General features: G+C 29.3%; 1 protein-coding gene and 1 long non-coding RNA gene across 6 annotated transcripts; one reads left to right on the top strand and one right to left on the bottom strand.

The window, feature by feature from the left end:
- Positions 1-6,835: 6,835 nt before the first annotated feature.
- RpL35A (ribosomal protein L35A) lies at positions 6,836-16,921 on the bottom strand. 2 transcript variants are annotated; one of them, XM_087159674.1, is made up of 4 exons: positions 16,736-16,921; positions 15,813-15,943; positions 12,407-12,559; positions 6,836-7,040 (listed from the first exon to the last, which is right to left on the bottom strand). In XM_087159674.1, exons 1-4 carry the CDS (start codon positions 16,739-16,741, stop codon positions 6,866-6,868), a joined length of 465 nt encoding a protein of 154 aa, XP_087015800.1. In that variant the 5' UTR covers positions 16,742-16,921; the 3' UTR covers positions 6,836-6,865. The 2 variants fall into 2 exon arrangements, with proteins under 2 accessions (XP_087015800.1, XP_015913809.2); XM_016058323.4 differs by having other exon boundaries at positions 16,886-16,921.
- A 10,193-nt stretch (positions 16,922-27,114) lies between these two features.
- Positions 27,115-103,424, top strand: LOC107444229 (uncharacterized). 4 transcript variants are annotated; one of them, XR_001584104.4, is made up of 5 exons: positions 27,115-27,290; positions 87,556-87,633; positions 89,240-89,399; positions 99,683-99,790; positions 102,972-103,424. It is a non-coding gene; the product is annotated as an uncharacterized LOC107444229 (long non-coding RNA). The 4 variants fall into 4 exon arrangements; XR_001584105.4 differs by lacking the exon at positions 27,115-27,290 and adding an exon at positions 50,664-50,788; XR_001584108.4 differs by lacking the exon at positions 87,556-87,633 and having other exon boundaries at positions 27,166-27,290.
- Positions 103,425-122,813: the final 19,389 nt, after the last annotated feature.

Genomic DNA, 122,813 nt, shown 5'->3' with positions numbered 1-122,813 from the left:
TTGAGAAAATATGAATCCCGATATGAGGTTTTTAAATCACTTGAATATGAAACTCTATAACGAATTTAAAAAATGCGGAAGTACAAATCATGATGCGTAATTTTTAGATCATGTAAATACGAATCACGATGCATAGTTTTTAATTCGCGCGAATACGAATCCCAATGTCTAATTTTTAAAGCCCGTATAAATACGATCGATGTTTAATATTACAACCGCAAAAACGAATCACGACATTGGATTTTAAGCTCGCATGAACACGAATTGCTACATAGGGTTTTAAAAGCGCGATATTGAATTTTAAAATCTCGTAAATAAGAATCGCAATGTACGATGTTTAAAGAATCGCAATGCGCAACTTTTAAATCAGGTAAATACGAAAATCCATGTTTGATAATAAAATCGCGATTTTAAAAATGCATAAATACAAATCGCGATATTGGATTTTTAAATCTCGTAAATAAGAATCATAATGTACGATATTTAAATAGCGTAAATTTCAAATCAGGTAAATGCGAAAATCGATATTAAAATCGCGTGAATAAGAATCGAGATATCTGGACTTGGGATTTCTAAAAGGCTTGCTTGTATTCTTTAGACATAATAAACAAAAATTTACTAGATTAAAGGTCAGCAGCTAGGACGTTGTGTGAATTTTCTGTTTATCTTTGAAAATCGTAAATAATTATTTTATTTCAACGATTGAATTTTTTTTTTATAAAGAAAACGGGATATTTATTAAAATTCGAGCGAAAAACTCTCATCCCCGTATAAAGGTCATCCAGTTTTATCCCGAGGAAATGATTTTTAGAGAAACTTCAGAGGGAGGAATAAGGACAATACTTTCGTTCCGCGGAAAATTAAATTACTCATAAAATATTTTAATTTGTGCAACAAAAAAAAAAAAAATTCTGCGGAAATCCGTGAAAGAATCACATCCCTGTAGATTTTAAAGCAGAGTAAAGAAAGAAGTACTTCTGATTTTTCTATTCTCATTTCGGAGTAAAAAAAAAAATTCGCCAATGATTGGCATGCTTCAGCTTGAATTTTAAATTGATGAAATAAAAAAAAATTCTGAAATCACAGAAGTTTAAAAGATAATTCGCTCTAAAAATATTTCTTCTTTCATTTTCTGAAAGAACGCCATAATTTTTAAAGAACACGATAAAAAAATTTAATAAAATATTACTGTGAGTGGGGATTTTGTTACCAATTCAGACTTTCGGAACACCATGAAACTAGGGAAGGGAAATTAGAATTTTCGGCGACCTAAATCCATGCCTTTAAAAAAGATAGTTAAAATCATGACAAATTTTGTTCAATATCGAAACCCATGACTTTCCCTGTTTATACCAAGAAAGTGATAAGTAAAGCCCGGAATTTCAGGCAATAAAAAATGCAAAAATAGGCAGGCAAAAAGGCATTTAAAAAGCTTGAAATAGGCACTTAAAAAAGGCACTTAAAATTGGAGCAAAATGGTAGTTGGTAATGCCTAAAAGCCCATATAGGTATCCAAGGTATAAAAAAAGTTGCTAGAAGTATCCGGTATACCCACATATTCATTTCACTCGACTGTCGTAGCAATAGTACAAAAGAAGTGGACATAATTGCACAAAAAAAAATCCTTAACTGCGTAGGTGCGAAATAAAAATTGAAAACTCGTACTTACAATAATATTGTATGCAGATTTATTCTGATGATTGGTTGTTGTTGCACATCACAACTAGATGCTTTTTCAAATTTTCGAAAGAGAAATTTTGTCTCCTGTCAGTCAATATAGTTTTAAACAAAGAGAAGGATCTTTCTACTTCGACAGAAGTTATGGGCGCGTACCTAAAACAACTTGCCATGGTAGGAGATATGGTAAGTTCAACTGTAGTATCACCAGAAAGTACTTTTGCAATGTCCTTGATGCATTCAAAGTCTGTATTTGCAGAGATGACGTTTTCACATTTCTTCCTTATTATGTCACCAGATGGTCCAGGCACAGACATTAGTTCTTCAATAGTATTGTCGAAAATCTTTAGTGACTCGGACAAAGACATATTTCTTTTTTCCATGTGTTCAATAGCTCCAGGGAGCTTCCCAAAATAAGTTGAAATAAAAGTCAGTTCATTTTTTATTTTAGAACTGCTAAGCAGATTTTTACTTTTTCTTATGGATATTGCCTCTTCATCCGAAAAGCTGGTAAGGACTCGAGTAACTTCCTCAAAATTTGTGCAGTAGTATGAGACTGCTGAAATCCATGTTCTCGTAAGGATCGGTTTAGGAGGTAATTGAATGTCTGGTGCAATTTCTTTCAACACTTGAAGGGGCTTTCACAAATAACTTTTTTCACACTAGAAACAAGCGAGTCTACCTCAGGATAGAGGCCTCTTACTTCCTCTGCTATCCTGTGCAATGCATGAGCAAGGCACGTTAGATGGATCATATTAGGAAATAAAACTTTTAAGGCATTTCCAGCTTTTTTCATGTAGGAGGCTGCATCTGTAAGAAATAATAGCACTCTTTCATGCTCAGTACCATTTGGCCAAAGTAAAGCCAGTGCATTAGTGAACAACTGTGCAATTGTAGTACTGTTAGTCTTTTGCAACTGTTCAGATGTCAACAAAAAGATTTTATGTTTTTCAAATGGGTCCATAACACCAACAATAACATTCGCAACATATCGTCAAGTTACATCTGTCGTTTCATCTATAGATAGCCATATGTTTTTCGTTCCGATTTCATTTTGAATAGTTTTAAGAACTTCGGTATAACAGTCATCTAAATAAGTTTTCCTTAAAGTTGATTCACAAGGCACACTTTGATTCGTATATTTTTGCAAAAAAGCTCGTATACTTTTATTTTCAAGTTTCCACAGCGGAATGCCGGCATCCACAAATGATCTGCATAAATCCATTGCAAATTCCGATTTGCGAGAAGATAATTGAAAACAGGTGGAAATCAGAGTCGATGTTTTCCCATCTTTTTTATCTTTTGCTGTTTTATGCTTAGATGTCTCCAAGTGCTGAGATATAAAATACTTCTTCTCAAAATTTCGAAATTCGATGGTGTAGGCTATATGGGCCGTAAGTAAGAATAAATTCTATTGACTGTAAGTAAAAATAACTCCAATCTTTTCACTCCCTTTCTCTCTCTCCTTGCAAAGCGCATCGGGCGAAGGTGACGCCACGTTTTCTGACGCCACGACGAATGTGACGCCACGAAGAGACAGAGAAAAAATATTAATAAGACAAAAGGAATAAAGTCCTAATTTCTATAAATGCATTACAATACGTCAGATGACAGTCAACCATTTCTGTACTTCAAAATTTCTTCATTTTGCACTTATGCTCGGTCAAGAGCGCAAAAAGCTTTGCAGAAATTTTTTAAATTAGACAGAAATAGGCATTTATGAACAAAAGGAACGAAAAAGGCATTTTCAGAAGAAAACGTTTAAAAAAGGCAGAAATAGGCATTTATGGCATTTTGCCTGAACTTCCGGGCTCTAGTGATAAGGTATATTGTGGCGTCAAAAGTAAGAAACTAACTTTAGTAAAAATACGTAACTAAAGAGATCGACTGTGCTGGTTTTTAAGAATAGGTTCTAGGTATCCATGAATAACGTCCCCCTTCTATACCACTAAGTTACACACGACACCATAGTCTCCTTTTTGTGTTATATTACACGAACACATATAAACAGTTCGGAAATAAAACACATATAACATACTTTAAACGTCGTTTTTCCGCAAAGGGTTTTAATGACAATTGAGAGCATAATTACATATGTGCTTATTTTGACGAAAAGAACTAAAAATTACTTAACCTGAGTTTAAGCGTTTTTACTTTAAGGAAAATGAATCTTTCTTTTTTGACAGTAGCACAATAGAGTATTCTCCTTCCGTTATTTGTTTTATTTTATAGTAGACTATATTTTTCTGTTTCAGTTATGAAAACATTCGATAAAAACATTGTGAAACGAAGTTAAATCTTGAGATATAACATCTTTAAAATATAGACATAGATGAGAAAATAAATATCGCCTCTCTAAAATACATAATACGGAGGAATCGGAATGAAGACTGCAGCCGCGTAGCGGTCATAGAATTGAGATAGTATTTCAACTCAATGGTAGCGGTTAGTCACGGAATAGCTGGGCTCCGCAAGATGCTAGCATACGTTTTTGATCTGAACTAAGTTGAGCAGATTCTTCAGAAAACTGAAATGGGTAGTAAAAGTTATAAACTGATATTGAATGTGTAATGTGATCTTTTCCAATTTAACATTCCGGAAATAGAAATCATTTGCAGATTCTCTAATATTAATACTTGGAAAGGTCGAGTGGAGATTTTTAATGGCCTTAGGCGGCTTGTCAGCTAGTCTACAACCTTTTACACCACATCTTACAGAAATGGTTTAACGTAACATAACGTCAATGACTGTCAAAATCTTTCACTCAGTTAAGATAATAATTTGCTATTGTATTACTGTAGCTTATCAAATGCAGTTGCAACTTGATTAAATGGGAATCTGATGAGGCCATTTCTATACTGAGCAAATAAAAGTAATCAATACAGCACTGATCCGCTGAGTTTTCCATTCCAATAAAAAAAAACTTACTACCCATCCCTATCGTGAGATTAAAATATTGGCGATAACTTTTCTGTAGCTAAGCAAAATTCTATGTCACGGTTAAGTGCATTTTTTTTTTACAAGTTATGATACAGATATTACTTAACTCGCACTACAGCTGAGCTTGAAACACATCAACTGTTCTTTCTACTTGTATTCTCAAGTGAACATATTTTAATCAGAACTATTAATACTATCTAGTATGTAACTAATTTTTAATGAAACTAACTTCCTTTTCATAAAAAAAAAACGTGAAATGCGGAGCATTCTCATTCAGTTTTCCATTCCAAACTGATTTTTTTTCCACTGCGAAACAAGTAATCTCTGCCATACAGGATTTGACAACTTTCTAAGTGAAGTAGATTAAGCCCCAATTCACCTTGTCAATCTATCAACCTATCGTATTTTGCCCAATGGTCATAAACACAATTAGTTCTAGGAAGTAAATTTGGAACAATAGAAACCTCCCTCCAGATTAGACTATTATAAAATGAAGAATATATAAATTTCTTTAAATGACAAGCCACAGCCCAACAAAATGAGAAAAATAATTGCACATTAAAACACAGGCAAACACAACAGCCAAGGAGACCCCTTAAAATTAAGCCAACACAAAACAAGTTCACTATAAATGCTGTTAACAAAATATATACAATCCACTTTCACCATACCATAAAACCAGGGTTCGTGATTTTTTTTAAAAAAATCAAAAGAATCTGATTTTTTTGATTTAAATCAGATTTTTATTCAAATACGCTGTAAGAACTTTAATTTATGATTAAAAAAAATTATAAATGTTTAATCAAATTAACTTAATATTAAAACTATATTGTAACAATATTTTAGAAGCTCTAACTAAAATAATTTTTCATTATAATACATGGCTTTGAATGCATAGCAACCATTTTGAAACAAATGCATGATTAAAATTTAGACTAGATGAAATAGAGAATTTAAAGAATGCTTCAGGGGTCTGTCTGGGTTTTTCTGAGAGGTACCTTTTTTGTGAAAATTAAAAATTACATTAAAAAGTCCACACAAATATAGTAAAAATATGGATTTATTGTTTCTTACGAGACACAAAAATAAAATTTTAAGAAAAAGTATTTTGTGTGATTATTCTATCATTTTTCCTAAAGTTGAATTTGTAAAGGTACCGGCTTGGACAGACCCCTGTGCTTTAACTATTAAAACAAAGTTTCAGTTAGCAAACCATAACTTTAATTTAAAATTGTGATTTCTTTTTTTTTCTCTTGATTTTTAAAATGACAAAATAAATGTAGTCATTCATCAAAAAATAAATATTTAATCTATATATTTTTATATTAAAATATTCATTTTTAATTCTATATCAAAATAGATAAGTTAAGCTAAAAAAAAAAAAAAAAATTAGAAATTCTATGTATTCATTGGAATTTTTTTTTGCAAAATTTCTTTATATAAAATCAGATAATGTCAAAGATACTGTAAACATATTATGACAAAAAAATACCAGTTAATAACCCTACTGCATCAAATAGACTTCGAAAGAGTTTGAAAGGGAAGAATGAACCTATATTAGGAAAAAAAAAAACATCTGAATTCATCAGCCCCTTTTTTTTCTTTTTCTGTTTTTGGCATATTAGGGTAATTTCTTTTTAATATAACCTTAAGCTTCAGAAATATACATTTTCCACCAATAAAATATGATGTAGATTTTAATTCACGCTTTTTCATTCAAAAGGTAGAATTTTAATTAACATTATTGTATTATTTTTTGAAAAAAATTCATGTTTATTAATTACTTTCTACAGCTATGCAAGTCTATATTAAGACAGTATTAAATGTTTACTTTAATCTGCACTTTCAATCTCAAGAATCAAAATATTTTTAAAAATGTAATTACAAATGTGTTGGAATTTAACACACACCAAGAAAGTAATTTCGTTAACTAAAATTAATTAATGCAGCAATTTATTTAAATTAAATTTTAATGCTAAGAAAAGAAAATAATAAAAGTATCAAAAATTTAAAACATTGTTTTTAAACTTTTAAAATCAATATATATAGATAAAAAAAATTTGTTGATTTAAATCAATGATTTTTTTAAAAAAATCATTTGATTTAAATCAAGCTGATTTAAATCAACGAACCCTGCATAAAACTCCGAAGAATATGTTCGAACCATAAATTTAACTATATATTATTCCTGAAATATAAAATTCAAACAAAACTCTGATGATTTTATACAATTTTATTAAAATAACACTTAAATCCTGGAAGGGTACAGCATAACCCGAATCCTTCGCCCCATAGCTTTAGCAGGTAAGTTGCTTCGGAATTTAGCTCTTACTACACCACTGTTTCCATGCGGTCGTGTTACCTTACCCCAAATAGCTCTTAACTTAGAATATTTATCTTTCTTGCCTGGAACTCTTTTCTTACTGAAAAAAAAAACAAACATAATTAATAAAAAGCTAATTAAACTACTACTTCAGAGCAAGTACTTAAGTAACAAGGAATATAACTTATGTATCAGAACATTTTTATACACATTCAAGTGCCCAGTAGTATAACAGAAAAGTATTTTGATTTTGTATACACAAATGTAAAATTATAACTTAAAACCATCACCATTATTACTGGCATTAGATTAAAATTTCGTCAAGACACATGACGCCGCAAAATACTCAAATCAAGTGTAAATAAAAGTGAATAAGAGGACTAATGGAGCAGAACAGGACTATATAACACATTAAAGACAGAAGCTAATAAATAATTTGATGCAACTAAGATGCAATAATGTATCTGCAACCAGGATATTGTATATTAAGAAATAATAAACAATGTTTTATTTGCAGATGTTTCTATGTCCCCCAAATGATAGAACCACAGCTAAACAATATTTTTTAGGTGGCAGCGTTGAAAGGGAAAATACAAGACCAAAATGTAAAAGTTAGTTTACATTCAGCAAGATTAACACTTAGCTTCCTATATTCATAAATTAGCTTCTTCATAAAACAAAGCAGGAAAGTTATTGAACTCAGACCATCTAGTAGCAATTCAGTACTAAGTACAATTATACTAAAAAAAAAAAAAAAAATGCTTAGCTTTGTACACATTTGAAGGTGCTATAGAATTACATGATAGTTACAAAATATCTCCTAATCCAGTACCATCAGAGTAACGAAGTCTCATCAGGCATCAGGAGACCGTCGTGATGTCATCATTAAGTAAAAGAGTGGCTAAATAGACAATATTTTTCATCATACAATTCAGCAACGAACATTCTCAACACAAGCATTCAGTTCGCCCTAGTTCGTAGTATTCATCATATGTACTAGTAAACATCAATAAGATATGAAATAATAAAAGGAAAAATAGCTATTGTAAAAAGAAAAAAAAAAGCTTTAATTCATAAACTCAATGTGAGATTTACAAAAAGTAGAAACAGCATATAACACACTTCTCCGTGGAGCTCAATCACTTTTCTTTAGCACCAAACTCTAAAAGCAAAGCCCACATCACTAGCTTTCTTAAAAAAAGCGAGGTGCATCATTTTAATTCATTTACCACTGCTTTGGTCTGATCAAAAGTACCGGACAAATGCTGGCACATTTTCTTAATCATCTACCAACAAATTAACTGAAGAACAGAAACGGACAATAATTAATCTCAAAAGGTCATCTGTACAAGTGTAATATGAAATGTAATCAGACAAAGGATATAATCATAAGCATCATTGGATTGGCTCTATTTGATCATCATAAAAAAATCTAAGGCTTTTAATTGAAGATGTACAAATTTTACACCCCCACTCAAAAACATGTCCAGAACTGAAACATTTAAATTACATTCCCGTTTTCATCCCAAACAGGATGTCTAAAGTTATGCAACACAGACTGTTAAACTTCTCTATTATTTCACAGCAAATATATCATTGAAAACTACAAGCCACGTCTTATCAGGCATTACTGTCATTTATAAATAGAAAACCCTTTTCTCAATTTTTTTAATCAGGTTATTGCTTTAAGGTCAAACAACAATTTTTTTTAAAAACTTAATTTAGAAACTAGATATTGTATTAGTTGCACACACGAATCATTGATGTCAGAAACAAGGGGGCCGAAATTTTGCACTTTTATTAAGTAAATTGAGAAGAAAAACAGTATAAGTGAAATGAAAAAAGCTGCACATTAGGTCAGATAGGAGCGAAAGACAAAATAAAATTCATCAATTTGTCAGAATTTTAAGATTTATCATCACAACAGTGCACTGTGTACAATCACTGAATTTATTTCTTTAAAATTTATCAAAATTTCAGAAACTGGTTAGGAATCATTATCAATCATTAGAGGTGCCAGTAATGTCATCACATTGCTACATTTAAATACTTACACACACACACACACACATATATATATATAAAAAAAAATATTGAAATTTGACTACATCACTATAACTCACACATTACTTTATAATAATCCCCGTGGCAGAATTTTTTCGGGAGCTCTATGACAAATATCTTACCACAAGATACTTCCAATAATAACAAAGATGTATGTTACTAATTCAAGGTAACGAACACATAAAAAATAATTTGAATATGTAATATTTTTTTTAAAATTATAATATAACGGACAATTTTCCAGCATTTTGTAGGGTAGAAAAACTCACCATTTCCTTACCAAATTTTGTAAAACATCAACATAAAAAAAGTAATGCTGACAGATGAATGCTGAAGTCACACGCTTCAAAAAGGGGCTACTTAAACGAGTGTTTCACTTCAAGATTTGATTGTCGCAATAAACAATATCGGCCTTTAAAAACTACAAGGATATCAAAGGTATTAATCAAATCTTTCATATAGTTCGAAATATATCGGGATAATTAAAAACACACGTGAAAATCAATAACTGCCGAAAATACAAACGAAGCACCAGTACCACTGATACTATCGGCATAAATCGAACACAACAAAATGTGATAATTTAAATGCGCAATTCAAATTTTACGTGTAAAATTCCGCAGAAAAAGAAAATGGCTTCTTCCCAAAAGAAACATTTTTCTGTCAGAACTCTGTAATGTTCTGCGACAATATCGCCAAGAGTCTGCCACAGGGATAATTAAAGTTCATCATCACATATATGCATACAGCAGGCTTTTAAGATCTATCCTGGTGACAAGAAATGACACACTAAGAAATAATAATAAATAATAATTTAACTTTAATAAAAATCTGAACCATGCCAAGACCAACATTGGTGACAGATACTAAATCATGAACAATACTTGCATATATACAATAATTATGATTCATAGTAAACATCTTACAAAAATGTAGCCAAAATTACATACTGGTTTATTAACGGTACTCTTAATACTTTAAGACTAACATCATAGCTACTTAGATTCACATTATAGTTAATATCCACCGTAACCAATTATCAGATCTCAGCTTGTAATTTCTTTTTATTGACTGAGCAAACAAGGCTTTAGAGAAAATTCGGACAGCAATGTAAAATTTTTTGATTAGCTTATAGGTAATATTAGGCTCTAAGAATTTTCTGCACTTGTGCTTACATGTACACAGAAATTTTCAATAAATCCTAAGTCTATATTCCCCAATTAGTGAATTTACAAAAATATAAGTGATTAACTATCACTATTTAGTAGCCTTATTAGAATAAATTTCCTAGTTACATGCGATTGATTATATTAGTCTTAGAAAGTCTACTCTCTAGGCAGCTCAGCATCAATTTAAAGTAGTTTTGAATTCCGGTTTTTTCTCTCCATACAAAACTGAAATATGAACTTTGAGTAGAGAGGGCTTAAAAACTGCTTTGTTGTCATTGCAGGCTTCAGGGTAAGGAGTTAAAAATGGGAGTATATAAAAGTTGTTTCTTAAAATGAATGATTATTAAGTTATTTTAATTAAGATGCCTTTTTTTTATTAAGCTAATCGGTATTTCTTATAATTTTTAAAATTATCGAGTTAGATACATTGCAATTTTACTAATTTTATTTAGAGTTTTTGACATTAATCGTTAATATTTAATGCCAGAAGTATTCAAGAACATAATTGATTGATCACTAATTTCATACGTACATTAATTTAGAAATACTTTTAATAGATGGCTAGTCCTGAAAACATCTGTATGCAAACCTACTATCAAACTCTGTCCACCAGAAACAGGGTTAGCGAAATTTGCAATTTCTTTTACACAAACCTCATCACTTATTTCTAATAAATATATAAGTTCTAGGAATGTGTATAAATAAGAATGCTATAATCTTCAACACCAGATTATTCACAACAGTTAAAAATATATAGGTTGCAATCAATCATTTTTATTCGAGAACATACCAAGGTCATTGCTGTAAGACTGTCGCATCTTACACTTCTGAGTTGATAAAAAAGCTGTAACACTCAGTTCTTCCTATAAATTTTGAGATTAAGTTTTATAAAACTAAACTACACTCTATACAAAAACTGAAAATTGGGTGAAAAGATAAAATACCCTGACATACAATTTGTGGTCAAATTCTGACGATTTTTATTTCAAATTCTGACGAATATGAGCTACAAGCCTTTATTAGAGAGAAAAAAAAATGTCTAAATTCTAACTTGCATTCAGAATTACGTCCCATATTGCATAATCATGGATATCAGAAAATAAAGATCATCATTGCAAGCTACCAAATACCTAGTTTAAGCAGTAATTTATGCAGAATCGTAGACCAAACTGTACAAACAGTTTAGCAAAAGTACACCAGAGTTCAAGAAAAAAAGTATTTAAACTGGTTCTTACTTTCATAAATAATGAACACAAAACTAGAGCTTAAATATATATATAAATTAAAAAAATTAAGATTGAATCTTTGCTACTATCACTAGACAGTTTTAACTCAATCCAATACAGATTTGCATACAGCCAGATACAATCAGCAATTCAGTGAAATTTTAGAGAAAAGAGGCCCAATTGACTACATGATCAATGGTAACTACTTAAAATATCCTTTTTTTCTTAGAATTTATAAGTCAGTGGCAAACCTTTAACATTTCAACATTGAAGGGATAAAACTGACCAATTAAAAATGTAAGACTTTTGAATAACCTAATACTACAGGATAGGAAAAAAAATATATATACAGGATAGGATATTCTTTCACTTTTGAATGGTGACAATTAGAATGAATACCATATTAAAATTTCAATCTGAAAAGGTCACCAAAAAGTGTGTATATATATATATATAAAATTGAATTCAAAGACTATTTAAGGAAAATTATTTTTTGTCAGCATCAAATCAAAATTTTCACAATGCTTGATTTTAAAATGGGGAAGAAAAAAAAAAAACATAATAAGTACAGTTATGATGTTCCTCAATCACAGTTGAGGAAACGCTTCAAGTTCCCCCCCCCCCAGTAGATTTAATTTTTTGCTCCAGCCTTGATCAACTTGAACCCTTGCTAGATGAAATCATGATTGAATCCTTTCCCTACTTTAGAATTTCATACACCATGACATGAACAGATATTGAACTCCATTCAGAGATGTTTTACAGGTTAAATTTTTCGAGCAAATCAGAGAAACTCCTCTTTTCTTGAAAACTGTACTACCCTTCTTTGCTTTTAAAACAAGTTTGCTTACTTTTGTTCTTTTTGGAAGGTCAGCTTTAAGATTACTGCATCCCACTTAATAGCAAAATTTTAATGCCCGACTTCGAAAGGCTGCACTTTCAAACTAAAAATATTCCCTTTAAATAAATAATTTTGGTGATAGCTTTAAAGAAAATAGAAAACTTACGTTTTTGCTCTGTATACAAATACACATTTCTTTCCCAAATAAAATTCGGTTTCTCTCCTTGCTACAACACCATCAATTTTTAATAGGGAGGTATTCTCATGCTGATTACGAAGACCTCTTTTGTAGCCAACAAATACTCCTTTACAGTACAACCTATAAAACAAATAACACATAGTACACTGATTTTGATACCAAATCAGCATTACAAAAATTAAGTGACAAAGCATTTTATATTTTACCTAATCAATAATGATAAATTATAACTAAGGATGTGAAAAAGTTAATTAAAATTCCCCAAATAAAAAAGTAGTTACCCACTGGAACTAGGGAGATGAAATAAAACATCGGTTAATCAATAAAAATATCAACACTTGAATAAGCAATGACACAAGGTAGTCGAAAAGAGGACAATCAAAACCCTCACACATATCCTGTGGGTGCACTTAAGTACCACAATTGACTAAATTATACAAGATGAACTCCGACTTGACAATGGAATATCTTAATAAGAGTTAAACATAATCAATAACTAAAACTTTCTTATTACTAGGAGAAAAATGGAATACAATACCAAAGTTCTTATGAACAACAGGGTGGCCACTCAAATCAGGTTTTAAAAATTCCAGGTTAAGTGTTCCCCCCCCCTCATAAAGTGTAAAAAAAAAAAGTGCTAGTATAATAATGTATTTCATTTAAAGTGCTTTAGGGTACTACTTGATTTCAAGAACGCCAATTAATTACAATTAGTTCATGGCTTCCATGCATTCAATAATATAATAAAAGGCTTTCTGCCTCCCCAATAGAGCGTTAAACGTGTAAACTGTAGCGTTAAACGTGCAAAAGGAAAAATGATATGAATTCAATAGCCAATCTGATAATGATTACATTATCATCTATTCAAATAAACATAAATAAATGTTAATTTTGTTCTTAAATAAAATCTTGATTAAAATAATTTTGTTTAATAATTTCGATAACTTTGATTAATTATGCATAAGCACGATTTAATGTATCTTTAATGGTCAAAGGACCTTTATGGACTTTCTCATCAGTTCTTTGTTTTTTCCATGGTCTTTAATTAACATGACTGATCTGTAAACTGCGTTTTGCAGACTTTTGATCATCAGTGTTGATAGGACAAGAAAGTTCATTTCTCACAAAATTTTTAGAGCCCTTAGATTAAGAATCGCGATGTTGGATTTTAAAATCGCGTGACTAAGAATCGATGCCTGATTTTAAAATCGCGTGAATAAGGCAATATCGGATTTTAAAATCGCGATGCTGGATTTTAAGATTGCGTGAATAAGAATCACGATGTTCAATTTAAATTGCGTGAATGGGAATTGCGAGTAATGATTTTTAAATCGTGTAAAAACGAATCTAATCAAGGAACTTTTAAATCAGTTAAATACGAAACTCGATGATTTACATATCCTAATATCCCAGTTCCTAATATTTAAAATTCTCTAAATCAGCCAATTTCAAATATCAGCGGCCGAAACTGCTTAGGACTTTTTTTCCAATCTATAGCGGAAGTCGCGGTTGTCAAGGCAACGGCGTACATGCCGAAATTCTACCCATTTTTTCAGGAGGCCACTGCAGGGAGGGTCCCAAAAAGTTTTTGGAACATGGTCGGAAATTTTAAAAAGTCTTTCATCCCTGAAAAGATAAGAGAGTAGTGGAGTAGGAGACGGCATTGTTTTACCAAGGTCGACTACTTTTACCCCAGCCAGCAGATTGACATGTAAAGAAAGGTTTATTGGGGGCTTCAATACTTTCGCTCCGCGGAAGAAGAAATTTTTTTCAACAAAATATCATTTACTGCATAAAAATCTTTGTCCGCGCGACAAAGCCTTTTCCATACCTTGCGCAATTTATGAAAAAATAGCGCAAGGTATGGAAAAATCTCAAAAAAAAAAAAAAAAAAAAAGCGGAAATCAGCGGATCCGCGGAAGAATCACATCCCTGAAGATGACAAGCCACACTGCTGGGATTTAGTTTTTTCTATCAAGTATGCAAATTTTTATTATTATTTTTACAATTTTACATTTGGGACATCATTTTTTAATTCTGAATACTTTTAAAGATAATAGTATTAATCCCAAACAAAACAATATCTTATAAAGTATGTTAAAAGTATATTTTAGGGATAAATAAAATCAGACCTGCTGAAGTAATTATTATCTAAGCGTTTTTAGAAAGGCGGCCTACCCTGCCTGACCTCTTATAAATGCGCCTTTCTTTCTCTTTCTGTAAAAAAAAAACACTGCCTTTTTAATTATATTGTTTCCAGGAAAAGACTCTTTAATCACCTGTTTCAATGAAAAGTCCACTTCTGATCTTAGCTTCTGATAATTATTAAAATTTAATCTTCTTAATTTTAATAAGATTTTTCTTCATGAGATATAAAGTCAAAATTTGCATGATATTCGATCTTAGAGATGTTCACATTTTTAACTTAAAAATGTTAAAAAAAATGTCTTAAAAGATAGATTAAATTCATTTATTACATAATATTAAACACTCTGATTTTAACAGCGGTGAGTGCAAAAAACTCAGTGTCCTTAATTTTTTATGTGGACTCCCCCTGCCCTTTTATATTACAGTACAGAACCCGTTATCCGGAAAACCAAAAAAGCGGAACAAAATTCGATAAAATTCCCCCCCCTCATAAGATTTCTTTTATGAAAGATGTTACCTTACCATCATTTTTGAAATAATCATTAGTGTATTCCTTCATTGTTTTTTCTCCTTTTTAAGATTATTTCCAAATAATTTTTTTTTTGTTGGGTTTAACAATAAACAAAAGGCTTTTTGTAGAGATTCAGAAAACTGGAAAAATCAGTTATCCGGAATAGCGATGGTCCCGATCGTTCCTGATAATCGGTTCCCTACTGTATTAGGCAGAATTATGAAGAAATGTATTTTCAAAGAGAGCGTCTTTTAACACTATTTTAACTTCAAATATTGCATGTATTAATTAATTAGCATATATTTGACGCCACCTACCCAAACCTTTAAGAAGGATCCAGGCTCAGTATTTGTTACCTGGCCAAATGCGATTAAAACGCAAATTTGACAAAAATTTTTTAGTGGCAAAACAGATTATGTGGAAGCATATATTTAAATATATACTCAGAAATTATGTTCTCGTGACTATAACAATTCCACTCTATCCTAAGAAGCTATCAACAATTAATCCCATCATACATCTTTTTCTCTTAAAAATGATAAACATTACATTTCTCTTAAAAATGATAAACATTACATTTGAATTTAACACATTATCATGTGTTAAATTTAACACATTATCATGTGTTAAACTCAACTCTATAATTAACATAATAAGATTTAGATACACGAAAACATGCACAAAAACCACAGAATTAAATGAAAATCAACAAACCTTCCTGGTTTTACATATTCACGTGGCTTAGGTGCAGCTACTTTAGGTGTTGTTGCTGGTGCTGCTGAGGCCTTCTTTTCCTTATCTTTTGACTTTTCTGTTTTTGACGGCTTATCTGCCATTTTTGGTTTCTACAAACATAAAAGATGTTTAGCACTGATATAAGCGAGGCAACAGCTACAAAAGTTAAAAAGCTTGAACATCTAAAAAAAACTTTAAGTGCACACTAAGAAAGTTTAAGCCCACTAATTGATGCAGGGCATAAGTGAAAGAATAGACTTAAGTAATTTGGACACAATTCTAACAACATTTTAAAGTTTGATTTACAAAAAAAGAATTTAACATTCAGAGATACCAATTGCTCCAGACACACCAATAAATGATGGTAAATAACAGCAGACTAAAACTGGCAAATATTTGAGTAATTCTGTTTGCTCTTCAAAAGGTTTACCACTACATAACTACAATAGAGTAGTGAATAATATAACCCTACGATTTATTTAGAAATAGTGGTGGATAAAAATCTACTAATATGTAATTATTAAACCAAGATTCATAATTCCTAAACTGCCACTCGAAAATATTTATTCGCTGACCGGAGCAAGTTACTATAACAAGGCTCTACTTCAGCAATTCGTACTGAACACAATTAAAAGCAAAGTTAGTCAGATAAGAACTTAATCATGATACTTTCTCTGGCAATGGACGATGCACCAACGTACTAACTCTAATATTTAGGCTTGAGTGAAAAAAGTGTATTGGATAAAGATATTGTGAGAATATTATCTCTTTTACGTACAAATTTTATTTATAACACTAACCTCAACAACAATAACATTTAAGAAAATAAAACAGCATAAGAATTAAAACATTTAAAAATATCATCAATGGTAAAAAATGAGAAATTATTGTCATGCATGTACCGCCATTCCAAATGAAAAGGCAAGACGCAAAAATCAATAAGAATCTTGAAAAGAAGAATATTAGTATATATTCAAAGCAGAAATTTTTGTTACGAAAATTCACTGTTTTAACTAATGAATTGAATAATTACATTAAAATTTAAAATTTACCTGAAAAACGTGTAACAATCGTTGACGATCACCAGGAATTGAAGAGTATTGTTGAGTTGTAAGGAGAACTATTGCCAACTTTACTAATAGTTTATTTAAGACATTGCTCGCCTCAAAAACAAACATAGATGGCGCGAGTAACAGTATTAACAACAAAAATAAACAATGGGGAACTTTTTTAAAGCTTGAGCTGTCTTCTCTTTTTATTCTTCAGATTATAGTATTTACAAATTTTTTTTTCACTAATAACCCTTTTAATTTAATTTAACATAAATGTCAATTCACTACTTTTAAGCAACAAAATTTATACGTAATCGGTCGAATACTTTTTGTGATTTCAAAATAATAAATATAATAGTTTTTTCACATAGCCATTAAACTTATTAATCAGAATACTTTCTGCATTAAAAGATAAATAAGTTCTAATCAAGAATACTTTTTTAATTACAAGTAATCATATTTTTGTACAAAATTTAAATGCATATTTTGCATTGTATTTAATTTAAATATTTACTATTGTATAAATTTAAACATATATTTAATTTTTTCATCATTTATTATTGAGATGAATACTGTAGTTTTTAAAAAGAATGCTTTTCTTATAGCATCCAACTCAAGTAACGTAAAGTACTAGTGAATAATGGTGGAAAATTTTCCAAAATAATATTCTCCTAACTTTTTTTTTACGATATTACATCACGTCAAAGGTCACATTTTTTCTAATAATTTGCGAATGTCATAAAGATAAGATTAAAATTCGATGGATATTTTTCAGTAAAATTTGATTAATTTAGATAATGTTCCAACATAATACCCTCCAAATTCTCTTTTGCAATATTATTGAGATGTCCCGACCGGACGCTCAGCTGTATTACTTGACTATTATCATTTAATCACTTGCCTTAGTATTGTGGTTGTTAATGTAAATCTTTTGTTTATTATTTACACTAATTTGCTTTGAAATAAACCGTATTCCTATTGGTTGCCACTAATAATTGATTGATCATGATCATTGATAAACTTAGAGTAGGCAGGTAAATGGCGCGACATCAGCTTAGAAATTTTATCCGTTGTTTTTCGATATTCTGCAATGTTAAATGTATCTTCTAATAATATTCTATCAATCTCTAACATTTAATCAATATTTTAAAGATATTTAGATGACGTATGTCAAATATTTTACAGACTTGTCTAATATTGTACAGGTAATATCTGCTTTATATACTTATTATTCAGATCCGAAAGTTGCCACCGAAAATTAGGATGTCTGATGACAAGAGCATTACAATGATTACAACAAAATTGCTTCCATGCTGCCGGGGACTAGGCAAAGCTTACCACCATAGCTGGCTTTTCCACACAATTAATGAACCTCCACCTTGCTTAGATGAAACCATCGTTTTCACGCTATTTCAATAATGCTCAAAACCCCCTGGACTCTTCAAGTTCTTTTTTTCACTTTCCTATGCTTTTAGATAGCTTTTAACTTGGGAAACTTCTACATCGCGAAATGCTTGTATGATATGAAAAACGATATAAGTAGATGAGAAAAAAGAAGAATTCTTATTCATTGAGCAGCAAGGTGGAGGAAATGGTTTGAGAAGGCTATATGTGTAAACTTAAAATTAGTCCTGAAAATTTAAATTTTCAGTTAGTAGCCAGTGGAAGGTAGACTCTAATAAAATAGTAGGCACATTTCCATCAAAACTAATGATTCGGCGTCTGATACCAAGACATTATTTTTTTTAAAGGCTATTTTTCGCATTTTTTTGCTTGTATTAAATTATATTTTTACGAAAAAAAATCATATTAAAAATAATCTACGGCTATAAAAAATTAATTCAATAATAAAAATGAAATAAATATGTGATTAAATTTAGCTAAACATGCTGACTTAAAGGAATATTTTTTCAAATATTTCTGAAAGACAAAATACATTTAATATAAAAATTACAACCTTGAAATATGTGAATTAAATTGTTTCCTTCCACATGAATCTTTCCATCACAAATTGATGGATTCTAAAAAGACAAATTTTTGAATGGAGACATTGGACATTTTAATGAAAGTTCTGCTTTACAGAGTTTTTCTGCATTGATGTGCTTTTATCATTAAAAAATTTTCGAAAAAAATAATAATAATAACAATAATAAATAACGCATGGTATCGATCGTATTTCAGGTTTCATTTTTCAATTTCGGCTGTATGTTTTAATAAAATGTAAGTATGATAATAACAATAGTTAGCTGTGTATTTATTTTGATTAAAAAATATGAAAAATAAATGTGAAAAAAATAAAAAAAAGTAATTATATAAAGATGTTTCATCAGCTGATCTAAATTTTTTAAATTTTAACCAAAATGTGTGACGTCATATTTCTTGGTACTCCTCCTTTCCCCTTGTCGTAAACTGTCACAATTTTAAAGAACTCCTTTCTTCCCTCCGAGCTTGAGATTATTTATGGATGGCCCTCAAAGACACTGTACACAGTTGTTCAAACCTCTTAAAAAATTCAGGTTAGTATGAATCAATAATTCCTTTGAATTCGAAAAAATTAATGAAAACGAAGCAATAGTTACGAATGAACTCTAAATTTCTCCATTCAGGAACGATATATATTTGTCGTTTGTTGCTAATTTGTAAGTAATAAAGTTACATTCTAAATTTCATAGTTATTCGAATATTCAGTAAACACTGTAAGAGCTGATCATCGTATAAAGTTGAATTCAATCTAAAACGGAAAATTTTAAAAGGCCAGGAAAAAACCTGCAGTATATAGCATTAATCTAGTTTTATTTATGTATTTTTTTTTAACCCGAAATCTGCGAAATGTGTGAAAAAAAATTAAAGATGCCATCAGAATATATGAAAATTTCTCTAAAGAAAGAACGTTTTCTAGATTTTTGTTCCGATCCTTTTTCTTTTTCTTTAAGCAAATATTCATTTATTTGGAAGATTGATGGAGCTGCTGAATTGAATATTGAGATGATTTCCGTAATTCAATAATATGAACAAAATAAAGAAAATGACAGAAACAGCGATATTTAAAATTTCGAAGAAGTTGCCAACATTGACGGTATAAGATGAACACGAAACGATTTTAAAGATATTAAGTGATTTAAGCTTTTTTTAAATTCGCGATCGCAACGAACTATAGGGGGCGTTGTTGTATGAGACGCTTACCTGCGATTTCCATATGAACCGTCATTCAGTTACTCTGGAGACGTCGTTAATGTAGCGTGTAGCATTGCAACGTTCCTTCTTTAATGTGGCTTATTAAATTTAAAAAAGAAAAATGCTTGATCTTCTTTCTTGTACAACCGAAAACAAAATGGTATCTCTTTTTATTAGAGAAGGAATATCCAAAACACATCGGAAAAATATTTGTACATTAACAGAAAAAAATATGTATATTCTTATAAGAGTTAAAACCTAATGCCCGAGAAATAGTATTACTAAATTTAATGATATAACATGAAAGGCCCATTTAAACTTTACATTCTATAGTTTTAAGAATCATATTAGTTCAAAAATTAAAATGAACAAAAAGTATACATAAGCCTCATAATTTTATGAAATTTAATTTTGTAAACAAAGTTTTTTGACAACAATTTTTATCAAAAAATTTCAAGTTTCAATAAAAATCATTATTTAGAAACTAAGAAACGTAAAATAAAGAATGCTGACGAAACAAAAACAAAAAAAAACAAAAAACAATTCTTTTTTGTCGCCATTTTTAGTGCTACGAAAATTCGTCTTTGGGATTTGCCAAAAACAAAACAAGATGCAATTTTATTTTTTCAGGAGGGAAATATTTTACCGAAAAAACGAAAATGTACCAATTCCCACAACATAAAACTTTATCTTGGCAAACGTACGTTTTGGAAATGTTATTTCATTTGGAATCTTATTCATCAGAGTTCATATGGCGATATGATTGTTTTGAATCTATGCTAAACTCTATATCGGCTCATTTTCCACCGAAATCCAATTAACTATTTTGATTTTAAATAAAGTGTTTTATTTTATGAACTGTCGCAAAAATTTTAAGTGTAGATTGGCGGCACTTAAAAACCGCCAAATCTGTAGCGGCGGTGGCGTTAATACGTCGTAAGTACCGAATTTTTATTCCATACTTTTCTGAATCATATTATTTCAAACATTGGAATAAACAAGAAGTATACATAAACACATAATGTTATACCATTTAATTTTTCAAAAGTATTTTGAGAACAATTTTTATCAAAAAATTATAAACTAAAAAACGGAAAATAAAGAATTCTTAGGATAAAAAAAACGATTTTAAGAATTATTAACATTGAAATAAAAACTTTCATATTGTTTCGTTTTTTTATTATTCTTATAGTTCTTAATCAGACGTAAAAAACCATTCTGTAGAGAACCATCATCAAATGAAAAAAAAATATTTACAAGCAAATTTTTTATTGTAAAAATCATTGCACTTACCTGATTTATGATTCCCGGAGAATTCCAAAATGATAAGTTCCTTGTTTGAAAACTTTATTCTCAAATAATAGATACATAGTTTATACCTTCATTACTTTTAGATATCATACTACACAGCAAAATTTTATAATTGATATGAATTTGAATATGTAGCTAAAAACAGAATAGCTGAATTCTAGTTGAACTTATTCTTTCAAAATTAAAAAAAACTTACCAAGAAAACGATTTAAATTAATTAAGAATCAGCACAAATGGCACTATTTCAAGTAACTTGGATAATTTTTTATTGTTGTTTTCCGAATTATATGGATACAGAAATATATACTATTCTATAACGAAGAAGAATATGCTATAACTATTACAATTCTGTATGTTCTGAATTCATATTTATTCACTGGAATGACGAAAGCAATGTTGACTTCACTTTAATTCGTAATGAATTGAAGACAGAAGAAATGCATTTTACCTTAATACACACATCTGTAACAGTATCCGAAATCGGAAGTCATCAGTTGCAAGTTTGTTGATAATAGAAATTAAAAATTATTGAGGAATTTTTCTTCAAATGTTTGGCGTGTTCTGTTCCTGAAAGATTTACTAATATTCTGGAGATTTTTTTCAAGTTCTTCGGCCTTTTCCTTAGGGAAATTTTGTTTCTTATTTGCTGCTAAAAAATGGCGTCTGATTCAGTCAATGACTTTGATGGAACTAAATGAAAACGTGATAAATTAATGTCCGATATTTACAGGCTCCCGCTAGACGACGTACTCGAGCGTTGCGATCGCGAATTACCCATTAACAAAATGGGTCTTGGTTTGGATTTCATGGCGTCCTCACTTTTTAACTGCAATAATCAAGAGTAATAGTAAACAGTGCGCATGCGTTGCTACGGCGACCGCTGTTGTTTGATAATTTTTTTAGAATCCTCTTTTTCACCCTTTTAATTTTGTTATGCATTAAGGTGGTGAGTTTATTTTTGAGATATGGGACTAGAGAGATCCCATTAATACTTCTTGAGTTGTGAATAAAAGATAATTTCATTATTTGAACGATATTTTTGTTTTTATTGTTTTAATTAAGAATCAGAAATTCTAACCTAGAGTTCAAACTGGATCGTTTTCAATACTAATTCAGGTGAATATCACAAATAAAGAGGGGCCAAACTGATTGACACGGTCCCAGAAGTTGAAGTTGAAAAAAAAAAAAAAAAAAAGCGATGCCAAGGCCTAAACTTACTGAGGCTGAAAAAGCCAAAGAACGTAGACCGGAATACCTTAAGCGTTACACACAAACGGAAAAAAGAATTGATTCCGTTCGCAAAGGTAAGCAGGAAGCCCGTCCCTCACAAAAGTACCAAATTGGTTGAGAGAATTGAACCCTACCGAAGAGTAAATGATGACTCTCCGAACATCTTTTGTGCAAATACAAGAACTGGGTGTTGATCACCAGTTAGGGTTAAAAGGATCCGTTGTCAACGTACCCAATAACTTGCACAAGACCGCGTAGACAGTCTTCCACGCAATATAAATGATTCATTCACTATTCATGTAAAATTGAAAAAAAGCTTAGCTTTCAAATCATATTTCATGTATGAACTTGTGAATCCGAAACGGGTGTATGATGCAGCTTGCAATCTCCATCAGACACCATTGTACCAATCCGAAAATGTTAATATTGATCACAATTGTCTGTTCAATGTCTATTCAGTCATCAAGAGAATTCACACAGAATGTGTCTGAGCTGTATTTAAATATGTCTGCGAACTTGTGTACTGAGCAGTTCAGGATTAACAGTTAAAGATGTCCAAGATGAAAACACAATAAAGTTCCTTTTCCAAAAAAAATTAGACAACAACCATTTTGCCAATGGGTAACCTGTGATCGCCGCAAGGCGATCACAATTTTCTTCATTTTGTAGTGAATCGTATTTTTTATTTATTTATTATTTTAATCCAAAAGAATACGTAGAAGCGTAAATACTATCGTGGATTTGCAATACACTACTTTAACCAAGGGCTTCGAAATTACAATCAATGAAAACCAAAGATAAGAAAAAATATTAAGCCTTTTATTAAAAAAAAAAAAAAAATCGGGCAATTTTTCAATTGCGTTAATCAATTTGAAGCAAAATGTAATGCATGGATATCAAACGATAATGCTTTTAACTATTTGGACATAATGATGTAAATAATATTGTTACAAATGATAATGATAAAAAAGAGATCAGATGATTATTTCCTAATTTACCCTAAATTTATATTTCCTAAAAGTAAAGATTATAATTCTGTATACCTAAGGGAAAAAACACTGCAATTTGTGAGCGAAAAAAAAAATTATGCACTCCTGAAAGTTAATATTAAAAAAATATTTATTCAAATACTATATATGGGTGATTCTCACGAAGCATGACAATTCGGATCAAAAAATTTCTTCAAAATTAAAGTCTTCAAAATAATCAAAATTTTTTTTGTTTAGGTACTTCTTTAGCTACACTTATTAATATCTTATAGACAGCAGTGTAGTTTATTGAGATTTGCTCGAGGAAAAAAATAAAATAGAAATTCTTCAAATCTTGAATGCCAGGAAAATGACATATTAGCTTAGAAGTTTAAAAAACAGTTATTTTAAGTTAATAGTAAGTAACTCAACTTAAGCCTTTATGTTAGATGAACCATAAATTGCTTAAATTAATTATTTTTATCTACTGTAGAAAGAAACAAAAAATTTTTTGTTGCTGATATGTACAGAATAAAATTGTGTATAATAATCAATCATTAAATAAATAAATACATTTGATTACATCCACTCATATTACAATCATGCATAAACTTGGTATTAGGTTAATATTTGCTTTTCTTCCTTACAGTATTAGCAGTTAAAAAGAATTTCTGCTAACACTTCAATGTCCTGGCATTCATAAGCCAGGATAATGACAAATTCGCCATTTTATAGTACACTGGTTATCATAAATTAAGGAAAAATCACAAAAATAGCGATAACTCTTTCAAAAGTAAGCCAAACCGTGCAAAATTTGCATATGTTGTCCACTAAGAGTAGCTGAGTAAAATTGCAATATGCAAATTAGTGGCGCTGCACTCGGCTTACGTCATCTGCCTGGAGCATAAAAGTCCAAGTTTGAGAGAAAGCACACAAATTTTACTGTGATTGCGACATTGAAAATCTGAGATAGCCAATTCGTAATAATGACCTCTAGGCATCATTTGCCTGAAGAACTACGATGGAGAGCCATCGGGAGACTAGAGGCAGGGCAGAGTCAATCAGAAGTGGCCAGATGGCTAAATGTGAGTCCATCTGTGGTTCATAGACTTTGGAGGCAATTTCAAACCACAGATTCGGCATCTAGGAGGTTCAGTCAAGGACGGCCAACTGTTACGACCAGTGCCGATGACCGATATTTGACATTAAGTGCACGCAGGAATAGAACCGCTACTCCGACACATCTTAGATCCTCTCTTGCTGCAGCCACCGGAAGGTTGGTGTCAACGTCAACTGTGCGCAGAAGGCTCCACGAAGGTGGTCTGTATGCGAGACGACCAGCCATTTGCGTGCCGCTCACATCACGCCATAGGAGAGACCGTTTGCAGTGGGCCCGACAACATGTCCACTGGACGTCAGATCAATGGAGGCCTGTTCTCTTTACGGATGAGTCCAGGTTTAGTCTAGAAAGTGACAGTAGACGTTATTTGATATGGAGAGAACCTGGGACCCGTTATCATCCATCAAACATCCGTGAAAGAGATGCATACGGAAGAGGCAGTGTCTGTGTTTGGGGAGGCATATCCTTAGGAGGGCGCACATACCTCCATGTCTTTCCAAGGGGAACCGTGAATGCTCAGGTTTATCGAGACAACATCCTTGATGCTTATGTGCGCCCATATGCCGGGGCAATTGGTGATTGCTTCCTGTTACAGGACGATAATGCAAGACCACACAGAGCTCGCATTGTTGATGATTATCTTCAACAGGAAACAATTACTCGCATGGAGTGGCCAGCTCGATCCCCGGACTTGAATCCTATCGAGCACGTTTGGGATGCTCTAGGGAGGCGTGTATCTGCCATCAATCCGCCCCCTCAGACCCTTGCCACGCTTGCAACTGCTTTACAAGAGCAATGGTTCTCACTTCCTATTGAACTGATAGACCGCATAATTGAAAGCATCACACATCGCTGTTTGTGCTGTATTGCTTCTAGAGGCAATCATATTCCATATTAAAGGTACTTTTTCTATTGCAAACCGATACTTCCAATTTGTTTATTTTATACATGTGCTAATTTCTATACTACTATTAATGTCTGATAATTTCTTTTTATGTTGTTTAATACCTTACTATGTGTTGTATATTGTGGGTAAGTTTCATAAAATTCCATGTGTAATTTCTTGAGTTATCGCGATTTTTGTGAATTTTCCTTAATTTATGATAACCAGTGTATATAACTTTACTTTAATTTAATATTTTAGCCGAAGACGTTTATATTCTGCTGAAAACAACAGTATTTCTTAAAATAACTCAGATAAATCTACGTCGTTTTTGTTATTAATGATTTCAAGAAGCCAGGAAAATGGTAGCATAAAAACCTACTCACCTTGAAAAATTTTTTGAAATAGATTTCGAGCCAGAAAATTTGTTCGTTATTCATGCAACAAGACATGTTCAGATAGGAGGGTATCTAATAATTAGCATAAGATATTGATTCCTGGCGCTATCTATTTCGGTTATAAATCACTAAATAAAAGTAGCCAGGAAAATGACAGATTTTCATGGGACAAAATGAAAAAATAATTTTAAGCGAAGTTTTAGTAAACAATACCCTCTGCGCATATTCTAGAAATGTTTACATAGGATAAGATAAAAAAAAATTAGATTTTGAAAAATGTATGGGAAGTTTTGAAGCTAGTTATTATTGGAAATATTGTTTGGGACATGCCAGGAAAATGACATTTTGATATTCAATTAAATTTTTTAAGCATACAAAACAGTCGATGCTAGTGCGAAGACATTTTAAAATGCTAACAGCAATGCTATTTATTAATTTTTTTTTAAAAAAAGTTCTTTTAGTATTATAGTATTAGATCTTGGAGCAAGGGACAGTGAATTGTCATGTTTCGTGAGAATCATCCATATATATATATGTATGTATGTATATATATATATATATATATATATATATATATATATATATATATATATATATATATATATATATATATATATATATATATATATATATATATATATATATATATATATATATATATATATATATATATATATATATATATTGTCCTCAGATTAATTATGTTAAGAAATGCTTCAGAGGAAATTTGCTGCTCTGCATATTTGTTTAATTGAGAAAATAATGCTATACAATACTTAATAACCTCTTAAAATTAAAATTTACAAATAAAATTAAATAATAGAATTTAATAATATAAATTTAATAAAGTATGAATCATAAAATTATTATGTTATTTTTGTAATCAATGATCTATTGAAATAAATGAATCTAATGAAATATAATAAGCTTTCTTACTTAATTTAAATTTAAAACTTTCATCGTTTCTATAATTACTTATAAACATTAAAGTAGATTAGGAATAAGTTGTTTCAGACACGTAATGCGTTCACGCATATTTAACTTTGTTCCAGAAAATAACGTATTTAAAAAAAAGGAGGACATTTCGACAACGAACAAATTGTTTCATAAAAAAACATCAAGCTTTTAAAAACTCTTTTAATAAAGGGAGATGAATGCTCCTTATCAATATCAAGAATCTGATGAAAGAAAACTCTTTGAGGAACGCTGATCGTCTATCGCATTCCTGGAATGTTTTGGTGTTCAAAGATATGAGTTTTTAAAGATGGTCCGATTTGTTTAGAAAGATTCGTTGGAGAAGAGAATTTTTGACAGCTGACAAGTAAGTAGTGCTTTCTCTTCTTCTTATTTAGATTAATTTTCATTCATTTTGTTTCAATGAAATAATTAAACGGAGTTTTCAAGTTTCTCAAGTTGTAATTCTCAGGTTTCAATTTAGATTAATTTTCATTAATTTAGATATAGTTTTCATTCATTTTGTTTCAATAAAAAGAATTAAATGTAATTTTCAAGTTAATTTAAGAAGGTTTTAGTTAAATTATTGAATAATTTTAATATATTGAAACTTTTTTTTAAAAGAATTGTATTGATAATTAGTGCGAGTACGTTTCCACAGTATTTGATTTGGTATTTTAACTGCTTGTTAGACGTTGTAGATCTTTTTTATTCATTTTCTATTTAAATTACTGTTGAGTTTAGTAATTATTGTTTTATTAAAAATATTTCTATGTTCTTAAATGAATCAACATAAATGTTAAAATAACGATTAGAATGCAACTTTCATGAAAAAGTTATGAAATAAATATTAAACAAACGTGTTGCTTTGTAAACATGCATATATATGTAAACATGTTGTCCAACACCAGACGCTGAACCAGATCATGTGATAAAATATTATCTGGTGCATGTTATCAATTGATCAAACATCCTAATATTGAAATTGTTAATGTCAACTAGGTCTTAACACATAGAGCATTGCTATTGGTTTCTAATTTCGTTTGTTTTCTGTTGAGAATACCTCTTAAATCAAATTAGTAACTAATATGCACTCTCTCCTTTAAAACACAAGGTGCGATGGTGCAATTTCAGTTAAAACGCGTTAAATCGATAACGATGAGCAGGATAGCGCCTTTTTTCTATAAAATTTTGCTACGGGTAGCGCATTGATTATATTGTACAGCAAATTTTAAAGCGTTTTTTGTCATATAGATGAAACTATGTGATTCGGCAATAACATAAAAGGTGCTTGATTTATAAATTGAACTTAAAATGGTTCATCACGTACTGTTTCTGTGGGGAAAAAATTGCTAAACTACTGATAAATTCTCGAATATCTCGCTACTTAATGTACCAAGAGCTTCAAAATTCCGGGAAGGTAGATAAGGTTTTTGAAGCAAAGAGATCACCAAAATAATCGTCAAGTAGGAGAATGTCGCACTGCAAACGAGAGCATCTTTCCTTTGCTTATAAGTAGTAACAATAGTTTTGATAAAGTAAAGTCGGCGTGCAAGAATGTGAATTTTCGGTAAAAAAAATTATAATTACAGGCTTTAAAAAAAAAAAAAGAACAGATTCATTATTTTTAGCTAAACATTTACAAGCAACGTATTTTTATTTAAAAGATATTTTTAATGTTGTACTGTATTGATACATGTTGTACATTATTATTGATGCAGTGCCTGTTTACTAACAGGCATATTGATGCCTGCTAGCAAACAGGCACGTGAGTTGTCATCCACGTAGATCTCTCAATTATAATTTAAAATGGAAAATATCCAATATCGTATATAATCTATGAGATTTGATTTCTATGTCACCGTAAAGATACCAATTTCATGTAAAAAATTACTTATGTTAACAAAAGCTCCAAAAACTATATTGCACAATCTAAAGTCAGATCTTTAAATTTAAAAAAAAAAAAATAAAGAAAGAAAGAAATCTTTGTTTTAAAATTGAATCAGAAAAGGTGATTTCCAACGATACACAATTTTCCGCGTTACATACAAAGAAATAGTAAATATCTTTAACTGAGAGCCTGTAATAGTTAAGTTTGAAAAGGAAAGGTAAATTAGGTCGCAGTTATGAAGAAAACTTATTATTTTTTATTTTTTGAAAATGAACTGAGTTTTTATTAACTTTCTCTAATTTAAAAATTTTTTTTGGATTGTTTGTTCAAAAAATTAGTTAACTGTTTGAACTTTATTAATCAGATTGTAATTAAAGTGATTTAAAAGAAATATTTTTTCTTTTAACCCCTTAACAATCGGTTAATTTTCAAGAAAACGGTCATAAAAGTGCATATTTTGCCAAATACGCGTATCTGATTAGTGCTGACATCTTGTTTAAAGTAACCTAACTATCTACAATTACCTTAAAAATATCCTGGTACTTCCATCTGGTGTGTAAAATAAGAAATAAAATGTTTTCCGGGCAAAAAAAAAATGAATTAGTTTTATTCTTATTTGCGGGTAACTACTGAACACTACTGACCGGAAATTTCACGGGAGCGAGAAATAGAAGGCGAAACCTCACCCCGCTATTTTCACGGGAGCGAGAAGAAAGGGGTTTAACTAAGTTGTTTCTGTAAAATGAATCAATAGTTTTAAAATGAAATTTTTTTTTGCCTGCTGGCTTTTACTTAATAGTATAAATGTTTCTTTATGATTTTACATGATATATAAATATATTCCGTTTTTTATTATGAATACTATAAAGTTTTTTATAAAATTGACTGTAGCTCCCAGGAATATCTGCTTTTTCTTTAACCACTTTTAAAACTTATCCTTTACGTTTCTAGAAAGGCACATAAACACAGCAAGGTTTTAATTAATTCTTTCAGCTAATGTGTTGAACAGATTGTGGTTCTATCTATTTATTAGATAGTTACCTAATTAGACTGCCTAATTAGGCTTCAATTTTAATTGTTTTTATAAGCAGTTTTGCGATTACTATTGTGTCATCAATTGCTATATATCAAAAGTGCTATAAAAAGCTTCCAAAAAATAAATAAGTAAAAAAATAAATTTCTACAATCTCTAAAAACTGCGTTTTTGGGAAATAAGAAAACTTTTCGAAAAGTAAATATGTTATCACAGTTGCACTTTATTAAAAAAAGTTTATAGAAAACGGTTGCAGTTAGCAAAATATAACTGACCCTTTTTTTCTTGAAATCGAATAATGCATTTTATACCTAGAAAATAATTTATGATATACTTTGTACAGAATTTTAATGTTGCGAAAAATGTTTAAAATATATCGTATATTTTTTTACTTCAAGAATTATATATTAAAAAACATAGCTGTACAATAGTTAAAAACAAATAATGACGAATTCCAGAATTAAGAATATCTCAATAAATTCTAAAAACAATGTAAATGTATACAATTATAAAGTCTAAGAAGCTTTGTCGCCCGAGGAAGATGTTTAGCTACAGTTGCAGTTACTTGTCTGGATAAGAGGAAGTTTATGCTTGAGGTTTATTTCAAAGGAGACGTTTTGCCAGTGAAATATTTGTTTTCTCAAAAATTATTGGTTTAGTTGTTTGAAACTCAAAGTTTACTTTTCAAATTTAATGAATTCAATAATTCTTTTAAAACGTCTAACAGGAACACTTTACGATAAATTTGTTTGAACGAAAATACAAAGAGACAAAACAAAAATTAGGCTTTTTAACTGCTAAGTTCAATAATTATCGATAATATTTTATGTTTTAAACACTACACAATAGAATTTTATAGACGAAAAATCGAATAAGTAGATATATAGAATAAAATTTTAGAGCCTTCTCAAAATGAGTTAAACACTTGTCCCAAGAAAAAATATTACGTAAACAAAATGAATGACATATAATATCCCACAAAAATGACATAGAATGTATTTTCAGAGAGTTTAAGGAAAACAATGGAGATGATAAAAAAACGTGCATTTTGAAAAACTTTTGTTATAATTCTGCTCATTTATAAATAAATAAAAAAAAACGTTTTTTTGTTACTACAATTCGAATTAACTAACACTTCGAATGTTTTTTAATTATAAATCTCAGTCTAACATTTACTTAAAAATCTGTTAGATTATCGGAATTATATTTGTATTAAAATTATATTTGTATTTGTAATATATATATATATATATATATATATATATATATATATACATATATATATATATATATATATATATATATATATATATATATATATATATATATATATATATATATATATATATATATATATATATATATATATATATATATATATATATATATATATATATATATATATATATATATATATATATATATATATATATATATATATATATATATATATATGTATATATATATATATATATATATATATATATATATATATATGATATATATATATATATATATATATATATATATATATATATATATATATATATATATATATATATATATATATATATATATATATATATATATATATATATATATATATATATATATATATATATATATATATATATATATATATATATATATATATATATATATATATATATATATATATATATATATAAGTTCAAAATGAAGAATAAAACAAAGAAAAATTATAGACATATGAAAAAAAGGGGGTGGGAAATAATAAGTAAAAAAAACAACAAACAAAATTTTATTTAAAAAAAAAAAAAAAAAAAAAAAGTGAAATGATAATTAAAAAACCGGAAAAAAGGCCGGAAAAAAAAGATATAATCTTTTCTTCAGCCCACACGATTATATCCGCAAAACAGAGTGCTTTCTGATATTGTATCAATAAAGCCAAAGCAAAATATATTAATACAATAGTGTGAGGAGCACTCAAAAAAATATTTTTTTTATAAAATAACTACATAAAAAAAGATCATAAAAAGTAAATATAACATGTAAAAACAGATAATAAAATAAAATAAAAAGAAAAAATAAAATAAAAAACGTTAAAAAGGGGGGACTATAAAGCGAGTAGCAAAATCATAACAACTTACATGGACAGTTATTTTTCAAGAATGATTTAAAAATGTTTTCGCAGAAAGATTGCCAGATTACAAAATATGAAAACAAAAGCGCAAATTGAGTGTAACAAAAGGGTTCTAAAGTGTCGTTCTTACTGCACTGCTGAAGTGATTTGTTAATCTGAGTTTCGATTTGTTAGTTACCAAGGATGGGCCCGAAATGGATGTGCACAAGGTAATATTATACTGGATAATTTTAAAAATTCAAGGTAATATTATACTGGATAATTGTTTTTCTTAACTTTCTTAGTGTTTTCTTGTATTTATTTATATATATATATATATATATATATATATATATATATATATATATATATATATATATATATATATATATATATATATATATATATATATATATATATATATATATATATATATATATATATATATATATATATATATATATATATATATATATATTATTGTTTCGAAGTGAGTCGTGTTTTTTGGAAGATTTTACCTTTAGGGCAGAAAAAGACGTCGGTGTTTCATACTGAATTTCATAACCATAAATTATTTAAACTCTAAAAAATATTTTTCACTTATTTTGATCTAAATTCATACAAAATAATGAGAAAAATTATAAAAAGTATGGTTAATAAAAATTCTACGTCATAGGACTAAATGCTGTATTTTTTGCAATCGGCATACTTTTTTACCTCATTTCTTTAATTAGGAGTTTAAAAATATATATCAAAGGTAGTTATTACTGAACACACAATGTATAAAAATTATGTATCTCTTTTTCATAAATATGAGTATTTGTTCTACTTTAACTCTGATCCAATCAATATACTTGGTTATCAACATGGCAAAATATCGATTGCCGAAAAAGGCTTTTTTTAAATTTTATTTGTTTAAACGATTGAAAATTCCTCATGCACCACAAAGTATAGCATGAGGCTTACAGAAGTAAGTAGAAAACAAGCAAGAAAATTTAAAAATTTACATTACAAACAAAATTGCGCAAGGCAGCAAGACTTTCAATACTTTTGACCAGTTCTGAAAAAACAGGAGGCCAACAAATAGAATGACGCCTCAAATCAGTCTTTAATTTAATTCGGGCAATCGTATACAGTTTGCAATGAAGAAGAATGTGCTCAGCATCTTCATCAGCATCGCCGCAACCACAAGGTCCACTGATGGAAACGAAGGAAGATGGAAACGAAATAAATAAATAAATATATATATATATATATATATATATATATATATATATATATATATATATATATATATATATATATATATATATATATATATATATATATATATATATATATATATATATATATATATATATATATATATATATATATATATATATATATATATATATATATATATATATATATATATATATATATATATATATATATATATATATATATATATATATGAATGATATATATATATATATATATATATATATATATATATATATATAAGTTCAAAATGAAGAATAAAACAAAGAAAAATTATAGACATATGAAAAAAAGGGGGTGGGAAATAATAAGTAAAAAAAACAACAAACAAAATTTTATTTAAAAAAAAAAAAAAAAAAAAGTGAAATGATAATTTAAAAACCGGAAAAAAGGCCGGAAAAAAAAGATATAATCTTTTCTTCAGCCCACACGATTATATCCGCAAAACAGAGTGCTTTCTGATATTGTATCAATAAAGCCAAAGCAAAATATATTAATACAATAGTGTGAGGAGCACTCAAAAAAAATATTTTTTTTATAAAATAACTACATAAAAAAAGATCATAAAAAGTAAATATAACATGTAAAAACAGATAATAAAATAAAATAAAAAGAAAAAATAAAATAAAAAACGTTAAAAAGGGGGGACTATAAAGCGAGTAGCAAAATCATAACAACTTACATGGACAGTTATTTTTCAAGAATGATTTAAAAATGTTTTCGCAGAAAGATTGCCAGATTACAAAATATGAAAACAAAAGCGCAAATTGAGTGTAACAAAAGGGTTCTAAAGTGTCGTTCTTACTGCACTGCTGAAGTGATTTGTTAATCTGAGTTTCGATTTGTTAGTTACCAAGGATGGGCCCGAAATGGATGTGCACAAGGTAATATTATACTGGATAATTTTAAAAATTCAAGGTAATATTATACTGGATAATTGTTTTTCTTAACTTTCTTAGTGTTTTCTTGTATTTATTTATATATATATATATATATATATATATATATATATATATATATATATATATATATATATATATATATATATATATATATATATATATATATATATATATATATATATATATTATTGTTTCGAAGTGAGTCGTGTTTTTTGGAAGATTTTACCTTTAGGGCAGAAAAAGGCGTCGGTGTTTCATACTGAATTTCATAACCATAAATTATTTAAACTCTAAAAAATATTTTTCACTTATTTTGATCTAAATTCATACAAAATAATGAGAAAAATTATAAAAAGTATGGTTAATAAAAATTCTACGTCATAGGACTAAATGCTGTATTTTTTGCAATCGGCATACTTTTTTACCTCATTTCTTTAATTAGGAGTTTAAAAATATATATCAAAGGTAGTTATTACTGAACACACAATGTATAAAAATTATGTATCTCTTTTTCATAAATATGAGTATTTGTTCTACTTTAACTCTGATCCAATCAATATACTTGGTTATCAACATGGCAAAATATCGATTGCCGAAAAAGGCTTTTTTTAAATTTTATTTGTTTAAACGATTGAAAATTCCTCATGCACCACAAAGTATAGCATGAGGCTTACAGAAGTAAGTAGAAAACAAGCAAGAAAATTTAAAAATTTACATTACAAACAAAATTGCGCAAGGCAGCAAGACTTTCAATACTTTTGACCAGTTCTGAAAAAACAGGAGGCCAACAAATAGAAAGACGCCTCAAATCAGTCTTTAATTTAATTCGGGCAATCGTATACAGTTTGCAATGAAGAAGAATGTGCTCAGCATCTTCATCAGCATCGCCGCAACCACAAGGTCCACTGATGGAAACGAAGGAAGATGGAAACGAAAGTTAAAAACAATAGTTGGAAACGAAATAAATATCTCTTAAAATTTCCATGGTTTGTTAAAATTTGGGTTAATTTAAAATCAGTTGCAAAGAATTTACATTACAAACTGTGAAAAACGGATGGAAAGAACCCTTTCGTTTGGAAAAGGGCTAATAAATTATTTATAATGCTTAGACGAATCTAATTCGAAAATTTAACTTTTATTGCATATTTTTAACAACATACGTGCTATTCTATATTTCAGTTTTCAAGTATGCTTATATTTCAGTGGATAAGAATAACACTTCTAAGAGAATAGTAATTCAAAGTCTTTTTTACTACTGATTTGAGTTATCAAAGTAATAAATCCCAATGCTATGCAAGGTTCATTAATCTTCACGCATTTTTTTCTTTCTATTCCAGGGTTTTCTTATCGGTTAGCTGTAGTACGTGATTTGACTAAAAGAATGTTTTTAACCAATTTTGAATTCTCAGTTAATTTAGCATGCCTCCAGCGATAAGTAGGGAAAAAGTCGGAATTATTGATTGTCTGGTTCCAAAGGTTGATAAATTTGTAATATTTAACATGCATGAATAGCTGCTCACTTTTAGAATAATTGCGAAATTTTTTTAAATTAATATTTTTTTCTTGACCATGTTATTGTTTTTATAGCTTAAGACAAAACTTCTTGTCTTAATTGGCAGGATTTATCATTTTAAGAAGCCAAGAGATCGTGATATTAAAGACCCTTTTTTCCATCAAAAATAAGCAAACCTCTGTATTTCAATGCAATGTTCACGTGACTGTTGCTTGTGAAACTGCTTTCATTCGTTTTCATACTAAAGTAAACAGTATTCATAAAAAAAGTAATAAGATTTTTTCTTTAGTACGTAATTCAAAAACAAAAATTTAAGATCAAATTTTTGAAAACACTCCATTATTTTTCTACAAAATACATTTGATTAGGGTTAGTGCATCAGAGATAAGAATATTTCAACCCGAATAGATCTTTTAAAGGTGATTCAATGCTATTGGAGTAATATTGGATCCGACATTTTGGATAAGCTAACCAATACTATGTCTTAAAAGTGTGGGTTGATGATTAAATTATAAAGGGGGTTATATTGATTAAAAAAACTCTGTTATGTATGCTAAATTATGTAGTGAAAAATGTTTTATTTGTTTGTTTATTTATTTACTTTTTTAATGAAAAATTCTTCTTATGAGAGATTTTATTACTGTGTGTATTTCTTGGAAAAACTAAAAAGCAAAAAACAATAGGTGAATTGAAATTAATGAGTATTTTTGCATTTCTATAGCTTTAAAGCTATTATTATTTAGATTATATTATGCAACTTATGTCTTTATACATTTCTTTTCATTTTTATGTATCAATAGCTGTTTAAATCTATAATCTAACAAATAATGTTTTTTATTCATTAATTGCTTACCATCTTCAAACTTATAATCTAGCATATAAACTAATATTTTCTGGTATTCTTTTCTCCCTAGCTGAATAACAATCTCTCTCTTTCTTTAGAGTTTTTCATCAACTAATCGACGCTTTTCAAAAGATTTTGAATGACATATCGACATTTACTAAGTTCTTAAGATGTGATATTTATTGAAACGCGTTTGTAGCATATGGACATTTATCCATTATTCAGTGAATCTTACAATTTTATTCTTACAATATTCTACATAATATTGTTACTAAGAAATTTTTTTAAAGTTATTTAATACTTTTGTATATCAATTAAATCAAGTTATAATATCTCTCCGAATTTAGTGTTGAACAATCCAAAAAAATTGTGAGAAACAACAGTTTTAAAAGAACACCAAATTGTGCTTTCACATATAATTAAAAAGGTGTAGTTAAATCTGGACACCAATGATGGAGAGTGCTTACACCAAGCTAACGTGCATTCACAGCATTCTTAAATTATTTTCGCTTCCAAAAACATCAATTTTGGCACATATTGGGTATCAGAAGTAGATTGTTTACAATCGAGTAAGATATGGCGCATGTTTGTTGCTATATGCTATAGATCTACAGAAACAAAAGTTAGCGTTTAAATACTGTCAGTTGTATTAAATAAATTTATAAAATTTAATTTCCATCCGTTTTTGTTTTGTTAAACCTAATTTGAATTCGTCTTACTATTTCTCTGTGCTATGGATATGTTACATAATTCGGGTGTGGATAGTTCAAATCTGAAATTGTTTTAGTTCGAAAAGCAACGTTTTTTTTTCAAAATAGTGTATTTAGTTTGATAATTTTTTGTTTGAATGTACAAGTCTATAAAGAGCGTATAACTTTATTTATATACACTTACTCTTAAGACAAAAAACATATGGCTTTAAAGTATCGCATCATAAACTAAACTAAATTCCAGACTTTTTCCTACCACTCCCTACGTAGCAGAGAACTGGGGACACTTCAGTATTCGTTCGAGTGAATTTTTAAAATTCTTGGTTAGCAATATGTTAATAAATTGGATTAAAAAAATGTAGATTGTTGAGAGAAACCAGTTTCAAATTTGAAATGAGTGACAGGAAAATATTTAAGATCTGGTTAAAAATCATATCAAGTCTTTTTTTATCAGTTTAATTAATTGAAATAGTGATTTGTGGTATAGAGAAGAATATGATTCGAATCAGGTTTCACAAACTTAGAAATTTTAATTAATTTTTCAATATAAAAGTTTTTGCTTTTACAAATCTGAATTAAATCTCTTGTTTAACCGAAAAATATTTTCTTCCTATGTCTTCTTAGTCGTTTTTAACCCCTTTATGTATAGCGTCCTTTAAAAAAGCCGTTATTTTTTTTTCAGAAAAAAATAGTTTGATTATTAGGATTTATTTTCCATAAACAAAATAGTTCTGTCTTCGAATTAATAATAAAAAATATTTTTTTTTTAAATTTATTTTTAGAAAGCTTAAAAGATATTTAATAGAATGTAATACCCACTTAGTATAATTTTATCCACTGTACCATTTTATGTTACGTAGTCGTTTTTCATGTTTGGAACATAGTGGCTGGGAATTAATTGACGGAAAAATTTTCTGGTACTGAAAAATGATATTTACCAGTTATATACTTGCTGCATGAATATACTGTTAAAATGTAATTACAATGTATGTTAAGATATATGTTTAGGATCTTAGTGAAAAAAGAAATAAAAATACTGTGCACTTGAATGCTCGCTAAGTAATATTTGAGTAAGAAAAAGCAAAAACTTTTTCAAACAGTGACTAATAACTATTGAAGTCGGGAGGAGCAAAGAAACGATTAAAATTATCAAAAACAGTCTTTTTTTATCTAATTAAATAAGGATATATTCGCTTTTTGCCAAAAATCACCTTTAAGCTTGCTCTAGACGATTTTGATCCATTATAATCCCTTTGATGACACTATCAGTAATGGTCATTGGTCAGTGCTTAAGAACGTTTTTGTTACTTCTCACTTGAATTTAAGCTTTGTGATTCATAATGTATATAAGCCATTACAATGATCGCCAAACTTATGAAGCTTCTGAGCTGCAGTACCATATTTTACAGGTGAGCTGTCAACTATTTTTTTTTAAAAATCATACATTTTATTTATTACCTATAAACTTCCATTAGTGTGTTGGCCTGCCGGAGCGTTAATGCTTTCTACCGAGAATGCCTCTACGTTGTCGATTTGGCGATCTGTGGCTTCATCTTCTTACAAGCATTTAAAAAAAAAAAAAAAAAAAAAAAAAAAAAAAAAAAAAAGAAGGAAAAAAAAAAAAAAAAAAAAAAAAAAAAAGGCTGTCCTTATTGAACATCTCGTACATTAAACAATGCAAGTTAACATGAATTTATTAAAATTAAATGAATTTATTTAGTAAAAATCAAATTTAACTATAATTTCCAAATGAACGAGATTTTCAAGCGACTTTGAATTTATGTAATTTAATGGCAGAAATAGTATTTCCTAAATCACAGGCACATCTGAAGGCTACTCATGAGGTACTACTGTTTGTTAATCCTACATGTAATTACTAATGGCTAAAATTATCAATTAATCTAGTTGTTTCCATGCCATTATGGCTAACCATGGGAGGTTTTAGTGGTTTTTCTTTCCGTGCAATGCAAATGCGGGTTACTTCTATCAAAAAGGCTAGTTTGTCCCAGTGATTGATTCATCTTGGGTTAGATTCCACATTACAAGGAAACGAAGTTGAATATTAATAGTTGTTGTTGAATATAGATAGTCAAACTTAAAATAAAATTTATTCAATTTCTTCTGTTTGCTATAAGCCGTCATTAATTCGTAAGTACTAATAGCGCAACTATAATAACATCTTATTATTTTCGTAGGATAATTTCGAATATAAAAACGAAATCTACAATAGGAAAAGACATTAATGAGACACTAAGACTATAAAAGCACACGTTTTTGAAGCTGACAATGGTCGAGAATAAATATATGCTCTGTAGGCGCGGTTAACTACCATGATTGTGTATCGAGTGTCTCGTTAAAGGTCTTTTTTTTATGACCATCCTATAAGCCAGCTTGTTTTAAATGCATTTCGAATTTTTTTTACTGCTCAAAGAAAGCTTTCTTTTTTGAAAAATGTAAATGTTATCTACATGTGGAGTGATACTCAAAAAATAAGTTAGACTTAAAAATAATGGGTGAAACTCCTGACAGAATTCAATTATATTTTGTTCGGAAAAACAAAATCGAGCACATCAACAACTGAAATCTCTTGATATTTAATAAAGCTGACATTAGTTTAAAAGTTTTCCTTCAGTTTGAAAAAATATCACCTAATAATTTTTTAAGCATAAAACAATGAATTAAGCAAAAAGAAACTAAATGTCACCAATTATGGAAATTTTATTGAAAATTGAAAAATAAATGAAAGAAAAATTGCGATCATAAACCGTCGTCCCTTTAACTATACACTTCACAGAATTTTATTTTATTTTATAAGCGTCGTTGAACAGCCACCCAATTTTTGGGATTACGACTTCTAATGTTCAACTCCGTAGCCTTTTGATTTTGAGCCCAATCCAGAAGACAAGGGAACTTTTGGATCAAGTATTGGGAGAAATTTTGCCTAGCTGGAGGAATATTTGATGGAACTAACCCGCATTTGCGTTACATGGAGAGGAAGACCACGAGAACCTCCCATGGTTAGCCTGACGGCAAGGGGACTCTAATCCTTGATCCGTCTACCACTGAGGATATTTCACGTCAGCACTGTGGTCAGTGCAAACCGGATGCGGAATTCGTATCGACCAGCCATCGCCGGTATCGAACCCTGGTTCCCCTCATTGGAAGGCGAACGCTCTATCCCCTGAGCCATCACGGCTCACTTCACAGAAATGTTAAAATTTACCGAATTGAATTATTACCTAACTATAGTTAATTCACAGAATCGCAAGGATATTAATTCAACAATTCCCTAATACGCTGATTCACCCACACTATGTTTTCTTTGAAAAAGCTCATTCTTCTTCTCTTGCTCAATCTCGTACTTTCATGAATGATAATATCTAAACTCCATGCTTCCCCCCTTGATTTAACTTATGGTTTATAAATTATAAAAACATTATAGAATTTTTATAACTCTGAAGTTAGTTAGATTATTTGTGAAAATTATAAAAAATTCACTGAGAAAAAAAGTATGGTGTAAACTACCATAATATTGTAAAATTTACCGTGCTTCTGACCGTATGGGAATACCAGAAAGCTCGGTAATTTTAACTGAAGCGTTTTGATAATGATCGCGGTAAAACTTACAATAAAATATTGTTTTATAATAAGCAATAAAAACTGGTAAATGTGGTTAAATTTGATAATTTTATCATGATACCTTAGAGCATGGCATAATAACCATTTATTCGCATAAATTTACTTTTCAGTTTTGTATTTTTTGCTAATTGCGTGGTGATAAGAAGTATAATTTTGAAAACTAGAATTTCAGGTAAACCGTTACGAAATAAGTGGTTTAAACAGTTTATTTTGATTTTATTAGCTGAAATTGTGTTTTTTCCCCAGAAATATTACTACGATATAGGACGGTAATTTTGCCAGAATTTTTTTCTCCGTGTCCAATGATAGAATTAAATTTATCAAAAAATTAATGAATGATTGGTTTATTTTCCAATCTTTTCATTGTTTTCGTTTGATTAAAATATAATGATGATAAAACATTTTTTTTGTTTGAAGGGAAAAAGGCAAGTTTTACTTTCTTGCATTGTTATATCTTTGATTGATTTTACAAATGTGTTGATTGGCATCATTTTAAAAACATGCTAAAAATATGCATTAAAAGGCTACCCTAAATACACTACTACGAAATTTGAAATTGTACATGCATGATTTAACTTTACAGTAATAAAAAGTTTGAACTAGTTCCCTAAATTTATATCATAAAATTGTATATTCTCAGTCTTAAAAAAAGATTGAATGAAAAACGATTATCCAATTAGCGTTTATTTAGTTCGTCAAATTCAATGAAACACTTCAACTGTTAAATAATTTCGTAAAAATTTAATACTATTATAAAGTAAAAAATGTTAATAGCATAAATTTGAAAAAAGAAAAAAATATTTTTTTATTGTACTCAGCCTCAAAAATCCTAAATTTTGAAACAATCGGTTAATTCTAATTCTTGAAAATTGAATGTTAAAAACATTATTTCCTTACTTTTTCGTTGTTAAAATTTAACATAGGATGCATTTTTTCTTATCATGAACTCGAGCTCTTAAACTTCATCCATTTTTTAATCATTCTATTCTAAATATAATGTACTGTATTGTAATATATAGAGAGGAGTAGTCTAAATTGTACCACTTTTCCACACTCCATGTTAACCACTTCTTCTGTAATGTAATATATAGAGAGGAATAGCCAGAATTGTACCACTTTTCCACATTTAAATTTTTATCAGTTAGAAATCATTGACAACAACTTTCGAAATATTTTAACAATGAAATACATTCATTTAGCTACTCATATTATTTTTTGTTAATAATATATGTACAGTAAATAACAGTACATATATATAACTGTAATATGTATATGTAAATAACAGTAATATATGAACAGTAAATATATACTAAAAATAAATTGTTTTCGCAAGGTTTGCAAGCAGTATGATTTAGGAAACCGGTTGTCTGAATTGTACCATCCCCTGCTCCCTATATCGTACCACTCTCAACATTATTGAGTATTTATGCTTAAGTGAATCAGTAGAACATGTGTAACCAAAAAACTGTTTAATAACATAATAAAAAATGTGATACTAAGTTTCTAAACTCTTACAAGTAACAGTTAAGCCAGTAAAATGTTAATAGAGCATGGAACAAGCAAGTAACTTTTGTCAGTGCTGTGTGTTACGACTGTATCTCTTTAAGATCTATAACCAACTTTCTTCTTCTTTGGATTTAGGAATGAAGAAATTGATTTGATTTAAGGCTTCTACATCGATGATACTGCGACAGATCGATCTATCAAATCACATCACTAACCAGCAATGTCTTGACTAATTTCGGCTTGACTAACCAGACGTCTCATAACTTATATGCTTTTCATCATTTTCTTTCGTGAGAATAAAACAAATAAATCTCATTATAAGGATATTAAATCATCGCATTAACTGAAATAGCTCCGTTTTTTTTTTGTAGATTCGTCTAAGTATAGACTGAAGTTTTCTGCTATAAAAAAATCAAAAGACGAAGAATCGTTAAATCCTTTTAATTAGAGTTCTCAATTGTCGTAGTCTTATCATAATTCTCATTTACAAGATTAGCATTTGGTACTGGGTGCAAGTTAATCCAGAAATAGTTCTCTGCCATTTTTCGAAAGTTTGGGAATAGAACAGTTTAAATGGCATAAAATCAACCTGTTCAGTTGATACATCTCATAAATAACTTATATCTACTAATTAGACAGTTACGCAACGTTTTAAACAAAGTGTTATACCAAGCCTCAAACAATAGTTAGCTAGCAAAGAAATGAATAGAACATAACAAATTAAGTTGTTTGATAATTATGTAATGTATTTAGTAATATTTAATTTAGTTCAACTGTATTCTTACCCAGGGTGTAAAAAAATTACATTAAAAACTTGTAAAACCTATTTACTTACATAAAAACTTAACGCAAGTACACAGTCATTCGATTTATTCTGCCTTATATCTGTTCATTTATTTAACTCATTCAGTCATTCTCATAGCTCATTCTCTCATTCATTCACTCATTCTTCCACTTACATTTTAAATTTTTTACTTAATTTAATTTTCACATCTTTAATGCCTTCAAACGTTTACACATACTATTCATACACCTATTTTCCTTCATACATCTGTATTTTAATCCATTACCTATATAAATTTTCCCATCTTTAATTTCTTCCTATACTTACACTAATATTCTTACGCCTATGTTAATTGTTGTATCTATCTATATTTTACATTCTTACTTGTTCACATTGTCACATCTTAAATTCATTCCTATTTTTTCACCTGTATTATATTTAGTATCGATCTATTTTACACTCTTACCTATTCACATTGTCACCTCGTGGTAGAATCAAGTTAGCATGCTTTATATACTACTGAATGATGTTTAACTTTTGTAGTGGTAGTTACGCCACAACATTTTTAGATTAAGCAAAGCTGATTTTTAGTAGTTCATCCCATCAAAATAAAGGCTAACTGTATTCAGTATCATCTGGCATGATGCTGTTGCTGAAGTTGTTGCAGCTGTAATTGGAACCAAATTTACTCTAAAATATGTTGTACCTATATTAAAGAATCTTTGGTATCTACCAAAACTTAACCTATTACCATCATGCCAATAGTGTCCATAAACAAGTACCATTTCTCCCTTAATTTCGTTTTTAATTTCAAAGCTTAATTTTTTTAAATTTCAATTACCGTTGATTTCAAATTATTTAGTTTCATAGTAATACGTTTTAAAAGCATAATTATATAAACAAAATAAACACATGATTTCAGATAACCTTAAAAATATTAATCTGGAGATGTTGCCTGCTTATGCTAGCGCGATTACGTTGATCTTTCCGATAACCTGGCATAACTAATAAAAAAATAATTAAGTATTGCAGAACGCTCAATAAACAACCTTTTTGATCAGAGCTATAAGCTAACAAACATCACTGGTGTTGTCTTTAAAATATTTGACAAAACTGATTGGCTAATTTTGAAACAATAGCTTCCGCTAATCCAATGAGAAAATTCCATTTCTTAAATGTTTCCGAATTTAAAAATCTGATTAAAAATTGAAAAATGTTTGTAATTGTACTCATTCATCTTTATGTTGAATTTCGTATTCTTAGAATCTACCGTTTACCCGCGATCCGGTATACATACACACAAATTCTTTATTTTATTATATATATAGATTACTTGGTTTATTTATCTATATTTGACATTCTCACCTATCCACATTTTCACATCTTTTCATTCCTATACTTACACCTATAATTTTCGTATATCTATAATATATTTACACCTATATTACTTCTTATATCTATCTATATTTTACACTTTTACTTACTCACATTTTCACATCTTTAATTCATTCATATTCTTACACCTTCTCTTACATCGATATTGTTTCTTACATCTATATTTTACACATTTACTTACTCACATTTTCACTTCTTTAATTCATTCATATTCTTACACCTTCTCTTACATCGATATTGTTTCTTACATCCATATTTTACACTTTTACTTACTCACATTTTCACTTCCTTAATTCATTCATATCCTCACACCTTCTCTTACATCGATATTGTTTCTTACATATCTATATTTTACACTTTTACTTACTCACATTTTCACATCTTTAATTCATTGATATACTTACACCTTCTCTTACATCGATATTGTTTCTTACATCCATATTTTACACTCTTACTTACTAACATTTTCACATCTTTAATTCATTCTTATTCTTACACCTTCTCTTACATCGATATTGTTTCTTACATCTATGTTTTACACTTTTACTTATTCGCATTTTCACATCTTTAATTCATTTACACTCTTACACCTTCTCTTACATCGTTATTGTTTCTTACATCGATATTTTTGCACCTCTTACTCCCATTTTCACATCTTAAATTTATTCATAGTCCTTATAATAATTTCGAATTTCCTCATCTATAAAAGCTTTACATTTTCACTTCTGTATTTAAATTCTATTCCTTGACTTATAATAGATGTATTATCATGGTAAAATATTTCATCTCTGGCAAATATTATGTTTGAAACGTTTGAGATTTAAATTGCTTTGTATCAGTAAAAAACTGGATAAAAACTAGAAGCAGACGAAAACTTCATGAAAAATTTTATTAAATTCTTCTAACTTTATCTTTTGTCCGTTTCAGGCAGATCACACAATATTATAGCCAAAGAGCCAACACCCATAGTAAAATAATTAGTTTGCGTTTAATCTCCTAATGTGTGTGATATTAAAATGTAATTAACTAAATAATTAATGAATAATTAAAGGAATAATTAAATGAATGAGAAGACTAAAATGAAGCAGGTGTTTTGGCTTTGATTCTTAAGTTAAATGAAAAATTCATCAACGCATCTTCTTAAAACATTTACCTTCAATTCCGTCTTCACTTCCTTTATTAAGATCAAATTCATCTAGCTTTTGTAATTAAATTATTAAATTCATATGAAATTTCAACGGTTTACCTTTGGAGGAAGCATTATGATGCAAACGAAGAAGTCGTAAATAAGATTTAAGTCTTTAGACATTAATTAATATAATAATAATTATATGCGTTATGATGCAAATGATGGAGTGATCAAATATGAGTTAAGTCTTTAGATATTAAATAATATAATTCTGATTATATATCCTATCCTTACACATCCTAGCTTATAGTAATCCTATCGCACGTTATTAATTAATGTAACCCTAAGCAGAAAAAATCAACTCTGTTCGAATTTTCAGTCTAAAATTACGATGAAATAATCGGCAGCAATTTGTCCATTCAATTAAAAACCGTAGAACCGGTTTCGAAACTATAGAAAAGAAATTTGACTAGATATTGAAGCTAGGCTTTTCGTTAGGTAACGGTTGTGGTTGAGTTGTGTGTTAACAAATGAACGGTGGAATGTGGTTTAGTTTGTTCATCTAGTAGTCTCATCCATCGTAAGAGCTAGGAAATGCTAACCTTTCTTTTACAAAGCAGATTTATGGTGCTGCCAACCATGCGCGAATGAGAGTATCGTATTCAAGTAGCCCTGGGTCACCAATTGGGGAGTGCAACACATTCGACTCTATTCCCTTCATGTATTGAAGGGAATGGAGGAAATATTGTGTCAGTGCTATGACTCGAACTTCAGTTCTGTCGGCCATGAGATTGACAGATTAGCACTCTAGTATTTAATATGAACCCAGCTGCAAGCAACTAAGTGGCTTAATTAGGACCATACCATGAATACCATCTTATCTATGGTTATTTGGCTATTTTATTTGAATATGGTAAAATAACATTTAGATGAATTGCCATTTAACCATTTTTCCTAGAAATTTCTAACAGTGTAAGGCAGAACAAACAAAAGTATTTAAAAAATAATTTGAAATTTAAAACTACTCTAAAAATAATTTTTATGCTAAGGAATTTTAAATATGAATTGAACTCCTACGATATGTGTCAATTGAGCATATTTTCTTAATGTTTCGTTTTTTTTTTTTAACTTGAAAAACTCTAGTTTTGCAAAATAACGGATGTTACTTATCAAATTAAGCTATTAAATGACTAGGAATATGTTACTTTTCTCAGTAATAATATTTTAGAAATATTATATTATCTATTAATTAAATTAATGTCAGCTTATGAAAATTATTTAGTCCATTTTTATAAGCATTTATTATATAAATGTGTTTCAAAATTATTTTGACACTGTTTTGTTTTCTGGTTTGGGTTCAAAATTAGAAGACTAATAGTTGAGCATTGGTAGTCGTAAACTCAAAATTGGGTCTGCTGTTCAACCCCGACTGTTATAAAATAAAATAAATTTCTCTATAAAAAGTTGCGGAGGCTCAGGGGGTAGAACGTTCGCCACCCAATGAGGTGACCCAGGGTGCTGGTAGATGCGAATTTTGCTCCCGGCTTATATCGATCACAGTGCTGACATAAAATATTTTTAGTGTTAGATGAAAGATAGGTTAGAATCCCCAAATATGATTTCGCAAATATGCACTAAATTCCATTCAGTTCAAATGATGCGAACAGTCAAAATAGGAAGATATTAAATAATTTTTGACACTCTTATCAGACTTTCAGTTGTCAAGGCACAGACTTTAAATCTTGGGATACACGTATAATTGTGTGTTAAGCAAACAGAACAAATTTTTCATAAAGTTGTGCCATCAAGCATTTGACAGATACAAATTGAGATTTCTTACAAACTAAGGATAATCGAAATGCAAATGATAGCCTTTTTTTTAATAACAAAACGTGTAATTATGCGATAATATTTGACTGATTTGTTAAAGTTTTTGACAGATTTCTTTTAGATTTTTAATTTCAGTTACTGTATAACAACGATTCATAACCTAAAATTGTTTTTGATCATTGCGATAAAATAAAAGAATTATTTTTAGTGAAAAAGCTATCGTTGGTTTAAAATTTTTATCTTTGTAGTCAAAGTTAACTAATAATTCTAAAAGTGAACTTTTAGTTTGTGGTCAAAGTGCAAAGCCAAATGCCATTTTAGCGTTCGAAATTTTGTCCATGATAATATTGTTATTCTCCAAATTTAGGGTAAATCCTATTAACACAGAAGTAGAATCCGTCAAAAATTCTTTTGTTTGTTATTGTTAGCATTAATTAATCAGCATCATATAAGAACTAAAATCATGAGCATTGTAGTTTAATATGGGAATTTTTTGTAGATAAAAAGTGCTAATCAAGATTATTCGTTGTTTATTTTTTTTTGACTTTACCTGTTTGTAAGTATTTAAATAAAAAGTTGAGCAAACATAAAAAGAAATGTCATGAAAAATATTGAATATAATTAACTATTGATGTTCGGAACTCATAATTGTTATTCTAAATTCAAGTATAGATTTTATTAATGACAATATTTCTTGTATCATACATATCTGCAGTGGGACATGAATGAGGTTGTTGTTGTTGACGTATGCCTGTTTAGGCAGAGGGGATGCGATTGTTCTAATTTTCCAGTGGCTCCATCTGTGGCCAAGAATTCGACCTCTGCCACACCATACGTCGCACCCGCTTATAGCGTGAACCCATTCATACATCCATTCATTCATCCACAGATCGTAATTTTGACCTGAATCAGAGAACGATCGATCTCCAATCCAGTACCCCCAGAGGTATTGATTTGTTATGGGAACATGGAGGACTTTTGCGACTCGACAGATTTAACGTGCATCAGTTACTTTACTTTACAGTCTTCGGCTGGCGAGGTTCGAACCCACGAACTCTCGGACATGGGCCCAGCGCCCTACCGACCAGGCTATCCCGGCCTAATGAACGAGGTCAAGTCCTCATAAGCATCTTTGGGATGTTGAATCTTTAATATTTTAAATAATTTTTTATCATTTTGAAAATGGGCCATGGTTTTTAATATTTAGAAAGAGTATTTTTTTAATTCTTGGAGTAGGGAAGCGTATTTTCCATTTTCGTGTAGATGATTTTTAAATTTTTTACTCAAACTTATTTTATTTACAACTCACAACCTCTCAAGTATTAAAACAATGAATAAGAAAAGCACATTTATAATTAATGGTTTAGTTGGAAGGAGACTGGATGCTTTTGTGTTTGTTTTCGAGAAAAAGGATTGAAATTAAAATATTTAAAATAATTTTGTGATATATTTTTCCAATCATTTTTAGATTTAAAGCTACAACTTCACAATACAGAACTTAAGAAAGAAAAAAATAGATGATTGCATAGTGACGTCATTTCTGAAATTTTAGTTATGTTACTAATAATGTGAGCTCCGTTAACTATCTTTCCGCTTTTGAATTGTAATTTATTAAAAGTTTGATTCATGATTTATAATACTCTTGCTTCCAAAATAATAGATATGACATGCTACTTCCAATTCCTGAAAAAATTCTGTTACACTCAACACGATTATTGCAATAATGTTAGTTTAATTTTTTGAAAGTGATGTTTTCTATAATACCTATTATAATATATTCATAAACAACTAAAAAATTTTAATTTCAATCAAAAATACTTTTTATAAGTATTTTTTTTTCTGAAATGGGAGATATATATTTATATTTTGGGGACGGATGAGACCCATCCTTTTTGGGGAGAAGAGTGACACCCGTTTGTCTTACATAGTCATAGGGTCATAGAGATATGACTACGTAAGACATGACTTGCATAGTAATGTCTTACATAGTCATGTCTCTTAAATGTTTATGATTTAAAAATAAAAATTGCATAATTATCGCAGTGGTTGCTTTAGGTTTTTTACTCGAAGATAAAAAGATGACTTATAAATCGCGCAGAGGCACTAAAATTCTCTTCTTTATACTAGACAGACAAAAATTCCGTATCATTTTACGGTAAAAAATAACGGCACTCAGGGTGTTGGTTACTTTTTACCGTAAAATTCATTTTCACCGGAAAATGTTACGGAGCAAAAGTCTGATTTACCGTAATTTTTGCAGTAACAATTACCTCAAAATCACTGAAGCATTCTAATTAAATAAAAATTACGGTATGATATTTTACCGCAAAATGGTTTTTACAAATGATGCAAGCTAAGTGCTGGTACGTTATACCATAATTTGATCCGGAATATTTATAGTGAGGTAATTAGGAAGATAAACAACGAAACAAATCGGACAAACTAATGTCAAAACCAAGATGAAAATCTGCACCATTTGATCTGAGAAGTGCGTTTTGTACATTATGTATGTTTTTATAGTAAATTATTGTATTTTTAGTCAGTTTAAGGGTTTAAAAATTGAGAATAAAATTATCTAAATGCAATACTATAACAAATTCTTTTCATTCATTTCTTTTAAATAACTAGCGTACGCATTATAAGTATAAATTAAAAGGCAACTTAAATGAAAAGTTTATTTTTGAAAAACGAGGAAATTTTGTAGAAGTTTTTAAAATGTTTATAAACAGTTTTCGTTAATTTTTTTTATTATTAATTCAAATCAATTTGAAAAAAGTCACGTAATAGTTTTTAAAAATTTTGTAATTTGTTTTCGAATATTTCATCTAAAAAAATCAAATTTTGTAGAATGCTAAAAAAAATGTAGCTTTTAAACAATTAAAATTTACTTCCGTAAATATTAGTTATCTAAATCAATTACTTAGATTAATCATTAAATAAAAAATACAAAATACATTCTTTATATTTTATAGTTCAACAGGTTATCTTTTAATTTACTCTTTGCATTAACTAATTAAAAAATGAAAGAAACATATTTTAAATAAAAAGATTAATGTTTATGCATCATTGAATGATCAATTCGCGTGACATTTAAATTCTCAAGACAATACTCCTCCTTGTAGGTTAGATTTGTGTTTCGCTTTTTGTTAAAGAATATTTGTTCGAAATGAAACAGATTTTCGAATGGATGAGGCGTAGGTGGCGCGTCGACATCTTTTAAATAGCTGTTCCCGGGCTACACTTTTATCATTTACACGGTAAAATCACGAATCTATATTCGCGCTTTTTCGACAAGCTATTAGTTTTTGTGCTATTCAGGTTCATCGTAAGTAGTTTTATGATTCATTTGATTATGAATAATACATATTGAGTATAAAATAAATAAATTTTTTCTAATGAGTTTTCAGTTAAAATGAAATGTTCTTTTCGAAAATTGTGTTTTTACGAAATAATAAGTCCCTTCATTTATGAAACAGTTTATAGATACGCGAAATAGAACGCATTGCTTTAATAAAGTAAATTTATTACAGATGAAGTAATAAGGGCAAAAAAAATGTATTATAGTTCGAAAGATTTCGCCAATAAATCGTAGCCACTATAATAACAATGTTTTTTTTTTTTTGGAAACTTTTTCTGTTATGGTAATTTTTTGTAAGATATTTGTTAAAAAATTATTTGGTTTTAAATTAATAGTATTTGGAATATAGGCATTTTTTCTTACTATTGAAAAGTGAGGACTATCCTAATTGAAATAAAACTTAGATCTGTTAAAATAATACTTAAAAATAATATTTATTTAACCTTTATAAATAACTCTAAAATGTTGAGCTGCTTATGCGTCATTATTAAAGATATTTATGTACGATAAATTAAATTCTTTGTGGGATAACCTGGAATAAATATTGATCCATAGTTCTATTTTCAAAATTTAGAATCATTTTTAAACATTACGAAAAGGTAGTTATTAATTTACCTTTTTTCATCAATAATATTTTTTTTTAAATTAAAAAATGCATTGTACTTTATAACAAAAAAATTTGATTTGCTACAAAAGCACTTAAGATGGTGAAATTCGACTTGTTTTTGAGAGTTTGAATTGCGTCAACTTTTCTCCCCATTTGTACTTTTGACGGAAATTAAATTTTTCTCTTAATAAGTCAAGTTTTTTTCTATTGATTTCACTGTTTCAGTTTCTTGGTATTATTTATTGCATATTAAGTATATCATTAGATAGAAAAACAACTTTTTAGTCTTTGTTAATTTTGCAAGAATATTGTCGTAAACCTAGCTAAGAGCCTATAATAAAAAATAAAATAAATTAATAAATAAAAATAAATAAATAATAAGATGATTTCAGCACCTACAGTCAAGAGCTTGAATGATTTTGGAAAATTGCGTTGTTTGAAAACGAGATCGTAAAACATTAATATGTAGGCTAGTCTTAGCAGCATATTTTGATCTGATATATAATAAAACATAGCTGTATTGAAAATAAAAGTATGGTCAAAACTACTAGAATGTGGATGATTTATTGTGCTTACTTGCTCCATATGAGCACCAAAAAGCACCTCGATCAAGATAGCACAAACATATAGAACCCGTTTCAAAACGTTTCGTGGAAGAACAATGCTGCACGTTTATGGAAACCCCGGTATTATATGGTTATTTTACTTGAAATAAATTCTTGAGACCATCTACCCCTTGTGGTATTGCTTTGAAGCATAGATGCAGTGGGTCGATTCCCGCTACAACAACGGATCTTACTCAAATTTGTGCTATCTGTTTATAAAATTGAAAAGAAGTTTTAAGTCATTCTTTGTGTTTACAAACTAACCCGCATTCGTATCTGAATAAATAAATGAATATTACTACCCCCATAAAGGATGCATGAGACAGACACCATAGCTTGACACATCTGTTTAGTATCTTTATTCTTTGTCCCCTTGTTACAATTGAGAAATATATTAGAAAAAAAATAATGAACCATCATCTAACTCCTATTAACTATTTAATCAAACTTTGATTTTAAATAAACTATAGAAGTGTAAACATATTATTACCATTCTATTTTTCAAGACGCATAGATATCAAATGGTTAAAATAGCCAAATAAATGGTAAAATAAATTTAATTCAGAAGAATAATTTAGTAATTTTTTTGATATTTCAAAGCATGGTATAAAAACCAGTTAATTGTTTTTTTTATTTATTTTTATTTTTACTAAATGCTTATCAATATAAGAAATATAATTTCGAAAACAAGAATTTCTGGTAAACCGTTAATATAACAAACGGAAAAATTACCAGATGAATGGTTTAAATACCGTAAATTTTGGTTTAAATATCAGAATTGTTTTAGAAACTTTTACCTTTTCTTACCAGATATGTCATTACTAAGGCCCGGATTTTGATGACATTTGCATTTTTTTGCATTTTTTGCATTTTTGGACATTTTTTGTCCTTTAGAGCATTTTTTGAGATTTATAGGGCATTTTCTTTAAAATTTTGGGGCGTATTTTGCATTTTAAAGCATTTTTTAAATTTCTTGTTAAATTTTTCTAATTTTTATTATTTTTTATAATTTTTTTGTTATTGCACTGGCTTTCAAACAATGAAGAAAATTTCTAGGATATTAACAGGTGAAGCAACATCTTTTCAAATTGAAGAAGAATTGTCAGTAAGTGTGACCGTCCTTTTCAAGTACGCACCAATAACATCAGTAGACGTTGAAAGAAGCTTCTCCTGGTATAAAAATTTGCTTTTAGACAAGAGACGCTCGTTTACATTTCAAAATATTAAAAAAAAAATTTAATAATCCACTGTAATTCTGATATTTAGTAATATTATGAGATGGAAGTTGTTATATTCATTTAAGTTTCTATACAAAATGAAAATATTTTGGAGTCAAGATATTTTCCTTTTTTTTGTTGTTATTTTTGGATATAAAACATATTTGTCAAACTTTAATGAACGTAGAACAAGTATTGCATTGCTATATATTTTTTGAAACGACTCATAATATAAAGAGTAAACATTGTATTAGTTCAATATTTTTACTTCTATTTAAGTCATGTCATAAGGCATTTTTAGCGCAATTTTCGCATTTTAAGGGCATTTTTTGCACTTTTAAGGGCACTTTTTGCAGCTCATAAGGGCATTTTTTGCACTTTTTAAGGGCATTAATTGAGATTTTTTAGGTCATCAAAATCCGGGCTCTAGTCATTACTATACAAATATGGTAATTTTACCAGAATTTTTTTTTCAGAGTATCAAAAATAGAGACAATTTTAAAATTTTAGATAACGTTGAATTCCATACTGAATACCTCTAAATATTTTGAAATTGGTTATTAATATGTAATATTTTTAATTATATTATAAGAAATAAAAATTTGAAGAAAAAATGAATTTATCAAGGTTTTAATAATGAATGTTTTTTAAACTTTAATTTGTCAAAAAATATGATGATTAATCAATTTCGTTCAAATTTTGTACTCTGCAATTTTAAATTTGGATAAGAAAATATAAAAAAAATATACATTACAATTTAAAGTTTTTAGAGTTGTTTTTATAAAGTTAGTTGTTATAAAGTTGTAAAATTTTTAAAGTTCGAAAAAAAGTTGTGTTAAATCTGAAAAAGTATGTATTTGTATCTCAGTAATTTCGTAATTTAAAATATCGTTTGTACAATCCAGAGTTTTTTCAGTTATGGAGAATCAAATTTTTTGGCATTTTATTCAGAACTAAACATCCTAATGAAATATTTTGTATTTTTTTTACATTTAATTTAAAATTAAGTTATTAAACTGTGAAATTACTTTACAGAATTTTGAAATAAAATTAAAATTATATTGTTTTAAATGAATATCTATATCTGGAACTAGAATAGAAATGAGTCAACTTATGTATAAATTAGCATAAGATAGATATTTCCAATCATTTTATATTTTTTAACATACAAATGTTTTATCTCGAAAAATATTGATTTAATATAAGATGTTAAAGTAAAATTTTAATGTATATCTATCATCATTTTGGTGTTAAGGTAAACTGAATACATTTTTTAGTACAGAATTGTATTTATCATGCAAAAAACTATATGAAATTGTTTGAAAGAATCAGTGAGAATATATAACTAAAAATGTGTTTATTTTTTTGATACAGAATTTTTATTAAACTTTTTTTTCATATTTTTTTATTATTTTGTATTAATTTAGGTCAAAATAAGAGAAAAATATTTTATTCAGAATTTTAATAATTTATGTTTATGAAATACTGCATTGAACACCGATGTCTATTTCTGTGTTAAAGGTAAGATCTCCTAAACACAGCTCACTTCCAAACAATAATTTCTCAAATTTGTATTTATTTGTAGTTATTTAGATCTAATAGAAAGAGTTATTCAGCATTGACATTTCTTTAATTTTCAATTATTTAAATTTTTTTTAATATGAATGAAAAAAAATTTAAAACTTTTTTTTTTTTTATATTTTAGTACAAATATAATTCCGATATATTTTAGATTTTTGTAAACAGATGTTTTTTGGTAACTATTAGACTGTTTTTTTTTATAATTTAAAAATATCAAAATATATTTTTGTTTGTAATTAAAAGGTCGGAAAAAAATATGCATAAAAGGGACACCGGTGTCGAACTTGCTTGAAAGGGTTAAACAAAATGTTTTTTGCAATAAAGCAATTAAATTGATTCTAATGCTCATGAAATTACGTGCTATAAGTAAACAAGCAAACAATAAATAAAACTGAATCAGTTAAAAAGTAATAAATATATACATGCACTGCAAAAAAATTTAGCTTACTCCAACACCAAAAATGGTGGCATTTATATGCCAAAATTTTCTACAGTGTTCTGAATGTATCAAATAATACAAATATATTAAAAAGTGTTTTATATATTTGTGCTAAAATAAGTAGTGTTTTTTAAACGTTTCAAAAACTAAAAACATCCTAATAGTTTTTTAGAAATACATTACGGAATGCACAGGGATGCAAATGAATGTTGATTAAAGGCTTGAAAACAAAACAGCTTAGGAGTCAAAATTTGAACGGTTGAATGGCAATATTCTTAGGGGCCGTTCAAAAAGTACGTACATCCCGAAGGGGGGGGGGATTTGCTATTATGTACGGTTTTGTACGATGGGGAGGGGGGAGGTATTATACAAAGTACGTACTTTATAAACATACACCAAATTTAAATTTGACTTTATCCTACACCCTCCTTAAGTAAATATTTAATTTTATTTAAAACATAATTATTTTAATTTTTATGAAAAAGGGGGGTAGACTAATAAAATGTACGTACTCTAAGGGGGGGGGGGAGTAAGACCTTATGTACGGTAATGTACGAAGGGGGGGAGGGGTTTAAAATTTCTCCATTTTTGTGTACGTACTTTTTGAACGGCCCCTTATTCCGTTTTTATAAAAACTACAAAGCGTTACTCAGCCCTAAATTTTAAACATTATATACTGCAGAATATAGGTTTAATTTGGTCTTTCCAGGTTTAATTTGAAACTTTCAAATTTTATAACCTTGCATACTGATGAATGAAAGAATGGTATTAAAATTTATGCTTTGTGTTTTTAGGTATTGTATTTATCTAAAAAACTTTATTTAAACTTTTACCTTTAACTGTGTAAATTTGTTTCAGATAAATGACGACTAGTGATCAGTATTCACATTTCGTAACTTGTTTCTTTAAATATATCCGTTCAGTTTTTTAGTAAAAAAGTGTTATAACGCTATTAGCAATTTACTGTAAAATAGAAAAATTTTCCGCTATTATAAAAAAAACTAACTAAAAATGCTTATAATAAATGTTGATAACAATAATGTATTTATCCTAGTTGCTTATGTTTATTTATGCCTGCAAAATGAAATTAAAAGCAGCAATTAATTTTCTTTACGGCTACCTAAAGCTGAAAAAGTAATATTAAAAGAATAAATTAATGTATAATATTAAATGAGTCTGTCTTAAAAAATATAAATATTGTTAAAAAATTTTTTAAAATTAATTGTATCATATACTATACAAATAAAAAGAAATCTTCTCCCATTTTAAAAAAAAATAGGGTAAAATTACTCAGAAATTCAATCAAATTTATGTAACAGAACAGCTTTTTATAATCAGAATAAGTTTATGTGAAATTTTCTCTCATTCCTAAACCATTAAAAAAATTAAATTGGCTATAAATGTTAAAGTAATACTTCTTTTGCTTACTGATTTATGTTTTAAAACATAGTGTGGCATTTATAAATTTTTGAAGCAGAAAGCCACTTAGCGAAATTCCAAAAAGTATTTCAATGAAAAATAGAATGTTTCCCTACTTTTTATGAAAACAGATAATTTTAAATTAATTGCATGCATTTATTTAGGTACCCACGAATGTTTAAAAACTTAAGGAAAGGAGGGGGGGAGGGAAGGGTATAAGAAAGCATGCTTTGTAGCGTTCTGTTAAGAAAATTCAATATTTTTTCTCATTAAGTTACAAAAATTGGTTGGAACTTCGTCAAGAGATTGCGCTGCCAAATAGGAAAAACTTTAAAACAAATATTTTCTGAAATGATTAAGACAAAATCAACTATTCAGTCTGAAGACAAAATTAACATACGCCTGTGTAAGCATTTTCATTAGGAAGAAAAAGCGTCTTGTAGATTTTCTCAATCAGAAGCGCCATCTGTTGATGATCTTTAAAGTTAATTTTTAAATTTGGTCAGAATAAATAAATTAATTTCCTAAGCATAATACAGTAAGGCTTATATTTCTATTTCCAGATATTTTTAACTTAAATTTAAATCGTGGGTTAGTTTTGGATTGCTTGCAGATAAATATTAGTGGTTTAAAAATATAATGAATGATTTAAATAGAAATAACACATGCAGAAATTAATTTAAGCATACAATATTTGCTAATTGGCGTTTTTAAGTCATTGAAATTTATGATGTTAATCATCGAAATATTATTTTTCGCTTATTTATTTTTAAAGACAACAATGTATATTAATAAAAAATAAAGCTTAAGAGTAAACAATAAATAAATAAGTTTTTATCAACATTTGGAATGGCCAATCTAATTATTTTTCTCTTTTCCATTCGTAATTAAAATTTAATTGGTTTATTTTAACAAAATAATTTTTTAAAAATATTTCTGAGCAAGTAAAATTCCCCCTCAAATATTTTTTTGCTCAAATTTTTTTTATTCGACCTATAAATGTATTCTTCTCAATGCTGAAAAACAAATTATGTTTTCTATTTCAAGGAAGTAATTTGAAAGGATTTTATTTCATCTTTTATAAATAGAATGTTTTTATTGTCATACTGCTTTTTTTCATCCTTATTAGAGTTTAAATTATTTTTAAACTAAAATTCCCAATAGTTGCTGGAATAAAAGTAAGGATTTTAATAAAAGATAAAGTGAATTGAAGATAAGAAAGTGTGAATGTTTATTTTGAAAACAAATTTTTTTGTTTTAGTATTCTATGCCATAATTTAATGTATATAGAAACTATGTATCGCATTGATTATTTTTAATGATATAAATTTTGCACTAAAAAGTTTTATTAAATTTTATTAAAAACAATAATTCGAAATTTAATATCACAATTTTTATTTTGATTTTTTGCTACATCTCTTAGTTTTTTTTACTTCGAAACGCTCCATGGAAAAGGTCAATTAAAAGGTTTTTAAATAAAAAAAATAATGATTATTAGCCATGTGTTGTCCACGATAAAGTGTGGAAAAGTTAGATACATTAGGCAAGACGAGTTCTTTCTTTTCGGTAGAAAATAGAAGGGCGAGATATTTCGTTAATATTAACGAATTTCGATTCTTTGAAATGTCGATAGTTATTTTGTCTCCTTGACGAAATATTCGCTCGGAGAATATACCAAAAAATGGTTTCGTCAAAAACGAAGAAAATTTCGTGAAATTTGAGTATCAAAGTTTTGCAGTGTGCCGAAGTGCTATACTTCCAAAATAGCACTACAAATATTTCTATGGATGTATGCACAATTTATGTTGTAACTTAAGTCAAATAAAAATACTTTATTTAATATTTTGGAATTAATTATAAATAATCAATTCGATATAAAGCTAATGTAGGTATAAAGTTAATATTATTAATTTTATTTGAGAATCAATAGTGCCCTAATTCTTATAAGATGATATTCAAAAGTCTAATAAAAATAGGATAAAGGTTATAGCTAAATTTTTAATACTAAAATAGAACCTATACAGTTGTAGAATACATAATGAATAATTCTTATATCATCATAATTATCTTCGTTATTGTCCTTCGTTAATGATTGATGCAACAGACGTTTTGAACTTTTGTCTGTATAACAATTTACATTAATAATTTACAAGTAAATAAGTAGATTTGAATATATTATTATCCACAAAGAAATAGTTCACGAATTAAATTAATTGTAGAGTACTTTAGTTATAGGCATTTCATGCAGAATAATTGTAAATATAATAACTTCTTCCTATTGCAATACTATGAATAATCTTTCAAATTAGATTTACAAGAAAAAATGTAAGTTTTAAAATATGTTATAGCTCAAATTCAATTAAGTAAAGTGCTTTAAGAATAAGAAAAACACCCAATGAAGAATTGGATGATTTATATCAAACAAAGTGTATTGTTTTTAACAATAATGTTCCAGAACTTCATGTTAAATATGAAAAAACGTTTGATACATGTAATTTTATTTTATTTTAAAGCAGGCGTTGAACAATCAACCCATTTTCGTGTTAGCAATTATCAATGTTCAACTCCGTAACCTTGTTATTTTGAACCCAACTCAGAAGACAAAGGAGTTTCTAGACCAAGCGTTGGAACAAACTAGCCTTCGGGAAGAACTTTTTAAGTGAACTCACTTTTCACCAACTCACTTTTGCTTTAAATGGAGATAAAATCCACTCAAACTTCCCTTGGTTAACCTGGCAACAGATGGATACTAAGCCATGATCGATGATATTTCCCTCCAGTCATGCGGGTAGTGCAATTCGGGATTCAAACTCTGGAGGCGAGCGTTACATAACCTCATCCACCATGGCTGGATATAATTTATTGATACAACTTCAAAAAAAAGTTTTTAAAAAATGTTTTCAAATAAGCAGAAAAATATTTATAGTGATTTTTAAGCCATCGAAGAAGAGAAGAGCAAATACTAAGAAATAATATTTTCATTATTTATTACTCAACGTGTAACGTAGGATTTGTATTAATTTTTAAGCCGATATTTAAAACGTAATTCATTCCACTTCCTGTCTAATTTTCTTTATTCTTTGGAGTTAAGCGCATTAAAAATATAACTTATGAGTAGTATTTGTTTGAATATTTTTTTTTTAAATCCATCTATTTCTCAATCGATTGGTAACACTATAGTTAATATTCATTTTATTAGGTTGTCTTTATTAATAATTGAACTACTGTTTGATGGAAATAAAATACGTATTTTATACTATTTTGAATTTTAATCTGAATGATTTTCTGCCTTTATAATAATAAAAACATACGAAGTAATTATTTGGAATTAATTACGAAGTAATTATTTAGATTAATTTTTGAAGCTTTCTAAAATGGCTGTAGAAATTTTATGCATATACGGTGCTTTAGTGATGCGTACTTTCATACCTATTAATGGGGACAGAGTTTGCCTTTTTCGAGCAACAGCATATACGTGAGTCGCGATGGATCAGGGGATAGAGCGTTCGCCTTCCAATGAAGTGATCCGGGTTCGAATCCCGGCGAAGGCTGGGATACGAATTCCTCATCCGGCTTGAGTCGATCGCAGTGCTGACGTGAAATATCCTCAGTGGTAGACGGATCACGTGTTAGAGTCCCCTTGCCATCAGGCTAACCATGGGAGGTTCTCGTGATTTTCCTCTCCGTGTAACGCAAATGCTGGTCAGTTCCATCAAAAAAGTCCTCCACGAAGGCAAATTTCTCCCAATACTTGATCCAGGACTTCCCTTGTCTTCTGGATTAGGTTCTAAATTACAAGGCTACGGAGTTGAACATTAATAGTCGTAAACCCAAAAATGGGTCGGCTGTTCAATGACGGTTATACAAAAAATAAAAATAAAATAAAACAGCATGTACATAGTATACGATACTTAAGTAATGGTTCGAGAGGTGTGTGAGGAATTAGTACAGCGTGTACTGTAGTATTGGGATGAGTTTTCTATCTTATTTCACGGCAGAGAAGGAAATATAAAATTTTAATACTTCTACTGTCTACTACGCTGAAATCTCCCAAACTCATACTTAAGGTGGCTTGTATGATTCAATAGCTGCCGAACAAATATTAAATTATTACTAAAATTCAATACACTTTGACAATATTGTGGGCAGCTCTTGAAGATTATTAAAATTGAAATCAAAGGTAATTCAGTGAGGGCAACAGCTAGACGAAGAAAAAACTTGGTTAATGTATTGTTTTTAACTGATTAAGGTTTTAGGATTGGAGATAGGGGTGGAAAATTAGAATGTTTTAATACAGTTGTGCGGTACATTCGCCTTGATTACCATTAAAAATTATACTTAGCACAAGATAGTTTTGGTAGGTGACTAAGCTAGTCACTAAAGGCGGTTAGCATATTCTAAAAAGTTTTTTATAACATTATTATAAATTTGTTAGATTGTTAACATAAAAATTTGAATTGAACAAATGTACTTTTTATCTTTGCTACATGTTAAGCCGTAAATGACGAGAGATCTCATGTAAATATATTTATACAAACGTACATTTTTATTTGACTCTAAATGATTTTTCTTTAAAGAATAACGTAGTTGAGTAATCGTAAAATCTATATTTTCTTTATCTGAATGGCAAGGACAAACAAAACAATATTTAGAACAAGTTGTGCTCATTTTAAACTTCCGGGGTCATTTCCGCAAGCTATAATTACTTAAAATATTGATTTTACTAGTGAGTTCAATCTAATTTTTTTTTATTTGAATGAATATGCTTTAATACTCTTAATTTTCTTAATATAAATTAAAAATTGTTGAGTCATGATTAGACGTTTTAAATATGAATAAGTATATAATTATATTATATGGGTGGTAAAAGAAAAGAAGGGTGGAATGAAAACGATATATATCCTATATTTTCTATCAGCAGAAAATTATTTTATTTTTTAATTCTATTAATTGTGATCAAGAATTGTTTAAATATGAAGCTGTTGTAAATTGTATTGTTTTGTAATTAAATACAGGAACTAGAATTTACTACATCTGTTCTTAAATAGAACTTAAATTCGCAGTTTCATTCTAAAGTTCTAATTATTCTGAAACTCCTGAGTTAAATCTAAATGAGGAAGGGGGGGGGGAATATATATTTGGACACTAGTCGATTTTCCTTAGTTTCATTAGTGAATGAAACTGATTTCAATATTTTCAATCCCGTCTTCCTCAATAGTGATCTTTTGGTGTTTTAATCCATTCTTTACGTAAATATTAATAGGTGACTTTTGTGTCATTGCGCTGTGTGCTTTTAATTTACTTCTGAGAAGGATTTAAAAATGTGCATAAAAAACAGATTGATCTAAAGACCGCAGAGGAAGAGTGGTTTAGGTGCATAAGAGCTGAAATAAAAATGATTACGCGCGGAAAGGATAGGCTTTTCTCCAGTACGGTCATTTTTCACAGAGTAATAACTCACTGGGAGAACTAATTTTTCACGTTATCTATTAGTCAATACTAGTAATCTTCAAAATGGAACAGATGGGGATCTAACTATCCTTTTCGGGAGAAATTGAAGTAAATAATTTTTTTCCTCTTGTCTTATCTATAACAATATAAATAAACTATCAACATAAGTATCAATATTGTTATCTTAAATATCAATGATTATCAGTATAAAAAAGGAAGCGTAAAATGTCATGGATTTCTCGACAATCTATGTTTATATGACAATATTTAAGCATAGCAATTTTTTTTAAATTTCATAACCGTTGTTGAACAGCCTACCATATTTTGAGTTTACGACTACTAATGTTCAACTCCGTTGACTTGTAATTTTGAACCCAACCCCGAAAGCAAAAAAACTCCTAGATCAAATTTTGGGAGAATTTTGACTTCATGGAGGGCTTTTTTTGATGAATATCAACCCACATTTGCGTTACACAGAGCGAAAAACCACGAAAATCTCCCATTGTTAGTTTCACGGCTAGTGGACTTAAACCCATGATCCGTCTACCACTGGGGATATTTTACGTCAGCACTATGGTCGGTGCGAGTCAGGTGCACAATTCGTATGGACCAACCATGGCTGGAATTAGAGTCCAGTTCACCTCATTAGAAGGCGAACGCTTTATCCCCTGAGCCACTAAGCCTCTGAGCAAAGTAATTTCCAGAACACGATTACTTTTAGAATGGTACGAAAATTTGCCTCAAAGATCATTTTAAATTTTGATTTAAGGCGGAAGGAAAAGAGCTTTGTTTTAGCTAACTAGAAATATAATATAGAATATTAGGCAAACATCAAGTTTATTGAAATAAATTTTAGTTGAATTATTTAGAAATATTATTCCGAAAAATAAAATGACTTACTCGAAATCTATCTTCACCGAATACATTTAGTTCCTTTGAATCGTCGTTGTACTTTAATAGGTTAAAATACATATGAAAAATAAATGACACTTTCTCTTAAGCACGAGAATTAAATGATTCGAATTGAGAATTTTCATTAATTATTTGCTGGATGGAAGCGTGTAGAGATTTGAAACGACATCGTTTGTCACTAACTTATGCATGAAAGTTGTTGAGAAATCCTTAAGCGCTGAAATCTGAACAATACATTTTTCGTTTTTAAACTAATAGTTTTGAAACATAGCACAATAGTAAAATTGACTGCTATAAATCTATTTAAATTTCAAATGTCGGAATTTTTCAGGTGTAACATTTTGTTATTTCTTTTTCTCTTTTTGTAAGAGTTTTGAGTTTTGCTGTAGCTTGAATTTAATACCTGTATTTTTAAAACATATTGAGCTTGCTGTTCTAAAACGAAGTGAAAGTTTTATTGAAATCAAAAGAATCAAAGCTTAAATCGTATTTTTAATAATCGAATTTTAATTTAAGCAAATTTATAAGACAAATAATCAATGTTTTGTAACTCAGAGTACTTTAAAATATAAAATAAATATTTAATAGAATAGTCCCGAAATCAGACACGAAACTTGCTTTCTCTGAATAAACCTATCTTTTTTGCAACCGATTCAGATTTCTGATTCCTAGCCCCAAGCTGTGTAATATGGTCTCCATATTTTGGTCAGGAGAGCGGTCTAAAGTTTGGACCCCTTCATGTTAATTTTCTTTTTTGCATATTTCACCATATCTTAAGGTTTATATAAGAACTTTTTAAGCGAATTGAAAAATTTTTGCCCACAGTTAAAATGTTTGTTTATCTAAAGATTACTCCATGCAAAATATCACTTTTAATAAATTTTGTTCTTATTTTTTATTATTTTATTTTATAATGGTTGAAAAACTTTGAATAGTAAGATTGATATTTTTCTATATAATTTTACATGGCAAAATTTAAGCGAAGTCAGTCTAATAGTTCTTGAAAAATTGAATTGAAGGAATGCGGCTTATTATTCACGACTTATTAAACATTAGATTTCTCGGGAAGTATTCAACCGGTTTCGATCAAATTTTGTATTTTACCTAGCAAAGTTACAGTTTTTAAAATGATGCAAAGAATTATACACCTTACAATTCAAATTTTTATTTTATTTTTATTATGTAAAATAATAAAGAATAATAAATATTAAATAAAAGCTATTCTTTTGCATAGAATTATATTTGGGTAAGCGAATTTTATAACTGTATGCAAAAATATTTCTATTCGCTAAAAAAATTCTCAATATATGGCAAAATTCGCAAAAACTAAAATTAACATTAAGGTGTTCAAACTTTGAATTTCTCTCTTGACCAAACTACGAGGACTGTATTAGAAATCCAAATCTGGCGAATAATAGGTATGTTTATACACAGAAAGTACGTTTTTGTGTCTGATTTTGTAACTTAAAATATCTCCTGCATTAATTGTTTAGCATGTTTGAAGTCACCCCTCAAGTCATTAACATTGAGTCCTGGAATATAAAGATCCTATAATTAGATAAAAAGTTATTCAGGGTTGTCCGGTTTTTATTTTGTGCACTGTACATATTCACTAAATTATTATAACAAAAAGGGGGATATTATTACACAAGTTGCCTCCTTTTTCGAGTTTCAGTATGAAAACTAACAGCCAACAATTCAAAAATAATGTTATTAAAATGATGGGATTTTCCTTTTTTTTTTGTAAGCATTATTATTTATTTGCACTTTGTTATTGAGCAAAACAAGAACTCTGTAATGGATATCATTCTGTCCGAGTGATGTTTCGTTGATTGCGTTGGCAATTTAACAATTTATGACCAACCATGGGCCGGGATAACCTGATGTGTAGGGCGCTGGGCCCATGTACGAGAGTTCGTGGGTTCGAACCCCGCCGGTCGAAGACTCCCCATGTAGTAAAGTGACTGATGCACGTTAAATCTGTCGAGTCACAAAAGTCCTCCATGTTCCCATAATAAATCAAAACCTCTGGGGGTACTGGATTGGAGATCAGTCGTTCTCTGATTCAAGTCAAAATTACGATCTGTGGATGAATGAATGGGTCCGCCCTATAAACGGATGTGACGTTTGGTGTGGCAGAAGTCGAATTGTTAGCCATAGCTGGCGCCACTGGAAAACAAGAGCAATCGCCCCCCCCCTCTGATTTAAACAGGCATACGTCAACAACAACATCATGACCATACATGATGAATTTTATAAAAATTTACTTTATTTGATGTGCAAAATATTCAAAGAAATTATATTCCAATTTAGGTATTGGTAACCAATAAAATATACAGCTTTTTAGTTAGAATCTGAAATTTTCTCCAATCCTCAACACCCGGCTGTTCTTTCGGGGGGGGGGGAATCCCCTCAGCAGTTCTCAACAGCCGGTTCTCGTTCTTCTAGCTTGAATAATTTTCATTTGCCTTTTTGATAGCCCGCATAAAAAAATCCTCCCAGCGTAAACCTCATTATAAGTAAATTACAGGCGAAAATTTTGATTGATTTAAGTAATCTAGACAATCTTTCCCAACCTGTGTTTAGGTTTTGTCAAATGTTTCGCAATAGTTCAGCCACCCCTTTGAATAAATTTTGTAAATCACGAATTTGTTTCTTTTTATTATTTTGTATCATACAGTTTTCCATTTTTTTTTCAAGTTCTCCTCAAATGTTTCTAGACGTTTCAATTTTTATTAAATATATATATATATATTTTTTTTTGGAGATTAATTTAGGCTAAAATAAGTGAAAAATATTGTATGTAGCATTCCAATAATTTATGGTTATGAGATACAGCATAAAACACCGGAGTCTTTTTCTGTGCTAAAGGTAAAATATTTCAAACAACTCTAACTTCCAAACAATAATTTTTCAAATTTGCATTTATTTAAGAGAAATTGAATTTATTTAAGATGAATTTATTTCTATTGAATATTTTTATAAATTCAAATTGAATTTATTTAAGAGAAACAATTATTCAGCATTTAATTTACCAGATTAATTATTGAAGAATTTTTGAATATGAATGAACAAAAAAAAAACAACGAATTATCTCTTTTGGATCTTATATTTTAGCATAAATTATCTAACAGATTTTTAATCTAACAGATTTTTTTAGTAACTATTAGACTGCTTTCTATAATTTTTATTTTGTAACCATCGTTGAACAGTCGACTCAATTTAGGATTTACGACTGCAAAGGTTCGACTCCGTAGCCATGTAATTTTGAGCCCAATCCAGAAGACAAGGATACTCCTGGATTAAGTTTTGGGAGAAATTTGCCTTCGCAGAGGACTTTTTGATGGAACTAACCAGGATTTGCATTACGAAGAGAGGAACCACGAAGACCTCCTATGATTAGCCCGATGACAGGAGGACTCTAACCCATGATCCGTCTACCACTGAGGATATTTTAGGTCAGCACTGTGGTCGGTACGAGCCGGGTGAGGAATTCGTATCGACCAGCCATCGCTGGGATTCGAACCCGGTTCACCTCATTGGAAGGCGAACGTTCTATCGCCTGAGCAATCACGACTCTAGACGAAAAAGATTGTAGTATTGAAATACCAAAATATATTTAGAATGAAAAATACCAAAATATATTTTTGCAGTTAAAGTATCTAACAGGGACACTACAGTCTCATCTGCGTCAAAGAGTTAAGTGCGCATCCTTTATTATTTCATTATTTCTGTCTTTAAATTGCAAAACCTATTATCACAGACTTTCTGATGAAAGTTTAACTGATAAAACTTGAAAAAAGTAATTTACTGCTCAATATTTTGTATTTATTACATAATTTTATCTTTACTTTAGGGTAATTTAAAGATGAAAGATATCTTTATCTTAAATATTAAGCATTTTATTCGATACACATGAAGGAACTTTCATGATACACCTGAGTGTTATTAAATAATATTTTTTTCCCTTCTTATGTCATAAATGTATGATAAAAACGTTAAGCTTAAAGAAATAAATTCTAATATAAATTTAAAGTTTTCTAATTTTTTTAATAAGTATTTTTACAGGAAATCTTATTTTGAAACTTTTTAGATCGTTTTGGTTGTCCTTTTCAAGAGCACCTATTTAAGTAGTAAGAATGTGCACATTTAAGGTGCAGCACACACATACACAAAAAGAATAACTAAAAATATTTAATTCTAATAATCAGATTTTCACGTGCACTGTAAAGAATTTTAGAGTACAAATGTAGTACCAACTACTTTACACCAAAAATATTATAGAAGGAAGGATAGTTTCTGGTGTAATGTTCTTTATACTATTTTACACTAAGAATGTTCTTTACCCTACTTAATGTAAAGTAGCTGACATCATTTTTGGTATTCAATAGCAAAAATATTTATAATTACAGTAAGTTAAGATACACATAAGAGTCAGTTAAGTTACTATTACGATACAAGTAGGAATCATTGATTTAGGATGCATTTATACTTTAATTATTGAAATAAAAAAAATTTTCAAATCAAACATACGTGTAGCAAAGAGAGTATATCGAGACGAATTCGAACTAGGCTTAACAGAACGAAAACGGATAGAAATTATGCGAGATAAAATTATTTTATACAATTTTCAGGAGACTTGAAAACCAATATATATATATATATATATATATATATATATATATATATATATATATATATATATATATATATATATATATATATATATAAATAAATAAATACAAGAAAACACTAAGAAAATTAAGAAAAACAATAAGTAACATTTATTGCGCTTAAGCTGCAAGTAAACAGCACTCATTAGATAAGTTCAAAATGAAGAATAAAACAAAGAAAAATTATAGACATATGAAAAAAAAGGGGTGGGAAATAATAAGTAAAAAAAAAAAAAAAAAAAAAAAAAACAACAAACAATATTTTATTTTTTTAAAAAAAAAAAAAAAAAAAACTTAAAAACTTATATATATATATATATATATATATATATATATATATATATATATATATATATATATATATATATATATATATATATATATATATATATATATATATATATATATATATATATATATATATATATATATATATATATATATATATATATATACACTACCGGTCAAAAGTTTGCGAAAATTTTGAAATCTACAAAAAAAAGTTCTAAATTCAAATGTTCATAGAACTGCGAAAAATCATTCAAATGGCATGAAAATTTGAGATGTTCTAAGGTGAACTCTCTACAGTTAGTTACATATGATCAAATTGCAATACTTTGTTTTTTGCGAACTGTATCCAGCTTTTCATCATGAGTTGTTTCTATGGTAAAAAAAGTTGTTAAGTTTGAACACTTGCCAAACTTGCAAAAAAATTTTTTTGTACTTTCTGTTAATAGAAAATAGTTATTTGAACAGTTCTATGTAAGTCCTCAAAATTTCAAATCGATTTGATTTTTTTTGACGAAGTTATGGAATTTTGAAAAACATGTGTACTTTTCTCGATTTTTAAGCATTCCACATTTGCGGTCCTTTGGTCTATACATCTTCGACCAAAGAACTTTTTAATTTTAATGTTTTCTATATTTTCAAATAATTAATATTGATTATAAAACAAATATTCTTATTTATTATTGTAATTATTGTTACTACAAGGAACTTATTATGAATATAATTAAAACAATATCTCATAGATGTCACATTTCATCTAAAATTTGTTTGTTCTTGCAAACGATGCTCTGATATTTGAATCGAAGTCAGTTATGGGACATTTTACAACAGGAATGGAACTCTATATCACTTGAAGTGATTAATGGTTTATTAGAACGAATGCTATACATATGTAGGGCTATAATAAAAGCAAAAGGTGGATGGTTCGAGGAATCTAAGATTTAAATGTTAATTTATTTAATTACAAAATACGAATAAGAATATGTTAAATATTTGACCTGTTGTAAATAAAATAGTTTAATAAAAATGCAAATTTTTTATACTATTGTTATTTTTTTGTTTAGAATTATTTATGTAATTATTGTTATAACTTTTTAATTTAATTTAATATAAAGTAAAAATATCACAACAAAACTAATACAGGTAAGCAATAAATATAAACAATAAATATAAACAATAATAATTACAATAATGAATAAGAGTATTTGTTTTATGATAAATATTAATTATTTGAGAATATAGAAACATAAAAATTAAAAAGTTCTTTGATAGAAGTTGTATAGACCAGAAGACTGCATATGTGGAATGCTCAAAAATCGAGAGAAGTACACATGTTTTTCAAAATTCTATAACTTCGTCAAAAAAAATCGAATCGATTTGAAATTTTGAGGGCTTACATAGAACTGTTCAAATAACTATTTTCTATTAACAGAAAGTACAAAAAATATTTTTCGCAAGTTTGGCAAGTGTTCAAACTTAACAACTTTTTTCACCATAAAAACAATCCGTGATGAAAAGCTGGATTCAGTTCGCAAAAAACAAAGTATTGCAATTTGATCATATGTAACTAACAGTAGAGGGTTCATTTCAGAACATATCAAATTTTCATGCCATTTGAATGATTTTTCGCAGTTCTATGAACATTTGAATTTAGGCCTTTTCTTTGCAGATTTAAAAATTTTCGCAAACTTTTGACCGGTAGTGTATATATATATATATATATATTCCTATTACACAATTATAAACGACTAACGGCGAACGAACGACGTACTTTTTAACGACGAACTTTTGTTTTAGCAAACGTAGAGCAACATTGAAAACAACAAACTCTTTATGCCTTGTATTCAAATCTACCTAAAGCAAAATCTAATTGATTTGATAGTTTCTCTAAAGTACGCTAAAAATCTTTTTTCAAAAGAGAAAATATTTACCGCATGGTGTGAAAGCGCAAGATCTTGACGAAACTTTTTTCTATTATAAAAGTTATAGATTTATTTACTTTCTTCAAAATTTATATGAAAGCTTTTTGAGGGGTTAATTATAAAATAAAAAGTGTTCATTCACACAATTTTTTAGGTTGTTTAACATCAAATTCGGAGATCTAGTACATCAAAGTTTTTATAGCTCACTAAAATACAATCTTAATGGCTCCAGGATCAAGGAAATATGATACTTGATTTGAGAAACCAAATTTTTGTTATGAAATCTGATATAAAAACGCATTTTTTCTGAATAAATCAATTTTATAATTCTATGCAAAAGTCTTTGATTCGCATAAATATAATTCTAGAAATATGCCGCTGTTTAAAATCCGGATTTGACGTAAAAATTATATCTTATTCAAAGATTGTTCATTTGGGGCTGATTTCGTATTTTAAAATATCATATGCACCAATTAATTTTGATATTTAAAGTCAATTACTCGAACTGTAAAAATGGATGATAGATTAATAGAACACACATCGTATATCTGGAGTATTAGTTGACTTTTCAAATCTTCAAAATTTGGCGAAAATCAGAGATCAGATTTATACACCAGTAGTAAACATTGAAAGTGAATTAATGCATTAAAAATTTGTTTAAAAACAATTCTTTAAACTACGTTCAGAAAAAAACGAAAAAGTAAAAATAATTTATTCAAGAGTATTTCAAAAAATATAACGCAATGAAAACTTTTAAAATGTAAAATAACGCTACAAGACTGCTGAGTCCTGTAAAAAACAGTCTTCAATCCCATCTATAAAATAATAAATTCCACACTTTTTACAAGATTTTATAATAAGATTATTTAAGGGCAAATGTATCTTTTCTTGATAGATCACAGGGAAATATTTTTAATTTGAGAAACTTTTGCAGACTTAATAATTTTTTTTATATGTATATTTAATTTTAGAAATTTTTTATAATTGGATTTTTTTCAGAGATCGACTTATATACCCGACATACCGAATAATTGGAAATGAGTAATCAAAAATAAAGAACCAAGTTGAATGGTTTGACTTTTATGCCTAGATTACGGTAAATAACAATTCATCTAATTATTAGATGAAAAGTTGTTTAAGCTTTTAATTTTGCATACTGTTTACCAATGGTTTTAATATGCTACTTAAGCGCTGTTGAATTTACTTTAGTTTAAATTCTTTATTATCTATTAGTGTAGTAAGAATCATTAAGCAGTAAAATTTTATTTAATTGTTTTTCGTTTTTTAAATCTAAGTTAATTTCCCCCCTAAATATTACTATAAATAATGTGCATAATTATTACAAATTATATCCATTTATTGATAACGACGTAATTATCATTAGTAACGTCGAATATTTTTTCAGTATAATTATAGACAGTTTTTCCCTCCTCTATTTGATAAAAAAATAAATAAGTTATTAATGTAAGTTACAATACTAACAAACAACTGCTTAGAAGTGACGTAGAAGAAGACGTTTGAAATAATCAGAACAAGACAGAAACTGTATGTTTTGAAAATAAACACTCTGCTCACAGATATACACACATATGAGCTTTCAACAATGCTATTGTTCATTATTTTTAAGCTCAAGATCAATATTTTGTGGAGAAAAAAATAGAGCAGAAAATAATTCATGGGTAATGAAAAATATGATGCAACACTTACGAAAAATATGGTATTTTATAAAAATATTATAGCTGTATTTGAACCAACGATTTTATCATTATAAGATAAAAGCTTTGATCTGTTATTCAAATCACAGTTGAAGCTTTCGATGCATTTATTTTAGGTAGTTGATATTTGCTATGTTTTTCGATTTTAAATTTAAATAAATTTAAAAATTATTTTGGTAAAACTATTTTTAATAACATGAAATATATGTGAATAAGGCAAAATAGAGTGAACAGAGAACAAAAATTTACATAAAAATGGTCACTGTAAAAAATTTTCGTATATGTTAACACTAAAAGTGGTGGCAATTACTTTACGTCAAAAGTGCTATTCTGAAACACTGGTAATGTTCTTTCACACTACTTGGTGTAAAGTAGCTGCCACCATATTTTGGTATTCATTAACAATAATATTTATACAATAAGATAGGATACACACAAGAGCCAGTAAAGTTATTTTTACGACACAATATAAAATAAGAACCATTAATTTAGAACGCATGGTACATTAAATCTTAAGAGGAAATTAGTTTGTAAATCAAACATAGGGGTAGCACTGAGAGAATATTAAGACTAATTAAACCTAGGCTTAACAGAGTTGAAGAGTACTGAGAGAATATTAAGATGAATTCAAATTAGGATTAACAGAGTAAAAGTGGATAGAAAGTACACATTATAAAAGTATTTAATACAGCTTACTGAGATTTAAAAATAAAAATCTAAATATTTTTATTACACAACTAAAAACATACATACATTTTTAAGGGTGAACTTTCGCTGTCGTAGATGCATGGCAGCGTGGAATTTCCACGAACTCGCGATCAATTGTAAACATTTTACAGACAATATAAAAAAATGCGCCTACGTTTGTGTTTTCTTAAAGCGAAAATATTTAACAAATTGTGCTATTGCATGTGTGACTTGGTGCAAATACTTTTCGTTATAAGTGTTTATACTCTTTAAATTATATAAACTGCTTAAATTATACACTCTTTAAAATTATATACACTGTAAAGATTTTGGTGTACAGTTGCCACCATTTTCGAGGTTAACTAAATGCATTTTAAAATACATAACTGTAGTCATTAGGCAAATATTTTTATGAAATTGGCAAAATAGCAATTGTTTGAAAGATTTAGTGCGAATGTATTACTAAAATGTGCTTATCTTTTAAATAAAATGTTTTTGCAATAAAGCCATTAAATTGATTCTAATGCGCATGAAAATAAATGTTATCAATAAACAAAAAAAAAATGAATAAATATATACATAAAATTATAACAGTAAAAATATAAATAAAAAATGTGACCAAATGCGCTGTACAAATTTTTAGTCAACCTCAGCACCAGAAACGGTGGCAACTTTACACCAAAATGTTCTACAATGCTTGATTTGATGTTAACTTTAAAAAAAAGTGCTCTTTCAAACAATTCTTTAAGTTGCACAAAATATAAATAAATAAACTTACTCATTATTTTTGATCTAATCATCGAATCTCAATTGAAAAAGTCGTATTTTTAAAATTGGATTTTTATTGAACTATTCGACCGATTTTGCTGAAATTTTGTATTTCACTCTTAAAAATCGCATTTTTTAAAATAACGTAAAAACTTGCAATCCTTATAATTCAAAATTTCTTCAACTTTTATTAATTAAAATAATAAAAATAACAAATATTTACTAAAAGTTTTATTATGCATGGAATTATCTATGGACAAGCGAATTTCAAAATTGCGTGCAAGAATTTTTCAATTCACTTAAAACGTTCTCGAAATATGGCGGAATATGCAAAAATTAAAATTAAAATTATAGGGTTCGAACTTTGGGACGCTCTCCTGACCAAGCTATTTGGACCGTTTCCAGAATGCGGCTATTCTCTATATTTGGAGAAACAAAAATCGAAACCCGACGAAAAAGGTATGTTTATTCTGAGCAAGTACATTTTTGTGTCTGATTTCGTAACTTAAAATATCGCCTGCTCTAATTAATTTGCATATTTGAGACCACCTCCTAGAACCATTAAAAGTGAGTGCTAGAACGCGAAAATCTGATCATTAGTTCAATCGTTGTACAGGTTGGTTCATTTTTTTATTTTATTTCGCGCACTGTACACCGCAGTTTTTATAGTTCAGTTTCGGTTTTTTAATACAAAGGTTTTCTTCAGGCCAAATCACAAAATAGAGCATTTTCATAAGTCCATTTTCACGCCATTTTTCATGCTACTTTGACATTGTTCTATTTATTCGTAGAATAAATGTATCTAGTTGGGGAAAATATTTAAAAATCATATCTTACATTCTTTTAGAATATGTTTAAGTTTCAGGAATGTTCACTTAAGCAGTTTTAAAAAGGCTTTCTACTCAACTTTAAAGCAAGCAAAAAATTATCTCATTTGAAAGTGTAAAAAAAAAAAAAACTCACAAATTATGCATAATTCAACGTATTTTTTAATAAGTGAGATTTAGCAAAAAATGAATAAGAAATTAAAGTAAGAAGGGCAAAATATAATAGTTGATATTTTTTGTTTTCTAAAATCATCACTTCATTATAATCACTATTATTAATGTTAAACTCTTTATTAATATCAAGAAACTCATTTATTAAAATCTATTTGAATAATGACATGTAAGAAAGCTTTATATCCCCACCAGGAAAACAATAGCTGAGAATATTTTGTTGGGAAAAAATGGACAAAATATTTTCGTCATCTAATAATCATTACGTATTTTTATCTTTAAAGAACTTTTGCATAATAATATAGCACTACATGGCTTAATTTCATAACGTAAGACAAAAAGTTATAATTCTCATGCTTTTTTTCTCTCTTGCTTTAATGCGAGCTTTTGTTTTATTTTTTGACAGTTCATTACTTTGGCCTTTTTTAAGATATTACTATATAATTTGCATTCTTTTCCTCTTTAAGACGCTTACGTGGGAGAAATAAAATAAAAAGCTGAATTAATTGCATTAAGTATAGACAATATTTTGTATTCTACAAGAAATTAAAACTGTGTTTCTGTTTTCTTCAAAATCCAATCACAAATGTTTTGAAACCTTTTTCATTTAATTTTAATTTTTTTTCTGTAATAATCTTCAGCATTAACTTTTTAAGCCACAATCACTAGTCTTTTTAAATACAAGGTGTTTCTTAAAGACTACTCTTAATATTTATGTTTAGATTCCTAATCAAAAAATAAAAGGGAAAAAGTATACACATTGAGGATCGCTAAATAATATATAAACTTGTAAAAAATAAAAGCTCCATCGAATGTTGACAAATTATAGTAAAAGAAGGTGGTTTCATAAAAATAAAATGCATACTAAGGAAACGTTTACAAAACTGCATATTAAATGCATGTTTACAAAAATGCATATTAAGGATGGTCTTAATGGAACACCCCATATAAATTAATTTTAGTTTAAAGGTGTATAATAGTGAAACAATTATATTTCCTCTCGAAGTCGATCAACTGGGTATAATATGACATGCGGATAATAGTAAAGTAAATGTGAAGTTCGTTGAAAAAATTATCAATTTTCATTGTAATAAATTGAAGTCTGTGTTTTTTCGTACGGAAAGTATCAAGTCATTTGCATTCATTGAAACTTAAGAACATACTCAATGTATTAATAATAACAGATTATAAAACTCAGTAGATGAAGTCAATATGAGACACGTCTCTCAAATTTCGACATAATTTTTTTCTAAATAATTAATATTGTTTATCCATAAGCAAAAAGATAAAATAAAGACAAGACGTATAGTTTTTTTTTGACACGAATTGAGCAGATGAACGCTAACATATTGAATACACTTAACAAATTAATACAAAAATAGGAGCTGAAATACAGTGTGTCCCAATGAAATAAAGACATCTTGATTTTGAACCGTAATTGGACCAATGAAAACCAAAAACGCATATTTAGAATGTACAGGTTATTCATAATTCCCTCCGGGCAGGAACTGGACTATCGCGTTGATGTATGTCGTGTGACCAAGGGTTCATACATAGAACAATGTAACCCTGTAATGTATGTAAGTAAAACTTGAATAGTTTGGGAATAATTTCATATGTTTATTTTTTTCATATTCGTCCTCTTTTGTTTACTATGGCGCTTCGAAACCCCGGAGGGAATTATGAATAACCCTGTATATATATCAACACATATTTTCTAGGTAGAAACTTACTTATTATTATTATGCTTACGTATTAGTATGGACCTCAACTGGACAGGAATAAATTAAAAATAAGTAAGAAAAGAAGTGGAAAAAAGTGTTCTGTCGAAATAAAGTCACTCTTTATAGGCAATGTATACATCATGTTCATAAACAGTGGCGTACGCAGAATTTTTCCAAGGGGGTGTTCATAATTTTCTGAAACTACTAAAAAAAATTCGAATCTGTAATAAAGCACTATTATTTCCCTAATTTAGACAGCTAGACAATTTTGACTTTTTATTTAGACAACATTGTTTAGTTAAATTTTGATTTGGATTCCAGAATCATCGCGTCAAGATCTCGCGAATGACAGCCAGTCTCGAAAACTATACTGGCAGGACAGAAAGGAACCAGTCCGTAACAGTATCACGTGAATTTGGTTTCAAAAGTACAACCCTATTATAGTAAATGTTTTTTCAGCATTCTGAGAAACACCGTGAGAAAAAAAAGTAGGAATAAGGCTAATAAAAATATGTAGTCTTACATAATAGCTCGCATAATTTCTACTAAAATTTTTATTTTTGCCATTTTGTCTGAGCTCAAGGGGGGTGTTTAAACCCCTAAACCCCTCCCTTGCGTACGCCACTGTTCATAAATGACTTGAAATATATGTTGAGTACCATTTACTATACCACGAAAAACATTAGTATCAATAGTATCCTTGGTTTTAAATGATGTCAGCGTAATTCTATTCTGCGTAAGTTTGAAACTGTTCATTCTTGGCATGTGAAGCCCAACTAAGAGAATATCCATCTCCACGTTTTTTTGATGATTGAGGTCATGGGAAAGAAATACCATTCATGTCAGGCACCATATTATCCAAAATTATCAAGATTTTACATCGTAAATGGAGGCATAATCCTGCTGGAAAATCCAACTTAGGTCATTAGTTCTCTCTGAAAATGGCAATAAATGGATTTCTAGTTTCTTTTTCTTCATAATTGGTAGTTTTAATGCTGCCTATAAGAAATGCCATTTTAAGCTTACAACCATGGCCTAGGTCTTCCCTCATCACTAAGCCTTTTTACTGTCCAACTGAGAAGTTATAACTGAGGAGAAATCTTCTTCCTTTACCATTGAAATAGCATATAAAGCTGTCTAGACGAGAACATTGAATTCTTATTTTTTATACTCTCCTTTGATAGTGGATACCTCTCATTTTCAGTTGCTGTTAAATTCCTTCATATCGCACATTGCTCGTACAAAATATAAAGCAAAACAGTAGAGGAGAGAAACATGAGGAAAGGGACAATAATAAGAAAGCTCAAGGAAAAATTTCGTCTATAGTTGTGAACTTTACTTGGCTTTTTCCCCAGGCCGCATGAAGACTACCGGCTACCGAAGAATACCAGAAACTCATTTACTGCCACGTACTGAGAGAATTTGCGTACCAAATTAAAGCAAAACAACACCTTCTTTCGCGTTGAAAGATCTTCACGGATATAGTTTTTCGATAATAAGTTGCATGTCATGAAATGGCCGACCCTTTACCGCATGACCAGAATTTCTTAAAAAAACGTGACAGAGTATTCTTAACATATATATACGAGGGTTGTCCATAAAATAAGGTTCCCAACGAATTTTCACAATGAAAAACATGTTTATTGGCATTGAATAATACATGTTTGGAGAGCTTAGACTTCCCTCTTTTTTTCGGCATAATCGCCGTTTAGATCAATGCATTTTTGCATGCGGTGTACCATCTTCTTTATGCCTGAGTCGTAGAGCTCTGCCGCCGCTCCGCGAAGATAGCTTAAAACAGACAGAATTTGCTTAAACTCCTTCGGTTTTGGTGAGCATGGATGCTTCCACTAACGGGATTGTTCTTTTGTTTCCGGTGTCATGTAGTGGACCCAGGTCTCGTCCCCAGTGACAACAGAGTCCAAAAATTCCTTGCCATCGGTTTCGTAGGCATGAAGAAATTCGCAGGCGGCTTCAACACGTTGCCGTTTGTTGTCATAGTCATCCGTCCGCATTTTCGGGACCCACCTTGCCCAAACCTTGGCATATCCTAAGCGGTCTCTCAGAATGTTGTGAATGCAGGACTTACTGACAACAGGGATCATCTCGCTGAGGTCCCGAACCTTCACCCTTCGATCTTTCAGCATTGCTTCTTCCACTTTCGCAATCGCTTTGACCGAAAACGATGGCCGGCCAGAATGTTGTTCGTCATGGACGTCTGTAAGTCCGTCTTTGAATTCTCTGCACCATTTGCGCACAGTTTGCACACTCATACACTCTTCCCCGTACGCCTCACAGAGTTGGGAATGAATGTCCACCGGAGGAGCGTTTTTTGCATTCAAAAACAAATCACAGAGCGTAATTCGCACCTGGCGTGAGAAACAAATGGAAGCTTTATCTTTCACGGCTACCAAGACAAGAATTAACGTTGTAGATACCTCGTCGGGGCGGGAACTGGGACAAAGGGAGCTAAGTTACACGCCAGTCTCAACAAATCCCGCTTAACAGCGTTCCTAGCATCCGCAGCTCTTTGGGAACCTTATTTTATGGACAACCCTCGTATATATATATATATATATATATATATATATATATATATATATATATATATATATATATATATATATATATATATATATATATATATATATATATATATATGTATATATATATATATATATATATATATATATATATATATATATATATATATATATATATATATATATATATATATATATATATATGTATATATATATATATATATATATATATATATTATATATATATATATATATATATATTGTATATATATATATATATATATATATATATATATATATATATTAAGTTACATCGCATATTTCCAGTCACATATAAATATAGCAGTGATTTTGGCTATAATCAGAAATGGCGTTACATCTCTGAGACACTTTTTTCCTCCTCAATCTTTTTTTCCTGCTTCTGATGGAGCAGACTCCTAGAAAATATGTATTTGAATACATAGATTTTCTTAATATACATGTTTCATTTTCATTGATTTTCTTTGTGTCCGGTTATGGCACAAAATTCAATTGCCTGTATTTCATTGAGACACACCGTACATTTGAATAACAGTGAAAAAAAAATATCCAAAAAGATATTTGCTATAATTTTGATCAAGGCAAAATCAGCTGATGTTTTTATTTTTTATTTTGATATGTTTGACAAGTGCTATACTTTTGTAATCACACCTTTACCTTTAAACAAGTGTTGTATTATTGTAATTACTTTTAAATTTTTGTCAAAATACTGTTGGGTCTGTACTGCAGTAAATAATTTTGTCCTTTTTTTTTTTAGTAAGTACCAATCAGGGAGAACCACTGAAAATTTCCAAGAATTTAATGTTGAATAAATTTTTACAACTAAAGCGACAAAACCAGATTCAAAACTAAAAAATGAAATCTTGAATTTTTGTTTTAATACTAAATGCAATTGATTCTATTTTAATTTCTTTGTTTTGAAAAGTTTTTTTTTCTTGAGTACATAATTAACAATAATAAAACCAATGGTCTTCAACAAGCGGATTTAAGCCTGATAAGTTACGTCGAAAAATCAGTGAATTTGAAATAATAATTAATCTTTTGACAATAAATATTTAAAGCCTTATGTCTTTCAGAAATTTTTTTTTAAGTCTACTAATACTGAAGATTTCTCTAGATTTTAAAAGAACGATTAAATTACTTTCCCCTTATATACCTAAGCTCCTTTCTTTCATACATGGATAAAATTTTTATTAATCTGATTAGTTTTATTATCCTGAGAGTTTAGTAAACAAAACAAGTTTAAATTAAACACAATTTGTACAAATGTAACTTTAAAAAAAATCTATTTTTAGTGTATATATATAATAAATCCATTTAATCTATTTTTGTTATATTTTAACGGAAACTTTTCTTCGAATTAATTCCATCGCAGAATAGAATAGCTTTAAAATGTTTATTTCTTAAATTTTAATGTTTTATTATTTTGTATTATTTTTTATCCTCTCCTTTGACCATGGATAACTTTGTAGGATAGTTTTTTTTAAATGTTCCTCAAATATTTAAGAGTTTAGATTTATATTTAATATTTTTTTAAATATTTTTTCTTAATGAAGTACAAGTTTTGAAAATATAACAATTTTTCACAGCATTTAAAATAAAACTTAATTAATAATGTTTTACACTGATAATATTTTCCTCGAAAGGGTGACCAAAACTTTATAGTAATTTATTGAATGGTTATTTTACCATATAAAAATTTGAGATATTTTTAAAACTTGAGCATTTATAAAGTTAATATTTAAAAAAACTGCTTACTATTTTAAGCATAAATAAAATAATTCAAAAAGTAATCAGTTATTGTATTACCACAACAGCTCGTTATGGAGGTTAAAGCTTAAAACTTCACAATTTCGTGACAAAGGGAGTATTTATGGCATTATCTTTAGCATCGCGCATAGGCCGCCTCCAATTTCTAGAGAAGCTGGTACCCATCGTTCTTCAGCTACACTGTTAGAAATTTCTCGGAAAAAATGGTTAAATTACAATTTATTGAATGGTTATTTTACCATATTTAATCAAAACAGTCAAATAACCTTAAATAAAATGGTAATCAAACTGTTAAGTTTGAGAAAAAACTGTTTACTAACTGCTTTCACCTAGTACGGTTAAGCAACCAGAATTTTATCGCACCCTCTAGAACCACCTAATGAATCTAATTAGTTCTTTGCAACTGCGTACATGTCATAGCCGAGCGGGCTTATCAGTCAATCTCATGACCGGCAGAACTGGAGTTCGAGTCCCAGTGTTGACAACACACTATTTCCTCCATTCCCTTCAACACGTGAAGAATTTCCACCGTCCGGCACTCTCCAATGACCATTACCTTACGAAAACCGAGCTCCTATGTCTAGTTAAATAATAATAATAAGTTTTTTTAACGTTTTTAAAAAATGATAGTAATAAATGGTTAAAAAAACGATTTAGTTTCGTATTTATGGTGTTATAACCATACTTTTGTAAATGGTTTCAAAACCATAAAGGAAAAAAAATGTTCCTTTCCGTAAACTTTACGGTTAATCGGATTTACAGACAGCTGCCAGTTATTTTACCATAATTTTAGAATGAAAATTTTAAGAGTGTAAGTAAGCTTCAAGCCGTAATGGAAAACTAGTCAACTTTTTATTTTCTGACATAGCTAAGTTAACTCTTAACCGAGCTTAAAGCCAAGACGTAAAAATTTTCCGCTTATTCGCACTAAAACAAAAACCAATTCTGAAGCATGTAAAAAGGTTTCTACCATTCCTCAAGGAAACAGAAAGTAATAGAACGTGTTGAACCTTTTTCCTGGCTTTGAAGTATGAAGCAAATATTTACACATTGAAGAAGAAGCAATCAAAAGGGTTCTCCAAATTCTAGTTATGTACTGGGGATCGAACTCAAGTCCTTCACATTGACAGTTGTGTGTCTGAGCTACTGAACCATCATGGTTCTATTATTTATAACTATTGGTAGAAAATGCATATTTACTATGCATTTTACAAATGTGTTTTTAATGAACTCTTCAATATTTTAATGAATAGTTCTTATTGAAAAAAAAAAATGACGGAGCATTTGCTTAACTTTTGATCAAATGATCGAATTTTTTTCGCACTAAAACGTAATATTAATAACTTATCGAGGAGCATATATAATAACATATATAAATTTTTTGATCAGGCGTTCTAAGTTGTGACGTTTTAGTTCTTCAAACACAAAACACGTACTTCTCATAATAAACCAATAATAGTAAATTACTTTAGTCGCGGAATTCGGATTCCTGTCCCTCAAAACAACAGTATTAATTATAATGCAGTAAATGGTAAAAAATTTCAGCCCCTTATTATTAATTTTATTTATTTGTTTATTTACTTTTTTTGTTTATTTTGCCTTAACCCTAAAACTATTTGAATTAACCAAAACATTTTTGAAAAAATTGCTCATGAATATTTATTATTCTCTATTTTAATTTTAAATAAGTGTTAATTTAGAATGCACATCAAAAACAACGATTAAAGGAAAGGAACAACAAATGATCGACCCACAAATATTTGTATCGAGCTAGGTATGTGAGCCATCGTTTTTCTAGCGATAAATTACAAAAGTACATTGGCTACAACCTCTTATATCAGTTTAAAACATGATACCCATGAAATGTGAAAATTTATCTGTCAAACAATAAAACTTAAAAAGAAATTTAAAAATTACCTTTTATGTACGCAAGAAAAGTTTGTTTCCATGTAAGATATTAAGTTCTAATAAATTAAACAGTTGATTAATTAAGTCTTTCTTAAGTAAATAAAGCAAATATATAAAGTCACGGACACGAAAATCGGAATTAAGGGCATCAGTTAATTCCCAAGCTGGTTGTAGAAACTTCATAACATGTAAATATGCAAAGAAAGAATATAAAGTAATTGACGTATTTAAAGCGTGGTAAAAACTTGCGAACAATATTAAATTAAATTCCTTCTCATTTTTGCTTCTTATTTAACAAAGATTTCTTTAACGAATATTCGATCCCGAAGAAAATGTAATTTATTAGATTTTTAATTTGCTATTGAGGTGTTTACAATTTTTTCTCAATATCAAAAGGCTCTCAGGAGAAAACAGTTTCTGTGGGTTTATAAAAAATGCATTTAAAGTGTGTAGCTATTAATTTAGCATAATAAAATAAATTTAAAACGTTGTAAAAATTTAGTATACTTTACATTTTTAACAGTAACAAGATTTAGGAAAATTAACAATTCGTGTAATTTGTATGCTACCACTCTATTTAGATGCAAATTTTATTATTTCCGATGCAGATTATTTCAGAAAACTATTTGTCCTAATTAATTATAACAATGCATAATATCTTCTCACCTTAAATCCTCCCAAGTCTCAGTACAGTGATGCTGCAGATTCATGGTAAATAAATAAGGAATATTATAAACTTCATTCTGTATTTGCCATTAAACTTGAGTGAAAAGAATTGTCTATGTAGGATAAAAGAAGTCTTAATAAAATAAGAAAAGAAAAATGTAAGGCAAAATATTCCAGAATATAGTAACTTTTACCGTATTTCTCATTCATGATAACACAATAAAGCAAGCTCATTTTTATAGTTGCGTTTTAGTAACTACTTTTGGTAAAACTAACAATAAGATATGGTATTTATTACCATGCTGTTTAATAGTAAATTTGGTAAAATTTGGTAATTTTATCATAATACCTTCGGGCATTGCAGAAAAACCATTTATTCGATTACATTTACATTTCAGTTTAGTATTTGTTACTGTTGTATGGTACTAAGAATTAGAATTTAGAAAAACAGAATTTCCGGTAAGCATGTTACCATAGCGAATGTTAAAATTAGGAAATGAGTGGTTTAAATACTGTATATTTTGGTATAATTACCAAAATAATGGTTTCTTTAACTAGAAATGTCTTTGAAAGTAATTTAGTCAATTTTTTTTTCTGAATATAATACAGTTGGAGTGATAATTTTTAATTTCTGTGGTGTAAGTAAGTTAGAGGACTCATCATCTGTTTAATGACGTCCGCTAACTTCGGTGCCTCTATAGAGAACAGACATCTATAGAGAACTATAGAGAACAGATTTTAGGTTGTCTCAAGTGGCATCATTCCCAATTCCAGAACATGTGGTGTGAGTGCTGGGCACTGCGGGGGATATATATGTCCTGGCCTTGTCCATGAGAATTTTCACCCCTTTGAAATGTTGGTTCTAAGTCTATTTTTCTGCTTTGTTAATAAAGAATAGACATGACTGAAGCCAAGTTCTACCATATGTGAGTTTGAGAGTGCATTTAAAAATGGAAATGCCGCATTACAAAGTTTTGTATATTTTTAGGTAATATTTTCATTGGTCCAGAATTTACTCACAGTTTAATTATTTCAAATTATCTTTGCTTCAAGAACAACTAAAAATCAATGATTACATCTTGTTGATATTTTTTTACATAAGCAGAAAGTGGAACGATAATCCATTCCGAGATAGCCATATCTTCAATATCTCTAAATCCTAATTTAAAATTATCGTTTGGTTCTTAAAATTTTTGCGATTGAATAGCATTGCTGGTATTCATTCATAAACTCCCGTGTTCAAATAGACTCTTAATTGTACAATATTGACCTACTAGATCGAATCAATTAATAATTATACTATATCGATCCCGACCACTTTTTTCTACAATAATATATATTTTTAAGTATATATTGTTGTAGATTCAAAAAATTGTGTATTCAAAAAAAATATATATTTTTTCATTTAATCACCTTTGCTTAGGCATGTCCCAATGCTCAGAAGTAAAACTTATTTAAAACTTTAAATGCATTCTCTTGATCTAAAACAATTTTGCAACGAATTCTTCTACTTATTTTACATTTTCTATTTAAATTAAGCAAAAATAGTTGTAAACTTATTACTTTGCAAGCATAGAAAAAATTTACGTTAAAGTAAAAATGACTAAAGCAGTCCTAAACATGAAAGCATTTGCTACAAATGACATGCGACAAGTAATTAAATATTAAATTTCTTTTAAACAGAGTAAAGAAATAGCCTCACTAATTTTCTTCAGCTTCCAAGCGTAGATACTAGCATATCTAAAATTTAATAGAATTCGGAAAGAGGAAAAAATCCAGTGAATTCGAAGACACAATTTTCCGACTTTTCTATGTTTCAAAGGAATTCTTTGACTTAAATAATGGCTAGGAACCTCTTTCAAATTAAGAAAAAAAAAGTCGGTATTTTTCAGTTTTTATTTTCTATTTCATTTAATGTCTGTTGATGAAATTCAAACTAAATATTTATTTTCTTCAAATATTAAATAAACCATTGAAGCTTATGTACACTTTTAAAATTCGAAACAAAAATTGTAGGAATACCAAAACTGTTTAAGAATGCTTTTAATCATCAGATTTATTAAAAGTTCAATTAGCTATTTCCTTTAAATAATTTTTAGATAGGAATAAAATAGAATGATTGTAAGTATCTTTGCTTACACACCGCTCCTTGTAAGCATTCTTTTCCAATGAATGTAATAAAGTTTTTTAAGGGTTAATAAAAAGATACGCCCAAGAAGAGTGTCAAAAACGATTATATAGTTGTCAAACTTACGGTTATAGAGACAGAATTTAGAAATTTTCAAAAGGTAATTATTTTTTCCTCATTAAAACGTGGTTAGCACAGTAAATTTGTTGATGCAAAATGTAGTTTGTATTTATAGCACATAAATTAGCGATGCTAGACAGCGATGAAGAGAGCAAGGTGTATCATACAATTCATTGAGCTTTCTTCTTTCGACCCGTTGTTTTCTGAGCAAGTTCTGAGTCACTGACACGCGTGAGGATATTTTTAAAATACTCTTTTTTTGTATACTAACTCACTGAAAATGCTTCAACTCATTGTGAAATATATTTTTTACGATGAGGACCACATTTATGTAAAATAGCAATTGTTGGTATTTTAGAAATTCTGTCAATGTAACCATGACAGCAAGAGCGGCATGATGGTTTTAACACTACACTTGAGTGTACATTTAATAATCCCATGGTTGTGTCTAATCACGTGGTAGTGCTTGGTGTGATAATGTTACAACTTTAATGCTTGCATTTATTATCACCCTGAACTACTTTTCGTATCAGGATTAATTGTGTGATTCCAAGCTACGCCACGTGTGTGTGTCAAATCAGATTAGTTGATCCACAGGTGACGTTATTTACAAGTATACAAATGAGAGTAAAGTGAATGAACTTTTTTCTTCTATTAATAAATCGCGCAATTATCTTTATCATCTATATGTTTTGAAGATATTCAATCAGTAAGTGAAATATTAAATCTCTGGTGTTTTTTGGATGCTTAATTTCTTCATTAATTTCATTGTAATCTTGAATATAATATTTTTAAGCATTGAGAACTAGTAAAAAGTAAAAATAATTTAACTGAACTGTATGTGTATATAATGTGAATAATAATAATAATAAATAGTATCTAAATAGACGGTACCTTAAAACACCGAAAAAAGAATAACTAAAGATTGTGAATTGTTTTTGCTTATTTTAAATGTTTTTTTTTTGCACAAAATTTTTTATTAGTTTCTAACAAAAGAATCTAAGAAAAACCATTGTTTCCCACTGTTTTTGGAACATTTTTGCTGGCCAGAAAATTGCCTGGTAGGATCCAGTATTCAGACATTATTTTAATTATCATTTTGATTATCATCTGCATAAAATAAAATAAAAGTCATAAAGGTATTGCTTTCCTATAAAATATATAATAGTATTCTAAATTTGAAGGTACTTGAAATATTCTTTTAAAATTTTATTCAGTCATTATTATGATTTGAATTTTAATTATTTTATAATTAAAGAATTTAAAAGTGAAATAGTTGTTTCTTTACTATATTATAATCCCATGATTACGCCTCATTTTAAGATAAAGTCATTTTAATGGTGTGTAAACTTATTAACCATTTTACAATTGTAATTTTTGATGCACATTACATTAATATGCCATCATAAATTACTGGTAACGAGAATACCTGGAGAGAATAAGAAACTGGTAATAGATATTGGGCATGAAATGCACAATATGCACTTCATGCACAATATGCTGCATTCCCACATTGTATTTAATATATCAGCCTGTTTGGTAAGTGAGGATAAATAAAGTACGGTTTTGAACTCTCAAAATTTGTAATAACAATATGCCTTTAATTTTAATGTTATTTTAAGAATGATTGCTAAGCAAAATTATTTATGTTCACTTATAGAACTTAATAGAATCATAAGCAATATAAATTCGATAGCATTTCGCCAACACAAGTAAATTCAGCCATTTTATTTATCTGTTTATCTATTTGTATTTTTTAAAAAATAATCGTGATTTAAAGGTAATGATTGAACAATAATAATAAACAATTGAATTTACTTGGTCCCTGTTACTTTACATGGACAACTTAATCACCTGCTCCTGCGAAATGGAAAAGTACCGTGCGAGATCCTTCATACTTTTTACCAATCAAATTAATTTAAATATTTCACGTCCATGTTGGACGTGAAGAGGAGGCACAAGCGTAAGCAAGCAGAACTCTTTAAAGTACAGTTATTTCAGGTCAATAATTTTAACTTTCGTGGAAAAAACTGTTTCATATTAAAAATCAAAAATTATTGCTAAGCAATCATCTGGGTTAGTGAGCAGTAGCGTACAGGGGGCTTAACCCCCTAGTAATAAATAATACTTTAAAGTGTCCAAAATATCTTTAATGTATAAATTTAATGCAAAAATTTAGTTTTTTAACCAGTTCCAAACGAAATTTTTTTTTTTAACTCTGTTGTTTCACCCAATAATGAATATTAACATCGATCAGTTGCAAGAAGTAGACATTCAATTGTCTTACAAAAACGCTCATAATGATACAGAATTTATTATTGATTAATTTATGCACATTTCAAATTTACAACTACAGATATTTAGAACTCATTAATGCATAAAGAAATTTCAAATCATTAAATTTGCAACAAAATATCCGTATAGATATTCGAATAAATATTGGATGGATGTAAACAAGCCATTTTCTTAAAGTAATGATTCTTCTTTTTAAAAACATGAATAGTCTCCTAGCGCAAAGATAGAATATGTTTTATAATTTGGTATTTGCTTTCAGGTAAATATAGAGAAAGAAATACCAATTGTTTGTTTACATTTGCTACATCATCAGTCTAAATTCAGTCTTTTTATTTTGGTAAGCATTCGAATCCTTGAAGGAAAACTTTTTCTAACTTTCTCTGCATCAGAATATTTTCATGTATCTATAAAACAGAAAGATTTTATTTATTTTTAAAAAAATGGATGTTCATGGTAAGCATAGAAAAAACTATAAACACCAACACTTAAAGTTCCAACTATAATAATAGTTTTAAAAAGTTTGATAATAAAACTAGAGTTCAAGTATAAAAAAAAACATTTTGAATAATAACAACATTCATAGCAACTTATATTTTAAACGGTAAAACAAACGATAACGATAAACAACTAAAGATTTTTTTTATGGTACAAGTGTTTACAGCACACATGTGGAAAAATAAATACAAAAATTTTAAAATCCAAGGACAACAATAAATGTTAAAAATCAGTTCAATTATGAAAATAATCCATTTCAAACAATAATGAGATTTAGAAGAATATGAAAATAAATTCATATTTTTGTTGCATCTTTTAAAATATTTCCATAAAATAAATAATATTTTATTTTAAGGAAAAGAGCTGTGCGTATTGCTTTTTTTATTAATTTTAAGATAATTATATATATATATATATATATATATATATATATATATATATATATATATATATATATATATATATATATATATATATATATATATATATATATATATATATATATATATATATATATATATATATATATATATATATATATATATATATATATATATATATGAATGAAAATTGTTTATAGGACGTATCATGTCTAATCTCCCCAAAAAAGGAAAGTAGAAAAAGCCGCCAACCTGAAAAAGATTCAAAAAAGAAATGCAAGTTTCTTCGTAATGAAAAACAGGAAGAAAATCGGTTAAATTTCCCTTGTAATGAACAAAGCCTACTTCGGATTCTAATTTTATTACAACAAATCCCTAAAATAATTAGTTTTGTGAATCAGAGTCTTGAAAATATATACTACCTTGATTTTTGTTTTAAATTTAAGTTCTAGTCCTTTAATGGCTTCGCCGTTAGAGGTCGCCACCAGTCTAAAGAATTTGGTGAATATTTGCAAAGTTTAAATTAATTTACATCTGTTTTTACGATTTATAAGTGATTATAAGTTTATTAAATTGGAGGGTATAGTCGAAAAGTTTATTTAAGTTAAAGTCCTTTGATCAACAAATCATTCGAATCCGTTGAAAAAAAGGTATGTTTTTTGAGAGAAAGTACGTTTTTGTGTCTGATTTCCTAACTTAAAATGTCGCTTACACTAATTAATTAGCATATATGAGGTCACCATCTCTAACCATTAGGATTGAGTCCTAGAACGTGAAGATTCGCTCATTAGATCAAAAGTTATTCAGGGTGGTCGATTTTTTTTCTTTTTTTGCCCGCTGTGCATTTTTATTTTATTTTAATCACATTTTCATTACTTAAAATTTCGCACATTTCTAATTTTGCAAATTCAAAATTTTAAGATTTTACGGAGTATCTTAAAAAAGAAAAAAACAAATTCATTCAAAAAGCGGAAAAAAAATTGTGAATGATGAATGACTTTGTTTGATAAGTATTGATAAGTAATTATAAGTTTGATAAGTAAATATTTTTTATGTATGTATTTTCAGAGTGAAAAAAAAAGAACATGCCATCATCACGTTTCTATGTGGCAGGAATGTTATTGTTCTTAATGATGCTGAGCTTTGATATGAAAACTACAGAAGGTAGACGATGTACCAGAATTTGCGAGAAAGGGAGATGCAGACCCGTATGCTCTCGTTCTATGGAGTAAGTTTTACATAAATTTCCACAAAAACTATCGTACCTAGGAAGAGTTGTCAAACTGAAACGAAAATTTAACATGCAAAAGTATTACGTTGATATAAGTAAGAAATTAAAAAAATCAAAGCCGAAAGATCATTTATTACCAGAAAGGATGCAACTGAGTGGAGGTTTTTAGCTCCCTCTTGGGTCCCTTCCGGTGATACGATCGGACATTGAAGCATGTAAGTTCCTTAGGCTATCCTGCAGCGTCTCGACCTACAGTTGCTGTGAAAACATCGATAACTCAGAGGCTATTCAACTTACCGTCCCAAGTGGGCCCAGATATGCTTGTTCGGTGACAAATCTGGGGATCGTGCAGAGCAGGGGACGGCGGAAATGTGGCGGAGGCAATCCTGTGACACCCTTCTTGTGTATGGTAGAGCATTGTCAGTCGATAAAGCAATTAGTAGAGCGTAAATGTAGTATCTTAATTTTGTTTTACTAGGAATTTTACAGATACATACTTCCCTTATCGTCGGGTACTATAAGCAGATAAAATAAAATTTTGAAAGCTGATTTCAAACACTCAAATTGTAATTTCTTTGGCAAAGGGATTTTTTCGGAAGCCACTTAACCCCTTCCCTCTCGATCCCGTCAAAAACATGGGATAAGCTGTTGCTTTCTATTTATATATTTTTCCGGGCCAGAGCGTGCAAGAGTTAATGTACCAAAAAAGTTTAAATTTATCCATCTCTTGTGTCCGGATTTTTTTATCTCTTATTTTACACACTATATGGTTACACAAGACTATTTTTAATGTAAACTGGAGATAGTTAATTATAAACTAGATTTCAGCGCTATCCAAATATGTGTATTTTGTATTCAGCTACTTGTGCTCTTTGTGAATAAACGTGTTTTGTGTTTTGTGATAAAATATTTTTAAATATTGTGTGCATTATGGAGTCAGTGTCACATGGACATATGGAGTTTTTAATTTCAAGGTAAAAAAATTTCAAAAATCAAAAATGAATACATATATTATAATTCTCTTGAATTAAAAAAGAGACACTTTTATAGCCATTTTCTTGCTCTCTTAAAATGAACGAGTGAAAATAACTCAACTTGAGTGCTATTTAACTCTTTCATCTAGAAAAAACCGGCCTTCTCATCTTGAGTTAAAATCACTCAAGTGAAAGAGTTATATGGAAATAGCTCAATTTGAGTGAAAAAAATTTCACTCAAACTTGAGTTATTTTCACTCGAGCTTGAGTGATTTTCAGTATTACCTGAGGGGATCGTTTTCACTCAAACTTGAGTGATTTTTACTCGTGTTTGAGTGATTTTCAGTATTTCAGTTTGTAAATTGCAGTCAAAATTTTTATTATTAATATACAAAATGTTTGTTTTTAGTGGTGCCATCTATCGTAAGCGATAGAAAATACTATAGTTTTTGTTTAAAAAATTTTCTTTTGAGTGGAAAGCCTTAGACGGGAATTATTTTTAATCATAACTTTTGTTGAATTTAAATATCGAATTAGATAGTATAGTACTTGTGAAAGTTTTTGCTGTGAGCATATCAACTCTGTGATTCGAACTCGCTTCCCGTCTGTTGTGAGATTCACCGATTAACCCTCTCGGCTACTGTCCTGTGTCAAGACTGCTACAAAGAACTAATTACTTTCATGAGCTGGGTCTTGTTGGCGAGGATAAAGCTTTTATTTGTTAAATCAAATAAGGTGAAAACACAGTTAAGAAATTTTTTCAGAGTTAACAGTTTGAAAAGCAGCATTTTATGGTTATCCAATTGTTTTGATTGTATACGGTAAAACAACAATTAAATGAATTATTACTTAAGAGTTTTTTTTTTTAGGAAAAATTCCTAACCACTGTAGATTTGAGTTTTTTTTCCTTCTCCTATGTTTTGTCATTTTTCTTTTAAGTTTAATTTTTAAAAGTAAGGAGCTCTGAACGAATTTTCAAAGTAAGCAGTTTAATAAATATTATGCTCATTTAGGTTCAATTGAAAATACTATGAGTTATTTTTTCTCGAACAAGTTTATTCGTTTAATTTATAAAGCTTTATTTTCAAGCAATAAAAAAGGTATATTGTTTTAAATTGCCTAAATTTTCTTAAGCCAAATTTTTAAAACTAAGTGAAATTAATAAATTTTTGAAAAAGACGTTTGAAGCTAAAAGATCTGGATTAAATACCCTTTTTCAAACTCAATTTTGCAAACTCTTTTGATATAAATTTGTTTAAAATCCAAACTATATATTTGTTTTGATTAGAAAAAAATAAGTATAATTTTTGTTCTGCAATAATCCTAGCTTAGTATGAATTCGAATAAAAAAATTAACTAATTAACATTAACTACTTGACTCTACTTTAATATTGTATGTAATTTTGTTATTTACCATAAACTTTGCTCAAACATAGTTTTCTTAAGTCAAAAAGAAATAAATAATAAAAATTAATAAAAATGACATTTTTATTAAAATTACTAAACTACAGAAATATTTAAATACCTAATTTTAGGCATATTTTAAACTAATTAAATTGTATCGCTTCTGAATTATAAATAATTACAATTAAATCAAGTATATATTTTATGAATTTTAACTATTATGAATATAGATAGTGTATGTTATTTCCGTTATCAATATATATGTTTTGAATTTTTACCAAATTGTAAGAAATTAATATATAATCAAAAAGAAAAAATAGAAAAAGCATTATAAAAATTTAATATACCTGCCAGGAAAGCAAGATTGAAGACATCAAACTCTTTCAATTTTACAACAATGCGAAGTAGCTGCAGTTTTTCTGCAAATTCATCAGAAAGTATACTTCTGAAACAATGACTGCATGATTTCTTCAAATTTACTGCAGAATGACCGAGGATTTAAAGTTTCAGTTGTTTCTAAATTCATGATTTTTAAGTGACCTCACTTAAACTACAGTAATTTTGTAGACAATAGCTAAAAGTTTTTTCGAAATAAATTACTGAGAAGTTACTTCGCATTAACTGCAAAATAACTGCAGTGTTTTTACAGTTAAGATTGCACTACGGAAAACTTGCAGTTAACTCTAAAAAAACTACGAAATTACTTCAGTTCTGTAGAAAAACTGCAATTTATTTTCAGCTGGGTATAGGTATATAAATTCAAATTAAACTATGTCTCATAATAAATATTATTTTTAATTCTGCTCATATTTTTTTACTATTAATCTATAACTGTTGTAAAATTCTCATTTATTTGCATTTTCAAGAACTTTATTTAGTATTGTACTTTTAATTAAATATTAATTCTGCATTTTCAATTTGGCCTCGAAAATTGAACTTGTAGAAAAGTGGTAAGAACTTTTATGCTAGCAACAAAGGAAAAATAGTTTGTATAAAGTGATAAATACTTTATGAGATACGAAGATAGTATTAATTCTGAATTCCAATTATATAAAAGCTAAAAACAGAATAAAAACAGACAAATTCAAAATACTGCTTAATTTTTTTAAATATAATATTTTCCACTTTTTCTTTGAATGATATATTTATAATAAAATGCATTGAACATCTGAAGATTCTGATTTGAATGAATGGATGTTGCAAATGTGAACTTTCATAAATTAAAGACTGTCAACTTTATTAATAGAAAGCAATTTAAATAACAGCAGTTATAGTCTGTATGAACAATAATTTCGTAAATATCTTTTATAAAAGAAGTATAGAATGATATGAAAATAACTATCCAGAAACGTTTTGTACCAAAATTATACATAAAAAAAAAACTAAAACATGGATATAAATTTATTATATTAAAATAAAATGTTAAAACTTTAATATGAAATCTGAAAAAATTCAAGAACTCTTATCAGATATAATATATTCCCACATGCTTTGACAAAGATTCTAGCATGGAATCCGATTTTTTTAATATTCCATAATCATCCACATTTAACTCTTTCAATTTTAAAGAATTTTTTTGACCAATAATTTAAATGAATAGTATTTTATTAAAAAACACTGAAAAACAGCTAATTTAAATGGAATGTGTATATAACACATTCAAAATAAAAGAATTTTCAAAATTAAAGCAACAAGGTATATCTACTTACTAAAAAGTAAAATAGCGTCTTCTTCAGAAATACCGCGGTGAACTAAAAGTTGTTTTAATTCTTCTTAATTCAAAATATTAAATGACATATTCTCCAGGAAAAAAAATTAAACGTAAAATAAAAACGAAGACATAATCTATTTAGATCACAGAACATAACAATTTTATTTAGATTTATTATTGTTTGCTTTTTAAAATAAAGCGATAGAAATTCCAGCTTATATTTCGCACGCAATTAAATATTGAATAAATCACTCAAGTTTGAGCTAAAAGCACTCAAATATTGCTTAATAAATACCACTCAAGTTTGAGTAAACGCAAGGTAAGAATTTCGCTCAAATAAGAATGCGTTTCACTCAAGTTGAGTTAAAAAAATTTAACTCTTTTTTGAGTAGGGGAAATAACTCTTTCATTTTAAGAGAATGAAAATAATAAGATTGTTAAGGGGTTAGGAAAGAACCCTGAAAACAATATTATTCTTAAATTTAATTGTACAGTAATGTTAAACAAAACTCCGAAAACATCCATGCATATGAGATAAATATTTCATAAAACTTTTGGTTTACGCGTGTTTGGTACTAGTTCTTACTTCCTGCTGTTAGAACTAATGAAAAATTGTTTTAAGAATGAAAATTATACAGTACGTAATTTTTAACTTTAAGTTTTGAGTACATTGTTTTTCATAAATTTAATTAATCTAAGGCTATTTACAAGGCCAGAAGTGCAGTAATTTATATAAAAAAAAAAACAAGAAACAAATATACCCAATAAAGAACATTAATTATATTCTCAGCGAATTGGGTACTGCCTATTAGTCACATGGTTGTGTCTAATCACGTGGTTGTGCATAGCGTGTTAACGTTACAGGTTCAGATTTAATTGGATGCCTTCAAGCGGTTTCACGCGTTTTTGTCAAGCCTAATTCACTGACCCACGTGTGACAGCGCTTGCAAGTATCCAATTAAAAAATAGCATAATGCAATAACATGCAAATTAAGAATGCTTTTTGAAATATATTAGTCAAAACTTTTATACATTAAATGTAGACAACTTTCACACGAATAAAATAAGTATTTGGAGGATATGGTTATGTTGAAGTAATGTTGTTTCTCCTTAAGTAAGTTTAAAAGCAAAGAGTTTTGAGAGTTTATTACTCAGAGCTGGTTTTTTCTGTACTAGCAAACCTTTGGCCTTATGGATCTTTAAAAGATTTTCAGTGAGCTAAAAATTTTAGGTGATTGAAAAATTATAGAAAAGTTTAAATTTGCATTTATAAAAAATATAAAAGCAATACTAAATCAGCTAAGTGTATTTTTTTTATAAACAAATTATTTAACAATCCCTTATTTTATAAATTCTTAGGAACTAAGGCAACAAAATTCTGACAATTAAAGAATGGGTGTAGAATTGACGTGAAAAGTTTTTTGTTCTCCGAAATTCCCATGTAGTTGCCCTTACTATTAAATAATATTAGATTTAATGCATTTTAAACACAAAGTATGGAACTAGCATAGTGATTACTTTTTATTATGAATTATGCTAACAAATTTGGCTCCATGACATAAGCCCAATTCAGCTCCATAACTTCTTAAATATCTTAAGATTGTTAAACAGAATTAAATTCGGCGGTGTCCCTTGCGATGCTCCTGCTTCTACTCATTTAAAAATAATTTTATTTTTGAATAATTTAGTGCTTTCCATGGAGAATTAAATCAATCCAACTTCACTTAGAAAATGAGCAATAAAAAATATAAATTAAAATTGGAATCGAGCAGAAAATGTTTTAGAAAACTGAAATAAAGAGGACTGTAAAAGAAAGTATTTTCAGAGTTTTGGGTAAAAAAAGAAAGTTTAACTTTATTTGGAAGAAAATGACCCTATTAAAATAATTGGAGATTGTCTCAAATCAAACGAGTAAAATCAATAAATTGAAAAGTATTATACTATTAAAATAGAAACGTCCGAATGTTTCTAATGAAATACCTATTTAAATTTTTTAAGATAGGAGCAGTTCTCTGCATAGAAAATACATGCAATGGGGAAATTGGGTACTTGCACATCAAGAAGAAGAAAAGATCACGGATACCCACACATGTAACCCTATGACGTCAGCGCCAGTTGATCGTTTACCCAGCTGGCTTGTTAAAGTTGAGCTAAGTTTCTCCACATAAAGTTAGAACGATAACTAACGAGAAGTTAATCAAATACAGTGCCGTATCGCACATAGAATTTATTGAAATATAATTCTTTCTTGTCTACGCCTTTTACTTAACTTAGATTTATTATTTGTTTATGTATTTTATTGTAACCTTGATAAATTTTTGTTTTATGTACCTGGCAATTTCGATGCATAATTAGTTTGTTTATGTCTTATGTGGCTTCTTGCCTGTCTTTGTGTTAAATAAGAAATATATAAGTGAAAGAATTGAAATCTTTGTGAAAGAATCTTTGTGTAAAAATATAGAGTGTGTAACTTAAGAAAATAGATACTTGAAAGGTTTGACTTACTCGAAATAGAATGGAAAGGACAATTGCTAACGCAAAGAAAAGCCATGTTTCAACAACCAATCAGGATCGAGATACCTACTACGTCACTTGCAAATATCCCATTAGGGAAAGGAAAATTCATTAATTTTTAATTTAAAACATTTAAAATTTTGGACATTTATTACATAAATGAATTTTATTTATTATACACTGTAAAAATATTCGGGATAAGTTTAAAGTTCATCATAAATGCTAATGAATCTGAAATTAAAAGTCAATATTGCTTTCAGAAGATTTCGTATTATTCTTGTTTAGTTTTTACTCAAAGACAATGATGGCACTAGCACTTGTGTTTAGATTGTTCATTAACAAGTTTTTAAAAATGCATTATAATCTTGTTTATTTTACTTGCAATTCAGAATAACTGTGTACCAAAAAATAATTAGTACGATTTTCTCTGGCTTTTTTTTAATCCTAAACAAACACGTACTCAAAACTTTCTCCTATCTAATTTTCTCCTACGTATGCAACATTTTATCACTACATCGAAACCATAACTATTTAATATTCATTTCATTGTACTTAGTAATTCCCCACTGATTTATCTCCTGACAAGAAATATAGTATTCGAACTAAAAGAAAAATCTTTATTAATTATTCATTACGTTGTAGTTTAAATTTCCTAACCAGCCTTTCGAAAATAATATAAGTGAACTTAAAACACGCAATAAAATATCACGCTAGTTTTCAGTTACTTTCTTAAAATAAAAAGTACTGAAATTGCTCATGGCTATGAATTTAAAACATTAAATTCCCTTATGCCTTGTTTTACAAAGTGATACAAAGTAAAGAATTAAAATACGCCTAAATCAGTTACTAATCTATGTTTTGAGTTGATTTAAAAAATAAATAAATAAAACCTAATTTAGTAAATATTTGAGTCAATTTTAAATTTATTGCAAATTTGCGTAACTAGTTTCATACAGAGTCTCTCAAATTCAGCACTAAATTGCTTTTGTACTAAAGTATTTAGATCTTTTATGACTTATACATCTGAAACTTGTGAACCCTTTCTATATGATTGAAAAGTCTCGGGATTTTTGTGAGATAGATGTTGTGATGCATACGTTTTTAGGTCCAACTGATAGGATCATGGAAAAGATGATCAAACTTAACTCCATAAGAATTACAGACAACCTTAGATAGTAGAATCCATCGAATTACATGGATTCAAATGTATGGCCATCTATCCAGCTTGCAAAAAGAAGAATGCAGAATGCCGTAAAAAAATCTCTTCTGTCAAAACCCATAGGAATTGATCTCGGGGCAAATCCTGAGAGGTGTTGATTGTGTTGAAAAAAAATCTTTTAATACAAAGATCTTATAAGTTTAGAAAGATCTTAGAAGTTTAAGAGAAGTTAAAGCGTTAAACTAGATTTAAAGTCTTAAATCATTAGTTGAAATATTTACTTATATTTGAATAAAAAGAACCTCTCAATAAACAATAAACAACTTTATTACTTAAACTTAAGTACTTTAACATAGATGTGCAGTAGAGGAAAAAATAAGTAAATAATTTGATTCGTTTTAAGGAAATATAATTTGAGTATCTCAAATAAAATTTTCTTTAAAATATTTGATATTGTTAAGTAAAGTTCGGCATGAAAATTTGCCTAATATTTTTCTTAAATCTATGCTAAAGTTTGTTGAAACAGAAGTGTGATTAGTCACAGAAAGAAAAAACTTTTATTTCCAAAAAAAATTTTTTTTCCATAATACTATCCATAATATCCACAGTACTATATAATTCATAATACTATATATATACGGATCTTATACACAGATTTAAACATAAAATTTGTCTTAGATAAAAGTTAAAACTGTGCAAATATTATCAATATTTTTCTTTTATTTAAGGATTAGGAATACTAATTACTAATTGTTTAATAAGTCATTAGTTTCACAGTAATATTAATTAAAGTTCCTAATTTTAATAAAGAGGAAAATCTCAATTGTATTTGCAATTCAATCAGCCTAATAAAAAGTGCGATAAATCTTCAAAAAGCTTAAATCTGAGTTTTTGGTAAATACATCTGATAATACAATAAAGTGTTAATGGAAATTATTATTCATACAAAAAGCGTTTCATAGAAACTTTTGATATGCATTTCTAAATTAAATTATTTTCATCAATTGCAAATCAGCTCTTATACAATAACTATGACTTAAAATCTATTGTGTTCAATAGTAATATTAACTAATTTTTGTAATTTCATTCATTGAATGAGTTTGATAGAAAATAGATATATTTTAGGATTTGACACAATGTGGAAGTTATAGTTACAATGTAAAGTTGGATGCTAATTATAGATATTAAATTCTTTTTTTCGCTTTTAGAGGACAGTTGACGTTTAGAATGCGAAAATTTCTTAAAAAATCCATTATTTGGTTTTTGAGATAATAAAAAATTCACTTTTCACTAAGGAATATGCAACCAGTCGTATTCAAATCAGAGTTTTCTTCATTGAGTTAAAAAAAACATTGAGTTTGCAAAGATCTATTCATGAATATGCAGTTTTCGTTGACAAAGTTGTTTTTTCTCGTTATGGAATTTTTCAATGTTCTCACAAATTTAGAAAGTTCCTTGCCTATCTGTTTTTGTTTTATTGTTATGAGAATTTTTTATGTGCCTCTTTTAATTTTAAATACATTTGATTAACTCAATATCATAATTTAATTTTTTAATAATTTATAACTAAATTGTGCTTTTTAAAAAAAAATATGTGAAAAAATAAAAATTTTACTCCTAGGTTTTTCGCCATAGCATTTTAAATTAATTTTATTACCTATAAGCCACGTATTTAAGACAAAATTGAATTTAAAAAATTGATATTCGATAGCAAGGAACCTTTTAGTTATCAACAATTAAAAACCATAATTTCAGCTATAACTTTGAAACTGAACATTATTTCTCTAAAACTTTGAACACACAGACATCTATTAATGTTAGCAATATTCTGCTAAAATCTGGAAAGGATGGGATGAAAATTGCACTTTTTGTTTTGAACGTCCTTCATCCCATGTTATTTTTGTTACTAATGTCACTTGGGAATACCATCAAGCCTGTTACGAGAATCCAAGCGATATTAAGACGAACTGGAACATTTTTACAGAAGTACAGATATTGCATTATTATTATTTTTATGTCATGAATAACTTTCTGGTGGTTTAATTCGAGTATTTTAACGTTTTTCTTATTTATTTATTTTTAAAAAGAATTTGCCATTCTTTCAAAAAATGGTAATTAAAAATCTGGTGCGTAATAAAAAATAAACATCCCGATCTACTTTATCAGATCACGTACTAACATTCAATCTTAATGGTTTTAGGGACTAATCTTAAAGACGTTAATTAATTACAGTAGACGATATTTTAACTTACAAAATTAGACACTACAAATACTTTTTTTAGTATAGATTGAGATTCTCGATCCTGATTGAGATTCTTGATCCTGATAGCCGAATTCAGAAAATATGGCCCAAATAGTTTAGATGGAAGAGCAGGTGAAAGTTCGGACCTCTTTATGTCAGTTTAATTTTCGGCGTATTTCGCTTATCTCGAGAACTTTTGACCGAATTAACTTAGTAAGCATATACAACTTAGTAAGCATTATTCTGAAACAACAATCATGACAAACTATATTTTAGTTTTGTAGATGAAGCACCCGTGGATGAGACAGAAATACTTAGAAATCTGGGTTATCAGTGACAAGAGCATCGACCGAACCTGATATAATCTGAAGTAAGGATCATCAGGTAAATAATTGTTTAAAAAATAATAATAATGCTTTGTTAAATGATCTATGCCCAAGCAATCATAACTGAGATTTTTATTTGTGTAAAATTATGATGCTAATAATTCTTTTTAACGTGTTCCAATTAAAAGTTCTCGAAAACTCGTTTTAATCGTCTGTATTGCTTTTTTTTATCTTTAAATATGGTGTAGAAACGTTAAAATCACTTTTAGGTATTAGAACTATAAATAAAACTTCACAAATTTGACTTCATTTAAAGTATAGTTTCGTAAAGGTGTTTAAAAGTAAATAATATTAAATTATTTTCATTTTTTAGTCAGTTTAATTTTAAAAAAAAACTATCAAGATATCATAATTTCCAGATAAATCAAATTTGGAACTAAAAAATGTCCTAATTTTCTTTCACTTGAGGCGGTATTAATGTTTATTATGCTAAATGCTCTTTAGTTCAAATGTAATTCCTGAAAATTCTTTTAGGACTAAAAAAACTTGTCTGATTTTTTCATTGGACAATTGAAATTTTTTTTAACGCAAAAAGGCGTGGCTACAAAGTATTAACAGTATTATGAAATTCGTTTTTCTGATGTTTGTTTATGAGTTTTCACTTAAACTTTAAGTCTTGATGTCATGTTAAGTTTTTCGGATACGTTTAAGCTCGAAAATAATTTATAATATTTTAGTTCTATTAAATTTTTTTAAAATTCTTACGAGAACAGCATTAAACACCAAGCAATCAACAACAGACCCCCTTGCCCTCTAGAAATAATGAAAGTAAATGATTTTAATTGATATGATAGATTTGTGTAGTTGAAATTAAAAATATCTACTAAAATCTTAAAACTTAAATTTGTTGTTATGCTGTACTTGTGGAGAACTACATTTCTGAACAAGATTAAATGTTAACCATATGCTCCTGTCAGCTTAGGATATTCTTCTCAGTTTATATCTGTAAATATTGAACTACTACCAAACCACATGAAAATAAATTATTTACCTGTGAAAGAAAAATTAAAAAAATAATAATTTGGTTTAAGCCATTGTAAACAATGGTTTGCGACGACAGTTTAGTTTTTATGTTTATCAAAGATCCAAATAACCTGATAGCATGAAAATCTTTAAATGCAATAGGCTATGATGACTTGGACACCTATTACAAATTGACTATATCCATTATACTTGCACTAGGATACGCTCAGGTAGCGTGGTCAGGCAAACTCATGGTAATTCGCCTCTCGTATTCCTCTTGCTTCCCTCTCGCTCCCTCAGTGTCAGATCCGCCTAAAGGATAGTTGGAAGAACCTTGCTGAGGATGAGATCGGATGGCATAAGATTAATAGTGACCGACCTACCCCCAGAAGAGTTTTGGGATAAGGGTAATACATAAGCTAGCTGGGACATCATTGGCTTGCAACAGACGGTACTGCCTTGAAAAATAATGTTTAAGCAACATGTTTAGGCAACAATTAGTCTAAGCAAATTAATGCAAGTTTAATAAGTAAATTTTAACAATTATTATTTATTTACTTTTTGACTCATATTACACTGCAAATTATGTTTCGCAATTCGTAAAAAAGTAAAACCTTTTGTATAATAGAAGAAAGTGGACATTTCTTAAAAAATGTATCGAATTCTACTATTATCAAACACACTACTTTATTCATTCTTCCTAAAATACAAAGACATCTTAAAATTTTTCTTGTACCAAATATGAGTCTCAAAATAAAAGTCAAGATTAAATACAACTAATGACTAACATCAACTATTATCATCGTACTTTTTGAAATTATTCATATACAGGAGATATAACATTATAAAGGAAAGAAAGCAGTAAAAAAATAGTTCAAATACGTATAAAAGTGTATTAATTCCCTTAATTAAGATATACGTGCAGGAAATTACTTTTAAATCTTTGTTAGTGTCTTTAACTTGTTTTATCTGCTAAATTTATCATAAATATAACCATTTTATTGACAAAATTTAAAAAAAATTCTGATGGTACTTATTAAAAGAGACGTTTTGAAAAATTTCAATTAATATTTTCGGTTTCAAAAACGTCAAGTTAAATGATTAATACTATTATTAGTTAATCATTTTTGTTGATGTCTATGGTTTTAGTTTGATAGAAGAGTAAAAATGTTAACTATCTTATCATTTCGAGAAGACCATATCTTCTTGAATTTAATGGACTTTATTTTTTGATGAAATAAATTGACAAGCAATACTAATTAACTAGCATTTAATGTAAATAACTTCTAAGTGTGAAAGCATATATGCATAAATGCTTACATATTGTAATCAAATTTTATTGTCAATAAATCAAATTTCTATTTTTTTCTCCATTTTCAATATACATTTCTTTATTTATTTGTATGGCAAATTTATATTTTCGTATTCTGTTAAAAATAAATGGTTGACTAGTAATAATGATTGAACTGTGGATTACACATGATGAATAGATAATTATTCTTTAATAGTTATTAAAAAAGGGCTTAGCAAGAATAAGTTATGATTTAAGCATGATAACGTGTTATTTATTCCTTTATTACTGATAAATTGATGATGAATAATTAATTTTTCACTTGTCTCTCCAAACGTGCATCAGAGGGACAAAATGCATACAGGTCGAAGATTTAAATGAAAACTTTAAAAAAAAAATACGTTAAAAATTCATAGAAAAATTATAGTCCAATACATACTTTTAACATAGGTCGATATTTTTAAGAGTAAACACGCTCAAGCATAAAATAATAAAGTGGGTTATGGAAGGATTATAAATCATTATTCTCTATGTTACTTAATTGTTTTCAAAACCTTTAGCCTTCGAAAATATAAATAACTAAATAACAAATTTTAAAATAAATATTAAATTGTAATCCGTTAAAAATTCATAGAAAAATTATAAGCTAATATGTATTTTTAGCAAAGGTGGATATTTTAAACAGTGAACATGTTCTTGCATAAAATCATTAAAGTGAAAATTATATGGAAGAATTATAAATTATCACTCTCTACGTTACTGAACAGTTTTAAAAAATCTTTAAACATCGAAAATAAAAATAACGAAATAAAAAAATTTTTAAAATTATAATTTTATTTCATAAGAAAGATGAAAATGTATTTATTATCTTTCTAAATTATTAGTAATAACCTAATTATTGATTTATTTTAATATTTATTTTCAGATGTAATTTTTCCTCACTGACTGGTTGACATAATGGATTGATTCAGCAGAAAACGCTTCAAAAATTGGTCATTTATGTTTTAATCTCATTACCTTTTGTTACAAACTTATTTTTGCATGACTTATTTAAACAATATATCGTACAAATCTGTCAGTTTCCATTACAGTAAACTACTCTTTTAAAAATATTTTTGCATGAACAAAAAGGAAATTAGATTTAGAATATTTATATTCGTTTTTGAACTCGTAAAACTCTATGGTAACAGCTTAAATCTTCTTACATTCATTTAATATTTCTGTATAACTAGCAGTAGATTTAGACCATTAAAATAGTAGTATACAACACTTACATACTTATTGTAAGAATGTAGAAGTTATGTGCTTAAACTTTTGATGTATTTTCGAATTTATGTATAAGCTGCTTAACGTGCAAATAAACTAGAGTAACATCAAACCTTTGTTTTGTTCATTTAATCAGCCATTGTTAATGAAATAAAACTGTGCTAATGGTACCAACACTAACACAAACCTACACTATATACTAATATTTTTGAGTTATTGCAAGTCATACTTACAGTGCGCAAAGAAAAAACGACCCGCACTGAATAATTTTGATAGAAAAAAGTCGTACCCTTAAAATTCGGTTTCTCAACTGATTGCACTCAAATTTTATATTCTACTATGTAAAATGACATTCTTTAAACTGATTAAAAAGAATTTATAACTTACAACTCAAAATGTTTTCGACTATTAATAAATAAAATAATAAAACTCTATTAAAAGTTTTTTTTCCATAGAATTAACTTTCACAAAAACTTTCATTATCTGTACTATCTATCCTTATTGTGGAAGCAGCGTTGATCCACCTAATAGGGTGCCCCTGAAAGAGGAGCCAATAAAATCTGCCCTCCGGACACCTGAATGACGAGTGTCAATCGAGTGGACAATGAAATAAAAGAAAGAAGAAAAGAAAAAAACCTTTGAATAAACAAATTTCATAATTGTGTGCAACATTTTTTCAATTCGTTAAAAAAGTTCCCTACATAGATATGACGAAATATGCAAAATGTAAAATAAACGTTAAAAGATCCTAACTTGAGACCGCTATCTTGACCAAACTTCCCAGTTTGCGGCTACCCCCTTATAGTTTTTTTTCGGGGGGGGGGGGTCAAAAATCGAAATTCGTCAAAAAAAAAATATTTATATTCAGAATAAGTACATTTTTGTCTCTGATTTCGCAACTTAAAATATAGTCTGATCTTATTAATTAGCATATTTCAGGTCACCCCCTTAATCCTTTGAGATAGAGTTCTCGAATATTATGATCCGATCATTATATTAAAAGTTATTCATAAGGGTTCACTTTTTTGGCATTACATCATATATATTATTTAGAATTGTTATACGCACACTTGGCCAAGAATTTGACATCTTAAATTAATAATTTATTGAACCTCCTTCAGCACGGATTACAGCTCATATTAGCGAGAACAATGATTTTACGAGCATTTATGTCCAGAGAATACCATCTATTGGCTACGCAGACTTTAAAATCCTGTAAATTAGATGGAAGAGGAGGTTGCTGGCATCCTAGCAACACGTCCCAAACATTTTCTATGGGGTTGAGATCCAGGCTTTTCATTGGTCAGGGAAGTTGTTGAAAGCCAGATTGGTGTTCACTGAACCAATTTCGAATGTTTCAGGCAGAAGTATAGTGTATATAGATGCTTTGGGTCTGGTTCATTTCATCGACAATCACTTCATCGACAGGCCATTTCATCGACACCACTTCATCGACAGGCCATTTCATCGACTAGGTCATTTCGTCGACAGGCCGTTTCCTCGACAGGGTTGTTTCGTCGACAGGCCATTTCGTCGACAGGGTCATTTCGTCGACAAGTCATTTCGTCGACAAGTCATTTCGTCGACAGGGTCATTTCGTCGACATGGTCATATTGTCGACAGGTCATTTCGTCGACAGGGTCATTTCGTCGACAAGTCATTTCGTCGAAAAGTGATTTCGTCGACAAGTCATTTCGTCGACAGGGTCATTTCGTCGACAAGTGATTTCGTCGACAGGGTCATTTCGTCGACAGGGTCTTTTCATTTACAGGGTCGTTTCGTCGACAAGGTCATTTCGTCGACAGGGTCATTTCGTCGACAAGTCATTTCGTTGACAGGGTCTTTTCATTTACAGGGTCATTTCGTCGACAGGGTCTTTTCATTTACAGGGTCATTTCGTCGACAGGGTCATTTCGTCGACAAGCCATTTCGTTGACAGGGTCATTTCGTCGACAAGTCATTTCGTCGACAGGGTCATTTCGTCGACAGGTCATTTCGTCGACAGGGTCATTTCGTCGACAAGTGATTTCGTCGACAGGGTCATTTCGTCGACAAGTGATTTCGTCAAGTGATTTCGTCGACAGGGTCATTTCGTCGACAAGTCATTTCGTCGACAGGGTCTTTTCGTTGACAAGGTCATTTCGTCGACAGGGTCATTTCGTTGTTAGTGTCATGCGTAATTCTGAAACTATTTTAGAGATTTAATCTAAATATTTCTATTATTAATTAGAAAAATGCACTTATTTAATTTTATACTAAAGTAAAATTCTTTATGGCTGTGTATTGTTCCAATTGGACTAAAAGAAGTTCGCTTTTTAAATTATTTAATAGGTAGTTGAGAAGTGTTTAAACGATTGATGTATCGAAATCTACTTTTCTATATCTAAATCGTAATAGCTCGACACTTATTTTCGGGATAGGTAAGGATTGTCTTCAGAAAATTACCAAGCATTATATCTGGACTATGGTCAACAGTTAATATAGTGTGACGTTAGCAATCAAATTGTTTTTAATATCAAACCAAATTAATAAAATATATTTTTAGAATTAAAAGTAATAAAAATATATTACAATGAACATTTAGACACTATTTCAAGGAGGGGAAAGCTAAATTTATTGCTGTAAAAATTTTCAACATTTTTACATAAATTTTAACAAAAACATAGACTTCAGTCGAATTCTCACAGAAATTAAAATAATCATAGACCTAATTATTATATCTGTATAAGTAGAAAAAAAATTCTAGGTTTTTTATGATGGAAAAGTAATTTCTTACTGTTCACTTTAATTGCTTTAATTGCACTAAATTCACTTCTTCAATTCAGTTGCTCAATTAAACTTTTTGTTCAGCATCTTTAACATTAGGACAAGAATATGCTTATTCGAACAATCGAACTGAGTCTTAGTTTCGTTACTACTCTTAGAGATTTCGAAGAACAATAGGAATGCAAACTTGATGTTTAGGTATTTACCGAGGCGATTGTAGATTCCTACAATATTTAAAGTGCTACTCACCTTACCCAAAAGAAGTACTACATGCGTAACGTTGCAAGCGTGTTAGTGTTTGCTCTTCACAAAATGTGTTTTTTCTATGAATGGTGAATTTAATAATAGTATAATTTAATAAGAATAATAATAGTAGTAAATAAATGATGAATTAATTCATTTTTTATTTGCAGGATTTAAATTAGACACATTTTGTTTAAAAGAAAATTAACAAAAAGTCAAGCCTGGAATTTAAACGTAAGAATAAATAACTCTTACTGTACAAAAAAGAAAAGAAAAATCTTGCAATTAAGATTTGACCAATTTTTTACTAGTATAATTGCTGAAATTTTTGACTGATTTTCTGTACAGGATGAAAACACAATTTTCAAACGCTTACTGATCACTATTAGCACGATTTATCGCCAATCAAAAGTTTGATTATTTTCGGCCTGAACAAGCCAGGAGGCTCAAAACTAAAATGCAGAAAAAATGAAAATAAAAAATGCATCTATATTTAAAATATCAAGTTTGTTCAGTAGACTACAAATGATAAAATAATTTATAAAAATTTTCACGCATAGCAGAAACCACAAGGGCAAAATTTCACAAAAAATTCTGTCAACATTCAAAATTCCACTTTTTTCGTTTTGGTAACAAAAATTCACATTTCTTTTTCAGAACACATATCAAACATGATATTTAAAAACATTTCCATTTCCGATTACACTTTTTAAAGGACTTTCCTTAGTGCTGGCCTTTAAAATATATACTCTCTCTGCAAAGTTTATTTATTTAAATAAATTTTTATTCTCTGGCAAATCGAAAAGAAAAACATTTTAATATTTGAGTAAAAAAACAAGTTTGCTAAACTTTTTTTAATAAAACAATAATGAGAATAAAATCAGATGCATATGGATAACTCTCCTCAATTATAAACACAAAAGTCAATTTATTTGTTATATCGTAATAAATTGCGTTTTTTCCCCAAATGTTTTAGATCATAAAAACCAATTAGACAGGTTTCCTCCCCTCCTCTGATTTGGAACCATTTTTTATATCATTTCGATTGCATCGCATACCAAGGTTGTGGAGTCATTGTGAGTTTTTTTTTGTTTTACATTAACGAAGTTTATTTTATAAGGTACAAGAACTATAAATGTTTAGGGAACATATAGGATAAAATACATATTAAACTATTAAACACCAAAACATTATAAATAATTAATTAAATAAGGAATAAAATAAACTGGAAATGCGAGATTTGCAATTGCTTTTGCGATGCTAATCTACAATAATGTACATTAAAAATTAATCTCAGAAATAAACGTGTTAAATATGACTAGAAAAAAAATGTGTAATATACAACTTAAATGTGTAAAATACAATTAATGTTTCGTTTTTGCAACGTGATGTGAAAAGAGGAGTAGGCAATTTTCAAATAAAATGCTTTTTTCTGGCAACCTCACCATACTATTAGGATTTTGCATCAGGCTAAGTTTAAAAAATTTCATCATAAATATACTAAATTACAAAGAAGTGCAAGGGGCATAACGTATATTGTAAAAGAATCATAAAACTAGTTTCAAAATTACGCATGATTTTGCCTACAAAATAATCTTCTCTTAATATTGTCGACGAAATGACCCCTGTTGACAAAATGACCCTGTCGACAAAATGACCCTGTCGACAAAATGACCCTGTCGACAAAATGACTCTGTCGACAAAACTACCCTGTCGACGAAATGACCCTGTCGACAAAATAACCCTGTCGACGAAATGATTTGTCGATGAAATGACCCTGTCGAGGAAACGATCATGTCGACGAAATGACCTGTTGACGAAACGGCCTGTCGATGAAATGATTTGTCGATGAAATGACCCTGTCTATGAAACGATCATGTTGGTGAAATGACCCTGTCGACAAAATGACCCAGTCGACAAAATGACCCTGCTGACAAAACTACCCTGTTGATGTAATAACCTAGGTGAAGATACGACCCTGTCGATGAAATGACTTGACGACGAAATGACCCTGTCGACGAAATGACCCTGTCGACGAAATGAACCTGTCGACGAAATGACTTGTCGACGAAATGACCCTGTTGACGAAATGACCCTGTCGTTGAAATGACCCTGTCGACGAAATGACCCTGTCGACGAAAAGACCCTGTTGACGAAATGACCCCGTCGACGAAATGACATGACGACGAAATGACCCCGTCGATGAAACGATCATATCGATGAAATGAACCTGTCGACAAAATGACCCTGTCGACGAAACGACTTGTCGATGAAATGATCCTGTCGACTAAATGACTTATCGACGAAATGACCCTGTCGATGAAATGACTTGTCGACGAAATGACCCTGTCTATGAAATGATCCTGTCAATGAAAAGACCCTGTCGACGAAATGACTTGTCGACGAAATGACTTGTCGACGAAATGACCCTGTCGACGAAATGACCTTGTCGACGAAACGACCCTGTAAATGAAAAGACCCTGTCGACGAAATGACTTGTCGACGAAATGACCCTGTCGACGAAATCACTTGTCGACGAAATGACCCTGTCGACGAAATGACTTGTCGACGAAATCACTTTTCGACGAAATGACTTGTCGACGAAATGACCCTGTCGACGAAATGACCTGTCGACGAAATGACCATGTCGACGAAATGACCCTGTCGACGAAATGACCCTGTCGACGAAATGACTTGTCGACGAAATGACCCTGTCGACGAAATGGCCTGTCGACGAAACAACCCTGTCGAGGAAGCGGCCTGTCGACGAAATGACCTAGTCGATGAAACGGCCTGTCGATGAAGTGGTGTCGATGAAATGGTGTGTCGATGAAGTGATTGTCGATGAAATGAATGCGACCCGATGCTTTATCGTCCAGAAAGGCTCCACCCTCTTCGGAACAAAGATGTAACATTGCAAGATGCACTTAATCTAAACTATATTACTAGGTATTGTAGGACTATTTGTTTACCTTCGAGAAATATCAAGTTCTATATACTAGCAGAACATGGTACACTCTTACTACACCATCGCATAGTGCAAACAAGACAAAGTGAGCTCCGGGATTAGTGGGGTTCTCATTAAATTCGATGTCTTTCAACAATGCAAAACAAAATGCAGGGTGTTTCATTCGCTCACACAACCCTGAGTACTGGGAAGTCCTCAGATGCTCAGTAAAATGAAAGCTTCCATATCTCAACACTGATGATAGTATTTGACTACAGTACAACAACTGTCTGCCGATTGTTCGAACTTGTATATTTTTCCGCTCTTTATATTAAAGAGATTATGCACTCTCATATACAGCGACGTGCAAAAACCTCTGTTAATTTTATTCCTCATAACATTTTTCAGCTTTCGTCTGTTTAAATGAGTGGGAAATAAATCATTTTTATTATATTTTTGACAAGCTGTATACTCATTGCTCATACTGGTTGGAAAAAAGTAAATAACCAATAAATTGGTATTACTTAACACCAACGAAATCAATCACAGTACCGAAACAACTAATTAAGCTAAAACATGTTTAATTATTATTATTTATTGGCCTTCCCGGTGTCTTTACGTTACTAGATTAAGCATAATATGTTCTTAGTAGTTTATTCCATCAAAATAAAGATTAACTATGTACATGATTTGACCTATTCGGCGTAATGCTATTCGAGGTCAGCTATAATCGATTGTTACAAAAAGTTACTAAAATCAATGCTTTCGTCTGGAACCTATCCCGTTCGTAAGATCATAAGAGACCTATTTCCACAATATCTACAGTAGGTATCTTGGTAACAATATTAGCATATTTAGTAAATATTTAAAAAAAAAAACACCATTGACACGATAAAAGTAGTATCTATTTTCATTATTAAGCATCATTAGTGTTAATATCAGTATAGCAATATTTTACGGTTCTAATATACGAACAAATACCACTTTTACATAAATTTAGCTTAAAACAATTTTTTAAAATTTCAATTTGTAAATATTACCAAAATTAATTCATTGCAATTCTATAAAATAGTTAGTAACGACTCTAATATTTTTAAAAGCATTTTTGGCGAACTGATATCGGTACTTATTTCGAAACCTGTAAAGAATCGCCAAATTATTATTCCCGCCGGTGATGGTTAGCTAAATGTGGTAAAAAAATACTATTGATATTTGCGTTATTGGTGCTGTGGTGATGAGAGCATATTATACCAATATATGTGCCTACAGTGCTGGAAAAAAGTATGAAGTCGAGCAAAAAGTCACCATATAAAAGAAACACCACTGTTATGGCTAAATATGCAAATTTATTTTCTACTTGCAAATGTAAAGCTTCATTGCGTTGGATAACAATTTTATTTTTCTTCTGCAAAAAAATGCTATTAAGTTTTAATTATTTGTAAAAAATGCTATAAGTTATTTGCTATTTAAATCATGGCAAAATTAATATAATCATTGAAAAACAATTTGTAAAAAGTATAAAATCGATACTAATTACGTATTTGTGAGGCACAAAACATGAGAAGAAGCGGTACAAGAAGCAAATCCGAGTTAAAAGCAGATTTCGGTTGTTTGCACGTGCAATACAATGCAAAGGGGTACGAATTTAACGGAAGGCAAACGAGGTAGAATTTTAGCTTTTAAAAAAATAGGATGGAAAGGGTCTCAAATTTCAAGAAAAATAGTGAAATTGTTACCTAATAATAGTTATCTCATTAATAGTTAATCTAACTGAATATTTACCTCAGGAATCCCGAAATTTATGGAAGTAAACATCTTATTGGAAGTCAAAAAAAATTTCTTCAAGGCACGAGTCTGCAAGCTTGCTAGTCGCGGTAAGAGTGTCATTTTCACAAATTAAAGATGAACAATGCAGTACCCCAATTAATGCAGATGAACAATGCAGTGCAGAACAAATTAATACCCCAAGGAACCATTATTTAAGTAATAATTCGAACATTCAATTTAAATATTTTAACGGAAAACCTCCGCTCACTAAATACCACAAAAATGCTAGTTAAACATTTGCAAAGAAATATCTTATGAAAAGTACGAATTGGAATGATGCGGTCTTTTCTGACGAAAAGGCTGGACCAGATGGCTGTCGGTATATTTGGTACGACTTACTGACTGAACCACAGTTATTTTCCAAACGTCAATTCGGTGGTGAGTCTGTAATAAATTGGGCCGTTTTTGCAGCAGGCAATACAAGTCCAATTATATTTATGCAAACTAAAATGAATTCAATTATGTATCAGGACACATTGGGAGATAATTTATTGCCTGTTTCTCCTCTTATAACATCTGGAGACCGAGTCATTCAACAGAACAATGCGGCAATCCACATTTTACATTCAACTAAATCCTGGATGAAAGCAATTGATGTTAAATCCTTTGAGTGGCCTTCTCGTAGCTCAGATCTGAATATGATAGAAAATCTTTGGGGCATATATTAGTGAGTAATGTTTACGGACCTGGCAGACAAATCAATAGCAAGTCGCATTTGATTGATGCAATCAAGATGTCGTGGAACAATATTGATACCAGAATTTTACGAACTCTATCTCAGTCCATGAAGGCGAAATTGATAAATGTAATCGAAAACAAAGGATCTCACATTGATTATTAGAGTAATAATTGAAACCGGCTTTACTTTCTTTGTGTTGAAATCTTATTACAACAACAGATAAAGTAATTTTGTGGAGTATATTTTATTAATTTCATTTTGCTTTTGATTTTATTACGTCATAATCTATGGCTATATTATAAAAAAAAACATATAAGTCCCTTCTTTTTACCTTTTATCACTTTCAGTAGCTTTATACTTCCTTCATTATTTTTCCAGCACTATAATATAGAGACTGCTGTTATAGGTTTCTTACCACCCTCCTAAATGAATAAGTACCCTATTACAACCATATTGCACCGACTCACCAAAGGAAAGATTAACTTAAGACATAGTATTACTTAACCTATTATAATCCAAATTTACCATTATTCTCCTATGACTTTTCAGATAACTTCAATTTTATTATATTAGTCCTTGTTGAGTTTCCATTATTTAAAGTTTGCAGCGACACGCTTTAAAAGCGTCAATATCGAAATAAGAGCCGTAGTGGCTCAGGGGACAGAGCGTTCATCTTCCAATCCCAGCGATAGCTGATCAATACAAATTCCGCAACCAGCTCGCACCGATCACAGCGCGCATAAAATATCCTCAGTGGTAGACGGATCATGGGTTAGAATCCCCTTGCTGTCAGGCTAACCGTGAGAGGTTTTCGGGATTTTCTCCCCATGTAATGCAAATACGGGTTAGTTTCCTTAAAAAGTTCTCCATAAAATCAAATTTCTCTCAATAATTGGTTCAGGAGTTTCCTCGTCAGCTGGACTGGGTTAAAATTACGAAGATACGGAGTTGAACGTTAGAAGTCGTAAATCGATCGTTAGGTTATATTAACTTCTAGTATAAATATCAGTTAAATAATTTTAGCTAATTATTTTTAGTATTTTAATAATTTGCATTGCTGTTCTTGCTTAAAATTGATAAGATATTCATTAAGTACAAAGTATAATTGCCGCCTTTCTCACAAATAAACTTAAAAAAATTTTTGTTTTAACAGTTTGTTTAATATAAATTAAACATTTTACGTTAACTAAATTTCAGAACTTGAAATAACGAAATCGAAATTTGAAATTTAGTAAACATAAATTACGTCCTTAAAATTCATTAAGTAAAATTTATTTAATATTATTAAAGAGCTTTTTTTTAAAAATATATTAATTTCTTGTATGATCTTTTCTCTTATTTATCAATTAATCAAATTTTATTTAATGATTTAGGCTGCTTTCAGATTCTGATGCATAATACCGGATTATACTGTTTGATCAAGATTTGAATATTTGTCTTTAAATATTGATAAGAGACCCAAGCATTAGTTGGGAATTACACTAAATCCTCAAATGCAGTTTTATAAATGTATTTATTCAACCTCTAAGCAAATAGAAATTAACTTTAGGAAAATATGGATAATAGTTCGAATTTAATTTGAATACTATAGTATAAATTATTTCGAATAGCGTTAGATAGAGAATTATTCTTTACAAATCATTAGGTTTTCTCATGTTTTATAATTTTTGCATAATCTTTCCATAAACGTTAAAATTAATTTTAATACTCAAATTTATTGGCAATAAGTAAATAAGTTGCCCAATAAAAATGTCATAAATCTAAACTTGCATGTGAGCAAACCATATTTTTGTAAATAGGGAAATATGCGGTCATAATTTTACTACTTCAATATTCGTAAATTATATTAGTAATCAAATATATAAGTCTTACTGTATGGCGGGAATACCGTATATTCCGTAATGACGTCCTTTAACTTTTATTTTAGAATGCTTGTCCAAAAACCGACGCAAATTGTGTTAAACTACAGAAAAAAAAAACTCATTTAAACATGACAAGTTAGGAAACAAAACATCAAAAACCTAGCAACAATTTTACCTAGACCTCAGTTGGGTTCAAAATTGGCTCGATATGGATCCTATAAGAACATGCACCGAGAGACCAATATCGGGATGCCTAGATTTTTTTAATATTGGTCCTAGAATGGCCTATACAGGGCCTACATTCACCAATATAGAACCTACATTGGCCAATATAGAACATACATTGGCCAATATAGAACCTACATTGGCCAATATAGAACATACATTGGCCAATATAGAATCTACATTGACCAATATAGAACCTACATTGGCCAATATAGAACCTACATTGGCCAATATAGAACCTACATTGGCCTATATAGAGCCTACATTGGCTAAATAATGAATATAAAATATCGGGTGAATGTAACAATTCTATATAGCAACGATATTGGTTGTAAAGGGACTGTAAAATATCTGGTGAATCGGAAATTTCTATATAGGACCAATATCGGGAAGCCCTTTGAACCCTCACTGAGTCAAGATTCATGAATATTGGCCCAATGAGGGCCCAAGTTATTTTGCTGCTAGGGAACCTGTTTGATTGACAGTGGAACAGAGGTTGAAATATGATTATTGGAATATGGAGAGCTCCACCTGCTGCTCGTTTCCACAATTCCTAATTTTTTGACGGTAAACAGATTGGTACATCAAAATTGAAAATTATTCATTTAAAAAGTCTCAAATTTTTTTAGTTTATTAACACAGATTTGGTCTCATACATTTAATTTCCGTTTCTATTAGGAGAAAATTTAAACCTTATTATTTCGATCAGTCACTTTTGCATCTTTATTCACCAAAACTTGTTTTTGAAACTTTTATTTAATTTTTGGCTACTATAAAAACTCGTTTAATGTTTTTCGCGAAACAGATTATTTCCCTATAGTGCGAAAACCACTTGCATAGTTCATCATTTTTTTTTAAATATTAATTATCATTATTTTTACCCAATTCTTTTTTTGTTAACTTAACATAGCTAGCGAGTAGAATTTTGTTTCAGAAATTTAGCAGTAATCATTAAACAGAAAGCGTACTAAAAAAAGGGAATAATTATTGTATTGATGCAATAATCACACTAGTGAGTCTCATCTCGTTCCAAAAATTTTATAGCAGTGATCATCAAACAGAAAAGTTTAAAAAAAAGAAAAAATCATGATTGTATTAGTGCAATAATCGCACTATTAAGTCCTATCTCCTAACAGAAATGTTATAGTAGTGATCATCAAACAGAATGTTGCAAACCAAAGAGCAATATTAAATATATTAATTCAGTAATCACACTAGTGAGTCCCATCTCGCTCCAGAAATGTTATAGTAGTAATCATCAGAAAATTGTAATCAAAATACAATCCTTAGTTATATCAGAACAATTATCTCACTAGTAAATGCTGTCTTGTGCCAGAAATGGAGGTAGCAGTGATCATCAAATGGAAAAGTGTAAACCAAAAAGCAGTCCTTATATTAGGGCAATAATCTCATAATTAAGTCCAATCAGGTTTCAGATGTTATAGTAGTGATCCCCAAACACAAAAATGTAAATCATAATTACATTAGTAAAATAAATCACCCTCTTAAATCCTATCTCGTAACAGAAATGTTGTAGTAGTATTCATGAAACAGAAGGCTATAAACAAGAAAGGAAAATTATATACTTGTGCATTAATTACACTAGCCACAATCGTACACATTAATCACATTCCTATCTCGTTTCAGAAATGTACACTGTAAGACATTCTGGATCAAATTACGGTAAAAATTACTAGCTCTTAGGGTGCTGGTACATTTTATCGTAAAATCCATTTTTCCATATTTTCACAATCCAGAATTTTACTGAACAAAAGAATTTGATATAACATAACTTTCATATATACAGTAATATTTACTGTAAAATCACTGAATCGGTGTAACTAAATAAGTAATACGGTAAAGATAATATAAATTTCACGGAAAAAATAGATTTGATGAATCCAGCAATGCCGATGAATCAGGATGCCATTGCTTTTTATTTTAATTTTAGCCAAAAGTCCTTACTGTATAGCATACTATAAAGCAATCATAGTTACATTAGTGCAATACAATAATCACACTATTAAGCTCATTCCCGTTCCCGAATAGTTATAGTAGCAAACATCAAACAGAAAAGTGTAAAGTGTAAATAATCATAATTACATTAGCGCAATAATCAGCTAGTAAATGCAATCTCGTTATGGTGATCATCAAACAGAAAAATGAAAGCCTAAAAGCAATCATAATTGAATTAGTGCAATGATCAGCTAATCAAAATTAGTTGTTCATTACTGAAATGGGAAATTAAAAAAAAACTCAACCTAAAGAACATTTTATGCATTTATTTTCAAACTAATAATGACTCAATTCCTGATTACAATAATTTCAAACGGTTGAATCTTTCTTAGCTACATAGCAGTATTCCCAACACTTCTCGAGATTCGAAACTGTCGAAAGTCTTACATACTTTGTTCACCCACTGCAAATCCTATTCTCCCAAGACTACACAAAATACCATTATCTTAATCCACGTACTTTTTCATCGGATCAGTGCATGTCATGTTTGTTTATTTGTCAATACGTCCCGGTAGATATTTTCATCTAAAAGCTCAAGGAAAATGACAGTAATAACACTGAAGTATCGATATTTAAAAGCTTCTATTTATTAACAGTTTGTATATACTTTAAATGCATATTAAATACTCTATTATAAACATGATGATAATATTTATATAGATCTTTGTTTAATTTCAATACATTTTTCAATACAGAAAAAAATAACGATAAAGTTCAAAATTAATATGTATTTTTTTGTTTGTTATTGGTTTTAAACTACCGACCGAATGCTCAGTTTACAACTATTAATGTTCAACTCCGTAGTTTTACAATTTTGAACCCCACCCTGAAGACACAAGAACTCCTGAATCAACTATTGAGAGAAACTAGGTTTGGTGAGGATTGAACTAACCCACGTTTGTGTTACATCGTGAGGAAAACCTCGCATGGTTAGTCCGACCAAGGGAGCTCTAACCCATGATCCGTTTACCACTGAGGATATTCTATGCCAGCACTGTCGTTCGAGTCGGGTGCAGAATTTCTGACTCAGCTAAGAATCAAACCTTTTCACCCCATTGAGAGGCAAGTTCTCTATCCCCTGAGCCACTACGATTCCAATTTGAAGATAAACTTTACTATGTGTGGTGTTCCGTATTTACCACCTTTAACATATATATATATATATATTTAAAGTTCTGCCCAAAAAGTATATGCATTGAGGGCCTCCAAATAATATTTTAATGTGAAAAGAATATAAATGTTATGGAAATGTGGAAATCACTAGTGATGAAAGCAGAATGAAAAAGTAAACCAGTTTGATTGCCTTACGAAACTTTAAATTAAGTAAAATCAGCATTAAGGGGACCACATATGACTTCCCTCCTGACCAAAATATTGGGACCACATTTCTAAGACTGCGGCTACCCCCTCAGAAATCCGAATCCGTTTAAAAAAGAGGCATGTTTATTCAGAGATAAAGTGTTTTTGTGTCTGATTTCGTAACTTAAAATATCTCTGGTAAGTTTATTTATATTTATTACATTTTTATTTTTAGTTTAGAAGTATTTTAGGCTTTTTCTTTCATTTAGCTAAAGCTTTTTAACTTTCAAATACATCTCTGCGTTGTTCTTATGTGAGGGAAAGAATTTTATTTTTGGATGGGGGGGGGGCAGAACGAAATCTTTGATCTAATTCTTAGAAAATTGCCCAATCTGAAGGAAAAATAATCAACATGGCAAATTTTACGACAAATATTTTAAAAAACTAAAAGTTTTTTTTTGTAGCAAGACATTTAACTTAACTAAATAACATTTGATTTTTTTTTTACTTAAAATAACTCAAAATTATTAATCTATATTTTAAATGAATCTTTTATTTCAATATACGCATAAAAATTTAAGTTGACATAGTGAAGTCTGAATTTTTAGAATAGATAAGTTAAACTTACTTTTAGATACAAAATACAGACATGTTTGATATTTTTAAATAACAAAAATGTAGCTCAGTTTTTTTCGTGTGCAAAAATTATAAAATATAACATTTCTTATAAAAAATAACATATTGAAAGCAAATATATGCATACATACCATAGAATCTACATCTGTATCTATTTCAGAAGGTTATAACTTTATCGAAATTTTTTTTATTAAAAATTACCTATAATTTGAAGATTGATATAAATTAAATTTAAGCTATTTTTTTTCAGCAGCATCAGATTATACACTATGTAAATATTTAGACGCTTGAAGTATTAGGACCTCTTGTATGAGATATTTCTACTACTAGCTATAAAAGACAACTCAATGTTAGCTCCTTTACAGAAAATGACTCGAGTCTTTCTAAAAAGCCCAGAATTCAGATAGATATTAACAACAACAAAATGCTAATGATTTAGAAGGCAATTCCAGAAAATTTATTAAAGTTAATAGCTGATATGGGAAGTTCATCCACAATCTTAGTACCTTTATGTAGAAAAACAAGCAGATGAATCGAATAAATGTTTTGTTTTAAGCATCAGAAGCAGGAAATAACAATAGATTACACTTTCTTGGTGATTTCGCTGAAGACATGAACTTTCCGAAAAAGGCTAAAAAAAGGTAAAAAAAAATATTTAAAATTGCTACTACAAAGCAACGAGAATTGAATACAAAAAGGAAATCTCTTGGAAGGAAAAAACAGAAAATTGGAAAAACATGTAGCTTCTCTGAAAGAAACGCCTTGTTAGTGAAGCAGCTAGGGACGAATTAGAGGTAAGACAATATAGTAATTTTAAACTAGCCGAAGCAATTTTCTGTGTCATTCCATATATTCTTAGTTATTTGTTCCTGAAATCATAAATTTTCAGTGCTTTTAACTGTTTCTATTCCCTGAGTATGGTTTTATTCTTTTAAGATAAGATTTTTTAAAAATTTTTTTTTTACATATTTGTACTGAACTTTTTTGAAAACGATTTAAAGGCTTTTTGTTTTCATAAAAATTAATGTTGATGTCCTTTTCGAATTAATCTTTCGGAAGAAAAAAAGTGCTAGTATTATCTTTTACCAAAATTTGCACCAAAAAATAAGTTTGGTATGTAGTGAAATATTAAATTGATTAATCAGTGCTGGATTACCCATTTGACCAGACTAGGCCATGGCCTAGGGCCCCCCTAAAAATGAATTTTTATTCTGAACTGAAACAGTTTCAGAGTTACATGAAATCAAAATTCCCATCAAAAACTCAGTTCACTCATACTGAACTTCACGAAACCTTATTTCAAGAAAAACTTGGATCTGTTTTTCCAAATGTTGAAACTGAGCTTCGCATTTTCCTAACTCTTATGAAAACTCAGTGGGCTGTCGCGCCCCTGAGTTTCAGAGTTATGATAACAAATTTGTTCTACGGAGCGCTCGTTTTCAAAAATGAAGCGAATCAAGAGTGAAAAAAGAAGCGTCATGTTTCAAAAACGATTAGGCATGCTAAGTTTGATGTCTATCGAATTTGAATCGTCATTTGAAGACCTGTTATTTCCAGACATAAGAATCGTCATTTGAAAAAAAGAAACGTTCGAAAACACTTCTAACCTTGTCAACAATATAGCAATTTCAAAATTTAAACCTAAATGATAACTTGTAAAATGAACTTATCTCGCTGTACGAACGAACAATAAGCTAACAATAACGAATGATGGTGCGCGGCATGCAACAAGAGAAAACAGTAATAAACAAGAAAAAAGAGGCTAAATCGGGACTGCCAAAAAAACGAGGTTTTCTAAATGTAGCAACCATGTCAACACTTCTAACCTTGTCAACAATATAGCAATTTCAAAATTTAAACCTAAATGATAACTTGTAAAATGAACTTATCTCGCTGTACGAACGAACAATAAGCTAACAATAACGAATGATGGTGCGCGGCATGCAACAAGAGAAAACAGTAATAAACAAGAAAAAAGAGGCTAAATCGGGACTGCCAAAAAAACGAGGTTTTCTAAATGTAGCAACCATGTCAACACTTCTAACCTTGTCAACAATATAGCAATTTCAAAATTTAAACCTAAATGATAACTTGTAAAATGAACTTATCTCGCTGTACGAACGAACAATAAGCTAACAATAACGAATGATGGTGCGCGGCATGCAACAAGAGAAAACAGTAATAAACAAGAAAAAAGAGGCTAAATCGGGACTGCCAAAAAAACGAGGTTTTCTAAATGTAGCAACCATGTCAACACTTCTAACCTTGTCAACAATATAGCAATTTCAAAATTTAAACCTAAATGATAACTTGTAAAATGAACTTATCTCGCTGTACGAACGAACAATAAGCTAACAATAACGAATGATGGTGCGCGGCATGCAACAAGAGAAAACAGTAATAAACAAGAAAAAAGAGGCTAAATCGGGACTGCCAAAAAAACGAGGTTTTCTAAATGTAGCAACCATGTCATATGTGTCAAATGTAGCAAATTTTTACCTCACACTCACCGGAATTACATAATATTTATAATATCTTATGAAATATAGCCAATTTGGCTTTAGTAGGCAGCTGTATACTTTATAACCGGCAATAGAGCAAGTCAAGAGATCGAGATTGTTGCTGTTTTTATTTATGTTGAAAACACAATCCATAGAGCTGCGCAATGAGCTCTTGGCAACGGTCTGTGAAACATCCCTAAGGATGATACAAAGACGTAGACATGCCATCACAATTTTGATCTTCTGCTTAAGAAGATGTCGCTTTGGTAACTCGACAAACTTTGTGCGAAGTCAGACATTTTATATTACGACAGTTTAACAAGGCTGGTACCGTATACCCTTGGCCCCTTTGCAGGCTGATCAAAGTAGTCGCCCAGCCTCTCCGCGTTGCTTAATTTCGATGAACTACTGGGAACCGAGTCTTACGATCTGTCCACTGAGGGACTGAAAGAAAAAAAATATTAAACAGGAACCTTGTTGGAGCCTCAGTAATGGCAATACCCTTCAGTCAAACGCTCTAGTCTTGGAAAAAGTGTGTTTATTATCTTTGGGCTGTCTTTCTCACTTTCGTACAATATGTGCTTCAATTTAGCAAGAACATACAATACATTCGAATGTATTGTACAGAGATCTCTGTATTAAGAGCAGGATTTGTAAGCACACCTTTACAAGATCAATTTATCTATTTGTTGTTACACATCCAAGGTTACGGCGAGACTCGAACTCGTTACTTGCATTCTGCTGAGTATTTGGTGGAGCAGCGAGACCACTGTGCCAGGTTCACCCCAGTTTAACGGATAAATAAAAAATGAACATTACTACATACATATGGAGGCTTGTTTTACTTATTTCAAAATACGACTTATAAACCCTTGTATGTTGAAGGGAAGTGTAGCGTATCTACCACTACAAAATTACAACAATAATTCACAAGTATATAAGACATGTTAACTCGACATTATGTCGGGGTACCTTTTCATAGATGACGGTTGACATGGTCGATTACTCCACGCCCCACAAAAGTTTGCACAAATTAGAGAAGGATATATTACATGATTACATGGATGCATAGATTGTAGAGTGGATATAGAAGGGTTCGAATTCCGCGGTAATCCTATATGTATCAGTGCTTGGACATAGTTTTACTTTTTGCATCCACCTCAATGTCTCAGAAACTTTTTTAGCGAATCGAAAATTTTTTCACACAATTATAAAAAATATTTGGTAAAATATAATTTCATGCAAAAATATTTTTTATTATTTTAGTTGATAATTGACGAATAAGTTTGAATTGTATGATACCCAAATTTTTACATCACTTTAACTAAAGTAATTTTAAATGGAAAAATACAATAATGTGATTGAATAGTTCCTGAGTTATTCAATTTTCAAAAAAGTCGTAATTTTAAATTTTGATTTCTCAAGAACTATTCGACCAACTTCGTGCAAAATTTCTCATTTAAATTGATATAAAAATTTGTATACGATATAAATTTTTTGGAACTATTTTTAAATTAAATATCAAGAAATAATTGTTCAAAATTATTTTTGTTTGAAATTATTTTGCGATAAGCGAATATCGCAACCGTGTGCTAAAGCTTTCCGATTCGCTGAAAAAGTACGCAATATAAGGCGAAATATACAAAAAGTAAAAATAACTTTAAAGGGTCTAAACTTTTGATCTCTCTTCTGTCAAAAATTGGGCCCATATTATAGATGGCGATAATCTTTCTTCACTCCATGACTTTCTAAATAAAATATCGTAAATAAAAATATCGTCTGCAATACTTAATTAGCATATTTTTAATGCTAAACCTTCGACCATATAGATTGATCCGAGTAAATGATAATGCCATCTTTAGATCAAAACTTGTTTAGAGTACGTAGGTATTTCGTACTTTCCTTACGTCTCACTAGAGCTGCGTTGTTAGCTAATGGCGACGGTCTACTAAACATCCCTATGAGGGTGATCCGAAGTCCTGCCATCACAATTTTGATTCTCTGCATGGGGTTGGCTCCTCCGCTTTGGAAGCCCGACTGCTGCGCGTGAAATTTAGCAATACGATTGAACAGTTTAACGATGACCGAAACTGCGCACTCTTTACCCCTACGCAGGCTGATTAAAGTAGTCACCCAGCCACTTAATGATCGCAGCTCGCAGCATGTTTGGCTTCGATGTTGTACTAGGAACCGAGCATTTACGATCAGTCCACTGCGGGACAGTTATTTAGAATGTTCACCCATTTTTTTTCTTACTTTCTGTGCGTCTAAAAAGAAGGAAGAGTAGCATTCAATCAGATATTAAGGATTGGTTAATTATCACGCTGAATCTATTTCGGATAAGAGTAAATTGGATGCCTGCAAGCGACGTCACAAGTGGATAGGTACTTGAAAGTTGTTGTTGTTAATTTACGTCACACTAGAGCTGCACAATGGGCTATTGGCGACGGTCTGGGAAACATCCCGGAGGATGATCCGAAGACATGCCATCACAATTTTG

The sequence above is a fragment of the Parasteatoda tepidariorum genome, chromosome 1 (assembly GCF_982258835.1).
Source record: "Parasteatoda tepidariorum strain Cologne lab strain chromosome 1, Ptep-v5.0, whole genome shotgun sequence".
NCBI lineage: Eukaryota > Metazoa > Arthropoda > Arachnida > Araneae > Theridiidae > Parasteatoda > Parasteatoda tepidariorum.
The sequence above is the reverse complement of the archived record's forward strand: the minus strand, read 5'-3'. Positions and strand labels throughout refer to the sequence as shown.

Coding starts and splice junctions, on each gene's coding strand:
- RpL35A (XM_087159674.1), bottom strand. Junction 12,560..15,812: donor GAATATGTAAAACCAGGAAG/GTTTGTTGATTT, acceptor TTTGTTTTATAG/GTTGTACTGTAAAGGAGTAT. Junction 7,041..12,406: donor TTTGTATACAGAGCAAAAAC/GTAAGTTTTCTA, acceptor TTTTTTTTTCAG/TAAGAAAAGAGTTCCAGGCA.